Source organism: Phaseolus vulgaris, chromosome 9 (assembly GCF_000499845.2).
Source record: "Phaseolus vulgaris cultivar G19833 chromosome 9, P. vulgaris v2.0, whole genome shotgun sequence".
NCBI classification, from domain to species: domain Eukaryota; kingdom Viridiplantae; phylum Streptophyta; class Magnoliopsida; order Fabales; family Fabaceae; genus Phaseolus; species Phaseolus vulgaris.
In genome coordinates this window covers 34,253,788-34,383,160 of record NC_023751.2, presented here as the reverse complement: position 1 = coordinate 34,383,160, position 129,373 = coordinate 34,253,788, and the positions used below count along the sequence as shown (strand labels likewise).

Genomic DNA, 129,373 nt, shown 5'->3' with positions numbered 1-129,373 from the left:
TTATTGAGTTGAGTGTTTTCGAAATATTTATGCAGCGATGCTTGGAAAGTCCAACGTTATGCCATGGCGGTAGATAATTGGAATTCTTTTTATTAGTTATCCAAAACCTTTCCGTTCTTTTTTTTCATATTTGTTATGTTTGGATAGGAATTGTTTGCAAGAAAGATAATGGAGTTTTGGAGGTGAATTTGTTAATTGTTGATTTTGGCTTAATCCCGAGTCTCACATCGCTGGGTTCATTGTTTGGGAAGGAGGTTTGAAGGTTATAAATTAACCTCTCCTCCTTCACTGTAATATATCCCAATTTGTAATATCTTCTCCCATAATAATAAAAGTGAGCTGTTTTAGCTGGACTCGTGATTAGGCTAAATTGGCTGAACTCCGTTAACAATTTTTTGGTGTGCCTTTTCTCTTTATCTCTTTTATTATTTCGCTCTGTTTATTTAATATTATTTGTCGGGTAGCTCTGTTAGTGTTCTGTTTTAGTGGGGAAATTATCCGTTTTTCCCAACAAGTGGTATCAAGAGTCGAAGGTTCACCATTGGATTGTTTGAAATTGTTTGTAATATTGAATACTATATTTTGAGTTTGTAATGACAAATCAAGAAGAAGAAGCGAAGAATGTATCCAGAGTGTCGGGCTCCTCGTCATCATGGTCGAGGTTCCCGGTGTCCACTTTGAAATTGGCAGTGGAAATATTTGATGGCATTAGACATTTTGGCATGTGGCAAGGACAGGTCTTGGACTCTCTTTTTCAGTAGGGTATTGATATTGCTATTGAAGGAGATAAACCAAAAGAGTAGAGGAGAAAGACTAGAGCATCATCAACTGGTTGTCATGCGGAACTATTCGATCCTACCTGTCCAGAGAGTAGAAGTATGCTGTAAAAAACGAGACTTTTGCACACAAACTGTGGAAGGCATTGGAGGACAAGTTTATGAAGAAGAGTGGTTAGAACAAGCTCCTGATGAAGAAAAGATTGTTCTGATTTGACTACCAACAAGGTACTACTATGAATGCACACATCACTATGTTTGATCAATTAGTAGCAAACTTGTTAAATTTAGATGTGAAGTTTGAGCAAGAGGAATTGGCTTTGGTGTTCTTATCATCTCTTCTTGGTGAATTTGAACATTTGGAGACTATACTCCTTCACGGGAAGGAGAATGTGTCGTTAGATGCTGTTTGTTCTGCTTTATATAGTCATGAATTGAAAAAGCAGGAAAAGATGAAAGCCAAATCAATGACATCAGAAGAAGCATTGGTGGCAAGAGGTCATCAGCAAAGCCAGACAAAGGGGAGAAGATGGAGGACTAAGTCTAAAGGTCGAGCCGTTGCCAAAGATGAGTGTGTTTTCTGTCATGAGAAAGGACACTGGAAGAAAGACTGTCCAAAACTGCAGAAGAAAGGGAAGGCTCCGCAAGATGCAAATGTTGCAGAATGCAAAAGTGATGTGGAATCTGATATCTCTTTAATTGTCTCGCTTTCAACATCATCGTATCCAGATGAGTGAATATTGGATTCAGGCTGTACCTATCATACGTGTCCCATTCGGGATTGGTTCTTTGAATTTCAAGAACTCGACGGCGGGGTTGTTTACTTTGGTAATGATAATCCATGTAAGACAACAGAGATAAGTTCAATCAAGCTGCGGAATCATGATGGATCCATCAGAATTTTGCGGGATGTACGGAACGTGCCAAAGTTGAAGAAAAATCTCATCTCATTGGCGGCTTTAGAATCTAAAGGCCTAGTTGGGACGATGTGAGATGGAATTCTTAAAGCAACTTCAGGAGCACTGGTGATGTTGAAAGGCGTGAGGAAGAACAATCTATATTACTATCAAGGTAGTACAATGGTGAGGATAGTAGCGGCATCAACTTCTGGCACTAAGAAGGATGACGAGGCAACGAAGTTGTGGCATATGAGGTTGGGACATGCTGGAGAGAAATCCTTGCAAATTCTTACCAAGCAGGGATTGTTGAAAGGTACGAAGGCTTGCAAACTTGAATTTTGTGAGCATTGTGTTCTGGGAAAACAACGAAGAGTGAAGTTTGGCATTGCAATTCACAATATCAAGGGTATTCTGGATTATGTGCATTCAGATGTGTGGGGACCTGCCAAGACTCCGTCAATCAGAGGTAGGCATTATTTTGTCACTTTTGTGGATGATTTTTCCAGGAGAGTTTGGGTGTTTACTATGAAGAACAAAAATGATGTGCTTGAAATTTTCCTTAAGTGGAAAGCTCAAGTTGAAAACCAGACAGGAAGGAAGATTAAGGTTCTCCGAACAGACAATGGAGGAGAATACAAGAGTGATCCGTTCTTGAAGGTATGTCAAAATTGTGGCATAGTTCGGCACTTCACTGTTGGAAAAACACCACAATAGAATGGGGTGTCGGAGCGTATGAACAAGACACTTGTGGAGAAAGTTCGTTGTATGCTGTCTAATGCTGAGTTAGGCAGAGAGTTTTGGGCTGAGGCTGTGACATACGCTCAACATCTTGTCAATCGTTTGCCATCATCTGCTATAGATGGCAAAACCTCGTTAGAGGTATGGTCTGGAAAACCTGCAACTGATTATGATTCTTTGCATGTTTTTGTTTTTATTGCATATTATCATGTGATTGAATCAAAGTTGGATTCACGTGCAAAGAAAACTCTTTTCATGGGCTTTAGTCCTGGAGTGAAGAGATATCGTTTGTGGTGTCTAGAGGCAAAGAAGACGATTATCAACAGGGATGTTACCTTTGATGAATCTGTCATGTTAAAGAAGGTAAATCCAGAAGGAGTTGATAGTACTCCGCAACAGGTGGAGTGTGCCCGGAAGCAGGTGGAGTTTGAGCAGACAGTGGTGATCCCAACACGAAATACCACAAGTGACTCTTCTATGACAGAAGAAGAGTCAGATGAGGAAGAGGTTCCTATCCAAGAATCTCAACAACAATCAGCGCCAATTGCAGTTAGAAGACATAGACAAGATATTCAGAAGCCTGCTCGTTTCGTGGATATGGTTGCCTATGCACTTCCAGTTGTTGATGACATTCCATCCACTTACCCAGAAGCCATTTTGAGTTCAGAGAATGGTAATTGGGCAGGTGCGATGGAAGAAGAGATGCAGTCTTTGAAGAAGAACAAGACGTTGAAGCTGACACAATTACCAAAAGGTAAGAAGGCAATTGGGTACAAATGAGTATTTGCAAAGAAAGAAGGATTTCCTAATAAAGAAGATGTTCGTTACAAGGCAAGGTTGGTTGCTAAAGGCTTTGCTCAGAGGGAGAGAATTCATTATAATGAGGTATTTTCTCCAATTAAACATTCCTCAATTCGAATTTTGTTGGCCTTGGTAGCACAGTTAAATTTGGAGCTAGCTCAACTTGATGTAAAGACCGCGTTCCTACACGGTGATTTGAAGGAGGAAATCTATATGACTCAACCAGAAGGATACAAGGCTGCTGGTAAAGAAGATTGAGTTTGTAAACTTAGCAAATCGTTGTACGGACTGAAACAATCTTCGAGACAGTGGTACAAACAATTTGATAAGTTCATGAAGGATCAGAAGTACAAGAGAAGCAAATATGATCACTGTGTGTATTTGCGCAAAATTTAAGATGGTTCCTACATTTACTTACTCTTATATGTTGATGATATGCTGATTGCAACAAAGAGCCAAGTTGAGATTGACAGGTTAAAGACTCAGTTGAGTAAAGAGTTCAAGATGAAGGATTTGGGGGAAGCCAAGAAGATTCTCGGCATGGAGATAAACAGGGACAGGGAGAGGGGAAAACTTTGGTTGTCACAGAAGCAGTATTTGCAGAAGGTACTACATCGTTTTGATATACACGAAGATACAAAACCTGTAAGTATCCCACTTGCTCCTCATTTAAAATTGAGTAGTCGTTTATCTCCGACGACTGATGAAGAACGAGAATACATGGCGAAAGTCCCATATGCAAATGCAGTTGGAAGCTTGATGTATGCAATGGTGTGTACGAGACCAGATATTTCACAGGCTGTGAGTGTTGTTAGCAGGTACATGCATGATCCGGGCAAGTGTCATTGGCAATATTTGTAGAAGGTACTACATCGTTTTGATATACACGAAGATACAAAACCTGTAAGTATCCCACTTGCTCCTCATTTAAAATTGAGTAGCCGTTTATCTCCGACGACTGATGAAGAACGAGAATACATGGCGAAAGTCTCATATGCAAATGCAGTTGGAAGCTTGATGTATGCAATGGTATGTACGAGACCAGATATTTCACAGGCTGTGAGTGTTGTTAGCAGGTACATGCATGATCTGGGCAAGTGTCATTGGCAAGCTGTGAGATGGATTCTACGGTACCTCCAAAATACCTTAGATGTTGGATTGACATTTGAGCAAGATGAATCACTTGGTCAATGCATAGTTGGATATTGTGATTCTGATTATGCAGGTGATTTGGATAAGACGATCTACAACTAGCTATTTGTTCACTTTAGCAAAAGCGCTAGTTAGTTAGAAGTCTACCTTGCAGTCTACAGTGGCTTTGTCTACGACAGAGGCAGAGTATATGACGATTACAGAGGTTGTGAAGGAAGCAATTTGGCTTCATGGGTTGCTTAAAGACTTGGGATTTGGTCAGAAACAACTTGAGTTATATTCTAACAGTCAGAGTGTTATTCATTTAGCAAAGAATCAAGTCTTTCATGCACGAACGAAGCACATTGATGTTCGCTATCACTTTGTGCGTGAGATTTTCGAAGAAGAGGAGATTATTCTCCAGAAGATTCACACTACGGAGAATCCTGCAGATATGCTCACCAAGATGGTTACAAGGGCCAAGTTTGAACATTGTTTAGATTTGGTTAATATCTTGCACATTTGAAGTTGGCGTTCGGAGGCGCAAATTTGAAGCACTGCAAAGTTTATTTTTGTTATGTTTTGAGAAGATCTGTATTAGGTGAGACTTGAAATTAAGCCAAGGTGGAGATTTGTTGATTTTGGCTTAATCCCGAGTCCCACATTGGTGGGTTCATTGTTTGGGAAGGAGGTTTGAGGGTTATAAATTAACCTCTCCTCCTCCTTCACGGTAATATATCCCAATTTGTAATATTTTTTTCCATAATAATAAAAGTGAATTGTTTTAGCTGTACTCGGAGAGTAGGCTAAATTGGTCAAGCTCCGTTAACAATTTTCTGGTGTTTTTTTTTTCTTTATCTTTTTTATTATTGCGCTTTGTTTATTCAATATTACTTGTCGGGTAGCTCTGTTAGTGTTCTGTTTTAGTGGGGAAATTACCTGTTTTTTCCAACATTAATTTCAGGCAGATCGACCAATGGACAAGATTTGTATTTTTGAGGTTGTATTTTTTAGGTGAATTTGTTAATTTATGATGTTTTGGAGGAGAATTTGTTAATTTTAGTCAAGAACGATGACTTTTATTTCTCTATAAAATCAAGATGTGTACAAGTATATCCAGTTTTATTTAGATATTTTTTAACAACAATGTGTTTAGAATATAATTTGTTTGAGCGCTACCATAGGCAAGTTCAACTTGAAACGACAACAACTCAGCCTAATTTCTTGTATGAGGTTCCACCTTTTATTTAACTTCTAAGGACTTGATCACCAACATTAGGATTGAATTGTGTGATTTGTTTTTCTACAGTGGTTTATGATTGGATCGCACAATGCCCGAATCTTGTTGAGCCTTTAATGAGCGTCTTTAATGAACGTCTCCATTGGTTTCTGAATTTAAGAATTTGTCTACTATTTTCTAAAATTCCTCTTCTGGAACGAGTGTTTTTATTTTAGTTTTCTTGAATTTTTACTCTTTATAGGTAAGTCAAGCAATGGATGTGTGAGGACATGTAGAAACATGGGGTATCAATTGAAGCCTTAGGTTCTGTTACCCTTACATTTTCTGTTGTGTTCATTCGTGACTAGTTTTTTATTTGGTGACAGAGATCTATTAAAACAAAAATATTGGTTTAGAATTTCTTCTCTATTTGATTTTTTCAGATTTGATCTCTAAACATAAGGATTTTCCATTGTCATTTGTTTCTCTGCAGTGTTGTTTGCATTATCACTCTATCTTGAAATCATTATTTGTCCTTTTGAGCAACACAAGCAACGTGTGAGGTAGAGTGTAGACACTCTGCCACGAGATCCAACGAATGTTCTTACCCTTGATACGAGTCACACTTTGCGGGAAGGATCATTATGTCTGGTTTGTGATCGTGGAGGGTATTGCTTGGTACCAGTAGGGTGACTTTGTGGGAAGGGCTAAGTGCCCGGTGTAGCGACCAATAGAAGGAAGACACAACCTCATTTGTGTGACTTCTCTTTCAACACCATTTTCATGATTCACTTGGATGATGTTGTAGGAGTAAACACACAGATGAGACAGGTTGGAACTCTAGCTTGGTGTTTCACCATGCAAATATATATAGCCTAACAACCAATCACATCGAAAGGAAACATGTAGGATTTGTTGCGTGTGTGGCTCGCTTTGACACACGTGAGCACTGGGGGTATGGCTTGGTACAAGTTGGATGACTCTCACAAGTCACTTTGCAGAAAGGGCCATTATGTCTGGTTCACGACCGTCGGGGATATTGCTTGGTACCAGTTTGATGTGAGTTAATTTTATGATTATATATTTTAGGAGTTTCATTTTGTTTATGATTTTTGAATTAAGCATAATATGGTAATAAGCTCAGAGAAGATTGTCATTGGACACGAACTTAACTAAGTGGTTAAATAAGTGTGAAAGTTCTTTTAGAAAACAAAAGAGAAAAACATAATTATATAAAGAGAAAAATACAATTATAGAGTAATGATGATGAGATGTAAAATTTAAGAACAAAATAAGATAAAAATGATAAGATAATGAATGAATGTAAAGGAGGAATTAAAGAACATAAATGGAGAAACAAGATGTAAATGAATGGAACAAGAAATGTGAAAGAAGCTTATGGACTTGAGGGAATGTTTCACACCACTTGAAAGAGTGATAATCATTTATGCTTATAGTCTAATGAAAAATGATTTTTTGACACCCCATTTTTCTTTTGCTCCAAATTACACCTTCTTTAAGTGTTGGATTACTTATGTGATAGTAGTATTTTTGTAAAATAATAAACATAAGATGAATGTAATTTAAAGCATTGGGTGTCTAATGCATCAACAACTAATGTCACATCACCATCTATGACCACTGACCAAGTGTCAAGAATAAATTCTTAAATAACCAATATCAATACAACATTTTTCATTTACAAATCAATATTCTATCGTATTTTATTGTTGATGACACAATTTAAGTATTCATTAAAAAAAATTAAAGTAAAAATCGAGATTAAAAGAATTAATGTCAAATTGATTTAATGTATAAATTATTTTATTTTTTTTAAATCTCGTTATACTAATTTTGAATGTATAAAATCAAAATTGTGGTTGAAATTACATTTTTTCCCCATATAACTTTTATTTTTACTTTAAAGAATTAATTAATTTAAAATAACCCTGTGTTTAATATACTTTTTTTTTCAAATTTCGTGAATTAAAGTATGGCTAAAAAAAATTAAACTAAAAAATTATCAATATTATATCGAATTTTCAAATTCATTTTTTTTTTATATAAATTATTCTCAGCAGTAAAAATAGCAGTGATTTTAGCTTTAGCATGATTCCTTCCCCCCTCCATGCAAAATCTCAACCATGTTTCGTGCTTTTTCACACATCACTGTCTGATTCCCTCATTTGCGTGTTTAACTCTTTATTCGTTTGACAAAAAATGATAGAACAGAGAATCGATTCTCAACTACAGCAACTGAACAGTTCCATCCATTTCTACAGCCGTCATTTTCAGAATGTTTCAAACTTTGGCGGAAAATTTCCATCTTCACTAACCGCAGTTGAACCCCATACTGATTGTTGTGTTGATTGAATCTAGCAGCTGCTTCTGCAGAAGCTAGAAATTAGAAAGTTGTCACCTTGACATGGAAGAAGAGAGTGGCGTGGCAGACAAGAAAGGGACAAAGAACGAGGTTGTTCTGCGAATTTCAGACTCTGAAGAAGCCCAGAATGCAACGAAGGAAATTAAAGATTCCGGAAGTTTCCCAGTAGCTGAAAGCAGTTCCCTTTCTCCTCAGCACAACACCTTCACCCAGATAAGTAAAAGGTTTAGAGATTCTCGTGGTGAAATCACAGAGCCTCTGAGCAACAAGGATCAAGTTTCAACAGAGTTGGAGACAACTTCAAAGAAGTTGATGGGTCGGTCGGAATTTTCGAAGCCAAAGTCCAGAATGGTGGAACCATCGTTTCCAAAATATGCAAAATTTGTTGATGAAAAGGCTCGAGTGACAAGTTCATTTGCAAGGAATTCTCCTAACAGGAATGTTCCGGAAGCAACTATAGTCGCCCCAAGAACCCGCTTTCTTGGGACTCCTGCGGAAGAAGATGATGATGATGATGAAATGTACGAGATTGCAAATATGGCAGTTAGCAAGAGATCTGGAAGAAAGTGGAAAATTGTTGAGTTGTTTGCTTTTGCTTTCATCATGGGGTTTTTTATTGCAAGTTTGACTGTTACTAAGTTGCAAAAAAGAGAGGTTTGGGGTTTGAAGCTGTGGAAATGGTGTGTATTTGTATTGGTTATCCTCTGTGGTAGACTGGTCACTGAGTGGTTCATCAATGTTTTGGTTTTCTTGATTGAGAGGAACTTTTTATTTAAGAAGAAGGTTTTGTATTTTGTTTATGGTGTGAAGAAGAGTGTTCAGGGCTTTATATGGCTGAGTTTGGTTCTTTTGACATGGGAAATGCTTTTCAGCCCTGGAGTGAAGAGAACCAGGAAGGTTGGTAGGATTCTTAATTACATTACTCTGACGCTTGCTTCTTGTCTTATTGGAGCAGCTTTATGGTTAGCCAAAACATTGTTGATAAAGCTTTTAGCTTCAAAATTTCAATCTACTAGATTTTTTGACAGGGTTCAAGAATCAATCTTTCATCAATACATTCTCAAGACTCTTTCAGGCCCTCCCTTGATGGAGGGGGCTGAAAAGGTAGGTTCCACTTCAAATAGTGGCCAACTCAGTTTTAAGACCAAGATTAATAAGAAGGTAGGGGAGAAAGAACAAGTTATTGATGTACACAAGCTCAAGAAAATGAAACATAATAAAGTTTCTGCTTTGACTATGAAAGGGTTGATTAACGTGATAAGGAGTTCTGGGTTGTCTACCATCTCCTATGCACAGGTTGAAAATGAGAATGACCAGAAAGATGATGAAATTAATAGCGAGTGGGAAGCTAAGGCCGCTGCTTATAGAATTTTTGGGAACGTTGCCAAGCCTGGACACAAGTAACATTGTTACCCTCTCCTGCATTTCTTTTTTCTGATTCAGTTTCTCTGGATTTGCCTTTTCTCATTTCACCCTCAAATAATTTAGGTATATTGAGATGGATGACCTCTTGCGATTCATGAAAATTGAACAAGTGGAAAATGTGCTTCCACTATTTGAAGGAGCAGTTGAGACTAGAAGAATTAAGAGGAAGTCTCTCAAGAACTGGCTGGTAAAGTACTTCAAAATGTTTCCTTTTGTCTGAGAAAAAGAGTAGTTTCCTTACCATTGTTGTTTTAACCTTAGAATTGGTTAACAATATATCAGAAACTTCTATAGATAGTTGATGCTCACTTGGATTTGATAAATTCACAATCCAAGTGAGCATCCTGTGACCCTACATATAAAGTTGTCCTTCACAGCAAGCATGTGTTTTATTTTCAGCTATGAAGCTATTACCATTTCAATGCCACAAGCATGGTTCTCACATATCATTCTTGTTTCCAGTTGAAAGTGTACCTTGGACGCAGATCTCTCATACATTCACTAAATGATACCAACACAGCTGTTGATGACTTGAATATACTTGCTTCTGCAGTTGTGGTTATTGTGATCATCATTGTGTGGCTTCTTCTAACGGGTTTCTTAGACACTAAAGTTCTTGTCTTTATTTCATCCCAGCTTTTACTTGTGGGTTTCATGTTTGGCAACACAGCTAAGACTGTATTTGAAGCTATTATATTTGTTTTCATAGTGCACCCGTTTGATGTTGGTGATCGCTGTGTCATTGATGATGTTCAGGTAGTTTCAACTCTAAACTCTCTCAACATTTGTACAAAAGCATATACCTGACTGACACATTTATTATGGTTCCCAGATGGTTGTGGAAGAGATGAACATACTAACTACTGTCTTTTTGAGATATGACAATGAAAAGATTTTCTATCCAAATTCAGTTCTGGCAACCAAGCCAATCAGTAACTACAACAGGAGTCCAGAAATGTGTGATTCTGTTGAATTTGCTGTTGATGTTTCTACTTCTATTGAAAGTATTGGAGCTCTAAAGGGAAAGTTAAAAGTGTATGTTCACTATGCTCCAGCTATAAATTTTAATCTTAGATATTAGTTAAACATGTTATGTCTATCCATGCTTTGCAAGGTAATTAATTAGTCAAACTGTTCCTTAAAGTGAGATCAGAGCAATAGTTTTGTAATCTGTGTAATCAATCCTCTGCTTGAGTTCTAGCAAAAAGTGATTATAAATCTTAAGTAGCAAAGGGTGAACTTCAATTTTTACTTATCTGATATAGTTTATTGCTTTTAAATTTTTCCCTAGTGATTGTTCAAACCAGAGATAACTGGTTTATTTTCACATGGTCTTAGTTATGTGTGTCACTTTGTGTTTGAAGTGACTTGATGTTTTTGGACAAAATTTGCAGATATTTGGAGAGTAGGCCTCAACACTGGCAGACTAAACACAACGTATTGGTTAAGGACATTGAGAATGTAAATAAGATGAAAATGGTTGTGAATGTTACTCACACCATAAATTTTCAGAACTATGGGGATAAGAACAGCAGAAGATCCGAATTAGTTCTGGAGTTAAAGAAAATTCTTGAAGAGCTTAATATTAAATATCATATGCTGACACAAGAAGTTCATCTTGTCAGTTATGTAAGGCCACAAAACTCAACATGGCCAACACTTTGAATTTACCTTTCCACAGGTGCATGCATGCAGCTGTGTAGCAGAGTTTTTGTGCTACTATTATATTTAAAAATCAATTTTTAGGCACACTGTAATAAACCATGCTGATTTGTTAACAGGAACAGTGAAAACTCACATCTCACACTTTAATAAATTAATATTTTATTTATTTTTGTTTTATTTTTTAATTCAAAATATTATTATATTATTATAAGTGTTTGTTAAGTATTTGTTTAGATGGGTGATAAAGAAACTTTTCTATAAAGCTAATATTCACGCAATTGTTTGTATTTGTTATTTGTTTGTTTCCTCATCAAAACCTCAAAATTTCCATTTTCTACATCGTTTGTTTCAAATGATGGAAATGGCGCATCATTATGGTTATTTTGTTTTTCCCAATAGGAAGTTCGAAAAACGGAACATAAAAAATGATAAAATACAAAAAATAAGAAAGTTTACCCGTGATAACACAAAAAATTTATGGAAATTTAGGTAATGGATGATGTATTTAATATTTTATTTATATTTATGTTTTTTATTATGATAAAGTGAATATTTAAAATGATAATAGTAAAATAAAAAATATTGATAGTAAATAAATATTAATAGTAAATAAATATATTTTTACTTTATTTCTTTTTATAAAACAGTTTTATTTCTCACCTTCTTTCTCATTCTCTTTCATTATTTTTTACTCCTTTGCTTCTGATCATATATTCAAACAAAATACTTATTTTACTTGTAATTTTAAATTAATTTTTTTAAAAATTATCCTTAATTTAATTAATATAAAAAGTTAGTTAGGATAACAAATAGAAAAAAAATACAATGGTATACAAATGCACATAAAAAATTAAAGTATAATATATAATTAACTTAAAACTACATTAAAATAAAAAATTAAATATTTTTCTTAATTTATGGAAGAAAATCTTAAATAAACAATTATACATAGAAAGTATAAGCAATAAAAGTAACAATTTACAAGAAACAAACTCAAGTCCTTTTATGAAAATGAAAAAAATGAATTTATCATAGTCACAATTTACAAGAAACAAACTCAAATCCTAAATCCTAAATAATTTATCAATATATTTATAATTTTTATATAAAAAAATCAGAATAAAAAATAAAAAACTATTAATAATACATAAACTTATTTCACATCTTGTTTATTTTGTATTTTTATTTTAACTTAAAAAATTCTCATTTTTCACTTTAAATTCTTATTTTATTTTTTTAATTTTGTAATCCTCAATTTCCATTTAATCCCAAAATAAGAGAGTTTCAAACCATTCCAGAAAGTTTGTAACTTCACAAACCCCAGTGGAACCTCCTACAAGTTTCAGCTTCAATGTTGTTGAAAATGGTTGTTGTACTGATTGAAATCTAAAAACTGCTTTTTGGAGAAGTTAGAAACTAAAAATTTGTCACCTTTGACATGGAAGAAGAAAGAGACGTGGCAGACAAGAAAATGACAAAGAACGAGGTGGTTCTACGAATTTCAGACACTGAAGAAGCCATGAATGCAGAGAAGGAGCAAAGAGATTCTAGAACTTTCCCAGTAGCTAAAAACAGTTCCCTTTCAACTCAGCATAATACCCAGATAGGTAAAGGGTTTAGAGATTCTCATGGTGAAGTCACAGAGCTCAATGGTCAAGTATCCACAGAGTTGGTGACAACTACAAAGAAGTTGATGGGTCGGTCGGAGTTTTCAAAGCCAAAGTCCAGAATGGTGGAGCCAACGTGTCCAAAAGATGCAAGCTTTGTCGAAGAAAAGGCTCAACTGACAAGTTCACCTGCAAGGAGTTCTCCTAACAAGAATGTTCCTGACGCAACTATTGTCACCCCAAGAAGCCCCTTGCATGGGACACCAGGGGAAGAAGAAGATGATGACGAAGAAGTGTACAAGACTGCATATATTGAAGTGAGCAAGAGATCTGGTAACAAGTGGAGAGCTTTTGAGTTGTTTACTTTTGCTTGCATTGTGGGGTTTTTTATTGCAAGCTTGACTGTGAATGAGTTGCAAAAAAGGTTGATTTGGGGATTGGAACTGTGGAAATGGTGTGTATTGGTTTTGGTTATCCTCTGTGGTAGACTGGTCACTGAGTGGTTCATCAATGTCTTGGTTTTCTTGATTGAGAGAAACTTTTTATTTAAGAAGAAGGTTTTGTATTTTGTTTATGGTGTGAAGAAGAGTGTTCAGGGATTTATATGGCTAAGTTTGGTTCTTTTAACATGGGGACTGCTTTTCAACCATGGTGTGGAGAGAACCAGAAAGGTTACTAAGATTCTTAATTACATTACTAGGGCTCTTGCTTCTTGTCTTATTGGAGCAGCTATATGGTTGGTCAAAATATTGTTGATAAAACTTTTAGCTTCAAAATTTCAATCTACTAGATTTTTTGATAGAGTGCAACAATCAATCTTTCATCAATACATTCTCAAGACTCTTTCAGGTCCTCCCTTGATGGAGGTTGCTGAAAATGTAGGTTGGGCTTCACATAGTGGCCAACTCTGTTTTAAGACCATGAATAATGAGAATGAAAGGGAGAAAGAACAACTCATTGATGTAGACAAGCTCAAGAAAATGAAACAAGAGAAAGTTTCTGCTTGGACTATGAAAGGGTTGATTAATGTGATAAGGAGTTCTGGGTTGTCTACCATCTCCTATGCACAGGATGAAAATGAGAATGACCAGAAAGATAATGAAATTAATAGCGAGTGGGAAGCAAAGGCAGCTGCATACAGAATTTTTGGGAACGTAGCCAAGCCAGGACACAAGTAACATTGTTACCCTTTGAAAACTCTGCAAATTTTTTTTTTCTGATTCAGTTTCTCTGGCATTGCCTCTTGTTCTCATTTCACCCTCAAATATTTCAGGTATATTGAGAAGGATGACCTCTTGCTGTTCATGAAAAATGAAGAAGTAGAAAACGTGCTTCCACTATTTGAAGGGGCAGTTGAGACTAGAAGAATTAAGAGGAAGTCTCTCAAGAACTGGCTGGTAAAGTACTTCAAAATGTTTCCTTTTGTCTGAGAAAAAGATTAGTTTCCATTACCATTGTTGTTTTAACCTAAGAATTGGTTAACAATATATCAGAAACTTCTATAGATAGTTGATGCTCACTTATTTATTTGTTAAGTTCATAACCAAGGCCACGCATACAAAGTTGTCCTTCACAGAATGAGTGTTTTATTTCCAGTTATCAAGTTATTACTCATTCCAATGCTACAATACAAGCATGATGCTCACATATTATTCTTATTTGTAGGTAAAAGTTTACCTTGAACGCAGATCGCTCCTACATTCACTAAATGATACCAACACAGCTGTTGATGACTTGAATATGCTTGCTTCTTTGGTTGTGCTTATTGTGATCATTATTGTGTGGCTTCTTATAATGGGTTTCTTAACAACCGAAGTTCTTGTCTTTATTTCATCCCAGCTTTTACTTGTGGTTTTCATGTTTGGCAACACAGCTAAGACTGTATTTGAAGCCATTATATTTATTTTTGTGATGCACCCCTTTGATGTTGGTGATCGCTGTGTTATTGATGGAGTTCAGGTAGTTTTCAACTCTGAGCTCTCTCCTCATTCACTTCACCATTTATACCTGACTGACACATTTATTATGGTTCCCAGATGGTTGTGGAAGAGATGAGCATACTAACTACCGTCTTTCTGAGATATGACAATGAAAAGATTTTCTATCCAAATTCAGTTCTAGCAACCAAGCCAATCAGTAACTTCTACAGGAGTCCAGAAATGACTGATTCTGTTGAATTTGCTGTTGATGTTTCTACTTCTATTGAAAGTATTGGAATTTTAAATGAAAAGTTAAAAGTGTACGTTTTTACTATGCTCCATGTGTAAATTTTAATCTTAGATTTTAGTTCAACATGTTGTGTCCAACTGTTCCTAAAGTAGGAGATTAAGGTAATACTTGTGTTATCTATCTCTATCATCTTTTTCTGAGTTCTAGCAAGAAAGCTAGTCTGAACTGTGAGATAATTCACGGTTCTTTTCCTTCCATTGGTATGAGAAGCAAAGGGTTTAACTTCAACTTGTATTTCTAATATAGTTACATTTAAAGTTTTCCATAGTTCTTGTTTAAACTAGAGATTACTGATTTATTTGCACATTGTCTCATTAATCTGTTTGTTTCAAGTCACTTTATATGTTTGGTCAAAATTTGCAGATGTTTGGAGAGTAGACCTCAGCATTGGCGTCCCAACCACAGCGTATTGGTTAAGGATATTGAGAATGTAAATAAGATGAATATGGCTCTATATGTCACTCACACCATAAATTTTCAGAATTATGGTGATAAGAGCAGAAGAAGATCCGAATTAGTCCTAGAGTTAAAGAAAATTCTTGAAGATCTTAATATTAAATATCATCTGCTGCCACAAGAAGTTCATCTCAGTTATGTAAGCTCACAAGACTCAACAGCACAGACATTTTGAAGATATCTTATCCTTTCATAGGGTGCAATTTTTTGCTGTTATATTGGTTCTAGACTAATGGTTCTCTCCATAGTCTATCTAGTTTGTGATCAAAGATGGTGTGACAAATTTGATGATCTAGTTGTTTGTAGGAAAGAAGTGAAATTGTTATTTTTTTTTATAAAAGGTTTCATGTTAGTTATAATTATGCACATATCAGTTTAGTAACAATAATCATCACAAAAAGAAAAGTATTATTAAAAGAAAAAAGAAAAAAAAAAGATGTTTAATGACATCAAAGAATACCAAGTTGGCAAATAATAAAGAAAAGGAAGGGATTGGTGATGGGCATACACATTAATCATTAGGAGAATAGGAGGAGTTCAAATCACATTATTTTCTTCCTAACAATTTTTTGCCTTTTATTATTATGTTAGAGCCAGAATCATGTTTAAGTATGATCACTTGGTGTTAATATTGTACTATCTGTACCATGTGATATCCGAGGTATGTTGTGTCTTTTTTGTGATCTGTGTTGTGTTCATAATAGCATCCATTGTCATCATGACAGATCTTTTAGCTATATGGTCAAGAAATTTGTGCTTGTTCTTTTGAACTTCTTCCATGTTTAATTTGGTAAATATTACATTTATATTTCAATTTGACTTCGCTTAATTTGCAGGGCTTTGAACACTTTTTATGTATGAGTTGAAATCAATGTTTTCAGAAAACAAACATGTATTGAAATGGTGAAAAAAAAGATTGCTTTGCTTGTAATTAAATTTTTAATTTTAATAATATACATTATGAGAGGTGGTAAATTAATATAGAGTTAAGTTATATGTTTTATAAGGTAAATAATAATAATAATTGATAGTTATGTTAATTATTTAATATATATTTAACATTTACGCACTTTATCATTTAACATAATTGATAATAGATTTGAATTTTAATATCTAAGTTTTTTAAACATATTTTATCATCATATTTTTCAAATTTTTGTAAATTTTATCAATCTATTATGTGTATGACACAGTATCATTAACATCTTAAAAACAATGTTATTTATCATCAATTTTTGCAAAAAAAAAAAGTTTTATTACTAACACATAATAGTAAAATAAGTAAAATTGAAAAATTGAGGGCACAATGTGCAAAAAAAAGAACAATTTGGAGGATAATTGTGCAAATTTTGAAAAACACTTATGATAAAAGTACGAAAATAAATTTGGGTAGTAAAATTTACGAAATAGTTATAGGTTGGTGAATTAAACCTTATATTTATTTGAAAAGGTATTTTAGATTAAATGAAAAGTGAAAAAATAATTTTACTTGGCTTGGAGTGTCGTTTGTGTCTTATAACGAATTAATGTTAAACTTAAACTTTCTTTAGTTTAGGCTGTAAATGTTTGTCATGATTTAATTAAAGGTATTTGTCTTGGATTACTTACAAGTTACACTTTGTTTTTATTATGAAGTGGACTTTAAGCTTAACTTAACTCCATAAAACTGACTCATGGGGTGAAGTTTGCACTCACTTATACACAATGAATTGTCCTCATCTTTAGTTGATGTGAGATCTCCAACAATTTCTTTCTCCTATTTTGATTGGTGTCTCTAACGATTTTTCGCAAAGTGGCGACGAAGGATATAACTTCTACAAATCTTTTCATTTTCCAATTTGATACGATCCATTCATTCATCTCGACCATTTGGTATGAAAATGATTATTTAACGAATTGCTTTGTCGGGTAGTTCATTAGCTGACTTCTTAGGTTAGTTAGGAGCTCATTGAGTTATTAGATGGAGATTTTTGGTAAATTTTTTTTTGAATTTTTAAAAATTATTTTTCTTTATAAGAATTGAATCACCGTAAAATATTCGTATTTATTTATTATAAAAAACATATATATAAAATTCTCCATTAATTACAATATTAATTCCATAAATTATACTAATCACTGATCCATCTATACAAATACAGGTTTAAGAATGAAAATATACTCATAAAATTATATATTTATAACAATAATTAATACTTCAACCAATATAGTAGAAATAACCAATAATTTATAAAAAAGTTTAAACTATCTTTGGGCATTGATTTTTGAGTGGTTTAAAATTGGTTATGATGGATTCTGAGATGACTCCTTCTTAATTTTGATTGATCTGGCATTTAAGATCTTACATTTAAAATAATGGTTTAATATTATTACAATAACAAAATCAGCACGTGCAAGAATAGGTTGGTACTTTTACTTTTCTTTCAAAGGTTTCGAAAAAAGAAAAAACCTACTGAAACTCAACACCTATTTTATTATTAAAAGCGTCATCATAGAAAGGATAAATAACTCTATATACACAATATTGTCTGAATAATCTAGAGAAAAAATGTTGGATTCTTAATCATATTACTATGTTCTTAAAAAACAATGTTATTTTATCACAATTTTTGCAAAAAAACACATTTTATTCACAATCCACGGTCTTGTATATATGTAATTATTATTAAAAATATTAAAAAATACTTAAGTTTGGTTCTAATAGATTTATATTTTTTTATAATTTTATAAATGTTTGGTATAATTTTATTTTTGATTTATAGATTTATGTATTGTACCTATACGGAGTAGGGGTCCGGGCAATGCGTGTTCGCTGGATACACAATTTGCTAACGTGTCCATTATCTTTAAGTTTCCTCCTTTCACCGTAAACGCTCTGCCAACGATTGTATTCCGACGCTCAAGTTAGTGTTGTGATTTAGGTGAGTCCTCTTAGGATATAAAAAACGTACCTTATTCTTTTTACCTTTTACCAAAGTTCTATTTATAGTGTTGACTTGTGGGTATTGACGAACATACTCTACATGTTTTTGTACATATTTATAGTTAGTTAATAACAAACATGCGTAATGACTCCTTATCATGGAAGTGTATCTTTTGAGTTTTGTCAGTTTTTATCGTTGCATTGAGATATTTTCCTAATATTTCGGAGCATGTATTTGACCCATTCAACATTGTTTGTAACTACTTCTTTATTGCTGATTTATTATGTTGCAAATGTTGTTTGACTCGAGTAGTCGGTTTCCGGTACCTGACCAGTACATGTATTAATCAAATTTAAATTTAAAAAATTTAACAATATTTTTTTTTCATAAGATCATCTTGTTTTTCTTATGAGTTTTTATTTTTTTATAAAACTATCTAATAAATATTTAATTAAATATAAAGATAATAGAGAAATTTCATACCCTTAGAATATTTGAATATTTGAAACAAGAGTAAGTATAATTTTTTTTATATTTTGAAAAAAGGGGTAAGCTTTACCTCTTAATAAAGTCAGAAAGAGTCAGATTTGTAACGTGTAATAAATTCTAAAACATGTATGCTAATTTAATAGAGTCAGAAAGTGTTAGATTTGTACCCATCATATAAAGACGAAAAAAATTTCATGTGAAAAAACGAAAAATATACTTAATCCTGTACTTTTAACATTCTCTACATGTTTTTATACAGTCTACACGTTTAAAAATATCAATTATGTTATATATTATTCAGAACCAAATTCATAAAAACAAAATAAAAATAAAAATGTTGGATCGATTTGAATATTATTTTCCAAAATTGAACAGATCAGTTTTATTTATACTTTGACATTTTGGAACATCACACCAACTTGAAATAAATTATTTAAATATTATTATATTACCTACTATTTCATTGTGTAACTTAATTTTGGTTAATGCTTGTAAATATATAATACAGAATTAACAAAATATATTCATCATACCAAGGGGTGAAAGATGAGTTATTTTGACTATGTATGTGAACATTACATTCTTAGTCTTAAAAGATAACAGTGTTAAAATAAGATATATTATTACTAGAAAGAAATAAAGGAAGATTAATTTTGATGTTGATGTCTTAAGTTTCGTGTAATATTTTACAAGTGTATACAAAAAGTTTGTTAAACTTATGAGAAGTATCCTAAAGATCATTTAGTATTTATTCCACAGTATATAAACACAACGTAACTAATTTTTTTTTTATTTGTCCTTTGTTATAAATTCATAAAATCGATCTGAATTAATCTATAAAAAATAGTTTTTAATATTTAAACTGAATCATATATAATATGGTTGATTCGAACACATATACTCATACATATTATTAATATTTTAATTTTTTGTGACTAGTAAGAGATTTTGCTAAAAATGAAAGAATAAGTAATAACTCAACTAATATTACTTAGAAGACTAGTAACTTTTCTTAGAAGGTTGGGTTCCTTCTATAGTAGCTATTTTTGTCTTCTATTTCCGGTCTTCACAGTCTCGTGATCTCCAATTGGTTCTTCCTTTTTATTGAATGAGGGAAAAGGAATCTGCAAAGGCACTCCGACGATCATGAATACAATATGCAAGTAAGTTGAGAGAAAAAAATTACCTTTAAGGCTTGACTTACTCTGATATTTATATTTTTTTAGATGAACCTTAACTGTCATGGGTCTGCTCGTGGGTCCAAAAAAGGGTCCAATAATCACTTTATCATCATTTACAACTAAATTGACTTAAGTATGATTAATAGTGGGTTTATGAACTTTGTTTGAACTAAAATAGTCATTTGACCTTCTCAACCATGTCGGCATTCTCAGCTACCCGGTAGTCCAAGTAATTGTATGAATAAATATTTACATAAAAAGTTAAATTTAGTTTAAATTTTTATCCAATATAAAAACTACTTAATTTTTCTTAATTCAAAATCTATTTTTGATTTAGAATAAATTTTTCTAAAACATATAGTAATCATTTACTTTGAAATCATATTAATTGATATTTCACTATAAATTTTGATAATTCAAAGTAAATCCAACACATGCAATTAAGCTACGGCAATCAAAATCATGTTTTGTTTATTTGGCTAAAATAGTAGCTACTACACTACAAGCATAATAAATACAATTGAAAACCTCACTAAAATTTCATAAGAGAAGGTTGATTGGACAGATAAGATAACCTTATCCATCCATTTCCAATAGGAGAGCTGCCACGTCAGATGCATGCAAATATGCCCAAAATTTCATCCTCTCATTCCACTTCTGCCTCCACCACCATTTCTCTCAAAGCACGTTAAGATATAATCAACCCATTTCCTCACTCTTCACAGCAACTTCTGGATAGTAAACAAACAATTAGCAGGGGAACAAAGAAAGAAACTACAGAGAAGACATGGCTTCCACTTCTGCACTTTCAATGGCTATGCCAGTAACTTGTGCCAGCCACAAGAAGAAGGTGGTTCCTACCTCTGATTTATTCTTCAAGCCACTGCCTCTACGGTCTTCAAAGGCAGTGGCAGCATCAAATCCCAATGGAAGGTTTCAAGTGAGAGCCTCCATGAAGGAGAAAGTTGTCACAGGGCTCACAGCAGCTGCATTGACGGCTTCAATGATGGTTCCTGATGTGGCCGAGGCTGCTGTCTCACCTTCTCTCAAGAACTTTTTGCTCAGCATCGGGGCCGGTGGAGTTGTTGTTGTGGCCATTGTTGGTGCTGTAATTGGTGTTTCCAACTTCGATCCTGTCAAACGAAGCTGATGAAATTCTGAGGCACTTCGTTCTATTTTTTTAACTCCTATAATGATATGCATCTGTAATGTATTTTTCTTCAGAAATGGAATGAACCCTCTGTTGTGTAATATGTCACCTTTATTCTCTACTTGGGCAAGCCCTTCAATCCTTAAAACGTATTTTTTTGTTGATTGCGTCAGTTTGCTGCATGAGAATGAAATAACTAGCAGACCAATTATAGATTACATTTTGAAAATATCCAACTCTAAGGAACGATTATATAATATAAACTACAAAAATATAACAGAGATTAAATTAGAATGAATCAGATAGTAGTAAAATTGATGATTGGTAATTCGACAATAGTGGAATCACAGGCCATACGAGGTAATATAAAGGCACATCGACACACAAAGAAGAAATAGGAAATTCAAACTTGAATTGATACTATATAAGTATATGTCTCTGCAATGAGCATACAAATGATGTAGTAACTCAGTCAGTAATGACTAATGATTAATTCTATGTAAAGCTTGAATACCAACACTGTCTATGGCTCTCATCGTACTAAAAGAAGCTGAAACCAAGCTACAATCACTGCCTACAAAACTTGGAAATCGAATCAAGCATGTATTGACTCTCTGAAGAATATTTAACCTTATCTACCTTAACTACAGTAATCTTGACCTTCTGTTCATCGCCATATAATTCCTCTTTGATTTTCAGTCTAAACATAAACTGTTTGAAGAGTCGGCTCTTGATTATTTCTCCAAAGCTCTCATCATCCTGTTGTTCATGTTTCAACAAGTACAGATCTTTCGCTGAATACTCCATAATCTCTTCACCTGCTTCCTGGAAAGCAGTTACCCAAGTTAATCCTGTGCCATCCTGAATTTGAGCTTGGAGAAGGTATCGGTAGTCACACTCCTCAAATTCCTGATTGCATCTATCACATTGCCATCTTGTGTTTCCTGACCTAGTCACTTTCTTATTGCATTGTCGATCTCCAATCATCAGAGGGCAAGCAGTGTAACAAAATGTATCAGTCTTGATGAATGATATGGTTGCCCTTATTGTTATCCAGTCTGGCTTGTCTGACTGTCCCAGACCTTCATCCTTGATTTGGGATATAGTTTTGCGAACCTCATTCTTTGTTCCTCCAGGAATAACGTCCTTAGAAATTGAAAGGGAAGCAGAATCTTTTCCTACTAGATCAAACCATTCTCTTAAGCTATTGGCCTCAGGGAACTCAGGATTTATGAATAGCTGGGTGGTAGAGATAGAGCCTATCGACTTTCCACTAAAATCATTCACCTTCCCCGCTTTGACTGCTAAAATAGGGGAAATTCCGGCATCTACCATCTCTTGCAACTGTTGCCCTTCCCTGTTGCAAAATTCTCCCCACAGTGTAAGTTCAACACTCCTGCCAGAACTGTCTTTTAGACTCAAAATTCTTCTCTGGGTTTCCATTCCATTCTTCCTCAAGATGGGAACAGAAGGGTTCACAGATGTCACAACCCCAATAACATCAAGGATGGCGTTATTGTCAACATTCTCAATGTCACTGATAGGTCGGAAGGAGAACTGCTGTCTAGGTATAGAATCATCCTCATCTGGGCACAGCTCTACTGTTGAAGTTGATTCCAAAAAAACTTCCCATTCATTCTTCAGATGGTTGAAATTCTTCTGTGCAGGTTTTAAGCTACCTTTTGATATCATGTAAACTTTACCAACCTCAATTACACTATAGAAGCGATCAACAACAGCATTAAAGCATGTTACTCGTATTTCGCCTCCATCAGAATCGAGGAGATCAAATGAGAAGACTTTTCCATCACCGCGTGCATTATTGTAGCGGCGCAGATCCCCTTTAGCAGTTACCCTTGCCCTGATAGCCCACCGACCTTGATAAGGATTTAAAGCAGCTATAGGAATGATGCGTGCTGGCGCCTCATTTTTCATAACTGCCCCACGGCCTTTGTAAACTGGAGGCGGTTGGTATGGAGGTTGAATTGTTGGCCTGAAATTCTGGGCGTTATCATGACTTGCATTTCGAGCAGCAGAATTACTAATATTATCACTACTACTATTACTCCTGGCCACAGTGTTATCAGCTACAGCTCTCACACTTGGTAAATCTGAATCCACGCATAGCTTCGGATTCCCAATGATCTCAAAATCAGCTATTATAGTTTCCATGTTTAGAACCACGATAATCCTGGTCAAGGAAAAACACATAAGTATATAAACTAATTTTACAGGATAAACCTAAAGTTGAAGTTGTAAGATTCAATCAGCAACATGTTCTTAATTCCTTAGAATCCATCTAAATGCAGACACATTAAGTCTACAACTAAATGCTAAGGTTTTACAAATTTCTAATTAGGTTGCAATTGCATTTCTTTCTTCACACTCTAACCAATCAAAGATCAAATTTATTTAACCAAAAATTCAGCCGTTTCCTCTTTTAATTCGAATTATCAGCGTTTGCAAATGCAAAACATGACAAATAGGGTTATATTAAATTTGGCTTTAAGAAGTGAAATTCGAACCATATTTAAATTCGAATAACAGAAAAAGTGAAAGCACATGAATATTATTATACTCACAACCGCAACAAAACTAATTTGAGCATAATTAGAGAAATGACTTAAATCCAAAATTAGATTTGCAGAGAAGAGAGAGACTTGCGGTTCTTGGAAGGAGAGCATATATAATCGAGAAGCTGAACAACCGAACCCTTCCGAACTTGACCGGTTCGGACTCGATCGTAGAGCTGAATGGCGAGCATCGCGTGGTGAGACGAAACGGCGTCGGAAAGCAGAAGACGGTATCTCTGCTTCTGCGAGTTGTTGGTATTGGCGACTAACTCTACGTCCAGAACCTGAACAAGCGGTTTGGCGTTCACATCGCCGCCGATTATCGCCGGAATCGCGTTTTCTGTCAGATTCACCGACATTCTCGCTCCAATTTTGGATTTCCGTAGCAAACTCAACCCCCAACTCTGTAGGAGTAAATAGAGAACTCGTATCAATCTGAAAAAAGGGAACCGAAAGAAAATCAGACCGGATCTTCGAACCGGAGGAAAAATCAGACCGGGTCTGCGGAACCGGAAAGAAAGCAAACAAATAGTAAAAGTTGAATTATGACTCTTTCTGGTTTCGAATTTTTTTAGAATAATCCGGTTTTAATAGCATATTAAAAATAATTTATTTTAATCTCTTGGGTTTAAAAATATATGATTTTAGTCTCAATACATTAGTTTTGAAAGATTCAAAATAGTTTTTAAAAAACATTTTAGTTTCTTAAACTTAATATTTATAAATTAAAATCAAATTTTAAATTTTTGGAAAATTAAAATATCTTTTTTAAAATTCTGAAGGTAATATTTAATTTATCTTACATTTTAAAAAATAACAACATCCTACCACACTCACGCTGATGATAAATTTTATTACACCTAAGATATTTTTTTTTTATTTTGTGGTTTAAATTAACTTTTTATTTTAAAAAAATGTTTATCACTTATATATTAAATTTTCTCATCACATTTTGGAAAGAAGTTTGATAAAGAAGATTTAAAAATTTAGATATTGAAGTCTCTTGATCGAACTTGACAAGGTGATAGCAATTGTTTTAAACAAGAGTATTAACGATCTCAAACTTAAAACATCCAGTTGAGTTCGGTTAAACTTCGAGATGATCACTTAATCGTACCCTTGTAAATTTCATGGGCTTCAAGGAAATGAAGGGGCTCCACTTGCAGAAGATACTCTGACGCTCAAGTTAGTAAGAGCATAAAATATGATGAGTATAGTGTAAAATATGAGTTGAAAGTACTTCTTGTTGTGTGTTATGTGAGTTGTTTTCTTTCCCTTATATATGGTAGTGTTCTCCCCTTTCTCCTTCTATCTGGTCTTATTATTGCATTAATTCAATAATAAATGTTGTCTCCTCCTATTTAAGGTTGACTATACAGGATCCCTTGATTTGCACTGATACAACATTAATGTCTTTAAATATGAATATCGGTACACGACCTATTTATATGCAATATCGGGTTTGGCCTATGATGCTACAACAACCTTCAAGTTTAAAGATCTTATCTTAATTAATATGATAATTGTATTGTCTAGGCCGAAAGGTGAGCCAAAAGGTTTGATCGAAAGGTTGAGTGAAAGTTAAAAATAAATAAATAATATTAAATTAGTTACTTTAGCAAAGAGCCCATAAAATAGACCCAAATGTGTAGGTGTGTGTTTAATAAATATTAGGTACAAAAAGGAAAAACCCAAACAGGTTTTGAGCCCAATAAGAGAACATTATAAATAGATGAACAACTCAAGAGGTAAGGAGAGTGAATTTATCTGATAATTAACTAAGACCAATTCAGACTTTAGCATCAGAGCACCTTGCAGATACACACACTCACCCGTGAGAGGAGACCGAGAACCGTGAGATCCGTTGACCTAGCCCAGAAGAAGCGAGAGTCCTGAAGTCATATCCAAGCCCAAGTCCAAAATAGAAGAGTATCAAACCTAAAGTCAAAAGCCCATATCGAGAGTTCACGCCGAGAAGGAAGACCGATAAGTCAATGAATCAAGGAATAAGAAGTTTGCTTCTAGGCCCTTACAAGAACAATAACATTTTTTTTTTTAATTTGAGGAGATGTAAGTTTGAATTTGGAAAAATGAAAGATAAAGAGGATGAAGATACTCTAAAGAGGGAAAAGAGTATAAAAGTTAAAGTTGTAACATTAAGAACAAAATTTATAGATGAAGAAGAAAAATAAACCATTCCAATAATGGAACCTTATTCTAAAGAATTTTCAAGATTTCTAAGAAACAAAAATAAGAACTCTTTTCTAATAATACATGTATTTCAAATATGGTAAATTTTGTCGTATAAAACTTGATTGTCCTTTTTCTTAACTTGAAACAACTTGAAACAACATGTTGAAGAAAAGAAGTACAAGGAACTGTTGAAGAAGAAAACAAATACTATGTTCCTAGGAAAATAATACAAGAAGCACAACAATAAGCACTAATGAAAGTGATGAAAATGTCAATTTGTGCTTATTAGCTGATGTAGAACCATATATCAATGCAAATATTTATGATTTTGAAGGTGAGTCTAACTATGAGTAGTTATTGGATGCTTTCAATGATGAAGCTAGAAAGTTATCTTTCTCAAATAATAAAAAGGGAGAAAACATAGATTTGAGAATAGGTTGAAATAACTACAAAAGAAAAATGAAAAACTAAAAACTAATATGAACGATTTAGAAATGATACACTATAATTTCTCTTGTAATTGTGCATTAACCTCTCAAGTTAAAGCTTCACACTGAGAAGGTTACAAGACTCATGAAAGCAAAATTGAGTATCTTTTTGAAAATGCTTGCAAAGTTTATAATGGAAAGTTCAAGTATAGATCCTCTTCAATTCAAAAAAAATGTGTAATGGATAGGGTTGGAATTAAATATAAATATCAAAAGAAACAAAAGATTAACAAAATCTTTTTAAATTTCAAAATACTATCCAATTGTTTCTATTGTATGAAAAAGTAACATACATCTAACACGTGTAAATGGGAAATTTATCTAGATTTTCAAGGAAAATCACATAAGTACTTGTACAAAAGGACCCAAAAAGTACCAAAAATCATTGGTTAACTTGTTTTGGAAGTTTTCTAGAAGTTAAGAAATCCTTGCCTTACTCTTTTCTGGTTGTAAAAGACATCTATGTTCAAGAGTTTTTTTAAGGTTTGTTGAATCTCTTTCCTATCTTTTAGCCTACAACACCATCATTGTTGCTTATCTCTAAAAAGTTAAGTTTTGTTTGTCTCTTTTGCCTTCTTTCTCGCATCCTATATGATAAACATGGTCTTTTATTCTCAACCAAAGAGAATAAAATGTACTACTATAAAGAACAATGGCAAGGCATTAGCATAATCTCGACCAACTACATTGGAAAGGTGGATTTCTAACCTTGATGTAAGAGTTTTATTTAAAAAATAAAGAAAGGATCGATGTTTGATTACTCACAAGTATATTAACATAAATTGGTCTAGGGGAAATGACTTCACTTTTTAGGAATTACTAGAAAATCAAAGGCTACATAAGTTTGTTGAGATGGATGGATATTATTATCCAGATTTAGTAAAGACCTTTTATCCTAACATAAAGCTGAAGAAAGGAGTTATTCACTCCAAGATCAATCGAGTGAAAATTGTTATTAATGGAACCATTTGGAAGGATTTTTTTTTTTTTGTTCAGAATTGATGGAATAAAGATCACAAGAGGTGATAAAAAAAATTGATAAACTAGGTGTCTACAAGGGATTTAAGGATCCTAAAATTACAAATTTTACAATGTTCAATACTAGTGGAACGAAAAATGATGAACGCCTTAATTGCTAAAACACTATATTCATGAGACCCTAAGAAGTAGGCATTTAAAGGGCCAAAGGGTATCACCACGTACTCGTAATGCCCTCCATGAATTTCGAATGTTGTCCTACACACTTGTAAGATCCATCATCACCTGATTGTACCTAGTCCTTAAATCAATCTTCAAGAATATTGTAGATCATTTCATCTTATCTAACATGTCATCTACCATAGGGATTGAAATCTTGTTCTTCACAATATCCTTGTTCAAATCTCTATAGTTCACACACATTCTCCAAGATTCATCTTTCTTTCCCACTAATACTATTGTGCTTGCATATGGATTGTTGCTATCTTGAATAACTCCATATTTCAAATATTCTTGGACAAACTTGTATACCTTAATGGTTCTTAGCATAGTAGTAAGGCCTTTTATTCAGTGGATTTGGTCCTTGAATCAAAGGAATCTTGTGATCATGCCTAATATTATGGTAATTAAGATTATTCTTGAAACACATCATCAAATTCATGCAATAATTATTCCATTTCTACTGGAAAGGTGGGTTATTCCATCTGAGTAGTCAAAGAGTGCAATATATTATCCTCACCAATGCAAATTTGCATTGTGGATCGATGAACTCCCTTCGTTAAAGCCTTATGCAATTGTTGTTGTTTTTTTTTTTTAACATTAGTTGATGTTGCTCCCCTCAACACATGCCTTTTTCCATGATTCTTAAAGTCCATAATTAGCTTATCAAATTCCAAGTGATGTCTCTTAATACGACCAACCACTCAATTTCCAACACCAAATTACAATAACCTAAAGGAAGCCACAAGATGTCTGTGAATTATAGTTGGTTGAAACATACAAACCATCATTTGCACTGAGACCTCCAAAAAAGCTACTCAAAATATACTTTTCAAACATATTCAATATGATGATAATTGAATTAAATTTCTCATAATAGTCCCTTACATAATATTTTTGTCTTAACCTCATCAATTATGCTACGAGATCATCACATACGTCACCAAACACATTCAATCAACTGCTTAATGTAATGACCCTACAATAACAAAGACGAAACAGAAAAAGATTTTAAAGAGTTGTGTACCATTGTAAAGTTCGACCCTCCAAATGAATAATGATAAGTTTCACCTTGAATTCTTAATGTTTATTATCAATTTAGAAATAATTATCACATTAATAAATTCATTGATTAACATTTTTCTATTATAATGAGAAAAATCAATCCTAACTAAAATTTCTTCCACAAACATAAGGAAAAAAAATTATGATGCTCACCATATAAGGCAGAATCTACATTTGAACTGTGAGTTATTCAATAATTTATTGTTTTAACAATTTTTGCATTGTTTCTTTTAAAGAAATTGTTAATGTATTTTTGACTATTAGCTCCATGAATCAAGAATTCATGCACACCGATTAACATTCTTCAATATTCTTCATCGCTTGAATATTTGCATCTGCTGTAAACGATTGTTCAAGCGGATATCAATTGTTAAGAAATTTCTAATTCTAAAAATTAAGCATGAAACTAAAGAACATGATAAAATGAAATCTTATGAAAGAAAAGTGAAAAAAAAAAATCCAAAAATTATTTTGAAATTTCTCATAAATTTTTTAATTACAAAGTTTTATATAGCCCATTAATCTAACTGCAGTGACTCTTTTCTAAAAATCTTAGTGAATGACATAAATCCGTCATTATACATAGTTTTTATTCCATATCTTATCCAAAGATGTTCGAATGGACTACTTTATCCTAATATATGTAAAGTAACTAAATATTAAGTAAAGGGTAAACATATAAATGACAAAAAAAAAAAAATATTATCTTCAAATTTAAAAATAAAAATTAAATAAATAAATTAAATCTCTTTAAAATATTATACTTGAAGAAGTAATATATTATATACCCTAAAATACCAAAAGTCAAAACTGACAATATATAATTTGTTGCAAATTGAACCTATTAATGGAATTAGACGCCCACGTTGAAGTTATAATTAAGGGAAAACTTATATATAAAAAAAACATGTATGGATTGAAGAAGTAAGCAAATCCAATGTATGATTTAATGATTTAATTAAGCATTCACACACAATTATATTGTCACACTAGAAAGTGTTGGTAGTGTCTTTCTCTACTTTAATTTAAAAATAAAAAAATTACTCTTTCTGATTATTGTTAGACACACTTAAAAATTATTGTTCATTTTATAAAGTATTTATTTTTATTAAATATGATTATTTTTTGTTTTATATTAACAAGAAGTAATAAAAAATTAAAAGTGATTAATAATAAAGATTAATTTATCTATTAATATATTTTTTTAAAAGTTAACTGAATTGTTCTTGTAATCTTATTAAAAAATGTTCTATGTTAAAGATAAGACAAAATATTTTTTATCATATATTCTGCTTTGGTCATACTATTAATTAATATAAATCTTCAATAATTTATAATAAAAAATTATATGACTTCTGTTGTGTAAACGTGAGACTTAAATGAGTTTGTTTGGTTAAAAAAAATTAAGCGTGAGCAACTTTTTCACTTTGGTTGAAGGGAGAAAGAAAAAAAAAGTTTATAAAGAACATGGATGAAGCATCTCATGCCAAAGAGTGAATTCTTTTCCTAAAAAATATTTGTTTGTTTATAAATGAAATTAAGAGGAATAAAATATGAATAATAAAAATACAAGAAAAATATAATGAAAAATAATATATGCTGTTTGGATGAATAAAAATAAGGGAAAAAGTTGAGAATTATCTTCCTATTTAATTGGAAAAAAATTATGCTGTAAAAAATTATTAATTTTTTAAGAAATGAAAAAAACATGGATAGATGTAAACATATTATTTATTTATTTAAACCACAAATTTTTTTCCAATATATATAGGTATATATGATCTTTGCACAAGACCCTCCAATATAAAACCCTAAAAACATAATTTGGGAACCTTTGAGGATCACTAAGGGAGGTCAACGTCATAAAGTTTATCAATATTCTTAAAAGTATACAATTTTGATAAATCTGTGTGTCTTTTGGAACCACCAACTAAATGTAGCCATGTTTTGATTTAAAAAGAGGATAACAAACTTACTAAAACCATCAAATTATTGTTAGTGTCATTTAGTCATATAATCAAACACCTTTGCGGCATGGGGCGTGGAATATTATTATGATGATTATTATAGTGGAATTAGTGTGATTGGTCCAACCAATGATGTAGATATCACTGGGTTGCATTATTATTATAAAATGGCTTTATTAGGGCAAACTAGAGATGGCCTCCTTTCCAACCTATTTGCTGGAAATGCAAGGAACAAAGGGAAAGAAAGGCAAAAGTAGATTCCCACTGCACATGTTATGTACTAGACAATGTTTAATTTGTCTTGGCCTGTGTAGGGACCAAACCATTTTTTATATCTCATTTTTTTCATAGCCATTAGCATGCATAACCCTTTTTGGCACACTTCCCAAAACCTCTCCCAACCATTTAGTTTTTAATCTCCACTGTTTAGGTTAATCATTAACACATCTACATAGAGTTATGCCACCCAAGATGTGTCTGTTTGTTACTGATATAATCATTCTCCCTCCTTTGTTCAAGAAACTAGTGAGTTTTTTAGTACAATAATCAATAAGATAAGCAGGAAAATTTTGATTTCATCTCATAATATGAGAAAACTAGTCAAACAAAGGACATTTCTGATATAACAAATCTAGAAGAATGTGTAACAGGAAAAGGAAAATTTCACATGTGAGCTTTGAAAGAGAGTGAAGTGATGATAAAAAAGTATTGCATATGAGAGGCTTATGATTATGATAAGTTAACATTGGATTTGTTGAGTGTAAGGCCAAGAAATGGTGTGAGGGTATGGTCACAGAGATGATGGTGGAAGAATTGTGAGTATAGGGTACGGACAGAGGGATCAATTTTGTAGATAAGGAAAAGGTACTATTTTTCAATGAGCAAAATCTAAACCAGAAACAGGCCATTTTCAGCAATCACTCATGTGGGCCACTGTACTGTGATCAGGAAATTAGGCTGCCACTCACAGGGTCCTTCAACAAAGACATCTGCTCAATCAGGGAGAGAGAGAAATCCAAGCCAGATAATTATCAACTATGAGGTTTCTCCTTCAGTACACATTTATTGCATCAGTGGAATGAAAAGAGAAATACTAACAAAATTTGGTACAGTAGGTAAATGTTATGCTCATAAGTTTCAATTTCAGATAGAGTAAGAATTTTGTTAATGAAAAGGATGAGTTTTTATGGTAAATCCTAAACCTTAAATTCTAAAAATGTTACTTTCACAAACTAAAATACATCCTTAGCATACTACAATATATCAGTGAAAATTGCTTTATTTATAATTAGAATTCACATTTGAGCAAAAGGTTATTTTTGTTTCTAATTATAATTTGATGCAGATTGTCATCAAATCAGCTACCTAGAAAAAGTATATTCACACCTTTTAAATCACAACAACCTTCCATTTAACTTTCACTAAAAAAGATTTTTCTTTGTTCAGTTTTTACTATGTAATAAAATAGTGTATCATGAATCACATCATTAAGAATGTTTTAGATGTTTTTTGTTTATTGGGTGTTTGTATAGCAGTATTTATTTCTGAAATGTAACTCAACTAAACTTTTTACATAGAAAATGAAAACAGAAATTGCACAGTTTTAATGATTATTTATATTCACTTTTCTTTTTCTTTCTTCTATCATGCATCTTATCAGTTATCATGCATATGCATTGTATTAAAACAATTGCAGAATAGAAAGCATGGAGAAGGGAAATAATTGAACAGTAAAAGAGTAAGAACCTCGGAAGGAAGGGATAAGCATGGAGAAGTTCAGTTTCATCCCAAAAGAGAGAACCTTTGGGTCCCTTGTCTTGTTGCTGGGGCCATTATTTGTATTTTGGTATCAACTCTGGCTTTTTTACATTCCATTTTTAACTTTCATTATTCACCCTTTTATTTTTCATTTTTCTTTCATATCATATCATATTTTCTCTGTCACCACTTGGGGATATCCAAGGGTTGTGATCATTATTCTTTGTATATATCTGATTCCAGACACTGTAGATGTTAGTTTGAATAATAATTTTCAGATAATTCAACAGTAGACACCTTGATTTATATTTTTTTATCATATCATGTAGATACTTATTTCTCCTACTTCTTTGTGTCTGAGTATTTATTAACAAATAGGTGTTGATACATCATTGTCCATATATAATACTTTAAGTTCCCAGCCAATACCATTGATTTGGTATAAAGATTAAAAATTGATGTCAAAAGCACATCGTTTCTTATCTGAGATTCTGTTCCTGTGGTGATGTGTGATTGGGAACCAAAAAGATAGACTAAAGCTGCTTTTTTCACACTGTTTCAGGGCATCTTCACGCACATGTATTAGTGTATGTGTGTACTCTTCCCAGTCTTACACTCGCAAGGACACAAAGGAATATTAAAATCAGGAACAGTATTTTTCAGTAAAGAAGCTCTGGTTACATGGGAATGAACCTAAAACAGTATCTACCACCCCTTCTCAATTTCAGCTATTAGCTAAAGTGAGAACTAGAACAACATTTTGGGTTGAACTTGCAAAGGGAATAAAGGTATGATGACAGGTTCCCATCAAAAGGAATGATGAACAAAGATTTAAGAAGACCCTCTTGCTCCATTTGACAAAGAGAAAAAGTTAACGAAAGCTGAAAGATATACCTCAGTCTCAAACAATCTAGCTCATCACTAAATTACATTTCCATGACAGGATCAAAGAAAAAAAATAGTTAAAAAATGAAAAACTTTCTTATTTGCACTTTGAACAACAGCAGCATGATTGAATTAGTTGCACAACACAACCATGCTAGATTTCTATTAGATCCCAAATTACATGGTTACAAATAACAATTGAGAGAATTGTAGATAAAAATCAATATATCATTTTTTTTTATTTGGAATATAAGGAACAAGTGATGTGCTAGAGAAAGTCCTGTAATACAATAGAGCTTCTTCAGCTACAGAATCTTCTAATCTTGTGTTCTACCCTTCAACACTTCTTGTACTTCTTCACCAAGGAAAAGAATCACAGGGAAACAAACTCTCTACACAGGTCTGTGTCTCTTGTGGCCTGCCTTCCCATCTGATTTCACACCACCACTCGAATCCCCCTCTGAAGTAACTTCCATGGATTTGGTAAAGGAACTTGAAAGATCAGCATACAAGTCATACACTCTTCTGATATTATTGTTGAGCTCCCTGATGAGACCTACATTCCTGGTGAGGTTATCAGGGACCTTAGACTCATGGTTCTGGTTTATCTCATTGATGAGTAGCCTGTTCTGGTCAAAAATGGTCTGGACTTGAACAAAGCTCTTATGAAATGTCTGCATGATCTTGGCATCAATCTGAGCACCATCGCCAAGGCCAGAGAATGTGTCACCCTCCATTCCTCTCTTTGAATCTCAAGAAGCCAATTCAAGTCAGAACCAGGCCTGCAGCATGTGAAAACTGAGATGAGAAGATATAACAAAGGGTGAGAAAGTCCTATTAGTATACATAAAAATAATACAAAAATAGTCATTTTTTAATAAATTTATCCATACTAATAATCATATCCCCTATCTGCAATGGCCTGCACTAACCACAACAGAGAGACAAAACATGACCAATTTTGGAATAGTTTATGGCATTTGCTCAGATGAGACAACAAACAGTGTAGGAGAAATCATGACCTCCATGAGTTCCTTTTCCAGAGGAATCAGACTATTAGCATATTGCTACTATTATTATAGGTTCTAATAATCAGTTTTATTCTTTTTTTTTTTTGAGTTGGGAAAAAGCAGATCCCATTTCCGTAAAAGGGAACTTTTTTATATTGTACTCAGAAACAGCTACCCAAAGCTCAAAGACCCAAAAACAAAAACTAAAAAAAAATCAGTCAATGATGCATTGTAGATGATAATATGAGGCTATGAAGGTACTGCTTACACAGACAACATCATTAACCTTTTCTAAACAAAATTACGAAAAACAAAAACAAAAGAAGCAACCGTCCAAGATGCCAAAGATAATTGACCAAATTCGACCAACTCGCATATTCATTGAATAAAACCAAACCAAACCAAACCAAAACCCCGTTTAACAATCTCCAATTGACAACAAAATTTAACCTGCAGCAGCACAATATCTAGTAACAGAAATCGAAGGACAACAAATAAAAAAAAAAAAACAAAAACCGTGTTTAATGATTCCATGTTCTAACGCATCTCCAACCTTGGACCAGGTGGAAGAAAAACAACAGCGAAACATGAAAAAAAAAAATGAAGCTGAAAATCAATGCGCGACCCAAAAGCGAGCAGAGAGCAAAATTCACCCTTTTTCTTGCAATATATTAAAACTTCTTCCAGTCAAAATATGGCGTAGTTCATTAAGAGTAATGCTGATTACAGCATTATCATTCTAAAATCTTACCTTGGTAAACCGAAACATTTTATTTTCCTTTTGGGTGAGAATGAAAGAAGAAAAGAAGGTAGACCCAGAGAGAGAGAGTGATAAAGATGGAAGCTTGAATGGAATCTCTGGAGTGAAGGCTGTCGTATGAATTCTTCTCTCTGAGAAATGAAGAGAGAGAGAGAGAACGTAAGATTTGACAGTGACGCTCACGCTTGGACCCTGCTGTGTCTTAACATTTAGCAGTATTCTGTACAATCTATAATATTGATCATGATATGATGCATATTCAATATTCATTATTCAATATCCACATGTTATTCCCTTTTTATTTATTCTTTTTTATTTGGACACACTTACGTCATCTAGATCATTATTTTTCCTTTCTGAATTCCAAAATTACTCATATAAATATATCTTAACCCAAAGTAAATATAACACAATCATTATATCTTAATCCAAAGTAAATATAACACATGATTGTGTAGTTACTAATTTAGATTAAATATAAAATATAAAATGATATACAATTTAAGGGTGTAATTGAGTTGGTTAAATTTTTCTTTTATAAACTTCTTAGGTTAGACATTATTATGAATGCATGTGATCTTAAGTTTATTAAGTTTAAATTTATTTATAAAGAATATTTTTATTGATATAATAGATTTTTATTTAGTTTTTTTAGAATTCTTTATTAATAAGTATAAATTATTTATGTATATAAATTATTTATGTATAGTTTTTGTTACTTTATGAATCAGGTAGAAATTTAGTGTTGTCAATTTTAATATCTAATACAATAAAAAAAAACAAATAATGGATTGACTCGATTTTGTTATTTTTATAAAAAATTAAATTTTCGACTAATTCGAGATGTAATCATGATAAAAAGAAAGTGTTTGATTAGTTCAACTCATTAAAAACAAAGATAATTGAACATTTATAAAATATTGCTAGATAATGGGATAACACTATGTAAGAAGATTAATGACTCACAAGAAGAAGACAAATACAAATTAAAGATAAATAGAAATTAAAATTATCATGTTATCAAAATGTTGATTGTGGAATTTTTTTTAAGGGTACTAGCTTCATAAGTTTATCAAACAATATAAAAAACAAGTTTAAAAAAAGAACATATAGTTACAAAAGATTTTATTTCAAAAACCTTTGTAAAAGCTAAATGTTTGAAATATAATGTTAGTTGACATAAATAATAAAAGAATACACATACTAGTCTTTACCATAGAAACTTTGGTAAACAGTCAATTTTTATTACAAGTTATAAGTATATTTTCTAAGTCATTTTTTACTTGCTTAAAGTAATCCTTATAGCATTTTTTTTAAGTAGAAAACACAAATATTATGTGCAATAAAGACTTTTCATGTTTCAACTTAAAATAAAAAATATTTGGGTTACATCTTGTTGAATAAATGGATAAGCTTACAAAAAAGTGTTGTTCTTTTAGAAAGCTAACTTTATCTTTTGATTTTTAATTTGATTGAGAAAGTATTTGTTGAAGAATTAAATGTATCATAAAATATTAAATGGTTTTCGCCAACTAGTCACTCTAATAAAATACTAATTTCTTACTATTTCTTTTTGTATGAAATTATATGGTAGGAAATATATTTTTTTCTCAAAAATTGCATTACAATTCTCTATTTGGTTTATAAACATTTCTTTTAAGTAATCAATAAGTAGAACTTTGTGTTTACCTTCCTTTAGAACTATTAGGGATAGTCCCAAAAACTTGATACAATACTAGCTTCAAAAATATCTTTGCATTTAAGATTGACTAGCAAAATAAAAAAATAAAAATAAAAATAATATATATATATATATATATATATTTTGAACATTTTAAATAACAAATTGTCTTTATAATGATAAAGGAGATTCTATTATAACAATCCACATATCAACATTTAAATAAAGACAGTCTAAAAGTTTTGAATTTGATAATAACAAATAATGTATAATTTTGAGTGAACTAACATTTCTATATTGAGTATGTTTAATATGATAAACTATAAGAACATCTATGTAAGAAATTCATACTTTGTTTGTCTCATAAAGTCATAGGAAACATTCTCTTTAAGTTTATAAACTAGAACATGCAAAAGTTGAAGAAGAAGTTCTATAACAAGACACAAATTTATTTTGAATTATCAAATTGTCTTGTAAAGTCATCAATGTGTTGACTCACAAATTCCTATAAATGCTCTCACATAACATACTAACTATATGTTATTGTGTACAAAGAAGTCTTCGAGGATGTTAACCTTGTTAGAGAGGAGTTACAAAAGAGGATTAACGAGTTAGACGTACGGGATGATGATAGAGGTTTAGAAGAGTTAGAAAGGGAGGAAAGAAGGTCGCTCCTTGCTGAACTTAATAAAGTTTTGTTTAAGCAAGAGACAGTCATTTTTCAAAAAGCAAGACAGAAGTGGTTGAAACAGGATGATCTTAATACAAAGTTTTTTCACTCGTCAGTAAAGTGGAGAAGGGCGAGGAACGAATTACATGGGTTGCTTGTTGATGGAAGGTGGAGCGAGGATAAGGTTGTGATCAAGGACAAGGTTAGGGATTACTTTGAAGATAGGTTTGTCAGGAATGAAGCTTGTACGATTAGATTGGACAATGTAAGGTTTAATTCTATCTCACAAGCGGATAACGAGCTATTGGTCGGTGACTTCTCTGAAGAAGACATAAGGGTTGCGATTTGGAATTGTGAAAGTTCAAAGAGTCCAGGTCCTGACGGATTTAACTTTGGTTTCTTAAAGTTCTGCTGGGATATTGTAAAGTTGGATGTGGTGTCAGCAAAGAAGGATTTCGCATCTAAAATTCATTGGCCTAGAGGTTCAAATGTTTCATTCCTCTGTCTTGTCCCGAAAGTAGAAAACCCCCAGCAACTCGACGAGTTCAGACCTATTCGTTAGTTGGATGTTTGTATAAAATTATCTCAAAAGTGTTGTCTCTACGCTTGAAAAATGTAATTAGTAAAGTTATTGATTTGAGACAGTCAGCTTTTCTTGAAGGTAGGGGTTTGTTGGACATTGTGTTAGTAGCTAATGAGGTGCTAGAGGAATATAAAAGAAAGAGGAAGAGTTGTGTGTTCTTCAAAGTCGATTATGAGAAGGCGTATGACTCGGTTAGTTGGGAATTTATTTATTATATGCTTGATCGGTTGGGTTTCTATGCTAAATGGATTCAGTGGATAAAATGTTGCTTAGAATATGCTTCAGTCTCTGTGTTGGTGAATGGTAGTCCTACTAGGGAATTTACTCCTAGGAAGGGTCTTCGCCAAGGTGATCCACTAGCTCCGTTTCTCTTCCTTTTAGTTGCAGAAGGGTTGGTTGGAGTTTCTAGGATGGCAGAAGAGAAGAATTTGATTGATAGTTTGAAGGTTGGAAGACCTAAAGTAAGGTGAATATGTTGCAATATGTTGATGATACTTTATTCTTCTGTGAAGCTAATACCAAAAGTATCTTCAACATTAAGGCGATTTTGTTTTGTTTTGAGCTTGCTTCTAGGCTTAAGGTGAATTTCTTAAAAAGAAGATTGGGCGGGCTAGGGATGGATACGAGTTCGCTTCAGCGTTTTGCGTTTATTCTTAATTGTAATGTGATGGTAACTCCATTTGTTTACATGGGGCTACCGGTAGGAGGGTGTCATAAGCGCGGTGCTTGTTGGAACGGGGTGTTAGAGAAAGTTCAGAGTTAACTGTCTAGGTGGAAAGGCAGGTGCCTGTCAATGGCAAGGAGGATTTGTTTGATCAAGTCTGTTCTCTCTTCAATCCCGTTATTTTTTATGTCTTTATTTAAACTACCTTCTGTGGTGGCAGACAAGTTAGTTCGGATCCAAAGGAATTTCCTTTGGGGGTGGGGCTCTGATGGAAAGAAGATCGCTTGGGATTCTTGGGATAAGGTGTGTGAGCCTCGGGATTTTGGAGGTCTTGGAATCATTGATCTTAGGAAATTTAACTTGGCTTTATTAGGAAAGTAGATTTGGAGACTGGGTACGGATAAAGGAGGTTTGTGGAAAGAGATTCTTATTCTACGTATGGTGGTTGGAAAAGTTTGAGAGAAGGCGGTAAGTCTAGTAGGGGCTCTCTCTGGTGGAAAGATTTGAAGGAGGTGTGGGATTCAGAGGGTTGGGGTAGAAGTTTTGAAGATGGGTTTAAGTGGAAAGTGGGGGATGGTAAGGAGATTTCTTTCTGGGAGGACAGTTGGTTGAGCTATGGTACTTTGAAGGGAGTTTTTCCGAGACTTTTCTCTCTAAGCTCGGCCAAAAACGCAAAAATGGCTGAGCTTGGGTATTGGTATAATGGTGAATGGCTGTGGAATTTGGACTGGCGTAAATCCTTTTTCGACTGGGAGAAGTCTTTGGTGGAACAGCTGTTTCAGAGTTTGCAAGAGGTGAAGATGGTTTTTGGGGAGGCGGACAGTTGGGTCTGGAAGATCGGGGAGAGTCAAACTTTCTCAGTCAACTCTGCCTATGTTCAGGTAAGGTGGGTTAGAGGAAGGGAGTATTCTCCTGTGTATAGTAAGTTGTGGAGGTGCAAAGTCTTGTCATCTGCTTTGTTCACTGCTTGGAGGGTGTTGGAGAATAGGATTGCCTCTAGGGTTAACTTGGTAAGGCGCGGAGTGGCGGTAGAAAATCCCTTGTGTTGTTTGTGTGGGGAGGAGGAGGAGTCATCTTGTCACTTGTTCTTTGTTTGCAGGTTTGTTTGGCGTGTCTGGTGTCTGTGCTTTAAGTGGCTTGGTGTGTTGTCTGTAATTCACAAGGACCCCAAGTCAAATTTTTCACAATTCAGGATGAGTCAGGCTTCTGTTTCGGTTAACGAAGTTTAGGGTACAATTTGGGTTGGCATAGTGAGCGAAATCTGGAAACATAGGAACTCGGTCATCTTCAATAGAGGTGTGGCAGATGTGTCTGAAGTGTTCGCTTCGGTGCAAGTAAAGGTATGGTCTTGGATTTATGCAAAGTCTCGTTTTGCTTATTTCCCTTATTCTAGTTGGGTTTTAAATCTTCTGGCTTGTATGAGGTTGATTCATTGATGTTGGTTAGTGTTGGTATGGTTATCCCTTTGCTAATTTGGTAGGCGTTCTAATAGGAGATTGGTGTCAGGTATTTCTGTATAAGGGTTGGACCACCCCTGAAGTGGTTCATATTTATTTATTTATTTTTATTGCTGATAAAAAAAATGTTATTGTGTGCTTAAAAATATGTTTTCAATACAAGAAAATGGTATTTAGAACTAAAGGGACTTTTAAGTAGAACAAGTGGGATGTAATAGAGGTCATGCTAATTAAAAGGCTATTGATTCCTTATATAAATCTAACATGCAACAAAAGGTTAACATGTTGGCCACAGTAGTCTTATTCAATACATATATAAATATAAGGTTTGTCATGCAAAACAAATCAACATTATGTGTTAAGTTATGTATGCACCTTTGTCCCACGTTCATCCGTTAAATCATAAAACACCATGCAAATGATATTGAAAAAGTGTTTTTTATTTGTAAAATCTTAATTTTCATTTGTGTATCCTTTCTTTTGAGAGTTGTCCTTGTACCTTAAAATAACTCCTTATTGTAGACAAAAGTTGTAGTTAGAGAATACTCGTGAAAGCCATAAATGTCTTAATGAAAAATAACTAAAAGTAACTTTATGTAGTTGTTGTGAGTCATAAGTAAGAGTGATAATACTTGTAATCACTAATTTATTAATAAATATTATATAGTTTGTAAATGAGAATTGCACATAGTCCATGTCGGGCTATACCAATACAAATATTAAGTGTTTCTCTATTTTTTCTATTACACCAATACTAGTTTTGGTTATCCTTGCAAGATTATTGCCAAACCCTTTTTCAACGATCAAACAAGCACCCATAGATCATATGTTCATTATCATGTTACTAAAAATTTTAAAAATGTTTTTAAAGTTCTATTTAATGCTCCTTCTAGAGATAACTTGTTTTGTTTCAAAGATGTCTTGACTAAGGTCAAGCTAAAGATATTTTACCTAAATTTAAATTAAAGATGCTTTTATAAAGGTCAAATCGACAATGCTTTCTAAAAAACAAAGTGAATATACATTAATTAAGGTTGAGTTAAAGACCTCCAGGTTGAGATCAAACTAAAAATGTTTTATTTCAAATGACACTACTATGGTTGAGACCAAGTTAAAACTACTCTAACTGAGACCAAATAATAATCTTGAATTAAAATTATTTTAGTTAAGACCAAATTGAAATTTTAACTGATAACCGAAAATCTTGAAGCAAGCTTGAAGATTAAGTATTTGGGGTTTCCAACCATATAATCTATGAATATTCAAAAGATGAAAGATCTTGATTAGAGTGTTTGATATTTTATTGACTTGTATTTTGTGTTTAGGATGTGTTGTAAGTGAACTTTAATGTCTATTTAGATTTGATTAAGTTGTAAAGTATTTTGGAAGTGTTTAATAGCCAATGGAAAGTTTGAGTTTGTTTTAATAGATTAATTTGTTTTTTATCTTTTAAAACTGTTTGGGTGTGTAAGAAAGAACATTTTAATCAATTAAAAATACAAATTGATCAATTAAAAATCACTTAAAATTTGAAGTGTTGCAATTAAATTTGTTTTAATAAATGAGTTTTTAATTTGTTAAAACCACTTAAATCTTAAGCCTTACATCTAGCTCTCATTTAATAAATTCAAATGAATTTTAATAAATTAAATCACAGTAGACTTTATTGATTTTAATAAATTAAAATCTTGTTTTAATATATTAAAAATATAAGACTTAAATTCTTGGTTATGTTTTAACATAACATGTTAATCCATTAAAAATGAGATATAAAAAATGAAGTGTATATTTCTTTATGTTTACGAATTGAATGAAATTTGTTTTGTTGATTGAGAAATAGTTTTGTAAATTAAGATCAATTTTGTTAGTTTTTTTTTTTTCATAATTGCTTCAGACTCTTTGATTCCGCACTATTATATATTATAGAGTGTTTTCTTTTTTACTTGTATAAGAATAAAAAAAGTATAAATATTATATTTATCTCTTTTTTCCTATTTCTCATTTCATATATTATAAATAATATATTTTTTACGATTTAGTGAAAATTAATCATCATTGTCTGAAAATCATTATCTTTGTGAAAATTATTCAATTTATCCTAGAATCACTTTACTTAACTCTATATTTCAAAGTTTCAAAGTTGATGTAAATCTAAATATTCTTTTGCTTCCTATAACTTTTGTAACTCTCATATTCATTGCATAGTCATATAGTTATTACCAAAACCTGCAACATACTTTTCACCATTAACTAGTTTCACCTATACAAGTTCAATAATCTATGAGGGAAATAGTGGGATTAAAACAACAAAAATTATACCTTTTGAACATGCCCAATTCTTATGTTAGTAGGTGGGAACAAAGGCATCATAGAAAGAAAAATATTTTTTTTACCCCACACATACACATAATAAAAATATATATTTGACACCACATTATAATAATATTATAATATTTAAATTTTAAAATAAATTAAATATATTTAAAATATTATTTTTATGAGTTTGTAAAGTATATGTTTTTTTATTGTTTGTGGTGTTAATATATCACCATCCTCATAGAAATCATGGATGGAATCTGTTACTTCTTCCTTTTAGTCTCATTGAAACTATATGAAAAAGGAAAATAATCCCAATTACCAAACTTCAAATCATAAATGTTACAAAACCCTAAAATAAAAGGGGTCAAATACATGCTTTGTGACGAAGTTTTGAATGAATGAGAAACCTTAATGCACTTTCAACTTTGAGTTACACTTTCTTTATTTTTACTCTTATTGTAATACAAACAAAGTATAAAATTAATATAAATTATTTATTTTAAACAATACATATTATTTGGATTAGTGTCATATTAGTCTGCAAACTAAATCTATCACACTCCTAACTTTATTAATTAATTATATCAGTAGGGATTGATGGCTATAAGATACTCGTTATCCAGTATCAACCGACCGTCATATAACTTAGAATAAGTTGTATGAAAAATAAAAAATTAGGTAATATGTTCTTAATCATAACACATACACTAATAATGATCCAACATTAAAAGGGGTCATCAAGTTCACATAAATACACATAACAACCAAGACAAAGGTAAGTCTTTGACATTAGCATACCGAATGCTTACTTGAACGTTAGAAAACATTTTATCGATACACTTTTAATCGAATTTCGTCTTGTGTTATGAGTGGAGTTTGAAAGAGAAAGTATAACACAATTGAAGGAATCAATTGTTTAACCAATTGGAGTTAATATCTCATTCCCTTTACAAGAATATTAACCATCTTCAATATTTAATTATATTTCTTGAAATTATTTCCTGATTAAATAATAACTCATGCATAATCAAATAAAAACTTAAAACCTTCCATGCTAATTCTTCTAGGTTTTCTTTGACTTATGAATATCTACTATTCTAAGAGGCTGCATGATTAGATACCCTTAGCTAATAATTAGAAGTTTTCTAATGTCAATAACTAATAATTAGCAACTACCACACGAAAGCCAATATAATTTCAATTATTTATCCATTTACTTATATTAAACTTTATCTCTGAGTTTAGTAAATGGTTAAGTCACTAATAATTAATATCCCAGACACACAATCTATAATATAAAAAAATTATTTATGTTTCAACGATAGCAATTGTACGGGTAGATAAGTTATTGTATGGTCTCATTAAAATTCAGTTTATGAAATGTGCAACTTTAGATGGGTTTGATAAACTTGGTGTGAGAAATAAATGAATTTTTTAGATTGGTATTGTGGTCAAATAAAGATATGTAAAGTATTTTTTTAATCAATGAAGTTTAGTAAACGAAAAAAGAATGTGTTTTTTAAAAAAATTTGATTAAATTTTATTAAACTAAATATATCACGATTCATATAGTTAAAATATACTAAGATTTATAATATCAAATTTCAATGAGTCACAATTTAAAAAAAAAAAGTAATTTAAGTTATTATTAAATATTCACTACAAGAAAATCATGAAATAGAAACCAATTTTAGAAACAAAACATAATTAGTTGATATAGTGACTAAATTAGAGACAATTTTAGAGACTAAAAAAAAATTAATTTTTTAAATAATTTGTAGTTAAAATCTTAGTAGTTAATTAGATACCAATTTAGAAACTATTTAACAATAATAAATATTACAAAGTGGACTTTAAGTCTAACTCAACCCCATAAAATCAGCTCATAAAGTTGAGGTTTGCAACACACCCCTCACGCCGAAACTGTCAACTCGTGCGTGGAACAACATATTATGGGTGGTTCGATAACATCCCGATAGCGGGTAGCCTGATAAGCCCAACAAACACTCGTTAGGATAGACTTTAAATGGTTCTGATACCATAGTACGAAGTGAACTTTAAGCCTAACTCAACCCCATAAAACCGACTCATTGAAGTGAGGTTTACACCCACTTATATAATATGAAATGTCCTAATCTCTAGTCGATGTGGGATCTCCAACAATAGAAATTAATTTAGAAACTAAAAGTTTTTTTAGTTTATAGAATGGTCTCTAATTTAGTCAATATAGTAACTAATTATTTTTTGTCTCTCAAATTAGTTTTTATTTCATGAATTTCTTGTTATATTTCTAATATGTTTTCTATTTTTAATAAAATATTATAAAATAGTTTCTAATTTAGTATATAAATTAGCTAACAAAGTTTTAGCTGCTGATATTTTAGATTTTAAATTAGTCTATAAAATACTAATAAAGACTAATTTATAATATAAGTAGTTAGTATCTAAAATCTTGGTAAGTAATAGTTAGATACCAATTTAGAAACTATTTTATAAATTCTTATTAATAATAATAACTATTTTAGATACTAATAATTTTTTTAGTTTATAAAATAGTCTTTAATCTAGTCACTATAGTGATTAATTGTTTTGGTCTCTCAAAATAATTTTTATTTAATAATTTTCTTGTAGTGTTACATGAAAAAGTATAATTCATAAAAATGCATTTTGAGTTATATAATTCAAAAATAGGTCTTTAAATTGATAATTCAAGAATATATTTATTTTAAATGGTATAATTTTATATGTTTTTTATTTTACAATCTAAAAATTTAGAATATAGTATTTTGAATTTTTCTAACATCCATGAAGAAACTGTGGGATGCCAAAAAAAAGTTTTGAAGTCGTTGTCATGGGCCAGATGTTGAGCAAGCCCATATATTCAATGTCTTCACCCCCCTTTAGACATTAAGTAGTTATCAATCCTTTTCTCTATCAAATTTTAAAATCATTAATCACTGTTAAACAAATAAATGTGTCCATTAATTGTTACTCGAAATATTGAAACAAAATTATTCTGATAATATGTCACTGTTAGTAATTTATGATGACTGAAACTTTTTTCTTTTTATAGAAAATCTTTAGTACTATTATATTAAATATCTATGAATAAGTTTGGATACAAGTTAAAAAAATTAAGAGTTTTCCTACTAAAAGTGTAAATCAAATTTCTCAAAAAATCTTTTAACTGTATATTCTAACATGCTGGTGATTTTACTTTGAAAAAAATAATATAAATTAGTTTTTAGATGGAAAAATTCAATTATCTTTTAAATAAAAAATGTTAGAATATACATATTGCATTTTTTTTTTCTTTTTAAAAAAAAAAAAACTTACATGGAAAAAATTCAATTTTAGTTATACTAAAATATACTAATTCCATAAGTTTGGTAGTTATTATTTTTTTCGATTTATAAGAAATGAATAGACATTTTAATACAATTTTGATTATTTTTTTTATCTTTTTCATAACAATAGTTTCTAGAGGCAATATTTTTTTTAATTTTAATAAAAAAATTTACCAAACAATTTTTTGAAGATGAAAATTATCAGAAAATTAATTATCAGAAAATTACCAAACAATAATGAAGGATTATTAAATTTAACATCACGTAGTAATTATTGAAATAACACACTAAAATTGTCAGTACCGGTCAAATTTTAATAAATATATTCAAAATTATAAAAAATAATAATATACTAAATAAATAAAAAATCAAAATTTATATATGAATAACCTATTTTTCTCTAAAATAATTCAATTTTATTTTTTTGATATGTCAAGTAAATAATTGCCATATCAAAATATTCACATAAGCGTATACTGTCTCACTTAACTAGTTAAATTCCAAACAAAAATAACTATATTGATGAAGACCCATTAAATTTTGTTCATTTAAAAAAATCACCAACACTTTTATTTATAAAAGAGCATGTATTTTCCTATATATTAATATTTTATTATTATAATTCTATAACAGGGTCATTATTAAAAAACCATTTGAAAGTTTCATAATTGTTTAGTTAATAATAGTTTTTCAATTAATATTTATTTTGAACTATGTTAATTTTTTTTTTCTCATCAACGACATTTTCAAAGTTTGCAATATCATTGGTGGAAATCACAAAAGTCAACGCATGAACCCCAATAAATTATGATGAACCCAAATAAATTATGATGATTGTAACTTAATATTTGATTTTAATATTTATTGAACATCTTTATAGTTTATTAATATATATAATTGGAGTGGTTCCATGAGCAAAATCTATATTTTTACATTTTCATAGATTTCACGAATACCCTTTAAAAAATACATAACAAGTTTTGACTCCCTATTATATATATACAAGTTGGGATACACATTAATGATTATAATTCTTTCCATAAATTCCTTGAATCTATAACACTTCTTTCTTCCTATTTGATTGAATTTATTTCTTGAACATCCAATATGCAAAATAATAATAATAATTTATTAATAATAATAAAAATATTAATATTAATAAAATAAAATTAACAATAATAGGAAGAATAATAACATTAATAAATTTATAAAATCAATGTAATTATAAAATAAATAAGCAATAATAAATTAAAAATAATAGAAATAAAAAGACTAAATTTATAAAATAATAATAATTTATTTTATTTTTTAATTAAAATTTATTTATAATCATAAAGATAATTTGATTATTTTATAAATTCTTTTAAAAATTATTATTTCAATCAAATAATTTAAAAATCTTCCTTTTTTTTCTCTTTACTTTTTAGTATGTTTGTCTATGAGGCTCAGACACGCTTCTTAAATGGTGTTCGTGTTTAAAATACATATCGGACATCGATACTCGTACAATACATCAGACACGCTTCTTAAATGGTGTTCGTGTTTAAAATACATATGAGACATCGACACTCGTATAACACATGTAAAACACATAATATTAAAAAAAATATAAAAAAAAATTGTTTGATTTTTTTTACTATTTTAACACGATTCTAAAAATGAAAAATATAATTAGTAATGTAAGTATGCTTATTGATGTTTGTGAACTCCACTTTTTATTATTTGCCCAGAAAAGTATAATACATAGTGAAACACAGGAAACCAAGACACAGTACGAAGAGACAACATATGTCTTCAAGCATAACCTTCTTCTTCCCACACTCTGTTACAAATTATTGAATAACTGTGAAATGTAAAACAGAGTGAGAAAGCCTACGGCAGCACATAGTCAACAACCACCACATCCTCCACATCTTCCTCAACCTTCGCCAACCCTTCTTCCAACTCCACACTCTCCAGTTCCTTCTGTCCGGGGAAAACCGCCAGCGAAGCGATTGAGAACCCCTGTGCTCTCTCCGGCGAGATGTTCTCGCCGTAAGAAAACTCTCCACCATCCTCCTCTCCTACAACACCCAAAACCTTCTCCTTAACCTGCTCGTCTCCCCCCTTCAGTTTCAAAAACCTCACGCGGAGCCCGGAGCCCGTCGCCGGCGTCTTAAGGGTCGGTTTTCCGGCGAACCAGTCGACGACCAAGAGGTTGTCGCAGATGGGAAAAAGGGAGTTCGTGACGACGGCGATGTGGGTGGGGTTCACGTTGTAGGCGTCGAGGTGGTCCTTGCAGCTGTAGCGGCTGTGGAGGAAGTGGGTGAAAGCGGCGGCGGGTCTGCTACGGAGAACTGGGCCCGCCGTGAGGTATAGCACCCCGTCGATGGCGGCTAACGAGTTCATGCCATTAACCAAGTCGTCGACCTTGCTCTGTTCAGTTCCGTCTTTTACCTTGACAAGGACGATGTGCTCCACCAGAGTTTGGCTTGAGGACATTGTGATTGTTGAGAAACGGGGTTTGAATTTGGAGGGTGAAGAACAGGGTTTGAATTTGAAGGGTGAAGAACAGGGTTTGAACTGAGAGAAAATGAGGGGAAAGAACGATGAATGTGTTTGCAAACTCAACATCATCTTTTACATTAAATAGAGAGAAAATAAAAATTGAAGTGTTCTGATTTCACTCAGATCACGAACAATGACGACCATGTCTTTTCCTTTGTACTAAATATCTTCATTCATTTATTTTCACGTTTTGCACGGGTTGCGTGGTCCATGTCTGCACAAAATAATGTTACTTATAACCATTTGGCAATTTCTTCCTCCACGCACCAAATCAGTTTTAGAAAATGACAAAAATATCTCATCTAATCAGTTTTACAAAATGACAAAAATACCCCTCATAAATAACGAAAATAGCCTTATACAAAAATGAGAAAAATTATTTTTAAAACTTTTATCTGAAATATTTTGGATTTCAATTTTTGGAACATATTTTTAAATTCTGAAATGTGGAGGTTAAAATTGATATGGCGCAAGAGGATAGTTTTGAAAATTTAAAAAATTGATGTAGTGGAGGTTAAAATTGATATGGTGCAGGAAGGTAGTTTTGGAAATTTAAAAAATTAATATGGTGGAGGTTAAAATTGATATGGTGGAGGAAGAATTTGCCTAACCATTTTTATTTGGTTAATTTATAGTACAAATAATTTTGCACCGACAAATGTATAGCTATAATGGTATTTTTTGTTGGGTGATCTTGTTATATATCGGGACAAATTTTCCTACTTATTATTACTCCTTTGCATAAACTTTGACGAATATAATTAATCTTTAGAATTTAATTGAACTATTATATAATTTGTAATAAGTTTCATGTCTTTTATGTTAATATTTTCATTTTGATTTTTTTACTCTATGGTAAATGTTTAAAGATATATAGTATTAAAAAAAAAAGATAATTACTCTTTCTAAGGGAGAAATTTATTTTGGAATATTTTTTTTTGTGATTTAAGGTTTAACATATGTAATAATATTTTTTAAATAGAATATTATTAATTTAAGGAGAAAGAAATTAAGAAAACAATTTTGAGATAACATAGTTTTAAAAATATTTTTTATTGGTATAATAGGTTTTCAACAAATATAGTTTACTTATTTATTGTTTTTGTTAACATATGAGTTTTGTTCTACTTCTTCCATATTTTTTATTTTTTTTCTTTTTTTTAATAATATTTTTTTATATAATGATAAATGATTGTTGTTATTTAAAATGTCAGCTTAAGATCTTAAGTTGCATAATAATATCTAAAACTTTTATTTTAAAAAATGGCAAAAGGCATAGTGAAGATGGTGTGACTTTTAGATTTATTAACTGAGAGGCTATAAAAAATGAAACAATCCAAACAATGCGGTTTTTTTCACAAAGATGAAAATATGTCCCAGTGCTGCAACTTATCATTCATCACATTAATATCCAAACATAAAATCCTCAAAATTTAACATATTGGCTATCAAATCTATATACTTAGACATTTAATAAAATATTACTAAACTGTGTTAGTATTTTTTTTGTTTTAGTAACATTTTTATTGAATGTCATATATATTTGAGAAGAAGATCAATTAAGAATCTAAACCAATTTTACTGTCAGATGTTCATTTTTTTTTATCAGATGTTCATAGTATCAATGAAGGATATATCTAGCAATGCAGAAAGCCAAGAAAAATGTCTGGTGAAAAGTGTGAGGATCTGAACTTGTTCAACAACATCACCTCCTTAGAAAACAAAATAAGAGTGCAACCATGGCTAACAGATGGTGGCTTCCTTCTGTTCTTGATTGTGTAGACATGCATGTACTGTTTTTGTTATCATAAAAAACATTACAAGAAAATCATTTAATAGAAATTAATTTCAGATAAAAAATAATTAGTTGTTATATTGACTAAATTAGAAACTATTTTAGAAAACTAAAAATAATTTTCGTTTTTAAATTAGTTTCTATTATGATTAAGTAGTTTCTAATTGTATAAGAAAATTGTATGTAAAAAGATTGTAAGAAGAAAGAAGAAGTTTTTATTATCTTATGTGTATATTTACATCACTTCATGCATAGGAAATATATACTAGTGTAGGAAGACTTTCTCTCTCCAAATTACAATCTAAGTAGGTAGGGATCGACTAATCATACGATTTATATAATTGGGTACAATATCGTACATACAATAATAATTGCGTATAATTTGAGGGTTTTGACCATGATGGGGTTATTTTTTTTGGTTTTTACCAAAATAGAGTCCGTTTAAAAAAATTACAAATTTAGGCAAATTGTGTCAATTTGGCACGACTTCATATGCACAAATCGATCCAATTTGACACGACTCTGTCATGTCATACTAAAATCGTATCAACTTGACACGACTTCTGCCCTGTAATACTGAAGTCGTGCCAACTTGGCACGACTTCTGCCACGTTATACTGAAATCGAGCCAACTCGACACGACTTCTGCCATGTTATACTGAAGTCGTGCCAAGTTGGCACGACTCTGACACATCTTAATTTTTTTTTTTTTAAATTTTATTGTTTATATATTGGGTAGTAAGTTATGTAATGTTAAAAATTAATTTGATACATAATTTTCTAAGAGTGTTAGTTTTAAGGAACAAAAAATTGGATATATAATTATTTTTAAATTATTTAATTATTTCAAAATAATTACAAATTATTTATATTATTTGACTTATTTAAAATTTATATAATTATTTTTAAATTATTTAATTATTTCAAAATAATTACAGTACTTATACCTTTTTATATTTTAATATAAATGACATTAAAAAAAATAAACAGGTTTAAAAAATGTATTATTTGAATTGTGATAAAAAAAAATTATTACTTCAGAAAAAAATAAATAAATAATTGTGATACACGATTATCCAATTTTTTGTTCCTTAAAACTAACACTCTTAGGAAATTATGTATCAAATTAATTTTTAACATTACATAACTTACAACCCAATATATAAACAATAAAATTTAAAAAAAAAAATTATGACATGGCAGAAGTCGTGCCAAGTTGACACAACTTCAGTATGACAGGACAGAAGTCGTGCCAAATTGGCACGACTTCATTATGACATGGCAGAGTCGTGTCAAATTGGGACGATTTGTGCATATGAAGTCGTGCCAAATTGCCACGACTTACCTAAATTTGTAATTTTTTTTAAACAAACACCATTTTGGTAAAAACCAAAAAAAATAACCCCATCATGGTCAAAAACCCATAATTATCAAATTATTATTTCCTTAATAAATTGGTATCTAATTAGTTACAAATGTTTTAACTATCAATTAATAATTATTTAGATTCTAAATTTGGAAGCAAAATTTTGGTAGCTAATTAGATATAAATTTAAAAATTATTTAACAATAATAGAAACTAATTTAAAAATAAAAAATTTACTAAATGTACCAACTAATTATTTTTTATTTTCTCGTAGTGAGAATCAATAAATTAAAGGAAACATGCATGTACTATGATGTTTCATAGGAAGGAGATGCTAATGTGTGGTGGGGTTCATGGGAGGCAGAAAGTGAGGAGTGACGGTAAGAAGAAATAGGTGATTTGAGATTGGTATCTTCAAAAGATAAAGTTGGGTTAGAGAGAACAAAGTGAGGTGAGAGACAAATGGTTTGTCGTTTTGTAAATGGATGAATGTAAAGAGAATAAGATGTTTTTGTTATTTTTTTAGAAATGATGTTTTTGATAATCTTAAATCTATTTGATAATATGTCTTTTTAAGAATATTGGGATTATTAGAAAAAGTAATTGTGAAAAAAAAATAACGATAAAATAGTAGAGTTGAAATACTATAAGAAAATTATTAAATAAAAATAAATTTTAAGAAAAAAAGTAGTTAGATGTTAACTAAATTAGATATTATTTTAGAGATTAAAAAATTTAATGGTATATAAAATAGTTTATATTATTAATAAAATTTATAAATTAATTTCTAAATTGTTATCTAAATTAAGTAGTAGCTAAAATCTTGTTAGCTAATTAGATATTAACTTAAAAATTAGTTTATAAATTTTATTAATAATAGAAACTATTTTAGATACCAATATTTAGTCTAAAATAGTATCTAATTTAATTAATATATTGACTAATTATTTTTTCTCTAAACTTTGTTTGCATGTAATGATTTTTTTATAGTAAAAAATGATTATATAAATTTGTTCGGTGTGAATATATATGTATATTTTTTTTATCTTTATTACATTTTAATATTGGTCATGAAAGAAAATTGAAATAATAGATAGACTATTGTAATTATTTTATAGTGTGGACAAGGAGTGTATGGACAATAGAAGAGTTTTAATAGTGACAAATATTATAAGTTTTGAATTTACAATAACATATAATGTAAACAAACACTATGTTTGTTATTACGAAGATACTACTAATAGGAATAACAAGAATGAGTATATGTGTCTTGCATTATGTTATTTTTAGTAGTAACTGTCAAAACATAAGATATTTTATTTATATGTATCTCCTTTGAGTTATTTACATAGTCTAAATAGATAAAAGAAGGAGACAACTTAAGAATTCTCTAACCTATACATGATACTCAATAATTTAAATACTTGATCACGGGGATTTGATAACTATTTACAATTAATGCTCCTATTTTCTTGTGATTCTAATAACTCACGCCTATACTCCTCCTCAAGTTGGTGCATAAATGTCCTTAATGCCCAACTTGTCAAGGGAGTCATGAAAGTTCTTACCGAACACTGCCTTTGTAAGAATATCTGCCAACTGGTCTTTCGACTTGACGAAAGGAAATCGAATAATTTTCTCTTAAAGGTTTTGCTTGATGAAATGTCGATCTACTTCCACGTGCTTTGTTCAATCATGTTGAATAGGATTTTGTGAGATATCAATTGGAGCTTTGTTGTCACATAATAGGTTCATTTCCATACTAGGACCAAAGCCAATCTCCATCAGTAACCTTCTGAGAATAGTTCACAAAGTCCTTTTTCCATGCCCCTAAACTCAGCTTCAACACTAGACAAAGTCACTACCTTTTGCTTTTTTACTTTTCCATGTAACTAAATTCCCTCCCACAAATGTGAAGTATCCTGATGTAGATTTTCTGTTTGAAACATTTCCTGCCCAATCTACATCAGTGTACCCTTCAACATTCAAGTGATTATTCTTAGAGAACATCAACCACTTTCCTGGTGAGGCTTTTAAATAGCGAAGTATTCAGTTTACTACATCCATATGTTCTTAACTTGGACTATGCATAAATTGACTCACCACACTTACTGCATAGGCAATATCAGGGCGAGTATGCGACAAATAGATAAGTTTTCCCACCATTTTTTGGTATCTTCCTTTATTTGTAGGTACTTGGTTTGTGTGTTGTGAGAGTTTGTGATTTTGGACAATTGGAGTATCTGTTGGTTTGCAGTTCAGCAGCCTCACTTCAACCAATAGGTCTAACACATACTTTCTTTGAGACAAGAAAATTCCTCTTTGTGACCTCGCCACCTTTATTCCCAAGAAGAACTTGAGTCCACCTAAATTCTTCATCTCAAACCCAATTGTCAATTGCTCTTGTAGTCTTGAAATTTCTTCAGTATCATCTCCAGTAATAATCATGTCATCTACGTAAACAATTAGAGTTGTCACTTTTCCTTGCTGATGCTTTAAGAATATGGTGTGATATGCATTACTTTGGTTAAAACCATATCTTCTCATAGTTGAGTTAAACCTTCCAAACCATGCTCGAGGTGATTGTTTTAATCCAAATAATGTCCGCCCTAACTTACACACCACCTTGGTTTTGGAAGAGGGCATATAGGCTGGTGGGATATCCATATAAACCTCTTCTTCAAAATTTTCGTGGAGAAAAGCGTTCTTCACGTCGAGCTGAAGTAGTATACATGATACTCAGTAATTTAAGTACTTGATCACAGGGATTTGATAACTATTTACAATTAATGCTCATATTTTCTTGTGATTCTAATAACTCACGCCAACAGTAACAACTTGAGTTAGAGCCTTTAGTGCAAATTTGGTTTCTACTTCAACCTTCACTTTAACATCAACTTTTGCTTTGGCATTAGCTTTTACACATCAACTACTTCCTTTTCATTTGCTTGTGCCTTTTCCTAAGATTTTTCCTCAATAACTTCCTTCCTCTCTTCCTTGAACTTGATCTTCTTTTTTTGTGTTAAAGACTTGGCATGAAGAGATAATTGTTTTTTGCTTCGGCTTTAGGAGGACATATTAAAAGGTTTTCTCATGAAGATTGTACGAAATTTTGGTAGCTACACCTTTAAGAATCTTCAGTAACTCTTGCCTAATGTAAAATATAGACCCTTATAGGTAGAAGGTTGTGGTAACGTCTACTAAATATGTTTGTGTTGGACATCTATAAGACTTTTGATTCAAGGAATCTTCAAATCTAGGAGTCTTCACTCACTCTTTAAGCTAGTCATTAAGACAAAGCATCAACTATATAACAATATTGGGTCTTTTCATAGGGAGATACTGTTAATATATTTAATTTTCTATTTTAAATTATTGGGCTTTGTTTGTTTGACCCAACTTTCCTTTTTTGTTTCAACTAGGTCTTAATCTTTTTCTTATATATACACCATGTATTTTACTCTCTAATATACAAGTGAATAAAAGTTTCTTTTATATTTATTTTTCTCTACAATTAGGGTTCATCAAAACCTCTCTTTCTTCATTACGATTACGTGCGATTACGTACTCTACATTAAAGCATCACATCAGACAATGAATATTCATCTTCATTTACTGTAATATGGTATCAGAGCTCTTCGAATGAAGAGTTCTGCTGCGCTTCTCTCTGATTTTTATTTTCCTCTTTGCTGTTCTTGGTTATTTTTTATTTTTTTTCTATTCTCTTTCAAAATCTTGATTGGTTTTAAAAATCTTTTAGGCAATGTTTAATGAAAACCCTAGTCTTCATAGTCTTAATAATAGTCACACTATTACATGCAATTTTTGTGGTAAATATGGTCATACTGAGGCTGTTTGTTTTCACAAAGTGGGTTTTCCTTCTGGTAATGTTAAAACCTCAAAGTTTACTTTTACTAGAAAAGTCTGCACTTTTTGTAATCGTCTTGGCCACACTGTTGACACCTGTTATAAAAAGCATGGGTTCCCTCCTAGCTACAAATTCACCAATTGGACATCCTAAGCCAATAATATGATTACTACTGACACTTTTTCTGAGCTTTTTCCTAAAGAACAGGATGTAAAGGGGATTCAACTTACATCACAACAGTGCCAATTCCTTACCAACATTTTGCATCAGCAAAACCTTGAGGATCCTGCCCCTCACACTCAAATTAATCAAGTCGGCACCATCTCTACGGATGAAATCCCCAATACTGAGCATTCTTCAACAGGTAAGTTTCTCTCTTCACTATCTTCTATAAAAGAATCTTGGATTATTGATTCTGGTGCCACTGATCATGATTGTCACAATTTGAACGTTTTTACTACTTATACTAAAATTAAACCTGTCTTAATTAGTCTTCTAAATGGCCAAACTGTTTATGCCACATATTCTGGTTTAGTACGTTTTTCTGATCACTTTTATTTGTCTGATGTGTTATATGTGCCTCATTTTCAATTAAACTTAATATCTAAACTCACACACCAACTTAAATGCACTTTAACTTTCACTTCAACCCACTGCATTATACAAGACAATCTCACTCAAGAGAGGATTGATACAGTTAAAGCCACCGCTGGCTTGTACCTTGTCACTACCTTGCCTGCTTCTAGTCATTCTAAACCGCATTGTTTTGCTCCTTTTATTAATTGTAATATCACAGACAAAACACTATGGCATTATAGACTAGGACACCCTTCACATGAAAGATTACATGTCTTAAGCAAACAATACTCTTTTATTACTGTTGATACTCATCATGTATGTGACACTTGTAGTCGTGCAAAACAGAGAAAACTTCATTTCACTTTAAGTAATACTGTTACCTCTGCTATTTTTGATCTTGTACACTTTGATATTTGGGGACCATGTTCCATAATTTCTATGCAAGGTTTTCGTTATTTCTTGACTATTGTTGATGATTACTCGCATTATACTTGGGTTATTCTGCTGCATGACAAATCTGAAGTGCGTCAACACATCATTAACTTCACTGTTTTCGTTCAAAATCATTTCAAAACTAATATCAAAACGATTCGTACTGACAATGGTGTTGAGTTTGCTATGTCAAATTTTTATGCTTCAAAGGGAATTATACATCAAAAATCTTGTGTTGAAACACCACAACAAAATGGCATTGTAGAACGTAAACATCAACACATACTAAATGTAACTCGGGCTTTACTTTTTCAAGCAAATCTTCCTCCTATTTTTTGGGAATTTGCTGTAAATCATGCTGTTTTCTTAATAAATGCTATTCCTACTCCATTACTTGATAACATCACTCCTCATGAAAAGTTGTTTGGAAAACCATATGACATTTCCTTTCTAAAAGTGTTTGGTTGTCTCTGTTATGCTAGTACCATTACTGCACATAGGAAAAAATTAGATCATAGATCTATCAAAGGTATTTTTCTTGGCTTCCCGCAAAATACAAAAGGTTATATTATCTTAAATTTAAAGTTTCATAGCATAGAGATATCAAGACATGTAATCTTTCATGAAAACCACTTTCCATATAAATTGGACAGTGGCTTGCCTAAGGACCCTAACACTTTATCTCTCCCTATTTCTAATGCATATACTTCTGCTTTTGATTTTTTTTCTGATACTGCACCTCCTGTCGAGCCATGTGCCTCTACTCCTGCACCCAATATTGTTCCTCCACCAGCCTCATTATCCTATGATCTTCCAACAAATAGTGCCTCTGCTCCTGCATCCAACATTGCACCTCCATCAGAATTATCACCACCTGTATCTCCAGGAAGCATCTCACCCCAATTTCCAAGAAGATCAGCTTGTCCTCACCGACAACCTGCCTATCTTGCAGATTTCCACACTGCAGCCAACACTGTAAGTAATAGATATCCTATTCATAATTACTTGTCTTACAATTCCTTATCTTCCAATTTTAGAAATGTTATTTCCTCTATCAATTCTCATCCTGAACCTCGGACATATAACGAAGCCTCCAAACATGCTTCTTGGCAATCTGCCATGCAAGATGAGCTTCAAGCTCTTGCTGCTAACAATACTTGGCAACTTACCCCTCTCCCTCCAGGAAAGAAAACTATTGGTTGTAAATGGGTATATAAAATCAAATACCATTCTGATGGCACTGTTGAGCGCCACAAAGCTAGAGTTGTTGCCAAAGGGTTTACCCAACTTGAAGGACTTGATTTCTTAGATACTTTTGCACCTGTTGCTAAACTCACTACCCTCCGCCTTCTGCTTGCTATTGCCACTACCAAAAATTGGATTTTAAAACAACTTGATGTCAATAATGCATTTCTTCATGGTGATCTCCATGAAGAGATATACATGACCCCCCCACCTGGCCTCTCTCTTCCTTCTCCCCAGCATGTTTGCAAGCTTCAACGGTCTTTGTATGGCCTTCGTCAAGCTGGTCGCCAATGGTACGCCAAACTTTCTACTTTTCTTTTATCAAATAATTACTCTATTTCTGTTGCTGATCACTCTCTTTTTCTTAAATATAATAATGATAAACTCACTCTTATTCTTGTTTATGTTGATGACTTGCTCTTAACTGGTGATGACACGGAAGAAATCAATACAATTACTGCATCCCTTCACCATCACTTCAAGATAAAAAATTTAGGTAATCTCACTTACTTTTTGGGACTGGAAATTGCTCGCAACAGTACTGGTCTTCATTTAAGTCAACGCAAGTATACTCTTGATCTCCTTCAAGAAACTGGCATGCTTGACTCTGCACCTGTGGCCACTCCTATGACTCACACCTCCCGTCTCTCTCCCGACCAAGGCTCACCTCTCGATGCTGATGCCACTTCTCAATACAGAAGACTCCTTGGACGTCTAATTTACTTAACCAACACGCGACCAGACATCACCTTCGCTGTCCACAATTTAAGCCAATTCATATCTGCACCCACAACTCATCATCAGCAAGCTGTCTCACGTCTTTTGCGTTACCTCAAGGGCACCCCTGGTGAAGGACTATATTTTTCTCACACTAGTTCACTTCACCTTTGTGGTTTTAGTGACTCTGACTGGGCAACATGTCCTACCACACGCAAATCTGTCACTGGATATTCCATCTACTTAGGAGACTCCCTAATATCATGGAAATCAAAGAAGCAATCAACTATCTCCCGCAGCTCCTCTGAAGCCGAGTATAGAGCCCTTGCCACCACCACATGTGAGTTACAATGGTTGTCTCACCTCCTTCAGGATTTACATCTTCCTCTCTCCCAGCCTGCAACCCTATACTGTGACAACAAATCTGCCCTTCAAATAGCTTCCAATGAAGTTTTTCATGAACGAACCAAGCATATCGAAATTGATTGCCACCTAGTTCGTGAAAAACTTAACTCTGGTCTCCTCAAACTACTACCCATTACTTCTGCAATGCAAGTTGCTGACATATTCACCAAGCCCCTTGCTTCCGCACAATTCTCTACTCTCAAATCCAAGCTGGGCCTGACAAATATCTACTCCCCAGCTTGAGGGGTGTTAATATATTTAATTTTCTATTTTAAATTATTGGGCTTTGTTTGTTTGACCCAACTTTTCTTTTCTGTTTCAGCTAGGTCTTAATCTTTTTCTTATATATACACCATGTATTTTACTCTCTAATATACAAGTGAATAAAAGTTTCTTTTATATTTATTTTTCTCTACAATTAGGGTTCATCAAAACCTCTCTTTCTTCATTACGATTACGTGCGATTACGTACGCTACATTAAAGCATCACATCAGACAAGGAATATTCATCTTCATTTACTGTAATAGATACACTAGAGAGATTCAACATTAATGGGTTGTGAGCAAACACATATAAGAAACTTGACACCACCTCCTATCCAAAACCTTAAGATAATGGGTTGGTGGTTTTCTTTCTTATATGTTGCATTTCTCATTTTTACTCATTGTGGGATTCAAACTCACTTGGATTTCTAACAAGATGTAGAGATCCTCAGCAGCAATCATGTAGTTCTGTTTGGTAGACAATCTAAAAGATGAGGCTTAATCAACAAAATCATAGACAATCTTTTGATTCCACATGTCAACAAATTTAGCCACGATTAAATGTACAATGAAGGTTTCATTGTTGAAGACGTACTTCTAGTCATAGGGTACATATGTTATGGTTAGCCAAGATGAACGTGACATAATGCACACTATATTTCTTCTTATTATTATTTAGCCTTAAATTGTAACATCGGAAGACAAGGTTGTATCCTGTTGAGGTAGACCTCATAAACAGTTAAAGGTGGCAATGCGGGTTGGCTTGTGCCGCATAGGCTCGCCCCAAGTTTGGCCCGCAAAATGCAAACCGAGTTGGCCCGCTCCGCAAGGAGTGCGAGCTCATTTCACTAACCCCCCGCATAAGAGGTAACTTGCAGGCCAGCTCGCATAAGAAAAATATATTTTATTTCAAAAATTAAAATTTCATTAATTATAAAAAAAACTTATTTCTAGTATTGAAAAATTTAAAAAAAAAATTCATTCAATTAAGATAAAAATAGAAATTCAAGTATGAAGATTGTCAGAAGGCTTGATTAAAAATAATAAGTTTTGTTTTGCATATATTTTTCCTATATATGTATGTAAATGTATAAAAATATCTTATCAAAGTTTTGCTAGAAAATATTTTAATGAAGATAACTAATTTTTTAACTATTCTATCGAAATCTCTTTTTATATTATTCTTTTATTAACAAATTTTAAATACAAGACTTTACTAAAAACTAAATCCACTGGCGCCATGAAGCATAAAGTAAACTAAAATATGCAATAGATGGGATTCAAAACCAAATTCCTTCAGTGATCAAAGAAACTTTAACCACTACACAAGACAAATTTTTTTATATTATTATGATTTTTTATTATACTTATTATTATTAATAATAATATTAATAACATTAATAATATGAATATTATTATTATTAATAATATAATTATTATTAATAATAATAAGTATAAATTATATTAATAATAATAAGTATAATAAAAATCATAATATGACCAAAGAACTTGTCTGGATTAGTGGTTAATGCTTTTTGGTCACGGAAAGGACTTATGCGAGTTAAAGTATATGAAAAGACACTTTCAAGAATTGGATCAAGATTCTATGCAAATCTTAATACCACACTCTTAATAAATATTATGAACAAAATGTTTCATCTTTTGTCTTTGAGTTTTAAATATAAAAACAATGCAAAGGTATTTTACAAATAAACTATTATCACATTTGTTTTCATTCTTATTAACTTTGGTGTAAAATAATTAATTAAAGAAACTTTTCCAAAATTGGTTGGAATCATATATTTCCTTATTTATAAAATTGTTCATTAGACAATATTATTGTGTTTAAGTTTAAATTCGACCAAATAACATTTTAACAATATATGCTGTTTTTATTATTATTCTGCTAAACAAAACATATGTTAAAAAATACTACAATACATTGTAGAAATTAATTCAATCGCGTAAATAGTGTAATACTTATATACCGTCTAAATCTTCATATAAAGGAACCTCAAATCCAGTGTATATTTTCTTCAAAATAACATAATTGATTCCACTATTAAAATAAAATTGTTTTGAATTTTTTTATATATATAATAGATTATAAGATTCATGTTATACTGTGGATGCATTTCTGATTTTTTTTTTAATAATAAATTATTAAAAAATAATAAATAAAATTGTTTTTATTTATTTTCTAACTAAATAATCTCTCTTTTTTTTTATAAAAGCTTTTATTATAGACATAATTATACAACTTGACATCTCAGCTAAGCTGACCCCTCAAGCAACAACAGTCATCGGTCATCACATGAAAAAAAATATTATTAAAAAAAGAAAATACAAAAATATGGGGGACTAGACCAAAACCCATATATTAAAAAAAGATACATAGGTAAACTATACCTATTAATAAAGAATTCTAAGAACACATTAGATGGAAGCCTATTATACCAATGAAATGATTCTCTATGAATAAATTCTAAATTAGCCAACTTATCAGCACATGCATTTCCTTTAAAAAAATATGAGTAACCCTAAACCTGATTTTTACCACAGTAATTAAGACAAGTATTTCATCGATTATGAAGCATCCACGAAATGTTAGTCCTAGCTGTAAACGCAACAAAAACCAAGACAGAATCACATTCAAGTCAAACATTGGTAAACCCTATCTTTTGAGCTTCCTCCATAGCATGTATAACTCCATAAAACTTAGCAACCATAGCAGTCTGAACTTCAAGAAACACAGAGAAAGCACCAATAAACTCTCTCATACTCCCACGGAAAATACCTCCAAAAGTAACAAGACCAGGATACCCTAGCAGAGCAAGCTTACTCAATTTAACCAAAGGACTATCATCACTCTTAATAAAAGAAAGAAGATCATCATTATTAAAGAATTGATATCTTGTTCCTCCCTAACCATGATATGATTAAAAAAATGAGACATCTGTCGTATCCGAAATACTAGCACCATCAATAACCCTGCAATATTTGCTAATGAAGTAGTAGAACATCATTTATCATTCCCGAAATTAATAAAAGTACATGTACCAATAGTCCAAGAAGTATAATCAAATATAGTAAAATAGAACTGCTTAATTCCAGGGCAAAGAGACGAGGATCTATAAACCATTCTAAACTCGTATTTTGATTTAAGAACCCTGACTTTCAGGAGAAAAGGCCAAAGTCGACTGCTCTAAGCAAAATTTCAAGCAAACTTAGGAAGATATGCATTATTTTAATGACGAAGAATAATAATCTTCAAACCTTTATTCTCAAGAGGAGAACAAATTGTATCCCAATTCACAATGACTATGCCTTTTATCAGAATATCACCAATCCAAATAAAATTTCGACACCACTGCTTAACTTGATTAAGAAGTAAAATAAATCATTTTTAAATATTAAAACTATAAGTTAAAAATCCACTAATCATATCTAATAACCTTTCCCTTCATCTCAATAGATCATACACCTAGTATGTACCAATAATGAAGTAAACTTTGACCCACCACTTTGGAACCCATAATAAAGGATAAGAAATCAGTGGCAGAATTGGTCCCCAATTTGTGTCAACCACAAACCAACGAATCCTATGTTTATATGATATAATTGGGGATTTAATGTTGCTACTGGGCACATCTGCTATCAAGGAATTGTCCCACAAGCCAGCCATATATTAAAACATGCAGTGAAAATATAGTTAATGTTATAACAACTCCATATTTTAAATCTGGGTAATGTTTATTTTAAAAATGAAATCAATTATATTAAAAAATATATTTTATATGTATTTAAGATAACTAACATTAACAATGATTATTTATGATAAAATGCGTAAAACTCTGTTCTTCTATTAATTTTTTAATATGATTTTTCGATAAATATATATTTTTTAATTTCTCAACTAGTTCTTGAAAATCTATTTCAAAAATCCTTAAAATATACACTAAAAAAAAACCATTAATACTTCTTTTCCGTATGGAATATAAGGGGAAAAAGTGAACCACACTCGTTATGAAGGTTAATTAGTAATACTAATTTCATTTAAGATATAAACATGTTTTCTAAACTATACCTTATTTGAAATTTGACGTAAAATATCAAAAACATTTAACATTAAACGTCAATTAAATGAATGATGTTTTTAGAAGTACTTTATAATATTAAATTATTTATATTTGATCGAAATACATAATTTTTTTTTTTGTTTATTTTATCTTTCATTTGAAGGAGTATCATTTTATTATATGTATAATATGTAATTTTACCTTTTACTTGAAGGAGTATTATTTTTAATATATTTGTATGATATTGTAATTTAATCTTTTACTTTTCAAGCCAATAACTTTTTCTTACACCATATCAATCAGTAACTCCATACATGTTTAGTATAAAATATATTTTCTTTTAGTTTTTGCCAACATTTTTCTAATTTTTATATTTAATTGTACTATATATTAATTTTATTTGACATTAGTATTCATTTTTTTTTCTTTTTCTGCTTCTTTTATCAAATTATTATACAAACAAAAATTTTGGTTTATATAGGATATATTCCAATCCAATGACATTTTCTTAAAAAAATATTATTTGTTCTCACAATTTACAATGTACGATTAGTTGGCTTAATAACCTAATATTTTAATGCTTGACATTCATAAGGTTGGTTTGGTTAGAGAATTAAATGAGTAAATACAAAAAAAAAGCATAAATTTATAAAAGTGAGATTACTTATACTTTTCTCATTTTATTTTTTATCTACTTTTTAAGTGGTTTTTTTTATTTTTCTGTATTTTTTAGTCAAATATATTTTATTTCTGATTTTTATTCACGGCAAGAAAATCATGAAATAAAAATCAATTTTTAGAAACCAAAATAATTAGTAGCAATAGTAAATAAATTAGAGACATTTTAAAAACTAAAAAACAAATTGGTTTCTAAATTAGTTTTTATTATTGTTAAATAGTTTGTATCTAATTAGCAACAAAGGTTTTAACTACCAATTATTTAGTTTCTAAATTTGGTAGCAAAACATTGGTTGCTAATTACATACCAATTTATAAACTATTTAACAATAATAGAAACTAATTAAGAAATTAAAACTTTTTTATTTTCTAAAATTGTTTCTAATTCAATTACTATTACAACTAATTATTTTGGTATCTAAAATTTGATTTTTATTTCATAATTTTCTTATAGTGATTAACTCGACCCACTTGTTATTGTATTACAATAAAAAAAAATTGTTATTATCAGTTGCCTCCACCACCCATTTTGCAACAAAAAAAAAACATTATGAATTTGAATAATAAAATTCAAAATCATATAAAATCTTCAACTTACTCAACCAACACCCACAAATTATACAAAAACCTAATTCATTTTCACCCATTAAAAAAAAATATTTTTTAATTCAATCCAAAGGCTCACATGTTATATGTGGAATTCTATGATTCATAATTTGAAAAAAAGTTTAAAACAGTTGTATGAATTTTTTTTTCTAAAGTAATACTTATAAAAAAAATTATCCAGCTAAACCTAAATTTATTTTATTTATCAAACACTACTTAAAAATATTATTAATTAAAAATAATTTTAAAAACAAAAAATAATTAATTAATATATTAACTAAATTAGATAATATATTATTGAAAAAAAAATTATTAATATATAAAATAGTTTTTAAATTTATAAATTAATTTCTAATAAATTGATATTTAATTAATTACTTAGTATCTAATTAAATATTAATATTTTAATTATCAGTTTTAGAATTTAAAATAATTGATAGTTAAAATTTTGATAGTTAATTAGATACTAATTTAAAATTTAATTTATACATTTTTTTAATAATAAAAATTAATTAAAATATTAATATTTTTAAAAATTTTAAAATATAATCTAGTTTATTCAATATAATGACTAATTATTTATTATCTCTAAAATTAATATTTATTTAATAATGTTTTAGTGAAATTAGACTTTTTTACAATTTATAATTTGGTTTCTATTAACTGAAATTTGACCTTCATCTTTTAATTCTGGTGTTGAAAACCAGGTCAGATTTCGATTTTTCATGAACATAACTTTTTACCTTTTTTGCAAAAATAATTTTAATAAATACTTAATAAAATAAGCAATAGCAAATTCTATTTTTATTTTGTTTTTGGGTTCATTAGAAATAATTTTAATAATACATAAAACTAATTAATAGACATAAAAAAATATTAAATTTAAAATAATGTAAAATAAAAAGTATTATATTATTAGTGGAAGAAATAAGAACAATCTAAATAACTTTATAATATTGTGGCATGTGTTGCACAATTTATCTGTCAGCATATCAGTTTTTCGTATGAACATGGTTTTTGTTTTGGTATTATACAGAAGAGTGAGAATCAGAAGTGAAGGTGAAAACACAAGCAAGCTTACAAATACTATGAAGTGACTGTCCTTGGCTTTTGGAGTCTTTCTTTCCTTACAGTTATAAATGCAGTGAATAGTACACAAATTATGCATTTTCAGTTCCCACATGGAAAGCAAGAACTGTTGTGAAAAAGAAGGAGCATGGTCTTCTGAAGAAGACCAGATTCTCTTCAACTGTGTTCAACTCACTGGAGAAGGAAATTGGAGAGACCTTCCCCAAAGAGCTGGTACATAATATGCAAAGAATCATCTTCTTCAAAAAATATCTGATTTTTCATTTTGTTTTTGCTTCTGCTGAATAGGGTTGAAACGATGTGGTGAGAGTTGCAAGCATCGATGGCTGAACTATCTGAAGCCAACCATTTCTATCCCCACAGAGAACTTTTCTTGGGATGAGCAAGAACTCATAATCAGACTGCATAAGCTCTTGGGGAATAGGTACTGCTTTTACTTCATTATTCTCAACCTTTCTCATTTTTTCTTCCCCATGCTTTTTCACTTTAACATGAATTTTAAGGTTGTGTGATGGTTTTTGTTTTTTCACAAATAATAGTGTGTTTCTGGAAAAGTTTTCTAAAATCTGAAGTAAATATACTACTTAGTTCATAGTGTATATCGACGACTTCTACCATAATCGTTGTTTTAGAACACCATATGTATTCAGATTATCTACCATAATCGTTGTTTTAGAACATAATCGTTGTTTTAGAACACCATATGTATTCAGATTATCTACCATAATCGTTGTTTTAGAACACCATGTGTGTTCAGATTAAAAGATATAAAACGACAACTTTTATTATAATCACAGTTTTTATACTTCATACATGTATCATATATATAAATTATGAAGAGGTATAAAATGATGGTTTTTATCATAATTATCTTCTTAAACTGAATATAATACAACGGTTAAATAGTTGTCTTCTTTGTTTAAAAAAATAGACTATAGGTTGAAAAACAACTATTTCTGTCTGAAGTTTTCTTTGATAATGAGAAGAAACAAGGAATCTTAAGAAAAAGAAATAAATTTTGTTCAAATGGTTTTGATAAGAGTATTCCTTTTCAAGGCAAGAATGTTCTTCTTCTGTCTCTTTGTTTTGAAAAAGTTATTTTTTTCAAATAAATTTGAAAAATGACACTATTAATTGTATATTGCAACATGTTTTATTTATTTGTGAAAAATAATTTTATTTACATATATACTTAATCATTTGTGAAAATCCATAACCTCTTGACATTATTAACAAATTGTTATTTGCCATTAAACATCTCAATAATCTCATGACACTGTTAACATAAATAATTATATGTTATGTATTATATCTATGAGACAATATTAACCATATTTATACCTATATAGGTCCAAAGCAAGTGAATGCTAGGTGTAGAACAACTGGCTCCTTAGTACACATTGCTTTTTCCATGCTTAACATGTGCACAAAAATTATACCTAATTCAAATCACACAAATTTTATATCTATTAAAAACAAAACATTTTATACACTTAAAAAAAATCATTAAATACAAACTAATTTTAAAAATAAAAAATAATTAATTATTATATTTACTAAATTAGATATTACTTTAATACTAAAAATATTATTAATATTTAAACTAATTTTTATTATTGATAAATATTTTTTAAATTGGTATTTAATTAATTATTAATTATTTTTTGGTAGTTAAAACTTTAGTAGTTAATTAGATACCAATTTAAAAACTATTTACTAATTTAGATACCAATTATTTTTTTAAATATCTAAAATAATATATAATTTATTCAATATAACAACTAATTATTTTTTATCTCTAAAACTAATTTTTATTTAATAATTTTTTAATAGTGCACTACAAGAAAATCATGAAATAGAAACCAATTTCTAGAAACCAAAATAATTAGTTGCAATAGTAACTAAATTAGAGACCATTTTAGAAACTAAAAAGAAATTTGGTTTCTAAAATAGTTTCTAAATTGGTATCTAATTAGCAACCAAAGGTTTTAGAGACTAAATTTAGAAACTAAATAATTGGTATCTAAAATCTTAGTTGCTAATTAGATACCAATTTAGAAACTATTTAACAATAATAGAAAATAATAGAAACTAATTTAGAAACCAATTTTTTTGTTAGTTTCTAAAATGATCTCTACTTTAGTTCCTATTGTAACTAATTATTTTGGTTTCTAAAAATTGGTTTCTATTTCATGATTTTCTTGTAGTGGTGATAGTTTTTTTAGTGATAAATTTTGTTGTTCCAAATTTTTTTATGAGCAAAAGTTAAATAAGATATTTGAGATGTGTCTCAACCTTTATAATCTAGAAGGAGCAAAACTAAACATGTATGATCCTATGCTTCTTTGACACACCCTCACTGGTTTTTGAGGGTCCATTGATTGATTGTTTGAGTAACCCTATGTGACACAGATGGTCTATGATTGCTGGAAGATTACCAGGACGCAGTGAAGATGAGATCAAGAACTTCTGGAATACTCATTTGAGCAAGAAGGAGTTAGAAGAGAAGCAGGAAAAGAAGAATAAAGTTCCAAGCACAAGTGTGGCAACTACTAGCATGTCCAGTGTTCAATCTCCATGGTGCTCCCAAAACCACCTTAATATGAATTCCATGGAATCTCCAAACCATGTCATAGTTAGACCTAAAGTTGTTAGGTTAACTAAGGTTGTGGTGCCAAGACAGGTACCCAATGGAAAATGCAATCAATTTGCCTCTGCATCAATTTCATAATTCTTTTCCTAATTTCACAAAAAAATAATTAGTTGTTATAGTGACTAAATTAGAGACTATTTTAGAAACTAAAAAAAATTTCTAAATTAGTTTCTATTATTGTTAAATAGTTTCTAAATTGGTATATAACTACCATAATTGATTTTTTTTCTGTAGTGTTGCCTTGAACCTAAGAATTATAATTGATAAGATCTTTTAACCACTTTCTTTTAATTTCAGTCAACAACTTGTCTTTATTATTTTTCTTTTCTTTCAAAGATATATAAAACCATTTAATTGCTTTTAACTCATTTAAGGTCTTTCCATATATTGTTCCTCCAATAAATTGCATTCTCCTTGCACTTGGTAAGTAAAATTAAGGTTCAGTTTCATCATATTATATATATATATATATATATATATATATATATATATATCAACATCATCTTCATACTCTCTTTTTTTATCAGCAAAGAATAAATAAAATAAAATGGGACATTTCAGGGGTGTCACAACTCTTATACAAAACACCAAAAACTAGTTTTCTAACACTCTACTAACTAAGGATCCAACAAACATTGCATTACAAACCAAGATAAAATCCAAGTACAAGATATAGAAACCCAACAAATCCAGTTACATCAACCCACCAAAGAGGTCACATGCTCAATCATCTTCATACTCTATGCTGGAGTGAGCATTGTTGTATTGTTCGAGATCTCACATTAACTAGAGATTAAAATATTTTATAGTATATAAGTGGGTGCAACCTCACTTTATAAAATTGATTATAGGAAGTTGAGTTAAATTTAAAGTTTACTTTTTAATACTTATAAATATATACCCATAACATTAAAATAAAGCAATAGTGTTTTATTTACTCTTTTAAACTTAATTTTTTTTCCAAGTAAATATTTAAATTTAAATTTTGTTACAATTATTCTTTCAGGTTTATCATCTCATTTAGAAATGGATATTAATTTAAAATGTCAAAATACTTTAATTTTAGGTTTTTGTACATACCCACTTTCAAACTCATCTGAGTCCATTCTTAAATTTGACCCTTTTTTTATCTTTTTTGAAACGATATTTAGACAAGAGTGGTAAAATAAATAAGTTAATAAAAGTTATTTTGGTGAGGATGTGCAACAAGCTCAAGACCCTTTATATTTTTCTTTAATTTTTTTTATAATTCTTAACATTTTAAATTAAATGTGATTACATAAATAATTAATTAATGAATAAATCCATGAAAATATCTTAATAAACTTGTGCTTGAAATTAGCCATTGAAATCGATAAACCGTGACCACACATGCTGTCGGAATAAGATAATAAAAAATGGATTTTATTAAAACCAGAAATATATATTAATGAATAAGTGGTTTGCATCTAATGATAATTTCGGTCAAGTACAAAATTTGCTAATTATAAATTTAATTTACCACACCTTTCAATCAGAGATAGACAAGAACAACTAACTTTATAATACTTATCAAATTTGATATAAATATTTTTTTATATAACATTATTAAAAAAACTATTAAATATAAAATAATTTTAAAAATATAAATAATAGTTGTTGAACTAAATTAGATACTATTTTAAAAATTAAAAAAAATTATTAATTTTTAAATTAGTTTCTATTATTAATAAATAATTTTTAAATTAATATATAATTAACTATCAAGAATTTTATTATCAAATTTAAAATTTAAACAATTGATCATTAAACTGTCTTTTTCTCTTATGAGGTAAGGAGTGGAGTTTAAATTTTAAGGTTAAATATTATTTTTGTGTCTACACTTTGGTTAAATCCATTTAGTTTCTCATTTAAAAACATAAATATTTGATTTTTTTTATAATTTAAAAATTCATAATTTTAGCTTAATTTTCACTTTTTTATGTTTAATTCTTCGATTATATAAACCCAACACATTCATTTAAAATACCATAAAAATTATTTAAATAACTAAATCTAAGAAACTTTAAGAAATAAATAATGAAAACAAAATTAAACATTGAACAAAATAAAAGTGATTTTTTAAAATTAAGAAATCATATTTTTATATTTCAAAATAGAAAAATCAAAGTTGCAGATTAAACAAAAGAAAACAACTAAAATTATATTTTAGCCTTGATTGATCGCTTTTTCTTGGCTCATGGATAATTGGTCTCCAAATTCATAGTTTATGATTTTGGAGTTAATTACTATTTAGATTAATTATGTCGTGAATATTTTCTGGTGATATTAACTAATTTCTAAATTTTATTTTTTAAAATTAAATTATATATTAGCTAATTTATAAAAGGTTAAATGGAATCACTTAAAATTATAGAAGCTATCTATTATCAATTTTTCAAAATCAGTTTCTTTAATTAATGTATAAGTTTATTTTTTTTATCAGAAAAAAAAATTAAATAAGGATATTTCAGGGACATCCCAACCCACACACAACTGGTCTCAATCTTCATCAGTTAATCTACACGTATTGAAGAAGATAATTTTCTCTAAGAAAAATGATACATTGACAACTTTATGTATACAACTCTTTTCCTTTGTTTAAAATTTCAATTTTTATATGGCATGATAAAAATATTTGTTTATATAACTAATTAGAGATTGTATAGTTGAGTTTGTTAATATATTTTTTTTTTTATCTAAAAGGTTGTGTTCCTATTCCATACTCTTAACAGTTGGTGATGTATTATTTGCAAACTTCCTTCTTAAAACGTTAAGAATGTACATACAATTGAGTGCTGAATGAACGAAATTAAAGGGTTTTTTAATGCTCACTTGTTTTTTTATGGTGACAAGAATGCAGCAGTTCTTCATGCTTCAGGTGGGATTGTTTGGAAGTTGCAGGAATGACCCTATGATTTGAAATGGCTCTATAGTTTGTTTGATTCACATGCAATGTTATGTTGTGTTGTGTATTTGGACTTTTGTAATTGGCAAGGAGTGTCTCATCAGGTTCAACACCACTAACTTCTTGCACTTTTTTCACTTTATTTTGTTAAGTTTGTTTTTCTATTATTTATCAATATTATTCTTTTTCTAATAAAAAAATAAAAGTTATTGTTCCTGTTAGGGAGGCAGGACCTAGAAAACTATTGAAGTCTTCGTCTTCCTTTTTCGGTCGGGCAAGTTGTTGGATGATGAACTGGGGTTCTTCTCGTCTTCGTGTTTCTCCTTCGACACTTGGTCTCAGGCGAACACCGAATGGGGTACCTGCGGAAGGTACTCCGATGCTCAAGTAAGTAAAACGGGTGATAGGTACTCAGGTAGGTGTACAATAATAAATTACGTACCTTTCTCCTTAGGATGTGTGCTGTTTATATTATTTTAATGGGCTTATCTTATTGGGTCTGATTAGTGGAGTGGATCTCACTTATGGGTGTATTACCTAATCCTTAATGACGGGTTAACTTCACTGACCTTGATTTGAGCATTAATGGATGTATGGGCCGACCGTGACGATTCCCCTAGTCTCGACCAAGTTTTCGTGGTCTCGGCCAAGTCTCTCGGATCTCAGCCAGATTTCCCTAGTTTCAGTCAGGTGGACAAGGTCTCGAACAGCTGGGTGGGTCTCGGTCAGAAAGATCGAGTGTCGGTCTCGCCCATACCAGTAAAACTATCAATGTAGTAAGAGTTGTCAAGATCACACTCTATGGAAAAAAGGGTTCTTCTTCTGGTTTGAGTTGTTCAAAGTCTAAATCGATTGACTAATTGTGTTGGCCCTACAACTTGATAATCTCACAGCTTTTGCATGTAAATGAAATGGAGACTTTTGGATGACCTTGGAGATTGAACACTATTCACTGTAGGAGTTGTCACATTATGCTCATAACTTTGTTGTTTTTTTCTGCTTATCTTCTACCTCTTTTTCTTCATATAAATCTTCTTATATATAAATTGTTAACAGAAACCATCCATTGTTTACTTTTTTAATGGTTTCAATCACCATATTGTCATCAATAACCTACAATGACCTACGCTACTAGAAAAAAGTTAAGAACTAATTTTACAAATAACAAATAATTAATTATTATATTAATTAAATTAAATATTTTTTATAAATTAAAAATTACTTTTTCATAATTTTGTAATCTTAAATTTTTATCCATAAAAAAATACAATTTCATTCACACTCACTCATAACACCATTCACAAATTTTCATAAACTTTCTTACTTTATTTAACTTAATCCAAACAACTTTTTTTTTAAATATTTTTTCTTTCATATTATCATAGACTCCATGCTTTCTTATCACGAAATCGATGAGCATGAATTATCCATTGTTGATACATTAAAATGTGAAAGTAAAAAGAAAAAGGACAGCACTTGGAAAGAGCAATAAATGAAGTGGTCCATGCATAATATGAAGTAAAGATTTTGAGATGCATTCTTATCCATAATGGTGGCCAAGCATGATTCCATTATTGGTAGGTAAGACATACACAAAATAGTAAACACAAACTGATTCAATCTCTTTAGGCATATGCATGAATCCTACTAAAAAATATTTGTTTATAGTTTTTATATTATGTATCATTATTTTTTTTTTCAATTATTTTAGATATATTTATCATCCTTTCTCATTCTCTAAGTATATGTATATGAAAATACTTTCACATTTGAAAGTTACTATTTAATATAAGCATAGGAGGAGTTTGTATGAAAAAGTCTTGACCCTTCAATATTTGTATATAAATAAATATTACAACAAAATCATAAAATACAACTAATTTTAGAGATAAAAAAATAATTAAGCAATATATGGACTAAATTAGATACTATTTTGTAAACTAAAAAATTATTGGTATTTAAAATAGTTTTTATAAATAAAAAATTATAAAGTAGTTTTAAAATTGGTATTCTAAATTAGAGTTATTAGATAAAATCTTGGTAGTTAATCTATTTATAAACTAGTTTATAATTTTTATTAATAATAAAAACTATTTTACATACTTATAATTTTTTTTAGTTTATAAAACAATATTTAACTTAGTTAATATAGTAACTAATTATTTTTTATCTCTAAAATTAGTTTTTATTTAGTGATTTTCTGGTAGTGAAAATATATATTTTTAATTCAATTATAGTCTATGTATTTGACATCTCCAAATTTTTGTAGATTTATAAAATAATTAACATTCTAAAATATTTTTTAAGAACCCACCAACAAGACAAGTAAATCATTAAATAGAAACCAATTGTAAAGAAAAAAAAATTAGTTACTATATTAACTAAATTAGATATTATTTTAAAGACTAAAAAAGTTATTAGTATCTAAAGTAATTTTTATTATTAATAAAATTTATTAACTACTTTCTAGTTTGATATTTAATTAACTAACAAAATTTACTTTAAATACCAATACTTATTTTAGTATGTAAATTATATTTAATTTAATCAACGTAACTAATTATTTTGTTTATAATTAATTTTTATTTAATAATTTTGTTATAATATATTAAATATTCGTGAGGTAATAATAAACATGTAAATACCTAATAAATATATTAGTATTAAGTCTTTTATGTGGGTGTATTACCTCTCCATTCCTCTTAGTGTTTAATTAATGTTTGATTTAGTTACAAAACATAGATTTTACTATTGATATAAGATGATGTTATTTTTCTTCGCGGGTTAAACAGTACACTTATATGATAGTATAGTTTGATAATATACTTTTATAGAAAATAAAAATGGTAAATTCTTTTTATGTTTCGTCTACTTTATATTTATAAAAGAAATTAAAGTAACATAATAAAAAATTGCAAACACTTCATAACATCTATATTTTCGCTGGTAAAAAATAATGAGAATTTTTTCAACAGTCACGATTGGAACTTTTGTATCTTGTTTTCTTATGCAACATGTTCTACCAACAATCATGCGTGCATGTAATGTGTACGAGGAAGGAACAATTGGTTGGCACATAAGAACACCTTACAAATGATTCAACGATGGAGGGTGAAAAGATAGAAAACTATTGTTTTGATATTGTTAATATAGTCTTATATCACTAAAAAATCGAAATCAAAAGTTTTTCTTCTTCAATTTACCTAGACGTTTTTAAAGACAAAATCATGACAAAACATCAACCTTTAAAGGTACAAAACACCAACCTCCAAAACGATAATACCTGATAGACGTAGCGATACTATTCTCGAACTTTAGTTCATAATAACGGTAAATGAAGGGATTATGAACAATTCTCTCTGATATACTCTTTTCATTCAAATTCTCTAATTCTCTTTTCACTGATAAGTTTTCAATTTTTCGATTCTCAAATTCTAATACGTGCTGCGAGTTCTGGAAATTATCTGACGTATCTCTTCTTGTTGTTATCAATTGTACTTCGTTTTGTTGAATCTGAACAATTCTAGCATATTCAATAAAAGTTCTATACATTTTCTTTGGTGGTTTTCTTGGCTTCCATGACTGAGAACACAGATTGCAAAAATTGCAAACGGCGGTGAACATGCATGCAGATCAGGAGCAAAATATTCGTATGGAATAGATTCAGGCTTCTTTGGCTTTACTTTTTGCAGAACAATTCTCACTTTCATGGAAGTTCTTTGAACAATTTCCAAAAAGGTATTTCGGTGAATGCTTCTCTTCCGATCAAGGATATTTCGTTGGAATTTTTGCATTTTGATGTTCTTGTTATGTCTCCTCTAACCTTGTTAAGGTTGTAGCTTTAGCTAAGTTGTTTGAAGAAAGGTATCTACCTGTGCCTAAAATCGTTACTAATAATTATGCTACTAGATACTCATATTTCTTCAACTACTCACAACTATTATGTGCAAGCTAACGCTGCATCACAGACAAATTTACCTGCACTTTTACCTAGTTCCTAAGAGAAAAAAAGGTTTATGTTATTTTTGTGATGAAAAATTTACCTTTAATCATAGATGTCCAAAGAGACAATTCATGTTTTAACACTTAGAAGTGGAGGAGTGTGATAACATTGTTGCTAATGAGTCCAAATCTGTTACTGAAATTGAGGGCATGATGTTGATGATCATTTATCTTTAAATACATTGAAAGGAGAGGTTGAAGTTGGTACTGTACAATTTATGGCATATATTGATAAAATGTCAGTTTCTATTCTAGTTGATGGGGAGTTCTGATAATTTCTATTCATGTTTTAAGTTTCTATTCTAAGTTTTTTAAGTTACCTCTTGAACCTGCTTCCTTATTTAAAGTAATGGTTGGCAATGGGAACTATTTGACTACTGATGGGGTTATATATAGGATCTTACATTGCAAGTTCAAGGGAAAACATGTAAATTTCCAATGTTCTTGTTACCTATTTCTAGTGATGATTTGATTTTGAGGCTATCTGGTTGAAGACTATGAGGCATCATATATGTTGTATTACGACTGAAATTCTTGTGGAATAGTAAGTTTACTATCTTGTAGGGAGATGCTAATGTTTCACCTGATCGTGCTCATATTCATGATATTAGAAGCATGATGGTGTTGCCATGGATAGTTCTAAATTAGAAGTTGTTCAACTTTGGTCCCAACCTTGTAACATCAAACAATTAAGGGGATTTCTTAAACTCACTCACTAGTATAGAAGATTTTTCAAGTCTTATGCTCAAATTGCAACACCTTTAAAATATATACTTTTTTTATAAAAAGTTTTCATGTTAGGCATCACTATGCAATTTGACATCTCAGCTAGGCTGACACCTCAAGTAACAACAATAATCTGTCATTACATGAAAAAAAATATTATTAAAAAATAAAAATACAAAAATATGGAAGGACTAAACCAAAACTAATATGTTAACAAGAACGATACATAGGTAGATTATAACTATTCATAAAGAATTCTAATAACAAACTAGCTGGGATTCTATTATACCAATGAAATGATTCTCTATGAATAAATTCTAAATTAGGCAACTTATCAGCACACGCATTCCCCCTTTAAAATATGTACTTAAGCAAGACTATTTTCATTGAACTTCACTAGCTTTTGCTACTTTTAATCAACTGAAACAAGCCATGACTTCTGCTTTAGTCTTAACAATTCCAAATTTCCAAATTCCATTTGATTTCTCCATCTAATACAATCCTTATAAGGAAAATGTTCTAGCTTATGCTCTTTCAAGAATTTTGTTTATGGCTTTCTCTGAACCTATAATTGCTAATTACTCTACTCGGTTAATTAAATTCACACAAACAAGATGACAAATGGCTTAAACTCTATCAGGAACGGTTTTTGGAAAAATTGCTTTCAAGAAAATATAGTGTTCATGAGAGGTTGTTGTTGTTCAAAAATAGAGTTGTATTACTTGAAGTTATATAATTGTTAGAACATGTGATGTTGGAGTTTCATAATTCTAAAATTGGTGGACATGCAGGGGTTAGAACCATAGTTATTGGCCTCATATGAGGAATGATATTAAAAAAAATTGTGAATGAGTTTCTTGTTTGTCAAATTCTAAGATTATCATATGGTACATGTTGGACTACTAAACTCTTGTCATTCCTCATCAAATTTGAGATGAAATAACAATGATTTTAATACTAATTATCTACGTAGTCATTAACAAACTGTCAAAGTTTGGTTAGTTATAAATTCGATTTTAATATAAGTACTAAATACATTTTATCATATTGATCATTATTTAAATGTATATTAGTTAATTTTACATATACACAAATAAATAAAACAAAATTTAGAAAAAATATATAAGAATTTCTACAAATATTTTATGCATAAAAGCATTATCTGAGGTGTTGGGATTGAGGGTGATGAGGTGAGTAACTTTTCTAATATTTTCAATTGTAATCAAATGAATATTCCTTTTAAATATCTAGGTATGCTAGTGGGAGGGAACCCTAAAAAGTATCAGTTTTGGGATTAAGTTCTAAATGGTATTTGGAAGAAATTGTCTAAGTGGAAGAGAATAATCTTATCATTTGCAGGAAAAGTGTGTTTTATAAAATCTATTTTGTCTGCTATACCACTATTCTATCTTTCCTTTTTTAAAATATCAAGGTTGGTAAGTAAAGAGATAGTGAAACTACAAAGAAAATTTTATGGGGATGAGGAAAATAAAATAGCTTGGATAAAGTGGGAGGATCTAAGTAAAGATAGGGATATGGGAGGATTAGGAATCAAGGACATTCATCATAAGGTTAGAAAATTCATCATAAGGAAGAACAAAATGGAAAGTTAAGGCTGGAAAATGCATGATGATAACAAGACTTGCAACGCTTAAGGTAAGCTTATCTAGGAAATGAAGGTTTGCATTGGTTTAGTATCTAAGCAGGTTTTGATGCATAATTCTGTTTTTGTAAGGGAGTGGTGACTGTCCTTGTGAAGCTTAGGCCCATATTTGTTATAGGTTTTGTTTAGCCTTGATCTTAAACATTTTGAAGATTGTAAAGCTCTTATGGAATAGGATGTTGGGTGGTGTGATTTTGGTATTTGTATAAGGGCATGAGATACCCCTGAAGTATCCCTTTTAATTCATTTTTTTGTGTTGAAAAAAAAAAAGAATCAATGACATTGATACATTTAGTATAACTCTCTTAGCAAAGTGAAAATGGATGTTAGGGGTGAAAATGTTATAGAATTTAAGTATGAGTTTTAGGAATCTAGAAATGAATGAAAATACAATAGGGGAGTCAATTTAGTGGAGAGATTTGAGGAAAGTATGTGGAAAAAACAACAATGGTAATTGGTTCAACAATAATATTGGGTGGAAGATTGGTAAAGGAGATACTATTAAGTTATGGGATGATAATCGGTTACATAGGTACCATTTAAGAAAAGTTTTACTAAGTTATATGATGTTTTACATGATAAGGATAAAACAATAAATGAGTTAGGTAGGTGGCAAAAACATAATTGAGAGTGAAAGTTGGAGTGGAGAAGAAACAAATTTGAATGGGAGAAGAAACCAAATATACCGCTAATGAAAACTATAAAAGGAATAACAAAGAATTTAGAGGAGGATACATGGACTTGGAAGAAAAGAGAACAAGAGGATAAAATCACGATATTATAAGAGTTTGAATAATAATGAGGAAGAAGTTATACATATATAAATATATAAGAATATATTTATTATTCATTTCAAATTTCATTTAAAATGTTTATCTTTTAATTATATATATATATATAATATTTTGTATGATTTTTTTAAAAAAATCTAATTTTTAAATTAATAAGGGTAGTTTAATATAACTTGGTCTTACAAATGTGACTCAGAAGAGAAAGTTATATAAATTCAAATAATTAAATTTGAACTCTCACTTTTTATTACAATATAAATCAAGTTTACGGGCATAAATTTCAATTAGGAGGGGTAAGTAGATTAATCTTGTTCGTAAAACACGTATTTTAAATAGGTTGAGTCTGATTTACAAAATAAGTTATTTATTTAGGTCTATATCCAACTATAAAAAGCCCACTTAAATAATATAAAATAAAAAGTCTATCAATTTAAATTTATCTATTTATTAAATTTAATTTAAAATCTATTAAACTAAATTCCATTAAACTAAAATCTATAAAATTAAAATCAATCAAACTAAAATTTACAAAATTAAATGAAATTTCCTTTTTTTCATTACATGTTTACGTTTTCAGTTTAAGACACTGCATTTTTAAGTTTAACATTTTCTAGAGAATTTATGATAATTTTGAAAAAAAGGATGAAACTATTTCTTGTATCTGTTCAATATTTTATATGAACTATATTATATATTACTGATATAATATAATTCAAGTTATAAAACGTATACATAATTTGGTAAAAGAATTGAATATTGTAGATAAAATAAGTTAAAATATTGAATATTTTATACGAAGCAATACTATATATATTATTGCTACAATATAATTTAAATTTTAAAACATACATAATTTAATACAACTATGGAATACTATACATGCAATAAAAATAATGGTAAGAGTATGTTGACAATTTTTTATAATAATTATCCATTAATATATTTTTTGTAATATTTATAATTTAAAATATTGTTTATAATAATAGTATTTATTTTTGTTACCGAGTTAAATAAATATTATTGCCTATTGAAAATGCAATTTAAAATTAAATAAATCATATAAATTTAAAATGTAATTTAAGCTTAAAATATTTACCGATTATTAATATTTTTATATATTGAGTTTATCTCAAATTTAATATATATTTTGTAAACTCCATATATCATCCTAGTTAAAGAAAAACTCTTAAAGGACCGATTAGTTAAGACAATTATTTTAATTTTAATTTTACACACGTGAAAGTTTACATATTTATTATAATATGATTTTCATATTAAAAAATATTTATTATAGTTTTAATTGTATAAAATAAACAAAAATATTTATTTTTAAAATATAAATAACTAGATTCAGTATTTTATAACACAATGAATCAGTTTAAATCTAATCTAAAAAGATAATATGTTTTAAATATTTGTTATATGCTCTATCTTACTTGAAAATATGATTACAGTATATAAGGAACTGTTTTCTTCTGAAAGAAATTCTTGAATTTGAATATCGTTTCGAATCGAGCTCGTCATTGAGTCTCAGAAGATACTTCTGAGAGTTCATGCGCAAAGCAAAGAGGGGTTTATTGCGCGTTCTGTTGTGGCGTGTGAGGGTGTTTCCTCTGTCACGAACTCAAGAAATCTAAGACCGTTCGTTAGGGTTCAACACTCCGCAATTGTTTTGAAGCGGCGTTGGGAAATCAATGGCGTCAGTGTACATACCGGTGCAGAATTCGGAGGAGGAGGTTAGGGTTGCTCTCGATCAGCTTCCGCGTGACGCCTCCGACATCCTCGACATCCTCAAGGCTGAACAAGCCCCTCTCGATCTCTGGCTCATCATTGCGGTTCGTTTCGCGCTTTCAATTTCCCATTGCGTTTATTTATGAGTTGCAACTACATGTGATTACGCCGTTTTGCTTGTTTTTCTGATTTTTTTTGTAGCAAGTTAAAGTTCATGATAGTTGGTGATTGACATTTGTTTTTTGTCAAATTAACTTATTAGTTTCAATGCATAAAATTAGTTTTAATACATAAAATAGCATATGGTGTATCATTACAATACATCCACATGACAAAGGAGAAATAATATAAAACTCTTGAGAGCTCTAATTTTATCAATCACGAAAAACTCTATATTTGATCGTTCTACCAGAAAAATCATTCAATCTGTCCATGTACTCAATTGATATATTACCATTTTACCTATTCATTATTACTATGGTTTGCATTTGACATTGTAAGGCCTGGAAACAATAATTTCTATATGGAAAAGCATGAGCAGTTTATTTTCGATGCTCCCTGTGTGAAAAAATTTACAATTTGCAGACATAGTCATTTTTTATTAACTGACTGTGTAGAACCCCCTTTATTTACACTATTAGTGAGCCTACTATTTACTCATAACATCATTTCTACTGCGACTGTAGTTTTATACATACTACATCCCCTATTTAAACATACAGGTTGCACATTATTTATTTGTTTTCTTTGCTTGGATAATAATTGTATTCAACTGAACTTCTAATATCATGGTGCAGAGGGAGTACTTCAAGCAGGGAAAAATTGATCAATTTCGCCAGATTTTGGAGGAAGGATCCAGTCCAGGTATACTTTCTTCATAGATTTTTGGTACAAATCTTCTGTATGGATTTGGCCTATTAATCTTATTGATTGATGAATTTAGTAAATTTAACCTTCTTGATTGTTTTCAATGCATTTTGCAGAAATTGATGACTACTATGCTGATGTTAGATATGAGAGGATTGCTATCTTAAATGCTCTTGGAGCTTACTATAGCTACCTTGGAAAAATAGAGACAAAACAACGAGAAAAGGAGGAGCATTTTATTTTGGCAACACAGTACTACAATAAAGCATCTAGGATTGACATGCATGAGCCCTCCACTTGGGTTGGGAAAGGTGAATGCATAAATTTGCTTATGTTTTATGTTAAGTATGTCTAATTGAAATTAGATTGTGATCAGTAATTTTACAACATTGAAATTTGTATCTGTTTATCTTGGATTGAGTTATAGCAATATCTTAGGTAGCCTGTTGACATCCTAGCAAAATATCCAATATCCATTTTGAGACAACATTCATAAAACTCAATTTTTTTAGAATTTTTTTAGAATTTTTTTTAAATTGTGAAAGGATTTTCGTTTGATCATGTTTTATATCTCATCATATGGTTTTCTTGATCACAATCTTGTGTATATTTTTGACATATTGACTGTTTAGAAATTCCTGTATTTTTGGGTTTACAGCTGAAACATGATTGATGTTCGAGATAAATTCAGGGATTATTTTGTAATTTTTGTCCATGATGGTATAGTTTTTACATTATATATGTTTTAAAGTTAAGAGAATCTAGATTTATGAACAAAATGTTTGCCATATGTAGTCAAGAAGAATGTATCATGTACTCTAGATACTTAACAAAATTAATGTTTTGGTTAATTCTCACAGGTCAGCTTTTGCTAGCAAAGGGTGAAGTAGAACAGGCATCTGCTGCATTTAAGATTGTGTTAGATGGAGTCCGTGATAATGTTCCTGCTCTTTTGGGCCAGGTATAATAGTAGATATATTAAGTTTGTGTTCTCACAGAAAAAAATTTAGCATTTCTGATTTTAACACATAATTTTAAGAGTTGTGAGATGGTTCCAAGTTGTCTTCTCTTCATTCACTATTTTTTATTTGAACAATTTTTTTTTACCAAACAGTCTCAACATTGAATAGGTGTTTCTCGTGGCTTATTTTTCAAATTTGATCCTTTTGTCTTTATCTCGTGAGATCCTGTTGTTCTTTAATTTTTTTCATGAGATTTGTCTTTGTGGCTCCCGTGACTTCTCTTTAGAGAGTGGAGGATTCTCTTAGCTGATGCAATTTTTAATTTCTTGTAGTTGTATTTTCTTTTTCCTCCTATTTTGGACATAATTTCAATTGTTTCTGGTATAATCCCAAAATGTGGAAGGAGTGTAAAATGTTTACTCTAGAATGAACAGGAAATATATTTTCTAAAACTTCTTTCTCGTAATTGCTCAATAATTCTAATTTCAAGGTCAATTGTGCTGGTTTGTCTCAAATCTTATTGCATATTGTATTCTTATTACATTGCTACAAACTTTTCGGCAAATATCTATATTTGTTGGTCACTACATGCGAGGAATCTACATCTGCCGCATTTTTACTCAAAACTTGAAAAGCGCATGCTGTCATATACTGTTTATCTATTATTCTGTTTGTTTTCTGAATGTGAATACTAAAACCTGGAGCCAGTTTTAGGTTTCATCATACGTACTGTATTTCTTATAATATCTCTACTGAATATCTACAGGCATGTGTTGAGTTCAACCGTGGACGATACTCGGATTCACTTGATTTGTATAAGGTTGGTAGTATGGCCATATTCTTTGCTGTTGAGAAGTTATGTATGATTAACAATTTAGATATGTCCAACATTTATGTATGTTCGTTGACATCTTTATCGTCATTGAGGATTTACATTAATATGCTGAGTATTGTTGTAGATTATACTATTTGGGACAAAATATTCCTTTTATTTTTTTCTTTACTTTGTAAGTGCAACTGATTTGTTTCTGGCAGATTTGTTTCATGAAATTTAGCTCTAATGTGTGCAAATAGTTATTATATTTATTAGATTATGTCTACGCAATGTAACTTCCTTTGTACAATTGGTATTACAAAAAGTAATATTCAAAACTCCTTTTTACTTATTCTTCAAGTAATAACCCTTTGGAACTAGATCATTGTGGCACACACTAGCTTTGATTGGATTTAATTTCTGTGAACCCCTTCTCTTAACATATAATTTCAGCAACATGCATGTAAAATTCAAGTGGATTGGGGATAGTCTTGGGATTATTGTAACTTGTCATGTTTAAGCTATAGTGTCAATGAATTATATGAATGGTATTAAATTCTGTGGGTAGATATTTTATTTTAATGACTGATTTCTTTAAGTTATGGAAACAAATATTGAACGTATGAATGTAATAAAGGTTGTAGAAACCAAATACTGTTATTACACCTGGCTTATTACTTGAATTGTGACAGTTCTTCTGTACGTTGGACACATCTTAACACCACCTTTTTTTATTTGATTTGCAAACCTGAAGAGAGCATTGCAAGTGTTTCCCAATTGCCCGGCAGCTGTGAGACTTGGCATAGGTCTATGTCGCTACAAATTAGGTCAATTTGAAAAGGCTCAGCAGGCATTTGAGCGAGTTTTACATGCAAGTGAATCTTTTAATAACTATTGTTTTACATGCAAGTGAATCTTTTAATAACTAGTGGTTCAACCATTTTATTATTTTAGTGCTCCTGATGTTTATATGCTTCGTGATTTTATTTGCTTCAGCTAGATCCAGAAAATGTTGAGGCTCTAGTTGCCCTTGCAATAATGGACTTGCGCACTAATGAAGGTTCACCTTTTCTTCTTTTATCATTTTCTTATACACTTCATACATATTTGTTAATTGCCATTAGCTTCTCATTTAGTGGACATATTCTGATACTGTATAACATGAAACAGCTATTGGAATCAGAAAGGGAATGGTTAAAATGCAGAGGGCATTTGAGATATACCCATATTGTGCAATGGCTCTGAATTATCTTGCAAATCATTTCTTCTTCACTGGTCAACATTTTTTAGTTGAGCAACTGACTGAAACTGCATTGGCTGTTACCAATCATGGGCCAACAAAGTCTCACTCATACTATAATTTAGCACGCTCATATCATAGCAAGGTCTGTAGCTTATTTTTTCATTTTCCTTTGACAATTTTGTTCTGAAACTTTACTGGGTATATATGTTTGGTTGAACTGTGTCGGAGGTTGAAGGGATGTTTAAGTTCCAATATGAAGCGATGCTCTAGTCCTCTATGTGCATCTATATATTTGGTCATAAATTTATTGAACTGTACTTGATGGAAATCTTAGGCTGGATGACATAGAGGGTGTAAATGGGTCAACATTTAGGTCCATGTCCAAGTAAGTCTCCCATATGGAAGGTATAGGGGACTAGTTGAGAATCATGTTAGTGGTCTGATTTTTGACCGAGTGCTCTCAAAGGAGCCTCAGCTCTGGTAGCGTAGGAGAATATTTTGTAATCAACTAAGTTATGAGTTTAAAACTTCTGCTATTCCACATATTCTAGTGTTCTATCTTTACGTGATTATTCACTAATTGCATTTGTTTGTTTCATTCATAACACTCGCTACCAATCCTCAAGAAATAACTTTGCATGGAAAGAGATATACCAATACCATTCTCATTCTTCTTGTCATAGATTGAAGATAGAAGGATAGTAAGCATAATAAATAAGGATTGGTTTCTAAAACAGTCTCTTTTTTCTCATTAACATGTATTCAAAACCTTATATACTGTGTTCGGTTGTGACATTCATAGAAAGTCTCTCTTTATCTAGTGTGGTAGACATTGAATAGCATCCTCCTTCCATCCAACCTTTATTATGCTCTCTTGCAAAATAGATGATCCATCAGCCCTATGATGATACATCTGCAATAAATGGTTACAGATCCATGTTTTTCTTTTTCAAACAATGACTTACCTTTTCTCTTTTATTTTCTACAACCCTATTCTTGAGTTTCTTGTGTTTTAAGAATGATTCTGAAAAGGTTCACAAGCCCCACTATCTCTTTGTTCTTTTTGGCATTCCAACCTTTAAGCTGTAATATTGCTGATGGCACTGATTTTTTTCTTCTCACCACAGGGAGACTATGACAAAGCTGGGGTGTATTACATGGCATCTGTCAAGGAAGTCAACAAGCCCCATGAATTTGTATTTCCTTATTATGGTCAGTTGGTCCATAATATTTGAAACTCTACCATTTCTGCAACTTTGAATGCACAATTATTAGATATGAAAGCCAATGCTGTAAAATCTTCATTGCTTACATGGTTAGCAGATATACTGATTCTGTACCTGCCTATTGACACTTTAATAGCTGATGTTTATTGTGTTCTTTAACATCCAATCATGTTTTGGTTATTGGTTTTGTGGTATGATTAGGTCTCATGTTTCAGTAATTGAAAAATGTAACTTGTGAATGACTGTTATTCTTGATTCTATAATTGGACAGTTGGACTATTTTCTTTTGTGTTTGTGTTATGACTTTTGAAAAAGTCATTTTATGCAAATAATATGACCATTTGTAGTAGTGGGTGTTACGCTTTTGTTTGATGACGTGATTTAGAAGTTATTTTCAGTATCTATGATATTTTCTGTAAATTAGTTTGTGTTTAATTTTCCACTTTAGTAGATTCTTACTATCTATGTTACAATCCTGCAACTAACTATCTTTCACCCCTTCCCGGTCCTATATGAATCTTCATTTTGACAACATTGCTTCGACATTGTTCACTGTTTTAATTTTTATTGCTTCCAGGTCTGGGACAAGTGCAGGTAAAGTTGGGAGATTTTAAAAGTGCACTCTCAAACTTTGAAAAGGTCCTGGAGGTATACCCGGATAATTGTGAGACATTGAAGGTAAGTGCTTCAAATCGAAAGAAATTTTAGTTCTCAACCCTCCCCCCTCTTTTGCATCATTTCTCTTTCTAGGGCTTAATGCTTTTGCAGAAGCAACCTAAGAGTCATTTAACATCTAACATTAGGTATGCCATAGTGAAAGGTGCTAGATTGGATAAAATCAGTTGAGTACGCCTCTTTCTATTTGGAGAAATTTGTTTAGACCATAAAGTGTACAACAATCTTTAAAATCATTCATTGTTCAACTTCAATAACTCCAAATTTCATGCTCATCTATATATTTATGTATGCTAACAAGCATATCACTAATTGTTTTCTTCAAATCTGTTTGGGAAAAACTGAAGAAGGAAATTCATGGTAAAAATATTAGTTAAAGAAGGATTGGTTTACAAAATGTGAAAGATTTAACATTCTTACACCAAAGAGGTCATTCACTTACTCATTGACCAATTAGGTTGTTAATTATTAATTAATTCAAAACATTTTTAACAGAAAATTGTTTTTATAATTTCCCCAAATTTTCACTGAAAGTTATTGAATGATAGTAAAGGGTAATCAATGTAAAAGAAAGTTGTAGACTAGGGTACAAAAGAAGTTGATGATTAAGTTTGTGTATGAAGTGAAAGCTGTTAGAACAACTAGATCATCTGTTTTTATCTGTCACTGGATGTTCTTTTTTCCTTCTCTCATATTGTTGTATTGATATATTGTCTTTTCTTATAGGCACTTGCTCATATATATGTTCAGCTTGGTCAAACTGACAAAGGGCAGGACTTTATTAGGAGAGCTACCAAAATTGATCCCCGGGATGCCCAGGTGAATGCTTCTGGTATTTTTTATAATTTATTGAACACCATTTGCATAGATATTTTGAATTATTTAGGGTTCCATGTGCTGTGCAGTATAATGTTTTGCTACACTTGTTTGATTACTTGTTTGAGTCCTTGTTCTACAATGGAAAACTTTATTAGGTTCAAGTTGTTATTTATGCCTTTATTTGAGTTTGTGGAGATATTTAGTATTTCTTTTACTAAATATGAGACTAGATATATTAGAATAAAAATTGTCATTTGCTCTGTCTCCTTTGTTTTTGGTCTCCTTTGTTTTTGGTGAAGTATTTTTTTTTTCCAATTAATATTGTTGTTAGCTTAGTTCTTCCTTTTTCTGATGTGATTCTTTATTTCTTGGTATATAATCTCATTAATTAAAATTCAATAGATTTCGAATTGATTCCTTCGGTGTTGCTACAAGTGAAATTGATAATCAGAACAACATTCTTGATCTAGATTTAGCTTTTGGTTTGTTCTTGAAAAAGATTCATTGTCTTGCAGGCATTTCTTGAGCTGGGAGAATTGTTAATTCTTTCCGACACAGGAGCTGCATTAGATGCATTCAAAACTGTAAGGGGTTAAGAGCTTATCATATGTTCTCTTTTTGGTTTGGAATTTTATCTTTATGAATAGACTTTTGAAGTTTCATAATTTGTTATGATATAGATATTGTAATTGTGGTACAGGCTCGTACTCTTTTTAAGAAGGGAGGTCAAGAAGTACCAATTGAATTACTAAATAATGTTGGTGTGCTTCAGTTTGAAAGGGGTGAATTTGAGGTTTGTACTCTCTTGTTTTAAATGAATTAAAGCTCATATTATGGCTCCTTCTCCTGCACACTTACCACTGTTAAGATCTATTTTCTTCAATTTGTCAGCTTGCTCAACAAACGTTTAAGGAGGCTCTTGGTGATGGTATTTGGCAATCTTTCATCAATGAGGAAAAAAAGTCTTCCGTAGATGCTGCTACTTCTACTCTTCAATTCAAGGACATGCAATTATTTCATGACTTTGAAAGCAATGGTCATCATGTAGAAGTGCCTTTGGATAAAGTCACTGTACTTTTTAACCTGGCTAGGTTACTTGAGCAGTTAAATGAATCTGGAACTGCCAGCATTTTGTATCGCCTTATCTTGTTCAAGGTATGTCCATGAGTGTAGCTTCTTGTGCATCTAGATGCATATGCAATTATGAATGAATAGACTTGGTTATGATAACTAACTCTGATGACTATTTTAGTACATGTGACACAATTTACTGTTTGATTATTTATTTATTTCATTATCTTTTGTCATCAGTACCCAGACTATATTGATGCGTATTTGAGGCTAGCTGCAATTGCAAAAGATCGGAACAACATTCTTTTAAGCATTGAACTGGTTACTATTATCCCTATGACCTTCTGGCTTTTCTTATTTATAAATTTTGTAGATTTATTATTTGACCCTCCTTTCTATAGGTTAATGATGCCTTGAAGGTGAATGACAAGTGTCCCAATGCATTATCTATGCTTGGTGAGTTGGAGTTGAAAAATGATGATTGGGTAAAGGCAAAAGAAACACTCCGAGCAGCAAGTGATGCAACCGAAGGCAAGGACTCATATGCTACTCTCTCTCTGGTATGTCTGCTGTTCAATTGACATTTAATTTTATTATTTTTGTATTCCAAATCTATGTAATCCTGTTCCTGCTACAATTGTGAGAATATCGGTGGAAAGAATGTGTGGGCATCTACCTATTCTTCATCCCACCCATATCTTCATCGTGATTGTGTTGTGTTACTGTGATAATTCATTTGAGACAATGGGTGTGAATTGAATAGGGAAACTGGAACTACTTTGCAGCAGTTCGCAATGAAAAGAGAAATCCCAAGCTAGAGGCTACTCATTTGGAAAAGGCCAAAGAACTTTATACTAGAGTAGGTCTTTTCATCTTTCTTACTGTCTATGAGAATAAGAGTTATTTTTTACATTTTTGTTATTTCTTAACTTTTGATTTGTATACATTTATTTGCATTTTCATTAATCATAGCATTTCATACACTTTTGACATGCATGGAAATAAAACCAACTAGAGTCAGTTTGGAACAGCTTAAGCACTAGATAGAGTATGCTAAAAATAAATCAACCAGATATTTGCATTTCTGCTGCATGCTTGTGTGCTGTCCATGCTTTAAGACAAAAGGATTCAAGCTTGATTTTTTTAGTTGTAACTTATATATCAGTTCCTTTTTCTCAACATAATAGCTGTTGGATAGTTGAATTTAGAAGGAGAAAATATTCACTTTATTATTCAATAATGAGAATATAGTGCTACTATAAGGGCTATTTAATAACATCGTTTGAGAGACTGTAGTTTGTAGGTTCTGCATATCATCCATATGTACAGACTTTGGTTTATTTGAATAAACTTCTCCACGAGTTTTTTGTTTTTATATTAACTTGTCCAAAAGCGTTTTTTTTTTTTTGTGTGTGTAAGGTAGTCTTAGCTTATTAAAAACCTTATTGCATTTACTTTTTATTTTTTTCTCTTGTAAGTGTTTACAGAAAAAATTATCCAAACAGACCTTTAGTAAAGACTTTTTCCTTTCCTAACTAATATTAATTGAGTGCAACTCCTTAGACACACAAATACCCATACCTCTAATGCATTTTATCGTGTAATACAAGTAAATACTATTTTATGAGTGCACTTGTTACTTCCAGCTATAGCTTGTCTGTGGATGCGTATGTATATCTCTGTATTAGAAGATGCAATTTATTAACATGCAGTATGCCCTGGGATTACCTTGATTCAACACTTCTTTAATTACATTTTCCTGAGGTGTCATATATTTTGCCTATTCTTTACATGTATAATTTTTATACTGTCCTACTAGTGGAATTATGTTATTTGATATGTATTTTATTTTCAAAACATTTGTAGGTTCTGATTCAGCATTCTTCTAATTTATATGCTGCCAATGGTGCTGCGGTAGTGTTAGCAGAGAAAGGCCATTTTGATGTGTCAAAGGATATCTTTACACAGGTTTGTTATATGTGTGCTAAACCTTGGACTATAGTGAGCTTAAACTTTTATCCATGAGTTACTTACTTCATTAATTTTTGGTAGGTTCAAGAAGCTGCCAGTGGTAGTGTTTTTGTCCAGATGCCTGATGTTTGGATAAATCTGGCCCATGTTTATTTTGCTCAGGGAAATTTTGCTTTGGCAGTGAAAATGGTGAACTTATCCTATCTTTAGATTGTATTCCTTTATTGTTTTCAAGTTCCTATTCCCCAAGTCTTTATGACAGCAATTGAATGCTGATGAACTGTTTTATTATATGCAGTACCAAAACTGCTTGCGGAAGTTTTATCATAACACAGACTCTCAAATACTTCTATATTTAGCTCGTACCCATTATGAGGCTGAACAGTGGCAAGACTGTATAAAAACTCTACTGAGAGCCATCCATTTGGCACCCTCAAACTATACTTTAAGGTTTGATGCTGGGGTTGCAATGCAAAAGTTTTCAGCATCAACATTGCAAAAAGCAAAGAGGACTGCGGATGAGGTAGTTTTTTTATCCATTGAATATATATTTCTAGATCTGTTGAGGTTTTATGGAGATTTTCTTAAATGATGTCTATTTTCACCTTCAATTATTCAGGGTTCTTGAAAATGAGAGTATAGAATAAATTGAACCATAAGGAACACTTAGTTTGATCATGGAAAACTTCACTTAGAATTCTCATGTCCATGTTGTATGGTACCTGTGTCCTATTAAGTATACTCTAGTTAGCCTCATAATGTAAAATTTCAGTTGACTTTGTAAGGTGCTTCAGTCGGATTGCGCGTTTCAACATTCAACAATATATATAGAGTTTATGAACCCTAAAAAGTGAAGATAATTTTATGTTTTCACTATTATTTTGTTCTGTTTAAGAAAGCTACTAAATATATGTAGTGTAGGAGATGTTTTTTTTCTTCTGTTTTCACTATTATTATATAGTTTTGGATGCTTAGTATAATATAACAATCAAGTGTTGAGCAGTGTTTTCACTTTATTACTTTAATTTGCTTAGTAAATAATGTTTCGATACAAGGGCATATTTTCTTTGTAAGGGGTGCTAACGAGTGCCATGAAAGTATTAGTGAAGAAACATTATGTTTTTTCAATGCAATAAAGTTTTATTCACTAAACACCTTTTACTTTTATTAACCAGTTTACCGGGGACAGTTGTCAACATTGTCGTTTAAATAATAACTTTTTGTTTATGGATCAAGGTAATTAATTAACTGAATTTATCCGGGCTATAACTTTTAAGAGAGTTATAGTTTTTACACAATAATAGCTTAAGCTGTTAATTCATGAGGGTTTGTTTTCTGGTGGATGGTACTCCTTTTGGAAGTTCTTACTTAAGTGATCCCTTACCTGCCTTTTATTTTTTATTGATGATTGCACTGCTTTCTGACTGATATTGGTTTCTTAACGTTAGGTGAGAGCAACTGTTGCTGAGCTGCAAAATGCTGTTCGTGTATTTAGTCAGTTGTCTGCTGCTTCCAACCTACACATTCATGGGTTTGATGAGAAGAAAATTGACACTCATGTTGGATACTGCACCCACTTACTTACGGCTGCTAAAGTTCATCTTGAAGCTGCTGAGCGTGAAGAGCAGCAGGTACGGCAGAGACAAGAACTTGCTCGTCAGGTTGCACTTGCAGAGGAAGCCCGACGAAAGGCTGAAGAGCAAAGGAAGTTTCAGGTGCGCTGTTTTTAGTTGCTCAGCATCTCCTGCATTCCTTTTGGTTGACATTACATGTTTTCTCTATATAAATAACTCACTCCCGTTTTATTTTTAATGTCAAATAGATGGAAAGGAGAAAACAAGAGGATGAACTAAAGCGAGTGCAACAACAGGAAGAACATTTTAAGCGTGTTAAGGTAAGGATTTGTAGGTATTCTTTTAAGAGTAGAAGGGCTAGGATGTGTTTCATATTGTTTTCATTAAGGTAGGATAGTTTTAGCCATATTCATGTATTTGTAGGAGCAATGGAAGAGCAACAGTCATTCAAAACGGAGAGAAAGATCAGATGATGAAGAGGGAGGGACCGGTGAGAAGAAGAAAAGAAAAAGTGGAAAGAAGAGAAAGAAGGATAAGCACTCAAAATCACGGTATGACACGGAGGAACCGGAAGCTGATATGATGGATGAACAAGAAATGGAGGACGAAGAAGGTGACGTCTACAGAGAGGAACCTCAGACTCATGGGGAGGAAAATGCTCATGGTCTTCTTGCTGCAGCGGGGCTTGAAGATTCCGATGCAGATGAGGAGATGGTAATTTATTATTTATTCTCTGGTTGGAATCTAGCTGTGTTAGTTAGTTAGTTGTTGATTAAGGCAAATGATAATAAGAATGTTTGATCTTGTTTAGGGTGCACCATCCTCAAGCATAGCCCGGCGAAGGCAAGCATTATCGGAATCTGAAGATGATGAACCATTGCGAAGGCAGTCAAGTCCTGTAAGAGAAAATTCTGGTGAGATGCAGGAGAGTGATGGAGAAATCAGGGATCTGGATAAGACAAATGGAGATGATGGCACTGATGAGGACAAACATTATTGAATTTTCGACCCTAACCGTTACTCACATCATTTCATTTCTTCTACTCATAACATTATTGAAATTTATGTATATATACTTTATAAGTTTAAAGGAAGAAAGAAAAGTTTTTTTCATATTGCTCTTATTTTTTTTTAAAATTAAATAATTTTAAAATATAAAATATAAAATATGTATTTTTAAGTTTAAGTCAATTAATTTATTTTTTTACAATTTATATTACAATTTGAACAGAGATGATTTGGTTTAATTTATATTTTATTTTATGGGTTATCTAAAGTAGTTGACGTTCATTAGTAAATTGATTTCCATAAAATAGAGTTGGGGAATTAAATGAAATTAAAGAACCCATTATTAATAATAATGTTGAGAATCTCAAATTCCCTATCGGACGGGCTTTTGTAGCTACTGACCAGGGACAAACAATGTATTATATATATTCTATCATGTTTTAATAAAAAAATATAAAAAAAATTAAAATTTCAGATTAGCTCGTTTATTAATTTGTAATCTAAAATCTAAATCAAAAATCTGATAATTTTCAATTTGTTTGATTATCAATTGGTTTTAATAGGTCATGAGTTTTTCTTTCTTTTTTTCTTTGTAAAAGAAATAGGCTACTAATTAACATATGAGTAACTGTTGATTTGAAACATAAAAGTACAAATATTAATTCTATAAAGTAAAAGTTAACAATGTAAACATTTCCTATTAATTAGGAAAAATATCTATATAAGTAAATCTAACATCTCTTTAAGTAATAAGTTTCTCCTCCAAGAATACGAAACAATTTCTTATTCAAATAATGATACCTTACACATGAAATTTTTTATTTTGTTCTTTGTATGAATGAGAATAAGAAGAGAAAAGTTTATTAACGAGTCTGATACATTGAAAACTTAACAAGTGAATGGTGAATCGATCTAAATTACAATTGATAATATAGAAATATATTTTTAATGAAATATCAATTTATATGAGAAGATAAAACTTTTTTTAGAAGAAAAGTTATAAACTTTTGTATCTAACTATCTTGTTATCAATGAAAAATATCACTTCGGTGAACAGTAGAAAAAACATCAATTTACAATTATAATATGCTATCAAAATAACATTTTTCTTTATTATTAATAAAAATAATAAAAAATGTTATTTCTTACTTCAGTTATAACTTGGTACAAAATTGTGATGGTATCAGCACTCGTATTAATATCTGTGTAACTACAGAAGAGAAGTACTTTGAGCTGTTAAAAAGCTGGATAGAAATGATGTGTACGTGTCTCACCAGTTTTAAATATATAGCTACTACCATTGATGTAAGATCAGACTCAGAATTTATTCAAACCATAAACACTTCATTTTCTATTTCTGCCACTATCAATTATGACTCAGTCATGTGAGTGACCCAACACTCACACAGTAGTCAACGTTTTTGAATTCTGCAGATTTATAGCAGTCAACTCAGAATTGGAGACAATAAGAATTTACGGAACGGATAAAAACAAATTTAGGCCATGCTATTTCCTTCCCCTTATTACGTAATACAATCACTTCCTTATTAGTTTTCAACAAAAAAAAGAACTTCACTTTGAATTGGCTTAGTGTGATTACAAAGAGATGAAACCAAGTTCACAAGTGACAAACAACCAAATCCTGTGGGCCATATAGTGCACTCAATTTCACAGTATCTATGAACCACAAAATCATGAACCAAGATTACAAAGATATGCCATTTTTTAATGTTAGCTCAACCATTATGAGCTTTGGCTTAGTCACAGAATGTTTGGTACTGTGTTTGAAACAACTTAACTAGGAAAAAAAACATTAGCAGCATATTAGCATATAGGATTACACATTAGATCTCTCCATGGAGACACAAATCCCTTTCAATCGCCTTTATGGCAGAAGAAAAGAAGGGGGTGTGGCTGAAAGAAGACCCCCAAGCATCTTAACCCCACCTTCCAGGTACATTTTTGGCCTTTGATTCCGTACAAGGACCCATTATTGAGATGTAAGCTCAACCATCTGCAAAACATAAAGAACCAGATAGAAGGTTACAGAAAGATCCTAACTTGTATCAGACCCAGAACCTATTCACATAAACTTCTCACTGTTCACCAATCAGAGAACAAACTAGAAACAAAATGTTTTTCTAATGAGTCAAAACTAGCTTTAAAAATCCAATTTTTAAATAATCTGATGAAAGAGTTACTAGAAAAAAAATTCATGAACAAAGTTATCAACCTATTTATTTCCAATTAGCAATTACCACGGTGGGTTCTGGAACTGAAGGCTGGAAAATCATGAGAAGAGGTGGGAATGGAAATTGAAAGTTGTGTTGTGGAAGATTTGTCATCCAAATCTAGCCAAGATCCTTGTCTTCCTTTGTGGGGCCATTCATCAAAGAAGCGGTGAACGGTTTTCTGAGGTTCTTCTTTTCCAAGATGGCCTCCTCCACCTAGCATGTAGCAACCACCCTGATCTTGTTGCTCTTGCTGCTTTGAGTGGCTCTGAAGTTGCAAGCAAGAATAATCATTGGACAAGCCAAAGGAACTCCTCTGTTTGTTGGAAGAAGAGGAGGAGCTCATAGTCAATGGTGTGAGTTGCCAAGAATCATCCATAGAGGAAGCAGAAAAGCTTTTCATGATACCACATGGCTCTGTGAAGAAAGCATGCTCATCAACCTCTTCTTTCTCTCCGTAAGCATACCTACTCCTTTATTAAAAAAAAAAACAAAGTGTGTGTGAGAGAGAGAGAAGAATAAATGAATTAGGAGTCACAGACACTTGAAGATAGTGCTTTTAAGTTTAAGCAGAGTGATTGTGAAAATGACAGAAACCTGCAATCTGTGTTGGACTGAGAGCAAGAGCCAGTGTCAAGAAACAAGGGAGCACTGTTGTCTTCAAAGGACAAGCCAATGCCAGAGGACCTTGATGGAGGGTGCTGATAGAGAAAGGAGGCATAGTGTGGAGGGTGGTGTTGGTGTGTTTCAGATGATGCAAGAGGAGAAAGAGTATTGACAGTATTAAGTTTGGTGATTGATGAGATTGGTTGTTGAGTTGAAGCATTTGTGTTTGTTGTTGGTGTTGTTTTCAAAACTTCCACAGGCTTTCTTGAACGATTTTTCCCTCTGTGCATGTGCCTCTCACAGTACTTTGAATCTGGGTATGCCTCTTTGGAGCATCTCCATTTCTTGCCATCAGTTCTTCTACACCTACCAGGCTCAGGGTCTATTTTTCTCCCCAAACCCATCTGCAGGTAGTTCCATCCAACTGCACACAACTCAGTTAGTCACAGCCAAACAAACAAACCAACCAACCCCTTTTGTCAAAGATTTGCACTCTCACAACAAACACAGTGACACAGAAAAAGAGAGACACAGTAAGAGAAAAAGGAAAAGAAAAGAAAAGAAAACTCACAGTGCTGTGGCTGGTTAGGCAAAAGCCTTGAGGACAGAGGGGAATCAAAGTAGCTCCTTTTTATTGTGAAGAGAAGATCAGGCGGAATGGAAATTCCTGAAGCCATGTACTTGTAGATTAGAGCTTGATGTTCAAGCTCTTGCCACTGTGAAGGGGTGAAGGGAAACCTGTTCCTTCCATTCATCATCAAGCAAAAAGAGTAGCAGAAGAAGAGGGAAAGAGAAATGCAAGCCAAAGAGAAAGGATATATATAACAACAGCCAAGTGATGTACTACACCAGAGATAAAAAAAACTGTCATGAAAAAAAAAACTATCCTTGTTTCAAAGCAATGTTGCTTTAAAAAACTAAACCAATAAAAACAAACTAGTTGTATTTTCAATAAACCATAATGATCCAACTAAAAGAAAAGTAGATTTTGAAAAAGAAAATGTTTGTATGTGAGAGAGAAAAGAGAGTGGTGTGTTTGTGGGCTAAGAGTATTAATATTAGAATAGGTTATGGAGAGTAGAGGAGGTATATTTATTGAGGTTACAGAATCTTGTGTAGATGGATAAAAGTAATGGTTGTGATTAGAGAGGTGAAGCATGAAATGGTCTCTCTCATCTCATCTCATCTCTGCACCTCTCTGTGTCTGATGCTACTGCTGCTCTGCTGCTGCTGCTGCTGCTGCTTAAGCTGTCTCTCTGGCAGCTCTTGTCTCTGACACATCTACGGAAATCCATAAACTAAAGAGAGAGAGAAAGAAAAAGGCCATAAAAACAAAAGAGGAAATACTTATTATTGGTATTTATTAATACTATCAGAGTTGAGTTTCTGAGAGCATTGTACGGTTCCCAGCTTTTACTGCTACTAAACTCTTTTACTTTTTCTGTTCCTTTACCTCACACACACCCCAGAACCCCCCCACTCAACATTTTCACCTTTTCTTCATTTTCCAAACGTAGAAAACCAGACATGCACCTGCACACTGCATTTTTAATACTCCTGTACTTTTCCTTTTCATTTTTCTCATTAATAATACCTTACCCATTTATTCATAAATCCGTAAATTCACTTTTTTTTCTTCATAAATAAATAAATATGCTTCTGGGGGGTACCATTTTACATGCATACATATAATCCATAAGTATACTTATATTAAACAAATACACTACTAAGTAAAAATTAACTAAATTAAATATTATTTTAAAAATTAAAAAATTATTAATGTCTAAATTGATTTATATTTTATTTAATGATCTTTGTTAAAAAAATTAATTTAATTATACATACATATATATTAACCTTATTCTACAACATGCACGTGCACCAACAAGGCACAACATCCTTCAAGAAAAAAATAAGCAACTTAAACTTTAAAAAAATGTGAAAGTATTGAAATCATTTTTCTTTTTGTTACTTGGAGCCTTTTTACACAAACTTTTATACTCTAAAAAATTAAATTAATTCTTTTTTTTAACTATAAATAAATAAATAAAATTAGTTAATGATTTTTTGTTCTCCTTGTATACACCCTTAATAAGAGAGTGATTCAGATCTTGATTCTACAGTTAGGTTATAAATTGGAGACAGTCCTCACATGGCGAACCATCTTTTTTCTCTTTACTATAAGAATTTGAACATGCCTCAACGCAGGGTTGTTTGCGTTTCAGCACCATTATAAATTAATTAATCCACTTAATTGTAGAAACCACGTGATATCTATTTGGCACATCTACTATAACCTAATAAATATATATAATAATTATTATTATTATTATAATTATTATTGTTCAACTTGCCAATTTCACTAATCAAATCCAAACTATAAATTTCAAGAATTTTTTTAAGATGATTGAGTTTAATGGGATTTAAAATTAGTAGTTAATGGACCTATTAATATTAATTTAAAACCTCATAGATAACAGAAGGTGTCATTTTTTGATATATAATCTCAATATTTTAAACAATTTTTTCAAAAAAATCAATAACGTATAAGTAAAGCCATATAAAAAATTCGTGTTAGTCTCTTACTATTGTAAGAATATATCATTTTTTTTATTAGTAGTGGTCTTGATGTGTGTAAATCAAATATTTATTAATTTTAAATACTGCTAAAGAACTTTAATTTTCTATTTCTTTTTATAAATATTAATAGAAATTAAAAATACTTATAACTTTTCATTAACCTAGAATATTTAAATTTTACTTTTGTATCATAAATACTTAGAAAATTTTGAAAAATAATTTAACACCCGACAATTCGATTGAGGTAATTAAGATAACAAACTCAGCAAAATGATAATAAAAAGGTAATAAAGAAAAAAAAAATATCCACACGTCAATGGTAAAATAGATTAAGATCTTATAGATACAGTTTGAATTCGATGTTTCTAAAAAAACATGAAAGACATTATATTTTAAACATGTAATTTTGGAATTCTGAAAAATATATTTATTAGATTTAATCAAATTATTTTGTTGTATGTAGACTAAGAAAGTTTTAATCCATTTCATTAAAAAGGTGCTTTCCAACCAACAAAAAATAGTTTTTAAAGATAACTATATTTTTTACATCAAAACAAACAAATATTTATTAATCTTATAAATATTAAACTTGGTAAAACAAGCGAACTTAAAAAGTCAAAAATAAGATAATAAAAAAAATTAAAAATTTATGTATTTAATTATAAAATATTTTAGACATGTTAGCATATTGAGTGATGTTTTTCTTTTATCATAATTTATTCATTTGTTGGTTTTTTTACATATTTTATTTGAGCACTGAATTGTCGTTCAAGTGAAGAGTAATCTCACATGCATCATTAGATCTCACTCAAGCACCAACATAGCCACTTAAGTACTAATCTAGTCATTCAAACAACAATACATATAGCTTAAGTTATGGCATAAGGCTTTAGCAAGAGAGATGTCAAGATAATTATTTTTTCTTTGGAGTCCTCAATACTCAAGTGATAAGTGATTGCTAAAGTAGTGAATATTCTGATTCTCATTATTTTTGTATAAATTGTTTGTTTGTTTAAGAAGTCAAGTATTGGTGATCACTTAGGTGACGAGAGGGCACTCGATCGAAAGAAAGTTTGAATCAATTATCTCTCCTTTGAAGTTAGTAGCGCTCAAGCGACATGAAGATGACCAAGCAATGAGTCTTCACCTGTTTGGTTAATTCATCAATAATGTTATTATTTTTTGTAGGAAGTATATGTATATGTATTAGATGAGATTAATATTTGTTGGATGTATGTGGTATCACAATAGATGTGTTAGAACAAAAATTCAACATCCTGCAATTTTGATTAAGCGTTTAAACCAACAACATATGTAATTGCGTCTTATAAGACGAAGATCAGATCATACAAATGTATCGCCTATTAGACAATAAGAACACCATGATAACCAACCAAAACCATATCATCTTTGAAAATTGAAGATCAAACGATAAGTACAATCAAAGACCATGAGCTGATAAGATATCAAAGAATATTCCTGGAACTCAAAGTTTGTCACTCAAAGAATATCTTCAAATGTTTGTCACTAAGAGAGACTGCTCCAAAAGCCAGCATCTTTCAAATATCTTTTGGGTTTTGAGCAAAAGTTGCAACAATCTGTCAACTCTTTTGAAACGAGTTATTTTCAACTCTAGCGTAACTATTTGTCCTATATGGTGTGCCATTTTAGCCATTACTTGGTATAAAAGGTTCAACTACCGAGGAAGATAAGTATTGTTAGCTATCATAAATAGCTACTCAACGGTTAGAAAAGATAATGCAACTACTTTTTCCAAACCTATATAAAAACACTCTTCAAAGAGAAAAATAAGAATAAAAGCTATGATTTGCAAGTGTTAACACTCTACTAAAATTTCCACGTGCCCTAAAAGTTTTGTAAGAACATAGTTTGTATTTATTCTAACAAACTACTAGAGATTGTATACGTTGAAAGATGTTACATGGTAGTAAGCGAAAATTATGATATGTTGATCACTCAAACTATGTAACTATCTTAAGTAAAAAATGATTTGTAAAAGAATAATTGACACTACAAGAAAATCATTAGATATTAGAGATCAAAAATAATTATTCACTATATTAACTAAATTAGATATTATTTTAGAGACTAAAAAACTTATTGGTATCTAAAGTAGTTTTTATTATTAATAAATAGCTTCTAAATTGGTGAAAATATTGAAACATAACAGTTTTGTAAAATTTTAAATATGCATATCTTGCTCAAGTAAGAATAAGGTGAAAAAATGGAGTCTCGGATCCATTTTCGCTCAAGCGAGATAATTTCTCTCATGCTAAAGAAAAATTAAATTTTAAGATTAGTTTGTGTTTCTGTTTTATTATTGTTTATTGTTTTTAATTAAATTTTATGTGATTTTTAATTATATATTCAATTGAAAATCTTTTAGTTTATGTATTTTATGTTATTTTTAGATAATTTGTGTGTTGGTTGAATTTTTGAGTTTTGGTGCGATTTAATGGTTCGATTAGGTGTAATATGAGATATAAGATATGGAAGATGTGATTGAGACAAAGTATTTTTAGGAAATGAAATATCGTGTTAAGATTGTTAGGATGTGCATTGACTAGGATTTCGTCTAAAAGGAGGTATTTTGACTCTACTGATATAAAGGAATCATATAGATAAAGTTTTTCAGGTTGTGAGATTCAAAGGAGTTAATTTGAATGAGTCATTTGTTTGGAAGATAACTAACTTGACCTATTATATAAGTTAACAATGTCATACTAGGTGATATGATATTGAGATTATTATGCGTATAATTGTGTGGGTTTCATAATTAGGTAGTATGACACGTGCGGATCTATGAGTCTAAGTCAATGCACAAGTCTTTCGAAAGTCTGACATGAAAAATATGAATTATGAATCATTTTAGACACTTAATTGCTTTAAAAAAAATGTATGAGAATTGATAAATTGATGTTTGATGTTTGATCTTTAAAGTGACATTTATATTAGAAATTTTCAAAATAGCTAGCTTACCATTTTGTTTGTGTGGTGTTTGTTTTCTTTATCTGTAATGATCAAGAGCAAATATTTTTAGATGATAGAGTTTCAATTTGAACTAATGGAGCAACTTATATGTTTATTTAATATTTTATTTGAAATTTTTTACATATTAAAAATCTTATATGAAAAATATATTTTAAAATATTACATGAATAAGATGAACATTTATAAATACTTAACTAGATATTACATGTGCATTATAATATTCATATGTGATAAATAAAAATGTTATATGCTACACATATTTTATAAATAAATATTGTAAAAATAAGTATTTGAAAGAAAAAAAACATAGAGATTAATATTTAATGATAAAATAAAGTCAAAACGTTGTGATCTTATAAGTGGATCGTATAAATGATTTACAATTGTTAGTTATACACAGTAAAAATATGTTGAAAACTTATTATTTATATTATTTTTATCATTAGTGCTTATTTATTATTTATTGTTATATTATTGTTCTGATTTAATATTTATAATTGCTAATGTAATAAAATAAAAAAAGAAATGTCATAAAATCTTTTAGCGATTAAGGAAATGTCATATAATTTTGGCGTCAATATTCTTTTATCTCTGAGGCTTATAATATTTTTTAAATATTTCCACACATTTATATTTTTTGAAAATCTGTGTTTCCTTATTCCATTCATGTTTATTTTTAACCAACCAAAGGCCTAAAGTTAAAGTACTTTTTCATTGTATTTTTACATAGAAAGCAACATCAGCTAAAAGTACTTTTAATTAGTCTTATTCGAATAAATTTTATTTTATAGATAAAATATTTATAACAAAAATATTCAAAACCTTTATTTACTAACTTTAACTCCAAGATAAGTTTTATATCATTAATAAAATTGTCAAAATCTGTCTATGAATAATAAAATAATTATTATTATAACGAAGGATGGAGTTTGAGTTTAAATTTCTAACTCAATTCGATTTATTAACCCTTTAAAAAGATGGATTTGGATTGAAAAAAAATTAATATAAATTAAAATGAACTTGACTAATTTGATTAGCAAGTTAAACTTGAAACATTGAGTTAAACCTGAATTAACCTACAATTGATATCTATATTAATTATAAATCTTTTTATTTAAATTAATATCATTTTTAACTACAATAAATGACTGGGTAGAGAGGGTGAATCATGACAATTTACTCTGAAATTTATACTAAAATAAATAAGTTGATCAAACACTATAAAAAAAAAATCATCAAATTACAATTAATTTTATAAACCAAATTAATTAGTTACTATTTGACCAAATTAATTAGTTACTATTTGATTAAATTAAAAATTATTTTATAAATTAAAAATTATTGATATTTAAAATAGTTTATGTTATTAGTAAAAATTTATAAAGTAATTTTTAAATTTGTGTATCAATTAAAGTTTTAATTATTAATATTTTATATTTTAAATTAATCTGTTAGACCAATTTATAATTTAAAATATTAATAATTAAAATTTTGATAATTAATTTAGATATCAATTTAAAAATTATTTTATAAATTATTTATTAATAATAAAAATTATTTCAGATATAAATAAGTTTTTAGTATTTAAAATAATATCTAATTTAGTTAATATAATGATTAATTATTTTTTATCTTAAATTTAATTGTTATTTAATAAATATTTTACAAGTGAAATGAATCCAGTAGTATAGTAACAGTAATAGATGAAGTCAGAATGCAAAACTTTTCTGGTTTATCAGTGTTTGAAACTGAATCTGTGATTAAGTAATTAAAGTTTGAAGTTGAAGTGAAAGGGTGAAAGAGATGAATAAAATGAGAGGGAAGGTTGGTCTGATATTAAAATTGTTTGGTTGTATTAAATTCTGTGAGGTATTCTTGCAGTGTTAGTATTGCAGAAAGGTAGAGTACTAGTGTGCCTTCTTCACCACAGTTCATAACATATCATATACTCTGCACTGCACTGCCCTGCTCTGCCTCCTCCACCTGGTCCACACCCTCTCCTCCTCCGTACACCACCACTGCTTCAGTCCAACTATCATTTCAAATGCATTATATCTATCTCTTTTATTTCTCACATTCTTAAATCTGCTTCACATCTTCATTTAACTTCAACTTTTTTAACTTTATTTTTTCAGTCCTCTAACTTTCTTTTCTTGTCTTATTTCAAATTGAATGCTCTCAAACTTTACTCATTCATGCAAGGAGTTTATGGTGTCATAGAGTGAAGTATCATGTTAAAATACTTGAAGGTTTTTAAATTGTGAGATAAATATTACCTGCATAATAAAAAACCAACAATATATAAATGTAAAATATCTAGAAATATCACTATAATTTCATAATGTTTAATCTTGTTTCCTAGAGTACTTTGCATGATGATATTTAGTGTATGATTTTTTCAACAGCTTGAATGAACATAGTAATAAAGAAAGAAAGTGGTATATGGTGCTGCAAAGAAGAAAATTAAATGATTAAGATTAAAGCTTTAGTGGAAATAGATAAATAAGGTAGAGGATTCTATAGTAAAGGAAAGGATAATTAAGTTCATTTAGCTTATACCAGTTATTCCTGCAAATTGTAATAGCTTTTCCTTTTAAGCACTTTTTCTTTTGTCCAAATATACATAGAAACAAGAACAACTAAAGTATGGTGTATAACTGTAACAAAATAAAGTATTTTTGTATGATTGCATAACTGTAACATTACATGATACTATTGCAAATCACTCAAGTATGGTGCATATCTGAAGTGTCTCTTTTTTCTGTCTAGTCTTACTCCTACATCCAATAAAGAGGAAGTGACTGAAAGACCACAATTTCCAATTTTAAACAATGTTGAGAGCATTTATAGTTAGAGAGAGTATTTCAATACTTGTTCAATTATTTGTTCCCCTTTATCAAAACACAACATCTATGGTCTCTTATGCTTGTCATCACCTACAAATGCTTGTCAAAAAATAACTACCATGTTCTTTTAAACACTTGCATGTTCAAGATATAAGGGACTCATAAAATGTTTCCATATTGTGACAGCTTCAAGGAAAAATGCCTATATCTTTCCTATATAGATAGCTATTGTTGGAAAATGGCAAAGTTGGATTTTCCCTTTTGGAAAACAAGTGTTCACATGTAATTTCAAATCTTAAGGTTTCTGTGTTTACTTTTAGGTTCATCTTTGATGTATATGTTGTACTAGTGATCACAATTTTTTATTTTCAACAAGTCATTCAGAATTTATCTGTCATTGGTTTGAAAATTGTATAAGTAACTTACACGCATGCACATTATTCATGAGAAAAGTGTTATATAACTCAGTTTCTGTTCACATTCTCTTATTCATAAGAAGATCTACAACCCATTTGATTCAATGTACAATGTTAATTTTTTACATTATTCTAGCTTTGAATCATGGAGTAGAGTGTCAGATTTTGAACTTGGACCACAGTCGTACACTCACCTCACGCTTCTTGAATAGTTATGATTTCTCCAACTTGCAATGGAAATGCTAAGTAGGTATCAATTTCCTTCAATCTGTACCTGTGTAACATGTGGGACAACATTTGCAAATTGATTTTTTCATGAAATAATAAGTTAAAAATTTGATTTAACTCTGACAAACTATTACATGTATGAACTAATGTTAAGTCATAGATAAGCAAAACTTGATCAAAACATGTCTAAAATGGTAGGGCTATGCTAAAAACCTGACTAGATATCGACAAATATAGAATGAACCCAGCTACATGGCTATTTTTCAGAGAAGAAATTTGTTAGATGCAGTGTAAGTTGAAGATTTTGAAAAAGCTGATATGAGTATGGCCCATTTAAAATAACTCTTTTCGTTGTTCCTTTGATATTTGTTTCAGAAAAACTGTAATAATGGGGAGCAGAAAATGTTATGAAGAGGTTAAGATTGCCACGTGACTTGCCTTTACGTGTATTTTCAACAATCCTATGGCCAACAACAGCAGCAGAAACATTTAAGTGTTGAGCTTCATTTTAAACTTGATAGTGTGAAAGAACTTAAGAAATCACATCCTCACAACACAATCTAAGAACACGACAAGGTGAGAGATGAAGTGGAGACTGTCATGTGAAGTGAGGAAAGTACCTAAAGCAGCAAGAGGGTAGTTAAATCTAATAAAATTTGGTCCCCATAAGGATGAGAGAAACCATGAAGCAGCTAAAACACCTGTTTTCTTGTGTGTAGGAAGGACCAGGGACCAGAGACATGTCCATGTCTGCTAGCAACCACCCATTTAGGCCATGGATCACCAGACACGGAAGGAACCTTCACTTTTACTGTCTTTGAATCAGTAGGCCTCTAAATTTCCACTCAGTCAAATCTTGTTCTGCTACTTTGCTCCTCTGACTCATGTCTCTACTCTCCAAAATCAACAAAAAGAATTTTTTTTCTTAATTGATCTTTACATTAATTATTCTGTTTATTTCAGTCCAATTAATGTATTTATTAAAAGACTGAGGTTATTTTTAAAAAAAAGTATATTTATTATTGTTGTTATTATTTAATGTGAATGAACCTTAAATTGAATTCATTGGGTATTTGGCAACTCAACCTTTTAATGAACACATTACAAGACACTACCTTAAACACAACAGAGTTGTATATAGGTTCTTTAAACCTAAAATACCTCAAAAACCAAACAGTTGTATAAGGTCATATTTATGTGTGTGATATATATATTATAATTGGATCTTAAATAAAATTCTAAGTCTTATACTCCATCTAAATACCAGTTCAAAAGACAAAATAGAGAAAAGACAAAAAATAGTTATATGATGTGACATGAAAGGAAAAGTAATATGCATTAATGAAGTGTTAAAACATGTTCACAAATCGTTAGTGCAAGCACTCCAAGGGAGAAAAAGGTTACTATTAACTCAATAGAAGCAGCTATGATGAAGTTTTAGTTAAAATGCTTGGAATTGGAGGAACATTACGACAAAAATCAAGCATACACCTGGTCTTACATTTATAATGGAATATACATTAGTCCTTGCAAATGTTTATAAGGATGTAAAAAACGTATTCGGCATTTCAGCTACCAAGTTCTGCATTATATCTATATCCACATTGTAAGCATAAAACTTCTACTTTTGGTGTATGAAAAAAAATGTCATTTACATAGAATGAAACCTTAATAGCACTTATTAAGACTAAGTATACTATCTAACTAATTATATACAAGTTCTGCAGCAAGCCTATGCGGGTGGAATTTTTCGTTACAATGTAGGGAGAAAATTTTAACTCATACATAATATAGAGAAATTATACAACAATGAACTTGCGTTCAAGCTTGGTAAATATTCCCAAATAGCTCTATTCCTTTTGGAAAAAAGAGAGAACAAGATCTGTATGCACAGAGAAGAGCTGTGTATCCACGAAAAGCTGTTTAGCACAAGACAACAAAGGAGAAATCTGCATTAGTAGTGAACTGATAATAATACTCAAAAACATTAAACATCTGCAAATATAGAATAGAAATGTGTTGAACAAATTACATGAATATGATAAACATGCCAAAAGTATTTAAGCATGCTGACAAATAAGTACTCTAACAGAACATTTAACCCATGTGTACTTATAAAAATTATTGCTCATTATACACATTCACTGTGGATGCAGTTGAGAACTCAACCATCACGTGTTAACTTGACTTTTGAACAAGTCAATCCCTCAATCAAGAACTAGATCGAATCCAGGTGACAACTAGCTATCCTCCACAGCCATATGTTTCAAGCGTACAAGACACTCAACAGCCACATGGTAAAGGTTCCACATGAATCTCAAGATTTTAGTGAAACCCTTCAACACCCTGGCTTGGCCTGATGCCAATAGATAGAAGCTTGTCATTGGCTGTAGATATATTAGATATCCCAATAACAGCTTCAATAGTTGAAATAAATAGACCACGCCTAAAATATCAAGCATCACAATGATTCTCAAGCACTAACACAATTTAGCTAGAAAAACTACACCATGAAACTATGTTTGAATCATATTCACATAAATATAACTTTCGGAATTGGACTTGAGTAATTGAAAATCAAATACATTTTGGGAGTCAGTTCCAGTCATTTAAAACCAGAAAGTAAATAAAGATAACTTTTTACATAATTAGCATAAGTCATGATGTAAAGTTCATGAGCCAAACCTTCATGAAAGGCCTATCGCGATAAGGAAATGAGTCGATGAAACTCTCCTTCAAAAGCAAGGATACCTGAACGTACAAACATTCATATCTTCAAATCATGAGCTAAAATCTGTCATTTGCAATGCAAGTTAATATTTGCAAACAATGACACGCATATGAATTAGAATTATTCAATTTACATGGTCTTGTGATGATTGTTATTTTAATTCTGCTTATTGAACATAAGAATATGATCATTCTACATCTCAATGCTAGCAACTTGAGCAAAAGCTAGTATGAATTTTCTGGAAGAGACAAAGAAAACATAAGTACAGACAAACAAATTAAACTTATCTAGCTTGTGTGCCATATCACTGAACTCAAAATTATAGTCAATAAAGAATTGTCAGTAAAAGGTAATGTAGTTGTATGGGGATTATTAAAAGATTACCCTCTAAAGAATTATGGCGCTTGTTTTGTTGGAGGACAAACTATAAAGTAGAACCAATAAATTTTAAGATGTACTTTTACAACCCTACCCTTCCATACCCAAATCAATTGAGCATTAAGAACTAACCACTATATAACAGGGTCCAAGTGTATTTGATTAAATCCTTATTTTCAAAGGTGAGAGAGACACTAGAGACAATTGGAGAAAATATGTAGATAACACATAAAAATGTAATTCTGTTTGTTGTTAAGAAAAAACACGGACCTTATCATCATTGGATTGTACATTGGTTATTGTATGCGAACGAATATTATGGCAAAGCGAATCCAAATAAGACCTTAACACTGATAAGAATCCCTTGGCAGCTTCTACCTGTTGGAAAAACAACACAAGATTATGTAACATTATGTTGACATGGCTGTTGAACGTGATATAGAAATATGAATAATTGATTCGTTTAAAATGTTAAACTTTTTACAATATGAATAACTGATTGTTGACAATATGACATTATAAACCTATCATAAACTACTTGTATTTTTAAAAAAAATCGATAAAATTGAGTTATTAGGTAAATGAATAACCAATTTATTAAAATGGGTATTAAATACTTGAAAGAAAAAAAAAAGCAAGAGAAAGGAACAGAGAACATAAGGGAGCGTAATACATAAGGAGGAAGTGTTAAATAAGAGATACGCACCTGCACTTCTGTGCATTCATATACTGGCCTTCTCATACCCAAGTAACTTTCTCCCACAAGAGTCGCATGATAAGGGCGTAAAGAAGCCATTAACTCTTTCTGCCTTGGCAATTGAGGTATTGTTGATGACTTCACCTATAGTGAAAAAACAGCATTTTTTGTAAGAGATCATGTGTATCCTGCTATAACTTGAAAATAAAGTATGATAGAAGTTAGAATACAATATAAAAAGAAAATACTAGAGAAGCCCTGACCCAATCATTTTCAGGGCAATATTCAAGGAAATCTGCACTCACATAAACCTACTATATATCATCCAAACACATTACTTTTTTTATCTTGTTATTATAGTGTTACTCTGTTGCCTTAGTTTACTCATTGTACAAAAGAATTGTGATAACTCTTTACTTTTGACAACTGTAGATTCTAACTAACTCAGTTAGTTAGGGTGCAATATATTAACACCCTTTGTATAACTAATTCGGTGGGGTCGATTATACTTTGAGTAGAAGTTGCGCTGACCAATTCAGTTGGGTTGCATGAACAATCTGAGCACTTTCTTCCCAAATAAAAAAAAAAAACTGAATTTGATAAAAGATAGTTTCAAAGGAACACAAAATAAGAAAACATAAATGTATGTTGCAAGCAAATGATAATAATCGAACAGTATGAATTCAACAATGCATAGTAATGTTTCATTCATTTTCAACCAAGAATTTTGCAAGATAATAGGAGGGAAGTAGCCATGCATACTATTTCTTAACAAATACAATACAGCATTGTTTTCGGGGAAGGGGATGGAAACTATGCCTTATGGCATTGGAGAATTGCAAATGAAAAAAACAGCAGACCTGATTCCTGTTGACGTCGACCAGGATAACATTATTAGTTAACTTTGACTGAACTTCACTGGTCTTGTTTTTGATACCAACCTAGAGTATCAAATTTGTGGCAAGTCAGTTATGACATATGATACCATCAATATAAAAGGCCACAACAGAAAACAGTAGAAACAAAATTTAAAACTATATACCACAATAATCACTCTAATTTTAATGTTCCAATTTATAGAAGATATTATTAAATGGATTTCACAAGCTCCAACACACTATATTCAATATCATTATCTATGGAAATAAATCAGGTATTAAACTTGATAGTAAAGCAAGATCAGAATACTCACTATGTAAGGGACAGGAGCGTCCAGAAACTCAAGCATGTCATTTGGTAGAACCTAGAGAGTATGCTCTTATCAAATACTAAAGTGGAGAAGTGGTACTAAAAACTACGAAAATCCATATTGATTTTTAATCTGAAAGGAGAGGAACCAAACCGGCATTAGCAAGCTTTGCCATTGGTAGGGCCGGATTAGTGAAATAACTGATAAAACTGATGCAGATAGGATTCCCTGACCATAAAAGAATCAAATTGTTTCCATTAAGGATTAATATAAAATATCAACTATTCAAGTGAATTAAAGTCTCTAAATCAGCCAATCCAAGATTGGGTCAAAACCACAATATAGCTAACCATATTCATTGTAGATGTACTTGATTTTATAAACATTAGATATGCGCACATTAGCAAGATCCAAAAATAATTAATATAACTTCTGATGCTGTCTGTTGTACATTACATAATACAAGTAGCAAAATAGCTGATCATTAATGCATGAGCAGATCAGCAAGGCCAAAATGGGCACATCAAAATTCAAACTCAAATATTCCTAAAAGAGCAAGGGCAACTTAAGTACAAATATAATTACTACTGTTTAGTAAAGGAATAACAATAAATCTGAGAGAAAAAAGCATATATAAGTATCCAACCAATGGCTCAGATAACATTAGCATCAATATAAAATTAAATAGAGAAAATAAATAATATTCACAATATCATTACTGACTTAATTTGAGCGACAAGACATACCAAATTAGAACAGACAAAAACTATTTGCTTCTCCAGTAGAGCTCCTGCAAAGAATGTTAACACCTGCAGAATAGACATAAAACCATTCAAACCAACATGTAGCTGTAAAGTCCTCGACAAAACATTATGAAACTGCTACACACATATCAATACATTTGAACTCCAGGGCTCAATGGATCAGCAATATTTTAATGTCATATGGGCTTAATTCTTATTTAATCACGTGTCCTTCAACTCTTTACAGCTATGTTATTTTATTAGCATGTATATATCCCAATTTTTGCAATTGTTTTCCTTTCCTATAAATCAGTTGTAATACACGTAACATCTGCTTTCTAAAGTTGCTGAATAATTATGAAAATGGCACCAAAGTCAAATCAGTTTTTTACTACAAATGTTGAGATATTTGGTATAAGAACATATATTTAATCACAAGGTAAAACAGAACTTACATTTTCAAGTCTCAAGGTACCACACATGCACCCTACAGCCCATGTAGATAATGCAGTTGCCTCCTCCTCAGCCAGAAGAGAATTATGAGTCTGAGAAGAACAAACAAAAAATGAAGTATTTTCATGGGGATATGACCATCAAACACAATACATCACTAACCTAACTTACCTCTGCTAATTCCAGACCTGTACTGAAAGATTTCAAATCAACAGTTGAACCAGCAAGATGTAGAATTGCCTCATCTGGTCTGTGATACTCTAAGGGATGCAGGTGCTCCAAAGGATGAAACCTAAGTGATTTGCCCCTTGCAGGACAACTTAAGCAATAATACTCACTTACAATCTGTAATAATCCACAGTTGTTTGCCTGGGAATAGATAAAAATAACATAGCTATAAATATCAATATACACAATCCAGAAAATAACAGTACAAAACGCATTTTAAATTACAAACCTTAGCCCACTCAAGAATACCATTTAGGTCATTCAAATCCTCCTGGCCAGAGAATGAAGCATCTTCTGTCTCAGTATCATCAGCATCACTCCTGAAATTTCTTTCATCACAAGGAGAACCCTGAAAACTGCACGAGGCAGATGCTTAAGATGTATCATTTATAAGAAATGAACAGATCATAACTAAAATGTCCTTCACAGGGTGAACCTTGAAAACAGCATAAAACAGACATGTTTTATATAACCATTTGGAAGAGGCAACAAAAATATAATATACCACAGCGTATTCACACTAAAACATAACTGCATTAATACATCAGGATTAGCTTGGATAAGTAAAGATAATTTATTAGAAAGAAGTGTGCAAACAAAAAAAAAGGAATAAGCAATTTTATGTGCATTCTGCAAAAAGAAACCACAGCAGATACAGAGTTAAAAACACAACAGGTAGGTACTGTGAGTCATTAAATGACTGATATTCCTCATCAACTCATTCCACATGCCATACACGAGAATACACCACAGAACATAATAGTAAAGAACACTATTTTTTTATTGGCGTAATGAGCACTACTGAGTCAAAAATCAAACATATCTGCTTTCAAATGACGTCAAGGAATAAACAAAAAACATAATTATTTGAACCTGTAGAGAACCAAGTACATCAGACTACTCATACAGAAGATTTTATTATTAGCACTCTCAGATCCGACCACAAAACAAAACACATATATGACATCAGTCAAAGCACAGTGAACACCATTACATATGTTGAGTTCACATAAAAACAGACTAAATGCACAGAACCATGACAGTCTTAAAATACCTGCAGGAAGATTCAGAGCTTTCATACTGGCAATACCGCAAGAGTGGAAGAATAGCATTGGGTAAACGCCTATCTTCTGACTGTTTATTTGTTACAAAAGCATCTCCATACAAATCATTATCGTCAGCATTTGTAGGGCCAGATTCTTCATTAACAGTTTTTCTATCATTTTCAGGATCACAAGGCTCATCATTGACTCTATCATTAAATATATGCAGCTCCCCGTTAACTATTTGTTTATTGGGATAATTACTATCATCCTCAATGATTTCTGGTGAGGAATTTCTTAGGCTTGACTGAGAAATCGTTGGACTGTCATCGTGTCTATCTTCTAATCTATCATTCACCAACATGCACTCTGAATCTTCACCAAAATTTTCTTCCTCACAGCTACCTTCGACATATTCTAAATTTAAATCTCCAATGTTTTTAGTCAACCGATCTAGTCGTTCTTGCATGAAGATGCTACAAAGATATCAGCACATTTAGTCGTACAAAAACCATAAAAGTGTAGCATATATATTGTCAGGCTAGATTGCAAAGAATTCTAACATTCTATGAATCACACAATAAATTTGAGCATATGCTAAGACCAAATTTATGTCAAGTTAAAAGTTTCTTCACCAATAAAAAATAGTAAAGTTTACTCTTCTATGCCAAGACCAAATTTATGTCACAACAAACTACATCTTAGTGCCAACGAAGATTGAACCATTTCCAATTACTTTCAGCCAATATGTTATTTACTTCAATTAATATCATCTGGTCATAAATAAAACATGGTTTCTTTTCCTCTAACTTACATTGGGTGTGATGTGTTTGCCCAAGTACATGACTTCCTCACTATTATTAAACATTGCTTTGCTTATTTTATGTCCTTTTCAGCCAAGTTGATTAATTTAAGGAACGCAGATATTTATTTTATCTGTCCATTTGAAACTGAAAAATGTTCATAATAGTAAATATACTAATATTCAAGCAATCCCAGTGACAAGTCAATTACCATAAACATACAAAATACTAGCACTTAAGATCAATACCGCACATTAATCATATAAATCATCACCAGATCACTAGTTACTTGACACACTTCGGTGCATAAAAGACACAACATAGCCCAGTTAATACTAACATAACTGTTCTTCCAAAAATTTATACAATAAATGACATGTCAAACACCATCAACCTACCTGTTCAATACACCAAAGTGCAATTCAAAGAATGGGAGCCTTGAGAGAATGCAGTAACATCTTTGTGTAGTCAATATATGGCGTTCACGTTTCAAAGGAGAATAACTCGACTGTTTATCAGAAACCAGGGAGAGCAATCCAGAGGGTTTTTGCACTAACTCTTCAACTAAGACACAGCACCCATAAAGAGTTGAATTATCAGCACCCTGTGGCATTAAAAGATGCCCAAAAGAAAGTAGCGTTCTTAGTACAGAAATGAGTATAATATAGAAAACAAAAACATTAAGTAAAGCCATTAAGTATTCAAACTTAAGGATCATCTAAACAAAATACCAGTCAATAGGTCCTTAAGACATGGTTTACATGGTATGTGAATTTGGAAATAAAAGGAAGTTTGAAGGTATGTAGAAAATCACAAGGATGACAAAAATGTTTTCCTTGAGAACACAAAAGGGAAATTTGATATAATATATATATATAGCACAGGAAACTAGAAGCCATTTCAAAGCTTAAATGCGAGTATATGAGCCTTTGATGCCTTAGAAGAGGTAAACCTCAAAGGTTACAAACGTAGACCCAGGGAAAATTAAGGTCCAAAAACAACAAAAAAGGAATCCAAACTAACACTGGCCAGCTATAAACCTGTTGAAATAGTGAAAAGGAATTATTGATTAAAATATATGCAATTTAGGAACAAGCTACTACTTAAGTGGTTACTCAATAACCACTCTATGGATATTGCCAGACAACTGAGTGGTTCCGTAATCATCCAGTAACTCCTTTTCAATCATTTTTCCAAACAACATTTGCTAAGAATAATTTAGAAAGATGCATTGGACTAGTGAATAAAATGAAAAGACAGATGAATTAGCACATTCCATTGTGACATATATAATTCCAAAATACATTTCTGAAAGTTTCCAAAATATACAATCCAATTTTCATCCTTAGAATATATTGATGTAAGGAAGCAAGAGAGAACATTAGTATAAAAAAAATATGAGAAAGATGAAACAATGTAACAATTTGACCTCTTATGTTACCTGTAGCCTAAATACAAAAGACAGATCCCTTTGTTTAAGGTGTTCCTGCAAAAATCAATATACAAACACAGGTGAGCTTCAGTGTTTAAAAACTTGAACACTCTCCAACTTCATCATACAAGTTGGTCATCTTATATACTGATTGCGTGTTGATTATGAAGTTGGGAAGACTCAAACATAGATTGAACTCAATGACAGTAGAGATATGGATTGGAGTGAAAGTGCATTGGATCGCATGACAACAATAAAACAAACATGCTAGGAGTCTGTGTATGTACAATGAAGTTGCACAAGCAAAGTAACCAGATTGACAAATAGATATATCATTTCAGACTTTTTGTTACTAATTTAATATAATATTAACAAAGAAAATTTGCATGATGCATAATATTAGTGAAAGCAAAATATTTCATAAATACCTGCCCAAAAAGAATTTCATTCAATTCACTCATGGAAGGTGTTCTCTCGACAGCATTAACCTGAAATCAGATCCAGGAAAAAAGCAAAACCTAAGTATAAGCTCCACATTAGTTACTGAAATGAAAATAAATAAATCTAACTCACTGCAGATACTTCAACTAAAATTAGTTATTCAGATAACTGATGCAAAAAATTAAATACAAATCTGATTCATCAAGATGCTTTTTTATTACTAATGTATATTGTGGGTACCTAATCTAATTAGGTTTTTATTTGATAAAACGCTGTTCTCTTTGATGTATTTGGAAGAGCTTATTTACAGCTTATTTTTTACTTATGATATAAGTACTTACAGAAGCTTTTGAGAGAGCTTATGCAAATGGCTTATGATAGTTTCATAAACTGTTTTCAACATTTTCCAATAAATTCGGCAGGATAGCTTATGATAAAAACTTACAACTTTATAAAAGTAGTTTGAGCTTATTTCCCCTTTGATTATAAACAAAAGGAAGAGACATGTGGTTTTCTCCATAATATCAAATTGGGATGGGGGAATATCTTTCAAAAAGCTACAATTTTTTCCTGATACTTTTTACCGTCAAAATAATTCCCAATGCTAGAAGTAATCTGTTCTTAATATTTATCTGAAAATAATATTGATAATAGTGGTGGTGAAGATGTTGATAGCAACAATAATGGCATAAAACGGGTAAGGGAAATTAGAAGTTCGTAGTGCATACACCTAACCTCCAAGCCTCCAGGGAAGCAGAAAGAGAGAAGATCCTTGTCTTTAAGAGGCAGCTGTTTTTCTGGAGGGTAAACAAATAAGACCTGGAAAGAAAATGAACATACAGTTTTCATTATACCAATACATCTGAACACAAAATTAATATTCAGAACAGCAGCCAATGAAAGCTGTAGTGGACACAGCAATGTTGGAAAAAAAACAGTGATAGGACAAGAGGCAGTGAGAATAACTAGCACAGTTATAGTAGTGGTAATTAAATTTATGCATCAAATGATCAAACCTGAGGTTCAAGACTAGGCTCCACACGGGATTGATTCTGATAACCAAGAGCACTTCTTAATTTACCAGGGCCTTCAGACTTTCTTAAGAAATATTGCCTTTGCAGTGCCTGAATATCACAATTAGGATGAAGTCCAACAACCACCATGCTTTCAAACAGCTTTGTTGGCTCCTTCAATGACCTATGGTCCTGTCAAATATGAGGGAGTCTATCAGAGTCTGAGAACAATTATATTCCCAGGACAAATTAGTATGAATTCGTGTGCCGAGTCAAAAAGAAGGCACAAATCTAAAAACGCTGATAATGACATTTAGCAAGAAGAAACACATGTAGATATGATGGTTTAAGGTGAAAGGGGAAGCAGCTGAATGTTCAAGTAACTCGTGCTTGGGCCAAACTGCTAAACGAAGAACAAAGGGGGAAAACATCTAAAACCAAGGACCAAAAATCCAACAGTATCGACCAACTTAAATTTTCGTATAGTTTACGCTAGAAAGAGTGCAACAAACACCTAGTTCTGACTTCTAATGATTCAATAAGAAGAATTTAGTTTTACCATGTACTGTAACTGAAAGTTTGCAGCCCATTGACGCTTCTGAGTTGTCAGGATTTCCGGATTGTAATTATTATATTTAACTTCAGGAGGGCGAGAAAATCCTTTTAACATTTTTGTAACTTGATACTGCAGTTTTTGAAGTTGATTGCCACCTTGATCATTTTTTGATGAATATATAACAGATGGCCTTGGAGAATTCACAGCAGCAGCAACAGCTCTAGCCACATCCTCTGTTGTCTGCATAATAATTGAAGCACCCCATCTGGGACTACCAGACACTTCCTCCTTTGACATTCCAGTCATTTGCTCCTTCAGAACATACATACCAGTGATTTTGATAAGTAAACCTTGCTTAGAAACAAGATTAATTCCAAGAAAGTATCACTCAAAATAAAGCTACAAACAAATCTCAAAACCATTAAAAATGTGAATGCCTGAATATCATGCAAGCCAACATAAAATAGTGACAGCTATGAACAAATATACCACCAAGTCGCCAAAAACTGAGTCTTGATGTGTGCAGAAAACAAGAATTTTCAAGAAAACTTATTCGTTAAACATGGCACCACACCTAAAAATAGGTGATAGTGAGCTCTTCAAAAGTGCGATCAGAAAACTATAGTAATAACGAAAATCCAACGATGAACCCGGCAAAAACTTGGTCGTCCACAGTAACATCATCTCATATAAAAATAAAACAAACCCCCAAAACAAAATGTTTCCACATAGAACTTGCCTTCAACAAACAGCCTTAAGTATTACAAAAAACCCATTTTAGCACTCCATTCATAGCTCCTTGAAAGCTACACCAGTAACCATCCCATGTTTCATATTTACTGTCTTTTACACAAACTGAAAAACACACGAGGGTGAACACCCGATACACAAATTTAATGACATACATAAAAAAAATACATTTAATCTGATTCAAGATCCCCAAAGAAGAAAAATAATGAAAAAGGAAAATAAAAAATAAAACAGACCAAGGTTGAAGATGAAAAAAGTCGATTAAATTGAAAAGATTGAACACATACACAACAACTGAAATCAGAAAACCCACAAAAGCAAAACCCAAAAAAAAAGAAACTTACCACGAAATAGCGTAATAAAAGAAACAATAGAAAAGAGAGGGGGTTGAGGCAGAGATAAAGGCTTTGAACAAAAAGTGGGGCAAGGGAAGGGATTAAGGGTGGAGAGGGAGAGAGAGAAAAAAGTGATATTTAAGATTAATTAATTGATCAACTTCTTCAGGTAGTTTTTTTCTCTGGGTCTGGGAGGAAAATATTAAAGAAAAATTGATTGTGTTAGAAGGTGAAATGGTCCATGCAATGCCAAGCAAAGAAGAAGGAAAAAAGGTTGGCGATAGTAATTAGGGTAATAAATTGAATGTGGGAGTGGGAGTAGTAGAAACTTCGTAGGCGTCGAAACGAAACGAGAAACGACGAAACGACAATTGTGATGTTCACACAGAGAGTGTTGTAGTTTAGGACCAACAACGTGGAACGTTGCTTTTTCTCTGTTTTTGTTTGGATCGTTGATTCGTTTGGATGTTGCGTCTTTCTGCTTCTCACCCTGCACTTCCACATTCTCCTCTCTTCTTCTTCTTTTGTTTTTCACTTCATATAATAATAACATTTTTCTTTATTTATTTTGTAGTATAATTTCACCTTTTTATTTACTTTAAAATATATGTAATAATTGTATCTTTTATAGTTATTTAATGAGGGAAATTTTGATTGTGTTTTTATTATACATTATGGTCCACATTCCTAGCCATATAATAGCAATTTATAGTTTCTGTAATAAGATAATGATTTAGGTCCTGTTTCGGATAAACTCATTAAGAAAAAAATATTTTTAGAAACTAAAATTAAATTATATACGAAGTTATTCATGACTTATTAATAAACTAAAAAAAAATGTTTTGGCTACATAGAGAAAAAAAAAATCTTATTTTCATTTTTATAAATGTTACAAAAAAAATGATCAAAATAGTGTTACACTGTATGCATATTTGTAAAATTGGTTTTCAAGTAAAGTGAGTTATTTTAGATACTTTAATTTTAAAAGTTATTTCACTTTATGATAACTTTTGAATGTGAATTTTCGCTTTAAAAGTTAATGAGAATTATAGATTCCTTAGAATTAATACTTTAAATGATTAAAAATTTTGGTGAAAAATATTCTTAAAAGTATTTATATAAGGTTTTAAAAATCAAAAGACAATGTGCTGTTATTTTTTTTATATCAAAATCTTTATTTTTTTTACCGTATTAAATGATTTAATAAAAATAATACAGTATTATTTTTAGTAAATTTTATTTACTTTAAAAAATTGGTTACGCTTCTATCTCACAAAATATTTTTTCAAAAATTGGCTAAAATCAAATTAATGTAAGAAAAAAATATAATTAATTTTTTTTATATTGACATCATAAAAAAATTGTTTATCTTATATTTCATTGTATTTTTTTTCTTAGAAAGAGAGTTAGGTTAGAAAAGAACGAAACAGAATAATATTGTGTTTATCTTTTGATGAGGTCCAATGCTTTTATTTATTTCTTCATTATCAATAATGTGATTATGATTGTTATTATTATTATCATCACCACAACCAAATTAGTATGGTTATTGTTCTCGTAATCGTTATTATAGTCATAATTAATTTATAAGAAGGTCGAGTATAATATGATACTTCAAAATGTTAACTATATTCATCATCTATTAAAATATATGTATTTATAATTGTCATGTAAATCATCATAATTAAATTAATAAAATATTCATTAAACTTATATTTGGTATTTAAAGTGTAACACATAATAAAATCCTATTATTTTTAAAATATTTTTTATCTTTTATTAATATATTATAAAATTTGATAAAATATTTAAAATGTAAAATAAAATAAAATCTTAATTTTTAATGTAGAATGAAATAATCTTATCTATTAAATAAAGTATGATAAAAATAAATTATTTATTAACTTCAATATTTATATTTGTTATGTAAATTTCAAAAAATTCATATAAGTTATCATTACTTATATCCCTTGTTTAGTTAGAAATAAGGACTGAATTTATGGGCTGAGTAGAATGTAAATTTTTATATTAATTATTTTTGTAGCTAACATAATACTTATCTAAATATTACTATATTGTCATCAAATATTTTAAAATATGTGATTTTTTAATTACTAATGTAGATGAGTGTTTTTATTATGGATGGTAATAGGATGAGCTGTGAGTGTGAATTTGATTATTGATGTCTTCATTTTCAATGTTAAAAAATTATACTAATTCATCTTTTTGTTATTGCTCTCGTACTTGCCCATGTATTGATTAAATATTCTTTTAAAAAATAAAAACACAATAAAACAAAATATAATATTATAAAGAATTTAATGCAAAAAAATACATATTTATTCTCTTCAATATCAAATAAGAACAAAATTATAGAATTTTAAAATAGAATATAAAATAAACTGAAAAATATTCTAATAATTTAAATTGAATGAGTAAGAGGTTTTCACAAATATGTACATCTTTATCTTTATCTTCATTAATGATGGAAACAAAATTAAACAATACGAGTGCATATTTAATTATATTTATCGTTGTTCATAAATTAAAATTATATTTATTCTTGGTGTCAAATGTGTATTTCAATCCATCATCGGATAACAGGTATATTTGTATGTGCGCATGTACTCACAATGTCACATATATTAATTAAATATTTTTCTTAAAAAAAATCACATCAACTTTCTAACATCGGAGAACACATTTTTTTTTCAAATTTCTAAGGAAGAAATTATAAATGCATAAATATTTAAAACAAAGTATAAATATTATATAATTCTGTTTGAAATCTCACATCAACTAGAAATAAGATCAATTTACAGTATATAAGTGAGGATAATTCTTACCTTATAAGTCAAATTTTGTAAGGGTGAGTTAGACTTAAACTCACTTCTAAATATGTTATTGCAGTCTATCATAGTGACATTTGTTCGACCTATTGTGTCATTCGCTAATCGGGTCACTATCAATCACGCACAAATATCTAGTTTTATGCTGAGATGTGAGTGTGTTGGAGATCTCACATCTACTATAAATAAGGACAATTTACAATATATATATATATATATATATATATATAAAAGTGAAGAGAATCCTCAACTTACAAGTCAATTTTGTGAGGATGAGTGAGTAATTATAAAAAAGAGTAAATAGTTGCACATAACTAAAATTTCATGACAACTACAATTGAGAGGAAAAACACTTCGAATATTTGAGAAAACTTCATCACATTGTGAGAGAAAATAAATATTTGTGTAGCAAAAGAAGAGTTTTTCAAAAAAAAAAAAACTAAAGGAATATTACACACATACATATAAGTATTCAATTAATAAATTTAAGAGAAACCACTTTAAAAACAAATAGTCTTTGAATATTTAAAATAGTATATAATTTAGTCAATACAGTAATTAATTAATTTTTATTTATAAATTTGGTTGTTATTTAATGATTTTTTTTATAATGAGAGTAAGAGAATAATTTTAGAAAATTTATTTATTGTTTATACTTCATTATCTAATTTAAAAAATAAAATATTATTTATTTTCCTTGACAAATTTAGATTAGACCCATTTATATAAACTTATTTGTGATCCCAAATTAGAGTGAAATAGATGAGTAAGGTTGAAAAAACAAGGTGTAAAGTTGGTGTGTTTGAGACCTCTAAATGGTATTAAAGAAATTAGAGATTTTGGCATTGCCCAATGTTTCCTTCTCTTCAATTTGTTCTGTACGAGAAATTGGATAGAGATGACACATCATGTGAACTCATGTGGATCAACTACGGTGACCCACATTAGATATAAATAATGGAGAAGATAATAAAAAATATATAAGTGTAAATAGTAAATATTTTTTCTTATTAAAATGAAAAATGAAAATAACCGAATGGAAAGTTAATTTAGTATTGAGTTTTTTCCAAATTTATTTTTTAGTATCGTATTTTTTTTAAAAATTAATTATTTAACTATATCGAATTATATTATTAATAATTTTAATTCATTCAAATTTAGACAAAAATACATAATATTTGATTATTCTAGTTTTTGAAAGACAATCTTAAATTTATAATCTTACATTTTACATATTTAAAAAAACATTTTTGTAACCACTACATCATTCACCAAGTTCAGTAAATTTTTCTTACAAATTTAATAAATATTGTAATAATTTTGTGTTGATTGTTGTGTATATTTATAGAATCATGTAGAGCCAAAATTAATATATGTATATAGTTTAATTTATTTTTAATATATATTTTTTATTATATTTAGTAAGTTATAGGACCATTCGGTAGTCTATTATAAAGTGGACTTTAAGACAAACTCAATTCCATAAAATCGACTCATGAGGTTGAGGTTTGCATCCACTTATATACAATGAAAGACTATAATCTCTAGTCGATGTGGAATCTCTAACATAGTCCAATTTTATTTATAATTTTTACATAAACTAATTTGAAGTTATAAAATAATTAAATTTATGTACTTATTTTATTGATTTATACAAAGATGCTTAGCTGAATGAAGAGATATGTTTATTATGTTAGGAGAACCCTCGCTTTCCCTCCTAACACTGTCACACTTCTAACTCTTCCTTTCTTCCAATTTTTTAAACCCTGTTTCAGCATCTTCGGCATGCTACTTTAAATATACTTCAAAATTCAAAAACCATTTTTAAATTATCTATTAACAAACTTCTTACATGGATAACCATTTTCATAATTCAATTTCTTTAAACTAGCTTCTTAATCGACTCTTCTACGAAAAATACAGAACAATAAAAAAATAAATGAATTTTATCATCAAATAATATTATATCTTGTGTAAACAAAAAAATTACAAAAACTACGAGACAATTTTTTTATTCTTTTAAATTTTACGTAAATATGCATACAATAATTTTTTATGAAAAAAATAATTTAATCTCTTTATTGGAGCTTGTTTACATAAACTTTTACATAAAATAATTTAAAAGAAAAAAAAAGTGTCTTACTAATTAAATTAAAATTAACGAAACAATAGTTGAAAACTTTGAATATAATCTATAAAATAATAACATCGAATCATCATCATCGTCATCTTTAATAATTGAATCATTTGTATGCATGGTGGCTTGTGGACCTTTTTTTCGCGTGGGGGTCTCAACAATGATCTTTTAAAGGATTAAATCAAAGGCAAATATATATATATATATATATAGAGAGAGAGAGAGAGAGATTAGGTTTAACATAATTATGATAAATAAGACTATTGGTATGTGATTTTTTTTTAATTTTGAATTTTAAAAGAAATTTACTTTATCTAAAATATATATTAAATTAAAATTAATATAAATATAAATATTAAAATAAAGAGATTTGAAATGGTCATCCCAAACACTTTCATTACCAAGTGTTTAAAATAGTATGGGTCCTCTCGTGCACATACATAAAGTGATTATCTCTTCTTCAATGATTCTTGTGACTTGGGTATCACTTTTCTAGAAAAAAAAAGGTATACATTTCCAAAGAGTTGCATTTGTTGAAATTGTTATCATGAATAAAAACTAGGAAACAAATATTATTAATTAAAATTTTAAGTTATAGATTATACGATGAAAGTTCGAAAAATAAAACATGTTATGCACTTTCACTATAAAACATTTTTAAAAAGGTAAATGGGTTGTTGAATATGATAGTTTATATGAATTTAATACTTCAAATAACCAAAATTTTTAAACATATTTAAGTATTATTTGAATAATAAAAGTCTTTGATATAGTATCAAATAGATCTTTTATAAGAAAACGATCTTATAAAATTTATTAGAGGACTTAATGGTAAAACATTTTACACATTTAAATTATATTTTTTATTATTTCGATAACGAAGTTGATAGCATCTTACATATAGTTTAAGATTAGATAGGTTATTCATTTAGTTTTAAATTATCATTTTGATTATAAACATAGTAAGTTTATTCATCTTTATAACGAAATCTTAAAATTTATATTAATTATAATTTTTATCGATTAAGTTGTATACTTTTATTTTGAATATTACACAATATAAAAAATGGAGATGCTCCCTTACGTTACATAAGATGAAAAAACTCATCTAAAAGATGAAAAGTCAAAATAATTAAAAATTATAGAGATGGGAACAAATCTGTATAAATTTGCAGCTATGGTGAGAGATTAATTAGGGTTCTATCGAGAACTCTGCATTGGTAACACCACATTTGACACTCATTTTTTATTATTATTTTTTTCGTTTGAATCTTGTATATTTTGTGAAGCACAACACATGAATAAAACTGAGTTTTTACGTTGTTTAATCATTGCTTGCTTGAGATTTGTTACACTGCCACTTTACGTTCAAGAGAAGTATCGTAAACACTTTGTTACCTTAGAAAAAAAAAATGATTAAGAAACTAAGTCATGTGCGAAGGTGAAGTCACAAAGGCACGTCACAAGGATTTTTTTTAACTAAGTAATGAGTGGACCACATTCATGTAGCTACATAGTTTAATAGAGAAGAGATAGGTAGAAAAAAAAAAGGGTTTAATTATAGAGAAAATGAAGTTTGATTAGAAGCTATTTAGGAGATTAATATTTATGTGTAGAAAGGCTCACATTATTGACCTAACTCAATTGATTGAGACGAGCTAATGCATCTAATTTTAAAGATTGGTATAACTAACTATCTATCTATCTATAGAGTTTTTAGTATTAGGTGGGTGTTGCAACTCTTTCAAAGAGGCCCTCAATAGATCTAGTGAACTTTGTTAGGGAATATATGGGTGGAGAAATGAGTTCTAATCATGTTAGAGGGATAATATTAATTGTTTGGTTCTAAGACAAAAATTAAGTATTTTTTTTTTAATTTGTTATGTATAATATGTTATAATGATTAAGGTGAATTATTTTGGTAGATTAGCAAGTTTGGACGTGGATTTCAAACAAGAGTTTGTTTGGTTTGAAAATATGCTTACTTTTCTAAAATTAGATTTTTTTAGTGTGTATAGATTTTCTTAATAAAATGAGTTTTGGTTTCATGTTCATTGTATATTTTTTTTAATAAAATTATCATTAAGGAACATATGATTATTGGGGTATAAAGGGTCAACTTTGTGATAAAGGTGAGAGAGAAGAAAAAATGTTTGATATAAAACTGATATTATTTCATTGTGTTAACATAGTAGTTATATATACACAGAGTACCATAGTGAATATACATAAGGTTCAATATGGGTACCCTTAACACCCCTCTTAAACTCATGGTTAGATTAGCCATAATCATGAGTTTATCCCGTACATGAAGAAACAATAGGCAAAAAACAGGCTTGATAAGAGGATCAACAACTTAAAACCATGTAGGAACACGAAGAAGTTGTATTTTCTCATTATGAACGTGATCACGAACAAAGTGTAAGTCCAGTTCAAAGTGTTTCATTTTAGAGTGCATAACAGGATTCACACTTAGGAGAACAACGCCAAGATTATCAAAATAAAGCGTTGGTTTGGAACTTGAATGCGCAACTCAAAGAGAAGAGACTGAATCCACACAATTTTAGCAAGGAGTGTTGCAACCACCCGGTATTCTACTTCCGTACTACTTATAGAAACCGTTTTCTGCTTGTGGGATGTCCATGAAACAATATTAATCCCATGTAAATACAATAACCAGTAGTTGATTTGTGGTCATCAACGTTAGCACCCCAATTTGCATTTGGAAAGCCAATAAGAGAGGTCGTCGAGTTGTGGCGAAGGAGCAACCCATGTGTAATAGTGTCACCGAGATAACGTAGAATTCTCTTCACAGCTTGCCAGTGGTGAAGCTTCGGATCATGCATAAATTAACAAACACGATTAACAGAGTAAAAGAATTTTGGCCTAGTTATAAGAAGATATTGAACTGCACCAATAACTGACTAATAAAGTGAAGGATCATGAAACGATTTAGAGGAATTTTGTTGGAGACAACGTCGAGTAGCAACGACAATACTATTTAGCAACGAAAAAAACCAGAGGTACAATGTCATGAGAAACTTATCTTGCATTGTCAAACACAAGAGCACCAACGACATTGCTCCTCAACAGGGACAAAAGTCAAAGGTGCAACATCACAAGAAGCTCATCTTGTGACATCGAACACGGGAGCACCAATGACATTACTTGTCAATGATGGTGGAAGTCAAAGGTGTAGCATCAAAGGAGACTTGTCTTGTTGCATCGAAAATTGGAGTACCAACAACACTTCTAATCAACAATAACAAAAGTTGGAGGTACAACGTCATAGGAAACTTGTCTTACCTGTCGAATACGAGAACAACAACGATAATGTCCATCAACGACAAGAGAAACTGAAAGTATGACATGAAAAAATAAAAATCATAAAAAAAAAGAATAACACAAACCACTACAATAAAAATAAATAAATAACACAACACAATAAAAAAAAAAAAATAGCACATGTATTATACTAATTAGAGTAATGTAATATATTACTCCAACCGATATAATTTCTATATATTTATTTATGAAAAGGATATATCACGTTTTCATGTGTAATGAGTTTGTTTAAACTAATGTAATTTATTGTTGTAAAATATAAATATAAAATAAAATAAAAATGAACACTATAATAATAATAAAGCAAGGAACCATTTTCTTCTCCCATCGTTTCTTCTACTATTTCTTGACTGTTAAAATTATTAAATAATGATGTTTCTCAGTCCATGAAACATGATATCTTGCCTTCCTTAAAGTTAGAGTGGTCAAAATCTTAGGCACCATAATGAGCTTCCATAATGCTATCATAAATGCTTTGTCCATTTTCTTCCATTGTCAAGCTTTATGTTCTTTCTCCATCTCTTCAAATTCTTAAGAATCTCATCTACTTGTACAAAAATACTCTTCAAGTCATTTTCTCAAACCTGTTCCAAAATAATCATCTTTAATTTTCATAGCTATATTCATATTTTAATTGTTTACAACAAAGAAAGTATTGTTGTGTTTGACTTGGATCCATTCACGAATTTCAATGATTTTAATTGTTTACAACAAAGAAAGTATTTCTTTGTTGTTGACTTGACTCATTGACTCATTGTTGTTAACTTAATTTTGGTGAGTTTATTTCTCTTTGTTTTTCTTAAAATTACATATTTTAGTCTTTTATATGTTTTTCTAATATTTCTATTTTAAAATAAGTATCTTTCTTTTATTTTATTAAAGCTAAAGATAAGTATTTTTAAACTAAGTCATTTTCAAAATAATTGCTTATTTAATAAATTGATAGAATTTGCATATTAAACTAATTAGAAAATTGTTTGTTTAAAAATAAACATATAAGAACAACAAAAAGTTGACTGTTTAATTAAATAAGTATTTTTTAAAATAAAATAAAAAAACAATACTGACTTGTTTTTAAATAAATAATTATTTTAAAATTATTTATTTTAAGTTTTTTCTAAACCTACCCTTTATCCTTAGTGTATAGGAAAATATATTCCACGCTCACATTTATATTTTTTTAACTAAATAAATAAATATTTTAAACTATTATCTAATAATAAGTTATCATGGACGATAAAAATAAGATTTGTTGAGTTTTATAATAATTTTTTAAAATTATACATAAAGTAGTTGTTAGTTGATCTTTAATATTAGAGGAATTATAACTTACTTAAATGGTTAACTAATTTGCTTGAATTATTATAAAGTCCTGGCATTCAGATGAACAAATTAATCAATAATATAACTTTCTTTTTTTGCATTGATTGGTCCCAAACTAAGAAATCAGTGTCAGACTTACATTTAATGGTGAATATAATAATTTTGAAAACAAAATTATATGGTGTCTTTTTATTAATGGATAAATAAAGCACTACAACTATGTATCGTTTTTCTTAATATGTGAATTTTGGTCTAATTTTTTATATTTTTGTATTTTTTTTAATAATATTTTTTTTATGTGATGGCAGATGATTATTATTACGTGAGGTCTCAGTCTTGCTGAGATGTCATAGTGATGTCTAATATGAAAACTTTTATAAAAAAATAAAAAATAAATAAATCACTATGTTACATAATTAAATACATGTACATGTGATATAATTAAAGTAACATTAGTTTATTTATTTATTTTAAGTTTTATTGGAAATTGATGTTTATTTATCTTATAGATAATATATAATATTGTTGCGTGATTTATTTTAAGGTAATTAGTTTTTTTATTGAAATTATTAAATTCGTATTTTTTTATTTTTTAATAAATATAATTTTGTTGAATTTGATATGTAATAATGAATATAAAGTTTTGAATGTGTCTATTATGTCATTTATTTATTATATGTGGATCATAATTTTTGTAAGTATTATTGGTTATTGGGACTAGGTAATATATATATATATATATATATATATATATATATTTTGAAAACTTGATTTGAAGTTTCATATATTGAGTATGAAGACTAATATTTATTTCGTTAAGTTTTTAGCAAAACACAATTGAAGAAGTTACCAGCAAAGAAAATTTCATCATCTAAAATCCCCTGATGTAATAACTTTTTATAAAAAATTTGTTCAATTAAACAATACATAGTTTTTGTATTTACTTTTCTTTGTTTCACACTTTATCCACGAAAAAAAATAACTAAGAAAAACTTGAATAAGATAATTAGTCAAAATTATTATTTAACTACTACAAAAATTAATGTATACTTAGTGTTAAGATTCCACTTAAACATGATCAAAACACCATATAAGTTAGAGATAATCTTCACTCTATATATTATTATTATTATTATTTTGGTTCGGTTTGGTTTAAACTAAAATTAAAGATAGTATTTTAAGTATATCTTAGTGTTGGATCTATCAATTAAATGTCTAATCTTGAACTTGACGTGAGTGCGAAATTCTTACATTAACTTTATATATAATCAAGATATCTTATAAAAATAAAGAATAAGTTTGACCTTAATATCTTTTAAAACAAGATCGGCTTTAAAAAGTACTTCCCATTTTTTTTTCTAATTATCAAATTTTTAACAAAAAAGAAATTGTTCTTTTTTATTTATATTTTAAAATTTTAATATATTACTTTTTTTCTTTCAATTATATTCTTAATTTAATTAATATAAAAATTAGTTATAATAATAAAATAGTAACATATAAATGTACACTGAATTAAGAAAACTAAAATATTTAACATTACATTAAAAAAATATTAATTGTGAATGATTAGAATCTGTACATTAAAATCAACTCGCTTCACACTTGATTATTGATTTAATTAACTTATGTATTTATCTAAACCGTTCCTATAAGTTTTACATTTAATTGACCATTTGGTTAGCTCACTATTTTCTTACACTTTTAACTATTATGTTATTATCTTATCTATTTTTATTTTTTTTATATAAAAAACTTTCATGTTAGGTATTAATAGTTGTCGTTTTGTTGTCAAATTAATATGATTATAGCATAGACTTGTCTAACACTAGAGAGATGATAGTATAATTGTGGACAAATGTCCCCAAGTCGTCTCCCAACGAATCCAATAGTAAAATTGGTTGATCAGGGTTTAAAATCTATCTGCAAGCAATAAAAGTTAGCAATAACAATAAAGATGAAAAGAGGGTTTGAGATAGTTGTGCAAAAAATATAAAAAGAAATTAAAATAGCAAATAAAAAGCGGTTGATTCCAAGTTCTTCCACCATTGAATTCCTCACAGGTTCTCTAAAGATTAATCTTTTCTCAATCCTCCAACAGAGCTAAACCAGATTGAACATGCGCCGATCTGATTCAACTGAAACTCGCTAGTAAAGCATGCGTCTACTAGTTTAATCAATACCCACTTTGTTCCATGCGTATACTCCATGGGAATGCTTACCTCTTCTCCCTTGAATCATGCGCCCAAAAAATTAATTAGAACAATGCGAACTAACTAAGAAACCAAAGTTTAAGATAAGGAAGACTCTTAATCATGCGTTCAAGTACAACCTCTCACAAAAACCAGTTTTCCAGGAGATTAGACAATAAAAACAACTGCTATAGAGAATTAAAAATCGAAACTTTTATTGAACAAAACCTCAGAACTCAATGGGGAATTACAAAAGAATCAACCAAAAAGGTTTAGCCTTCCATGCGGAGGCAAAACAAAAGAATTACTAAGAAGAAAATAAACTAAGAAAACCCTATGAAGCTCTCCCTTTTCTCCTTGATGCTTGTGTCCTTTTATAGGCTTTTATGCTCCAAGGATCTTGAGAGAATATTGTAGTTTATATTTTGTTAACCGTTTCCAAGTTTCCATCTTTCCATAATTCATGTATTTTGCAAAAGATTTGCTTGCTTCCAATTCTGTTTCTGAGATATTGCAAATTTTATTTTCTCTTTCTTCTCCTCAGAATTTGTTTTCTGTTTTGGTTTAAGAAGCAACTTGGACTTTTGCATATTTGGGCCATTCACAAAGGTAGATGCTTCCTCCGGATAATTTACTCTAAAAACACAAATTAACAATAATAATAGTTAAGGCCCAAATAAACTCAATTATAAGAATATTAATTAAAACAATGGATTTATTTATTATTATAGTCC

At 30.4% G+C, this 129,373-nt stretch overlaps 11 protein-coding genes across 20 annotated transcripts; 6 read left to right on the top strand and 5 right to left on the bottom strand.

Moving 5' to 3' along the window:
* Positions 1-7,622: 7,622 nt before the first annotated feature.
* LOC137821730 (mechanosensitive ion channel protein 10-like) lies at positions 7,623-11,203 on the top strand. The gene is made up of 5 exons (XM_068626463.1): positions 7,623-9,347; positions 9,436-9,559; positions 9,835-10,128; positions 10,205-10,407; positions 10,767-11,203. Exons 1-5 carry the CDS (start codon positions 7,990-7,992, stop codon positions 11,035-11,037), a joined length of 2,250 nt encoding a protein of 749 aa, XP_068482564.1. The 5' UTR covers positions 7,623-7,989; the 3' UTR covers positions 11,038-11,203.
* A 1,080-nt stretch (positions 11,204-12,283) lies between these two features.
* On the top strand, positions 12,284-15,695 carry LOC137822951 (mechanosensitive ion channel protein 10-like). The gene is made up of 5 exons (XM_068627986.1): positions 12,284-13,818; positions 13,918-14,041; positions 14,310-14,603; positions 14,681-14,883; positions 15,237-15,695. Exons 1-5 carry the CDS (start codon positions 12,476-12,478, stop codon positions 15,502-15,504), a joined length of 2,232 nt encoding a protein of 743 aa, XP_068484087.1. The 5' UTR covers positions 12,284-12,475; the 3' UTR covers positions 15,505-15,695.
* Positions 15,696-20,348: 4,653 nt separating this feature from the next.
* LOC137822595 (uncharacterized) lies at positions 20,349-21,174 on the top strand. Its single transcript, XM_068627504.1, has one exon. The coding sequence runs from the start codon at positions 20,711-20,713 to the stop codon at positions 21,071-21,073; it is 363 nt and encodes a 120-aa protein (XP_068483605.1). The 5' UTR covers positions 20,349-20,710; the 3' UTR covers positions 21,074-21,174.
* Positions 20,991-24,197, bottom strand: LOC137822594 (replication protein A 70 kDa DNA-binding subunit A). Its single transcript, XM_068627503.1, has 2 exons — positions 23,734-24,197; positions 20,991-23,264 (listed from the first exon to the last, which is right to left on the bottom strand). Exons 1-2 carry the CDS (start codon positions 24,003-24,005, stop codon positions 21,641-21,643), a joined length of 1,896 nt encoding a protein of 631 aa, XP_068483604.1. The 5' UTR covers positions 24,006-24,197; the 3' UTR covers positions 20,991-21,640.
* A 9,076-nt stretch (positions 24,198-33,273) lies between these two features.
* On the bottom strand, positions 33,274-35,101 carry LOC137821857 (protein ELF4-LIKE 3-like). Of its 6 annotated transcripts, none has more exons than XM_068626637.1 (2): positions 34,961-35,101; positions 33,274-33,981 (listed from the first exon to the last, which is right to left on the bottom strand). In XM_068626637.1, the coding sequence occupies exon 2, from the start codon at positions 33,934-33,936 to the stop codon at positions 33,592-33,594; it is 345 nt and encodes a 114-aa protein (XP_068482738.1). In that variant the 5' UTR covers positions 33,937-33,981; positions 34,961-35,101; the 3' UTR covers positions 33,274-33,591. The 6 variants fall into 6 exon arrangements, with proteins under 6 accessions (XP_068482738.1, XP_068482740.1, XP_068482739.1 ...); XM_068626639.1 differs by having other exon boundaries at positions 34,863-34,974; XM_068626638.1 differs by lacking the exon at positions 34,961-35,101 and adding an exon at positions 34,763-34,901.
* On the top strand, positions 34,151-39,796 carry LOC137822432 (uncharacterized). Its single transcript, XM_068627319.1, has 7 exons — positions 34,151-34,229; positions 37,206-37,877; positions 37,982-38,094; positions 38,158-38,369; positions 38,477-38,661; positions 38,788-38,944; positions 39,022-39,796. The coding sequence occupies exons 1-7, from the start codon at positions 34,151-34,153 to the stop codon at positions 39,794-39,796; spliced, it is 2,193 nt and encodes a 730-aa protein (XP_068483420.1).
* Positions 39,797-47,562: 7,766 nt separating this feature from the next.
* LOC137822431 (stress-response A/B barrel domain-containing protein UP3-like) lies at positions 47,563-48,171 on the bottom strand. Its single transcript, XM_068627318.1, has one exon. The coding sequence runs from the start codon at positions 48,169-48,171 to the stop codon at positions 47,563-47,565; it is 609 nt and encodes a 202-aa protein (XP_068483419.1).
* Positions 48,172-65,224: 17,053 nt separating this feature from the next.
* Positions 65,225-68,299, top strand: LOC137822676 (transcription factor MYB114-like). Its single transcript, XM_068627620.1, has 3 exons — positions 65,225-65,573; positions 65,649-65,784; positions 67,773-68,299. The coding sequence occupies exons 1-3, from the start codon at positions 65,453-65,455 to the stop codon at positions 68,089-68,091; spliced, it is 576 nt and encodes a 191-aa protein (XP_068483721.1). The 5' UTR covers positions 65,225-65,452; the 3' UTR covers positions 68,092-68,299.
* An 11,260-nt stretch (positions 68,300-79,559) lies between these two features.
* Positions 79,560-92,187, top strand: LOC137820044 (protein CTR9 homolog). The gene is made up of 24 exons (XM_068623821.1): positions 79,560-79,956; positions 80,650-80,716; positions 80,836-81,030; positions 81,580-81,680; positions 82,448-82,501; positions 83,250-83,366; positions 83,492-83,555; positions 83,666-83,880; positions 84,866-84,950; positions 85,542-85,642; positions 86,366-86,458; positions 86,974-87,042; positions 87,159-87,251; positions 87,350-87,613; positions 87,770-87,850; positions 87,931-88,089; positions 88,293-88,388; positions 89,396-89,497; positions 89,582-89,689; positions 89,799-90,023; positions 90,949-91,215; positions 91,323-91,394; positions 91,498-91,788; positions 91,886-92,187. Exons 1-24 carry the CDS (start codon positions 79,816-79,818, stop codon positions 92,072-92,074), a joined length of 3,249 nt encoding a protein of 1,082 aa, XP_068479922.1. The 5' UTR covers positions 79,560-79,815; the 3' UTR covers positions 92,075-92,187.
* Positions 92,188-93,707: 1,520 nt separating this feature from the next.
* Positions 93,708-96,442, bottom strand: LOC137820045 (growth-regulating factor 1-like). Of its 2 annotated transcripts, none has more exons than XM_068623825.1 (4): positions 95,491-96,442; positions 94,911-95,343; positions 94,341-94,786; positions 93,708-94,096 (listed from the first exon to the last, which is right to left on the bottom strand). In XM_068623825.1, exons 1-4 carry the CDS (start codon positions 95,675-95,677, stop codon positions 94,089-94,091), a joined length of 1,074 nt encoding a protein of 357 aa, XP_068479926.1. In that variant the 5' UTR covers positions 95,678-96,442; the 3' UTR covers positions 93,708-94,088. The 2 variants fall into 2 exon arrangements, with proteins under 2 accessions (XP_068479926.1, XP_068479925.1); XM_068623824.1 differs by having other exon boundaries at positions 94,316-94,786; positions 95,491-96,254.
* A 9,163-nt stretch (positions 96,443-105,605) lies between these two features.
* Positions 105,606-117,325, bottom strand: LOC137820271 (uncharacterized). 4 transcript variants are annotated; one of them, XM_068624251.1, is made up of 19 exons: positions 116,803-117,325; positions 115,712-116,020; positions 115,156-115,344; positions 114,875-114,958; positions 114,127-114,186; positions 113,708-113,752; positions 112,665-112,870; positions 111,475-111,939; positions 110,650-110,776; positions 110,364-110,561; positions 110,195-110,284; positions 109,743-109,805; positions 109,150-109,224; positions 109,000-109,050; positions 108,668-108,748; positions 107,817-107,951; positions 107,381-107,488; positions 106,687-106,752; positions 105,606-105,920 (listed from the first exon to the last, which is right to left on the bottom strand). In XM_068624251.1, exons 2-19 carry the CDS (start codon positions 116,012-116,014, stop codon positions 105,852-105,854), a joined length of 2,415 nt encoding a protein of 804 aa, XP_068480352.1. In that variant the 5' UTR covers positions 116,015-116,020; positions 116,803-117,325; the 3' UTR covers positions 105,606-105,851. The 4 variants fall into 4 exon arrangements, with proteins under 4 accessions (XP_068480352.1, XP_068480354.1, XP_068480353.1 ...); XM_068624253.1 differs by having other exon boundaries at positions 116,448-116,805; XM_068624252.1 differs by lacking the exon at positions 116,803-117,325 and adding an exon at positions 116,283-116,462.
* Positions 117,326-129,373: the final 12,048 nt, after the last annotated feature.

Bases quoted from the DNA above. Each gene is read 5' to 3' on its own strand.
- LOC137822951 (XM_068627986.1), top strand. From the start codon at position 12,476: ATGGAAGAAGAAAGAGACGTGGCAGACAAGAAAATGACAAAGAACGAG. The intron at 13,819-13,917 runs GTAACATTGTTA...CAAATATTTCAG, and splicing joins GTAGCCAAGCCAGGACACAA to GTATATTGAGAAGGATGACC. The intron at 14,042-14,309 runs GTAAAGTACTTC...TCTTATTTGTAG, and splicing joins AGTCTCTCAAGAACTGGCTG to GTAAAAGTTTACCTTGAACG.
- LOC137820271 (XM_068624251.1), bottom strand. From the start codon at position 116,014: ATGACTGGAATGTCAAAGGAGGAAGTGTCTGGTAGTCCCAGATGGGGT. The intron at 114,187-114,874 runs GTTAGGTGTATG...ATCTGATTTCAG, and splicing joins GCTTCCCTGGAGGCTTGGAG to GTTAATGCTGTCGAGAGAAC. The intron at 107,489-107,816 runs GTGCGTATCTCT...TTTTTCCAACAG, and splicing joins ATGAATGCACAGAAGTGCAG to GTAGAAGCTGCCAAGGGATT.
- LOC137821857 (XM_068626637.1), bottom strand. From the start codon at position 33,936: ATGGAGGGTGACACATTCTCTGGCCTTGGCGATGGTGCTCAGATTGAT.
- LOC137820044 (XM_068623821.1), top strand. From the start codon at position 79,816: ATGGCGTCAGTGTACATACCGGTGCAGAATTCGGAGGAGGAGGTTAGG. The intron at 83,556-83,665 runs GTTCACCTTTTC...AACATGAAACAG, and splicing joins GGACTTGCGCACTAATGAAG to CTATTGGAATCAGAAAGGGA. The intron at 84,951-85,541 runs GTCAGTTGGTCC...TATTGCTTCCAG, and splicing joins ATTTGTATTTCCTTATTATG to GTCTGGGACAAGTGCAGGTA.
- LOC137822432 (XM_068627319.1), top strand. From the start codon at position 34,151: ATGACCAATTTTGGAATAGTTTATGGCATTTGCTCAGATGAGACAACA. The intron at 34,230-37,205 runs GTTCCTTTTCCA...TTGTGTACAAAG, and splicing joins AGAAATCATGACCTCCATGA to AAGTCTTCGAGGATGTTAAC. The intron at 37,878-37,981 runs GTTAGTTGGATG...CTTTTCTTGAAG, and splicing joins CGACGAGTTCAGACCTATTC to GTAGGGGTTTGTTGGACATT.
- LOC137822594 (XM_068627503.1), bottom strand. From the start codon at position 24,005: ATGTCGGTGAATCTGACAGAAAACGCGATTCCGGCGATAATCGGCGGC. The intron at 23,265-23,733 runs GTCTCTCTCTTC...TTCCTTGACCAG, and splicing joins TCTCCTTCCAAGAACCGCAA to GATTATCGTGGTTCTAAACA.
- LOC137820045 (XM_068623824.1), bottom strand. From the start codon at position 95,677: ATGATGAATGGAAGGAACAGGTTTCCCTTCACCCCTTCACAGTGGCAA. The intron at 95,344-95,490 runs GTGAGTTTTCTT...AGTTGTGTGCAG, and splicing joins GCCTAACCAGCCACAGCACT to TTGGATGGAACTACCTGCAG. The intron at 94,787-94,910 runs GTTTCTGTCATT...TTTTTAATAAAG, and splicing joins CAGTCCAACACAGATTGCAG to GAGTAGGTATGCTTACGGAG.
- LOC137822676 (XM_068627620.1), top strand. From the start codon at position 65,453: ATGGAAAGCAAGAACTGTTGTGAAAAAGAAGGAGCATGGTCTTCTGAA. The intron at 65,574-65,648 runs GTACATAATATG...TCTGCTGAATAG, and splicing joins AGACCTTCCCCAAAGAGCTG to GGTTGAAACGATGTGGTGAG. The intron at 65,785-67,772 runs GTACTGCTTTTA...TATGTGACACAG, and splicing joins CATAAGCTCTTGGGGAATAG to ATGGTCTATGATTGCTGGAA.
- LOC137821730 (XM_068626463.1), top strand. From the start codon at position 7,990: ATGGAAGAAGAGAGTGGCGTGGCAGACAAGAAAGGGACAAAGAACGAG. The intron at 9,348-9,435 runs GTAACATTGTTA...CAAATAATTTAG, and splicing joins GTTGCCAAGCCTGGACACAA to GTATATTGAGATGGATGACC. The intron at 10,408-10,766 runs GTATGTTCACTA...CAAAATTTGCAG, and splicing joins CTAAAGGGAAAGTTAAAAGT to ATATTTGGAGAGTAGGCCTC.
- LOC137822595 (XM_068627504.1), top strand. From the start codon at position 20,711: ATGGCTTCCACTTCTGCACTTTCAATGGCTATGCCAGTAACTTGTGCC.
- LOC137822431 (XM_068627318.1), bottom strand. From the start codon at position 48,171: ATGTCCTCAAGCCAAACTCTGGTGGAGCACATCGTCCTTGTCAAGGTA.